The 144,179-nt window shown below is 37.4% G+C and overlaps 9 protein-coding genes across 11 annotated transcripts; 4 read left to right on the top strand and 5 right to left on the bottom strand.

The window, feature by feature from the left end:
• Window positions 1-28,192: 28,192 nt before the first annotated feature.
• Window positions 28,193-30,700, bottom strand: vkorc1 (vitamin K epoxide reductase complex, subunit 1). The gene is made up of 3 exons (XM_079388647.1): window positions 29,746-30,700; window positions 28,930-29,039; window positions 28,193-28,826 (listed from the first exon to the last, which is right to left on the bottom strand). Exons 1-3 carry the CDS (start codon window positions 29,934-29,936, stop codon window positions 28,609-28,611), a joined length of 519 nt encoding a protein of 172 aa, XP_079244773.1. The 5' UTR covers window positions 29,937-30,700; the 3' UTR covers window positions 28,193-28,608.
• Window positions 30,701-30,810: 110 nt separating this feature from the next.
• On the top strand, window positions 30,811-38,428 carry LOC306851956 (mitogen-activated protein kinase 7-like). Its single transcript, XM_079388500.1, has 7 exons — window positions 30,811-30,917; window positions 31,631-31,926; window positions 33,041-33,206; window positions 33,282-34,657; window positions 35,439-36,571; window positions 37,392-37,525; window positions 37,646-38,428. Exons 2-7 carry the CDS (start codon window positions 31,632-31,634, stop codon window positions 37,797-37,799), a joined length of 3,258 nt encoding a protein of 1,085 aa, XP_079244626.1. The 5' UTR covers window positions 30,811-30,917; window position 31,631; the 3' UTR covers window positions 37,800-38,428.
• Window positions 38,429-39,167: 739 nt separating this feature from the next.
• On the bottom strand, window positions 39,168-46,059 carry LOC306852273 (prostasin-like). 3 transcript variants are annotated; one of them, XM_079388987.1, is made up of 7 exons: window positions 45,815-46,059; window positions 45,667-45,690; window positions 45,446-45,531; window positions 43,734-43,813; window positions 43,292-43,563; window positions 40,284-40,444; window positions 39,168-40,169 (listed from the first exon to the last, which is right to left on the bottom strand). In XM_079388987.1, the coding sequence occupies exons 1-7, from the start codon at window positions 45,858-45,860 to the stop codon at window positions 39,912-39,914; spliced, it is 927 nt and encodes a 308-aa protein (XP_079245113.1). In that variant the 5' UTR covers window positions 45,861-46,059; the 3' UTR covers window positions 39,168-39,911. The 3 variants fall into 3 exon arrangements, with proteins under 3 accessions (XP_079245113.1, XP_079245115.1, XP_079245114.1); XM_079388989.1 differs by having other exon boundaries at window positions 39,363-40,169; window positions 45,880-46,018; XM_079388988.1 differs by having other exon boundaries at window positions 39,367-40,169; window positions 43,767-43,813.
• An 8,212-nt stretch (window positions 46,060-54,271) lies between these two features.
• Window positions 54,272-61,555, top strand: LOC306852239 (paired box protein Pax-6-like). Its single transcript, XM_079388947.1, has 8 exons — window positions 54,272-54,410; window positions 55,922-56,048; window positions 57,027-57,191; window positions 57,274-57,356; window positions 57,449-57,605; window positions 58,397-58,467; window positions 59,407-59,536; window positions 60,217-61,555. Exons 2-8 carry the CDS (start codon window positions 55,940-55,942, stop codon window positions 60,300-60,302), a joined length of 801 nt encoding a protein of 266 aa, XP_079245073.1. The 5' UTR covers window positions 54,272-54,410; window positions 55,922-55,939; the 3' UTR covers window positions 60,303-61,555.
• Window positions 61,556-64,697: 3,142 nt separating this feature from the next.
• On the top strand, window positions 64,698-74,665 carry LOC306852299 (carbonic anhydrase 4-like; the record flags this gene model as incomplete). The annotated part of the gene is made up of 9 exons (XM_079389011.1): window positions 64,698-64,724; window positions 64,961-65,090; window positions 66,653-66,823; window positions 66,908-67,056; window positions 67,132-67,203; window positions 67,264-67,336; window positions 67,411-67,574; window positions 67,940-68,109; window positions 74,581-74,665. The coding sequence occupies 9 exons, from the start codon at window positions 64,698-64,700 to the stop codon at window positions 74,663-74,665; spliced, it is 1,041 nt and encodes a 346-aa protein (XP_079245137.1).
• Window positions 74,666-77,656: 2,991 nt separating this feature from the next.
• Window positions 77,657-87,445, top strand: LOC306851976 (matrix metalloproteinase-25-like). Its single transcript, XM_079388524.1, has 11 exons — window positions 77,657-77,745; window positions 77,836-77,947; window positions 79,927-80,059; window positions 80,425-80,569; window positions 80,657-80,946; window positions 82,222-82,398; window positions 83,150-83,243; window positions 83,758-83,840; window positions 84,282-84,434; window positions 84,532-84,819; window positions 86,222-87,445. The coding sequence occupies exons 2-11, from the start codon at window positions 77,840-77,842 to the stop codon at window positions 86,470-86,472; spliced, it is 1,722 nt and encodes a 573-aa protein (XP_079244650.1). The 5' UTR covers window positions 77,657-77,745; window positions 77,836-77,839; the 3' UTR covers window positions 86,473-87,445.
• Window positions 87,446-92,533: 5,088 nt separating this feature from the next.
• Window positions 92,534-94,747, bottom strand: ca15b (carbonic anhydrase XVb; the record flags this gene model as incomplete). The annotated part of the gene is made up of 8 exons (XM_079389010.1): window positions 92,534-92,860; window positions 93,207-93,370; window positions 93,445-93,517; window positions 93,578-93,649; window positions 93,725-93,873; window positions 93,958-94,128; window positions 94,385-94,454; window positions 94,742-94,747. 8 exons carry the CDS (start codon window positions 94,745-94,747, stop codon window positions 92,534-92,536), a joined length of 1,032 nt encoding a protein of 343 aa, XP_079245136.1.
• A 16,729-nt stretch (window positions 94,748-111,476) lies between these two features.
• Window positions 111,477-116,752, bottom strand: LOC306852558 (carbonic anhydrase 7-like). Its single transcript, XM_079389481.1, has 9 exons — window positions 116,675-116,752; window positions 116,480-116,552; window positions 116,299-116,325; window positions 115,972-116,142; window positions 114,607-114,758; window positions 114,325-114,426; window positions 114,156-114,228; window positions 113,608-113,774; window positions 111,477-113,497 (listed from the first exon to the last, which is right to left on the bottom strand). The coding sequence occupies exons 2-9, from the start codon at window positions 116,550-116,552 to the stop codon at window positions 113,303-113,305; spliced, it is 960 nt and encodes a 319-aa protein (XP_079245607.1). The 5' UTR covers window positions 116,675-116,752; the 3' UTR covers window positions 111,477-113,302.
• Window positions 116,753-134,842: 18,090 nt separating this feature from the next.
• Window positions 134,843-139,279, bottom strand: LOC306852559 (carbonic anhydrase 7-like). The gene is made up of 9 exons (XM_079389482.1): window positions 139,259-139,279; window positions 139,091-139,107; window positions 138,701-138,727; window positions 138,370-138,540; window positions 137,479-137,630; window positions 136,379-136,480; window positions 136,210-136,282; window positions 135,662-135,828; window positions 134,843-135,551 (listed from the first exon to the last, which is right to left on the bottom strand). The coding sequence occupies exons 4-9, from the start codon at window positions 138,395-138,397 to the stop codon at window positions 135,357-135,359; spliced, it is 717 nt and encodes a 238-aa protein (XP_079245608.1). The 5' UTR covers window positions 138,398-138,540; window positions 138,701-138,727; window positions 139,091-139,107; window positions 139,259-139,279; the 3' UTR covers window positions 134,843-135,356.
• Window positions 139,280-144,179: the final 4,900 nt, after the last annotated feature.

Genomic DNA, 144,179 nt, shown 5'->3' with positions numbered 1-144,179 from the left:
GACTATACTAAAACTAAAATTAAAACAGGCCGCCAAAAACAACACTATATATGACCATTGGTATTGGGCACATCAATCAATGAAAGAGAACCGCATCAACAATAGGTAGTTAAAAACAAAAAAAAAGTTTTGTGGGATATTTGTGTGGTGACATGATTTTTGGCAGGCCTGTTGTTTCTGCTACAATGCACCGACACAAAATAAGTTTCCTCTGCATTCTTCAGACTTTTAGACAGTGTGGTGGCTCTGAACCAAACCAGTCTACTTGATTATCCCTCAGATTTATCCTAGGAGATTTCATTCATATACACTGAAAATTATCTTCTGGGAATGTTGGTAGTGAAAAATTCAGGAAGCATCTGTTTTATTTACTAAACATAGTAAACAACATCTCTGAAGCCTGCAAGGCTTTTTCTGATAACCACCAGGGACGCAGTGTGCTTCTGTGCCTCAAAGGCCATCTAAATACTCTGAACGTGCAAGCTTGCATTATTTATGGCTCTGTTAAAACTCATAGAGTCACAATGGAAATACAAGCACACACTCAGCTGCTCATTTTACAGTAGAATACAGTCCTTATACTGGCTCTGCCCAGGGGAAACCCAGATGAGATCGAACATCTCACTGGAGACTTTTGATGAAGTCTTCTGCTTTTCCCTTCCGAGTCTTACCAGACCAAAAAAATAGAACAACAGTAGTCTCACGTGTCTCCTCTAGTCTCAAAAGGGATCTCAACAATGTCTCAAACTGTACTCGGATTTCAAAGTGTGCATTCGTGAAATATTTCTCAAATAATTCTTCCAAAAGCAAATTATTTGAACTTGTCTCCACAAATGTCAGGACTTACTGTATCTAACACAAATAAACTAAACAAATGAGATGTCAATGTCTCTTGAGCTCCGAAAGAGTGTTTCTGAGCAATAAAATGTACCTTTGGGTGAATAATTTATAAAAGAATATAATTGCGCATCTTTCCTACTCTTAAGTCGGAGAGCATGTGACTATGCTGAAACGGCATTGCAGCATAGTCACTCCATATTCAAGTGAGGTCCAAATAGCCCGCACACCTTCCCTTGAGATATACTGGAGAGAGATGCACCAGACGGGCTCCACAGTTTTTGATCTCAAAATTCAATCACCCAGAATCATTACATCTGAGCTGTCAGTATACTGGCAGCCATATTTGTAGGACGTCACTCTTTTGGCTCCAGAGGCACAGTGAGCAAATTACGAAGCATGGTTATTAAGAGAGGTTCCAACAACCACCTCTGAGTTCCCATTCCTTATACCTCATGCACGCCTCACGGAAGGATGAATTCTCTTAATTGCTCATTATGTTTTCCAAGAGACAAATTTACTTCTGAAATATTAATTCCTCTACGGAATCTGAGGCTACATTTATTTGCGATACTGTTCATTAAGACTGTATACAGCATTTGGATGCCTCTAAATATATTGTGTTCACTCACATTGTGAAGGTTTTTGGCTCCACCAAGAGGACATTATGATATCCCTGATCATCACAGTGCTGGTTTTGCTTTGAGAGAAAGCACTCATGCTCTTTATGCCATTAAATATTTCCCAGGGTAGATTTATTGTGGAAAGTAAATAGAGGTATTTGCTACAAAGGGTCATACTTCCCCACAGTATCTGTATGAATCTGCAATTTGGAAACGTTTAATCAGAAAAAGATTTTAAACCTAAAATAACACAAACACATAAAAAAGCCAAAATGTCTTTAAAAAAAAAATCTAACCATTGCTTTGGTCAGCATGCAAGATACTGTAATTATTAAACTGTAAAATTAAAATAAACATTTGAAATCCATGCAACTTTTTGTCTCTTGTCCGGATGTACTGTATTACTGGATGAATGTGTTTTATTGTTTACTTGCTATCCAACAACTATAGAAATATGATGTACACATCATGAATATACTTGTGATATGCTAAATTAAATAACAGGAAACTACATTTTCATAAAGTAATTTCAATTTTTTTTTTTTTTTTGTTACTACCATATTCATAGATGTTGTGCACCAAATATCCCCCATTGTCCATTTTTTATGATTGCCCTCAGTCATAAATTTAATCTTTTAAATGATTAGGATAACAAATATTGTAATTAAACTAATGTAGAAGTCAGTATTCATAAATCAAAACATATTTTGAGCTAAGCTTGAAATAATTGGTCTGCCCATTAGATAAGATTTAATCTGAAAATGATTTCTATAACAATGCATTTGTTATCATAAGATGTCTTTATAACTTTATACGTTTTTTTATACGGTACGTTGTAGAAATTTGTAGCACCATTAGGTAGTTCTAATAGTTTCTAAATTAAGATATTTACTAAATATAACACAAATGTGGAAGCTAATTTATATTTATAACAAACAGCAATTAATACATTTTTGGGTAACACTTTATTTTAAGGTGTCCTAATACATAGTAATTACCTAATTAAGTACTTAGTAGTACTTGTTGTACTTACATGAAACAAAATGTACTTACCATGTAACTAAGTTATGGAACTGTAATTACAGTTTGTAATTATGTAGATGTAATAAGCAGCTACTGTTACACATATGTAACAGACAGAGTCTGTTACACAGCTACTAGTACACTTAAGTACAATCTTGATACACTTTATTTTAAGTAGCTTAAACCTGTGTAATATTATGTAATTGTAATGTAATTAGCAATGTATTACAGGTATTTTACCTGTGCACTGGTGGGTTAACTCAAACTAAGCTGCAGCTGGATAAGGTGTACAGTATAGATACACATGAAGTACACTTAAGTGCAATCTTGATACACTTTATTTTAAGTAGCTTATGTCTGTGTAATATTATGTAATTGTAATGTAATTAGAAATGTATTAGAGGTATTTTACCTGTGCACTGGCGGGTTAAATCAAACTAAGGTGGATCTGGATAAGGTGTACAGTATAGATATACATGATGTACACTTAAGTACAATCTTGATACACTTTATTTTAAGTAGCTTATGTCTGTGCCCTTACATTGTATAAAGTCTGCAACACATATGTAACAATCTTTTGGCTACATAGCTGTGTCTGTTACATATGTGTAACAGTAGCTGCCTATCACATTTACATAATTACAAACCGTAATTACAGGCTGTTCCATAACTTTGTTACATGGTAAGTACATTTTGTTTCATGCAAGTACAACAGCTACTACTAAGTACTTAACTACTCTGTATTATGGACACCTTAAAATAAAGTGTTACCCAATTTTGCAACCTAATTGATACAACCAAAGTATGGTTTACAGAAGCATAACCAAATTTGCATTAAGAAAATATGATTCACAAATGCAAAAACACAATTCATGGACACATAAGAGCATATGCTTTAATTATTATTTAATTTTATTTGATATAGTGTTCTGCAGCTATGATGTCAGAACCCAGAAGACTAATTTGCCTCTGGCTCCTTCAAGATTTTACAATGGGTTTTTCAATTTATGTGTAAAATAAAGTCTGTGGTAAACATAACTTAATGATAATTTGATGTTTTGGAAACATCCACTATGTTTATTTTTGTTTATGTTTCTAGTAAGTAATTACTAGATAAGACAGTTTAGGATGTCAGTGCGTGCTGATTATGTTGTAGAACAAAATGTCAAAGTATATTTAAGTTATGTTTACCACAGGCTTTATTTTACTCCTAAATTGAAAACCCCCATTATAAAACCCCATAGGAAAATCTCAAAGCAACCAGTGCCGAATTGGTCTTCTGAGTTTTGACATCATACCTGCACCACTCTATTGATTGCTGATGGACTGTAAAGAGAACTGTCTGATGTTCCGAAAAGTAGATAGGTCGACTCGCTCTGGTTTGCAATGAATACCATTTGCAATGAAGAGTACAAGCATGCACTGATACAGGTCCGGTCCTGCAAATCACAGCAGGTGAAGTTATGGTTGCAATCAGCAAGATGAAGATGGGAAAAGATAACTGGACCAGACGACCTCCCTGCCTAAGTGTGGAAGCTTATGGAGATGCATGGGGTCAGATAAGCTTGTGATGCTCTTCAGTATGATCATGGACTCCAGTTACTTAGGCCATTGACTTAGCTGACAAGCATCACGATATTGATATGGAAGAACAAGTGCGATGTCATGACTACTCCAAATGCCTGCCAAACAATGTCATAGATATTACAGACCCACCCCCTTTGTTACTGTTGCTATATGTTCGACAAACCATGGCCAAAGAACTTCTATACTCTTTGCCATATGGTGCTCTCACGCACCAGTGAAAATACATCATGGAGCAAAGAGGAAACTGACAACGAGCAGACAGAGCAAGTTACTTTTGGTATGAAACTGTGTTTCAGCATTCAAATTTTGTAATTTTTTTTAAAGAAATTAAAACAAATACCGTTTTGTGGCTCTTTAATTGCTGTAGCGCCTCACTTCAAGCGGCACATGAAGTGATCATCTCTAGTCCTCTTAAGTGATGTTACATATGACACTGAAGCTTCAAAGCGTGTGTAGAGTACGCAGCTTAATTTCATGAAGCTCTGTGCCGGAGTCCATATTGTTTTCAGAGAGTCAGGTGATCAACGAAAAATAAAGCCTCACTTGTGAATGCTTCATTAAATAATTAAAAAAATAATTATAGCACCATTTACTTGCATCAAACAACTCTGTTGGTATTATTAAATATTTAATATTATTATAACTTACATTTAATTTATTGCCACACTTTAATATATGAATTATATCATCAGAACACTGCACATTTAGCATTGCAGGGTTTTTATTTGTGCGTAACTGATAAAACAAACCCGCTGCACTCGGGTTAATGGCTGCTGTAAATTTAATCTAACGTTTTTGACACTCCTGATGCTTCTAATCTTTTCCTGAAACAATTAGAGAAAAGCTTCAAAGATTCAAGAGGCTTCATTTCCCCATCCATACTTCTTTACTAGTTACAGCATGAAATAAACATGAATGAACATCAAAAGGAGTATTGTTTCAAACACGGAAAGAGGTCAATATACACAATTTTTTTATATATAATAAATTTTATAATAAATATACACGGTACACACATATATATTATGTAAACAAAAACTTTTATTTTGGATGTGATTAATCGCGATTAATCATTTGACAGCACTTGCCATAAACCTGTATTTTTTTAATTGTACATGTCCTAAAACTGTTGTGAACAAAACAGGGAATGACATTAGACTCTAAAATGCTAGGTGGATCTCAGCTTAAGAGTGTAATTGTTCAAGGTGGCACGGTTCACGGAAAAACCCCGAACCGTACAGTTCTCCACACACGGTTCGGCACGCGCTAGGAATGCGGTTCAACTTAAATCTGACAATGCATCTGTAATATGGTTTGTTATAAATAACACGTAAAACAAACAGGGTTCGGCTAATGTATGTTTCTGTTAATGGATGCGCATTCTGGCTTCCCAATACATTACAACAACAGCGATGAGAAAAAAGAAAAAAAAAAAGTGGACAAACCATTCACTCTTGTTCAATGTATGCTGGAATATGAGCATTTATTCCGTCATCACCCCGTTGATATCTGTGTTTAAACTAAACTCATTTGTGCGCGCGCTATATAGCATTTGGACCAATCAGACACACAACTATGTGTTACATTTAACAAATAATCTCTTATGCCCCCTCACCTAACCAAAAGGCCAATTATGAGGGTCTGTGGACCCTGTCCCCTGAAATGCATCTAACACCTAAGAAGGCAGAACAGGCCTCTGGTTCTATGGCAACCCATCTAACAACACTGGTTTTATTGCTCAAAGGAAAGCGGGAACTCACTTCTTTTCCCCTTAGGAAAGAGACATGGACTCTTCCCTAATTAATTCATAGAAAAACCTTTATCTTCAGGTCATTGTGTATATTATTACTGTTCTTGTATATGTTTTTGCGTATTGTATCCTGTTTTATGCATGATTATGATAGAACACTAGTTAATATTATCTCATGTATATCATGTTTGGTCTCTATCAATTCGTCTTCGGATTATCTAATTGAGAGTGTATATTATATGTCGATATCTATGCAACATATAAGTGTTCTAAGAATCTTTAATAGTTTGTATATCAACGTCCAATCCGGTTCATATGCAAATTACCATGCATGGAGACAAAGAGTTGTAAACTTTCCCTCCAAAAGTTCAAGTCGACATAGGCCCTTTGACTCCCATAGGTGTGACCTCTATATCAGATAAAGCTCTTACGTAAGTGACGCCCGTCAGTCTGCGGTTTTGTTAGATCCTAAGAGGATGTGAGCTAGAACTTTTTCTGGACCCTCTAAGTTTTTGCGGCTTTGACTTTCCATTCAACAAAGGCCCTCAGCAGATAGAAGCGCGCAAACCCGCGCCTCAGAACGTGCGCAAATATGAAGCCCGCTCTGAAGTATTGTGTTTGAATGGACAAATTCACAAAAAAATTGTCAAAATGCCCGTCTTAGTAAGTATCCTATAGCAGACATAGCCGGCTGAGCATACAGTATCAGTGCATTCTCTTAAAGTGACAGCACTTTCTTAATATTAATCAAACAGCAACAACAAAGAAACCACTCACTGCTCTTGATTGAATCGCTTTTGTAACTTTAATAAAGATTAATCTTTAATTTATACAGTCAAATATGCAATGCTGTTTTACATTTGATTACTTTATTCAATTTCTGTACCTAAAAACTAATGCTATAGACCTAAACAAACCGAAACCGTACCGAAACAGTGACTCTAAAACAGTGATACAAACCGAAGCGTGAAAAAGTTGAACCGTTCCAACCATAGTTCAAGTACAGTAGTAGGCTTCCAAAGACATAATATGACATGACGTGTCAAAAGACATCTCGATCCCGGTGTGATAACATATTCAACTTCACATCAGTCACTCACGAATATTTAATGTAAACAAGTTGTAAGATCTGACTGCTCATATATGACAATGCAACATCGGTTTATTTCGGTTTTTCTTCTGTTATGTGTTTGTAAGTTTAATGTTTCATTGTAAATATCCAGTCAAGTTCTTCTACACTGACTGAATCAATCATTTCTTTTTGAACCGTGCCTTATACACAGAGGCATTGTCATGTTAGAATAGAAAAGGGTTCTGTCCAAACTGTTGCTATAAAATTAGAAGCACACAATTCCCTAGAATATCATTATATGCTTTAACATTAAGATTTGTACTCATAGAAATTACTAAAGTAGTCAAACATGTTCATTAGAAGGGAGTGACCCAATACTTTTGGCAATATAGTGTATATATATATATATATATATATATATATATATATATATGCCTATATCAGTCTGGCAAGTAAACTAAAAAATGTACTACCCAATGTCAATTCCGTTGCCAAGGTGTCCGTAGAGGGTTGGACTTGTACCTCTGCATTAAACGATTTTACTGCATACCTGCCAGCCAATCAGAATCCAATATTCAGACAGACCATGGAATATATATATATATATATATATATATATATATATATATATATGGGGGAAGGGGGTGCCATATTTTTCGTCCTAACTACCCTTCATTATATAGACTTGTCAAAGACTAGTTATGAATCAAAACAATGTCTAATAACAGTTTATTTTTATTTAAATATAGGACAGTCAAAGAGGTGACTTCTTGAAAGACCTGGAAAACATCATCATAGGCATATGTGTCATTAAAAAGGAAGGAGGTGTTCTTGGAGACTACGACGATATTGGAATCGTTGTTAATGGAGTAATGATTCTTGAGCAGATATGTGGCACAAGCCTGTGCATTGATGCTGGGTACAATCTATGTGCTTAATTTGGCATACCCAAAAGAACTAAAATACTATTATGAATTTGTTCAGAAATTCCTTATGCAGATGGATTCTGAAAGGCTCTCACCCAAAATTCAAGGACTGAAAAACGGTTTAGTGCTGTAATTTTGCAGCAGGCATGTATGTGCAGGCTCTGCATTAAATGTTAGTCCAGATGTCACAGCCTACATTGCACTATTTTCTGGTTCAGGCCTGTATATCAGTAGTTCAAACTTTTTAAAATTCCCTTACAAATTGCAATTTGTTACATGACGTGAACAGTGCAGTTGTGCAGTTTTAGCACTATTGTTATGATTCACAACTGTACTGTTGCCTGTTTTCACATGATATTTTTATTAATTGTGCAATGGTAATTCAGCACTCCTGCATTTCTAAGTTTGATTCAAGATTAAAGTGGGGAGCGAGCAAACACGTCTGCCTTGGGGAGGGGGGGGGGGCATACTTTGTGCAGTTTTAGCACTGTTTTAATGATTCCGAAACAATGTGGCCTCTTTCCACCTGTGAATTTTTAGTTTTTTATTTTGTGAATGTGCAATGTTAAGTAAGCACTTGTTTTAAACACTTGTACTTTGTACTTGTAATTGCCTTGCCTTACCCACAAAAAAACTTATGGAACATGCATTACATTTGATGACATTAAAGATGAGCTTAAAACATTAAACTTACTGCTGTGTGTATTTGCAAAGCCATTTAAGGAGCTCTCCTTCAGAAAATAAAATTATAAAATATATTTTAAGTGGTTGCAAACAATTTATTTAAAAATGTTTCAAGTTAGTCGAGCTGTTTATTTAAATGTAGCTAAAATAAATGTATTGCAACCACTTACCTTAAAAAAATTTAGTAAATTCAATGAATATTTTTTTTCAGTGTGGGCTTTAACTAGTACAAATACAACATTAGGCTGTGGAGGTTTAGTCTCTTGGAAATGCAGAGAACAGGCATTCTTCAGATTTCCTTAAGACTTGCGTTGTCCTGTTTGCAGTTGGCTAAAATATATATATATGTAAGGCTGGTGCCAGTATGTCTGATCGACCCCTCGATGAAACAAAAGGCCCTGCTGAAAATTAACACTTGATCTATCTCCTACATATGTAAAAGGAACTTGAGAGACTCTCAATCTCATTCTCCCAACCATAATGAAAAGCTAAAAGAAGTTATAAAATATGAGAAAAGTGATGGGTCTCTTAAAAGGTGTTTCCCTCCCCCAGATCCTCCATTCAGACTATACCTCCTGTATGTAAAACAAGAACCCATTCAAGTACAAATTTTGATCTCACAGTGTGAATCCCTCAACAGGGAACCAAAATGTAATTATAATGACAGACGCCACACTGTAAAAAAACAATCTGTCAAATTTACGGTAAAAAACTGGCAGCTGTGGTTGCCAGAATTCTACCGTAAAAAATACGGTAGCAACGTTTTAGGTTTTACGGTTTTAACTTAAATTTACAGTTAAATACCGTAATTTCTTTAACTGATATAATCTTAATATACCAACCTATTGAAGTACTGAAATCTGTTTTATTCATTTGAAATACACTGATAACCACCATATGCAGATGATGATGAGAAAGTCACATGATGAGCCAAAGCCCATCACAAGCAACTTTTAAACAATAGCATATATAGAAGGTGCACAGTGTCATTCACACAAGCACTAAACACCATCATGGTGAGACTCCTTAAACTGAAATATGCTATAAACATTAATTTAACAACATTAGATGTAACATAGAACCCTAATAAACATAACTGATAAGAAAAAACTAAGAAGAAACATAGTTATTTCAAAGAAAAAACGTCAAATTCAAACAGAATTTGAAATGGAACGCAGGGAATTCTGGGAACGTCAGTTTACGGTTTTTCCCTGTAAATTTTACAGGAACTTTCCGTTAACCATGTAACAGGTTTTTACCGTAGCATTTTCACAGTTTTTTACCGTTAAAATCACGATCATTTTTTACAGTGCACCATTTGGTAAGAATATTGAGTTATCTGGGTATATAAGTTCGGAGAGTCTGTAGGTTGACTTCCCACACAAACGCTGTGTGTAGTTTTGTTGACAGGTAATCATTTCTACAAATTCCTCTATTTCTGAATTGTTGTTATGACGTTCAACTGATGATTTTATTCTTATGAATTGGATTTTGAATTATTGCTTCATTACCTGGTCAATAAATTGTAAACGTTTGTTTGTATTCTGACCGACTCTGAGATTTGTTTTTCCCAAGTAGATTATCGGATTCGTATATTTCCACAAGTTTGCGTCAGAGATTAGTGACGACTAATACCCGATATCTAAATTCAAGTGTGCTTGGATGAGGAGACGAGTAAGTTTCTGTCTAGAATCAGCAGATGCTGTTTGATCAGCCTAGATCTGAAGGCGTCGATGACCTCTGTTCTAATTTAATATTACTTTAGATAAGTTTACGTGGAATGTGGTGGCTTCCGCCTTTTCTATGAAGAATCACTCTCGAATTCTTGGGATTTCGATGCCAGAAAATAGACTTTATTATAACAAGAAAATAAAGCCGAGAAGTCTTCTGCAAAAAAGTGCTCCTTAACGTTCTCTGAGTTTCTCTTTATATAGTCTTTCTTCTAGGCGTGTTCAGAACATTTCATACATGTGCATTTTTCCTTTTTTGGCAATATTCCTTATACATATGTTCTTTCCCTAGAGAGAAGGGGCTCCTAGACGTGTTTAAGTAAAGAAGCCTCCTTTGTATTTCCACAAAGGGTCTCATAAGGGTCAGAACATTCCATCCATGCGAGCCCTTAACACACAGGCATATGCTTATATTGGAAATATAACTTAATACATAAGTGGTTAAATTCACATTAATTATACTTGATTAATTCATATTTTGACTAATAAAAATCTTCTACAGGAACAAGCCACGAGCTTGGCCAAAACAAAGCCATTTTGAAGAAAGGTAAAGTTGATCGACTAACGTCTTTAAATGGTGGTCAAAAAGAAGACTCTACTAAAGTAAACGATTGAATTAAGTTTCTGAGGGGCATCCAAGGGGGCTATGTATTACATATCTTTGATTGGGCATGTGGGAATACGGCAAATCTCAGATATTTAGCCAAATACCTCTGTTTTGGGTCATCGGAACTGACGAGATTGTGCCGGAGACCTGGTGAGGAACTCGAAGCGATATCGTTTCCTGATCTAAGGGGTAAAATATAATCAGAGTTTAACAGACTAATCAAATATTCGTTCACTTTAATGATGCACAGATATCATTCAAATATTTTTCATTAATGGAGTCAGATGTAACAACGAGTTATTACATGTGAGAAAATATATTGCATTTAATCTTGTGTTGCGAAAAGGAAAGACAAGCAATACGTAGAGAAACCTTCCTCGTATTATTGGGAACCCCCATTGGACCAATAGACAAGCTTTGCATATATATATATATATATATATATATAATCAGTCCGCAGTTTTATGATAAGCAATGGAATCCTTATAATCTAGTGATGATAAACTTACTCTTTGTAAATGAGTAGTGAAATTAAAGACAGATGCTTTAGCTCCATCTCTAATCCTGATGGTGTGACACTGTCTTGTCAAAGTGCTCAGACAGCAGTTTATACAGGAGCCATCAACATCACCCTCTCATTTTCCATCAAGAGACTGTAAATTTTAAATGTATGTACATTATGTCAATTTTGTCAATATTTAAAAGCACGATGTTGTACAACCTTCTAAAAATGTATGACATTTATTTGTCTTTTCCTGGGATGTAGTAATGGATTAGCATGTAGTTTTCTCTGGTAAAGTTCTGTAGAACAGCTCCACAAAACTTGTTACCTTTAAGCACCAAACATCCCACCGATGATGGTAAAACTACTAATTTTCATAGGAAACGTCAGATTTGATTCAAGATCTGATTTCAGTACTCACCAATTTCCCAACCTGCTGAAGTGTTGGTGAAATATATATGTTTGATTACATATCAACCAATTAAATATTACAATCTGCCACTGGATTAATGACAATGACTATTTGAGTAAAAAGGGAGCCTTTTTACTCCCTAAGAAGCTGCTCTCATTGTGTGTGTGTAGTTAACCATATTTGATAAGATTCAGGGCAGAGCCCGGCAACCTTGAAGTACAGATAGTGTTCTCTGCGTATGTGTGTGAATGTCTATCTTTGCAGCTAAATACAGAGAGAGAGAGAGCTCTAGGAGGAAATCATCATTTGCCGTCACCCTGATGTCCAGGGTATCAGATTTACATCTCTGGAGAGACATATTGCGACCTCTGATCACTTGTCATCAAAATAATCACTAGAAGATATGCTTTGAGTGTTACGTCTATGTGTGGAGATTTATCTACCAACCAGAATCTTACTTACCTATGTATTGATATAATTAGTGCAGTGACCTCTGTTAGAGTATAACTATTGGTGGCTGGAACACGTATGCAGAGCAGTCTACGAACTCCATCGGGAGTGTTGAAGCTGACTTATGCTGATGAAACTGCAAACAATTTTCTTCAGTAAATTTTTCTTTAATGACATGCGCATGTGCTGATTTGTGACTGCGTGTTTTGAGTTTGAGCTCCATCAAGTTGATTCTTTATCGTCTATCTTCTATCTTAAAAACAATTTTATACACTACCATTTTCATTTCTATAACGTGTGAATATATCCCCTATAGCATTCTAAAACAAAACCAATCAGAGCGCCTTATCACTAGTTTTATTTAGATTTCTCGAGTCTGCTATTAGCTTATAGCCCATTAGCATCGGCAGCGTGGCTACCGTTAATCTCGCTTAGATTGCTAATACTCTATTCACACACATTACCATTGTTTTACTGTTACTTGCTTAAATGGCGGATTTGTGTCTACCTTTGAGTGCAGGTGAGGACACATTCGAGCTGCATTCGGTGCAGCTGGAGCTGGAGGCCGTGGAGAAGCAGATCCGCGACCTGGTGGAGAAGTAGGCCCAGCTGAGAGATCCCGAGCTGACGCTCACAAGTCAGGGGTAAGTATACAGCACGCTGCTAACACTCCCACCACCTCTACTCCGTGTGTTTCTCTGCACAGACCCTGTGCACCCAGGACGCGATCTTCCCAGATGTCCTTCACTCCGGCGCCGGGACGCCATGGACCCTGGGTGCACCAGCAGCGGAAGACGCAAGCCAGGCCCCAGGCGGCAACCTCTCCCCCTCCGCCGCCTCCGGTCTTCGAGATCTCCACCCGGAACTGCTTCGCTCCCCTCAGCGAGACGGAACGCGACGCTGTGATCGTCGGAGACTCCATCGTCCGGCACGTCCGTGCTACGTTAGCTGAAGGTAAAGTGCACACTCACTGTTTCCCCGGTGCTCGTATTCTCGAAGCTTCTGCGCAGATACCCGCGATCCTGAAGGGCGACAAGAGCATCGGTGCTGTCGTGCTGTTTTCCGTGGTCTTCCGGGTCTTTTGGTGTTGCTGAGCTCACCGGTGCGTTCCTTCTTTTTAAGAATGTTCCAAACAGTTGTTTTGGCCACGCCTAATGTTTTTGCTATCTCTCTGATGGGCTTGTTTTGTTTTTTCAGCCTAATGATGGCTTGCTTCACTGATAGTGACAGCTCTTTGGATCTCATCTTGACAGTTGACAGCAACAGATTCCAAATGCAAATAGCACACTTGAAATGAACTCTGCTCATTGTAATTGGGATAATGAGGGAATAACACACACCTGGCCATGGAACAGCTGAGAAGCCAATTGTCCCATTACTTTTGGTCCCTTAACAAGTGGGAGGCACATATGCAAACTGTTGTAATTCCTACACCGTTCAACTGATTTGGATGTAAATACCCTCAAATTAAAGCTGACAGTCTGTAGTTAAAGCACATCTTGTTCATTTCATTTGTAATCCATTGTGGTGGTGTATAGAGCCAAAAATGTTAGAATTGCTTACAGTATCGCAATGTATCGCAATATATCGTAGCGCAACCCCTGTATCGTGATACGTATCGTATCGCCAGATTCTTGCCAATACACAGCCCTATTCCTTTGTATATCTCTATTAAGAATTTCAGTCAGGTTTCAGGCCTCACCATAGTACAGAAACTGCACTTGTTAAAATTACAAATGACTTGCTTCTTGCTTCAGACCAAGGCTGCATCTCATTGCTAGTATTACTTGATCTTAGTGCTGCGTTCAACACTATAGACCATGACATACTCATAGATCGATTACAAAACTATACTGGTATTCAAGGGCAGACTTTAAGATGGTTTTGATCCTATCTGTCCGATCGCTACCACTTTGTTCATGTAAATGGGGAGTCATCTCAATTATCACCAGTAAAGTATGGAGAACCACAAGGATCTGTCCTAGGTCCTCTGCTATTTTCAATATGCATGTTGCCTCTTGGTAATATTATTAGAAAATACGGGATTAGTTTTCATTGTTATGCTGATGATACTCAACTATATATCTCAACAAGACCAGATTAAACTTCTAAACTATCTAAGATAATAGATTGTGTAAAAAATGTAAAAGATTGGATGACCAATAATTTCCTCCTATGAAATATTACTTATTACTTATAAAGAAATATTACTTATTGGACCAAAAAACAGTAGACAGAATCTCTTGGATTCCAATTTGCAACTAGACGGATGCACTGTTACGTCCTCTAAAGTCAAAAATCTGGGTGTTATATTAGACAGCAACTCGTCCTTTGAAAAATCATATGTCCCATGTTACAAAAACAGCATTCTTCCATCTTAGAAACATTGCCAAGCTTCGAAACATGCTACCTGTTTCTGATGCAGAAAAGCTAGTTCATGCATTCATGATCTCTAGACTGGACTATTGTAATGCACTGCTAGCTGGTTGTCCTGCATCTTCAATAAACAAGCTACAGATAGTCCAAAATGCAGCTAGAGTTCTTACCAGGTCAAGAAAATATGATCATATTACCCCAATTTTACAGTCTCTGCACTGGCTACCTATTAAGTTCCGTATCATTTACAAATTATTATTACTTGCCTATAAGGCCCTAAATGGTTTAGCTCCTGCGTGCCTAACTTGTCTTCTACCACGCTACAATCCAACCCGCTCCCTAAGGTCGCAAAACTCTGGACTTTTGGTAGTACCTAGGATAGCAAAGTCCACTAAAGGAGGTAGAGCTTTTTCACATTTGGCTCCCAAACTCCTTCCTGATAACGTTCGGGGTTCAGACATACTCTATCTGTTTAAATCTAGATTAAAGACACATCTCTTTAGCCAAGCATTCACATAATGCATCTTATAATCTTGTACTGCAGTTATATCTGATCAAATGTACATTATTATTATATTTTAGCTTGGGTTGAACAAATAATTTTCAACCCAAAAGAAGGAAAGCACCTGGTCCAGATGGTGTGTCACCAGCCTGCCTAAAAATCTGTGCTGAGCAGCTGGCCCCCATCTTCACACAGATCTTCAATAGATCACTGGAGCTGTGTGAAGTCCCCTCATGCTTCAAACGCTCCACCATCATCCCCGTCCCAAAGAAACACAAAATTACTGGACTTAATGACTACAGACCTGTGGCCCTAACGTCTGTAGCCATGAAATCATTCGAAAGACTGGTTTTGGCTCATCTGAAGGACATCACTGGACCCTTACTGGACCCCCTGCAGTTTGCCTACAGAGCAAACAGGTCTGTGGATGATGCAGTTAACATGGGACTGCACTTCATCCTGCAGCATCTAGACAGACCAGGGACTTATGTGAGGATCCTGTTTGTGGACTTCAGCTCTGCTTTCAATACCATTATGCCGGAAACCCTTCAAAATAAACTAACTCAGCTCTCCGTCCCCACCTCCGTCTGCCAGTGGATCAACAGCTTCCTGACAGACAGACAGCAGCTAGTAAAGCTTGGCAAATTCACATCCAGCACTCGAACCATCAGCACTGGAGCTCCTCAGGGCTGTGTACTCTCCCCACTGCTCTTCTCCCTCTACACCAACGACTGCACATCTAAAGACCCCTCTGTCAAGCTCCTGAAGTTCGCAGATGACACCACACTGATCGGCCTCATCCAGGACGGTGACGAGTCTGCTTACAGACAGGAGGTTAAGGAGCTGGCTGTCTGGTGCAGTCTCAACAACCTGGAGCTTAACACGCTCAAAACTGTGGAGATGATCGTGGACTTCAGGAGAAACCCCCCTGCACTCCCCCCACTCACCATCATGAACAGCACTGTGACTGCAGCGGAGTCATTCAGATTCCTGGGCACCACCATCTCTCAGGACCTGAAGTGGGACATTCACATTGACTCCATTGTCAGGAAGGCCCAGCAGAGGTTGTACTTTCTTCGCCAGCTGAGGAAGTTCAACCTGCCACAGGACTTACTGAACAGTTCTACTCTGCCATCATTGAATCCATCCTCTGCACCTCAATAACTGTCTGGTTCAGCTCAGCTACCAAATCTGACCTCCAATTCTGGTTTGCTTCATTTTTGCTTTTCAAATCTTCGTTCTCCTTACGAATGTCGAATATTTCTGAATGCACCACTTCCAGCGCTTCCTTTAACAGGTTGATGCTGTTCCAGTTTTCTTTTACCATGTCTTTTATTTCTTCGGATGACTGTCTGATTATCTGAATGATGCTTTGCTGCACCTGACTTAACGTTAAGTCATCCATTACATCACCTTTTGCATGTTTTTTCGACGGAGGTGCTTTGGATGGTGTATTTGGAGTTGAATCACAATCTCCTCCCTTTTTCCGTTAACAACTGTAGGAGTGAGTTTCACTAATAAGTCTTTTTTCTGTCGCTCTTTGGAGTTCAGTATCCATCTCTTCAGGGGCTGACATGTCCATGATAACTTACTGACAGTTCTGTTCGAGTAAAAAAACACGGAACTTGTATTCACTAACTGTAGTACTTTCTAAAAATCCAATAATACGTGTGACTTATTTCTTACATCAACTTTTGCAAGATATACCCAAGGTTATTTTAAGCACTATAACATGTGTGTCTACTCAAGCCGCCATCTTGGCACCCTACTGGAATTAGTTCACCTCTCGAGTCTCGGGTTTGAGGCTTTCGTTCTTTTGTCACGTGACGTGACAGTTTTGGACAGAGAAATGAGTTAATTTACAACCTTCCTTACAAATGTCACAGAACGGTCCGTCTCCAGCGTCTCTATCACTCTCACCTGCATCCTGTTAATTATCACGCTCACCTGCACCTCATCACCGCAGCAATCAACCCCAGTATTTAAGCACACTCTACATTCACTCCAGGGTCCGATCTCGTAAACAAAGTGGACTTCTCTTCAGACATCGTCTCGTTGAGTATATACTATTGAAACTTACCCTCTGCTACTTACCTCCTGTGTGTTGCTCTCCTGCCAGATTGGGTGTCTCCGTGATCTGTGTGCTCCAGGAATCTCCCCCGTGCTGACTGAACTCTGTACCTGTGGAAGAAAGGAACAGGCTCGTTAGACCACTCACCTCCTTCAAGTATTCAACCACTCACCTCCAGTCACCACTGCACTGCCTAGGTTACTCACCTGTTCAATAAACTCCATCTCTCTTTTACTAACATCTGTGTCCGGGGGCTTACGTTACAACAACGTTACACTGCTCCGGGTGTGTGTTCACGGTGTGTGTGTGTGTTCACTGCTGTGTGTGTGTGCACGTTGGATGGGTTAAATGCAGAGCACGAATTCCGAGTATGGGTCACCATACTTGGCCGTATGTCACTTCACTTCACTTCACAAACGGGTGCATAGTCATTATTATTATTATTATTATTTACTCTAAGAGATATGTGATGCTTTTCTAGTCTCAAATTATTGCTTTTAATTTCTGTCACATGGTTCTTTTCCATAACACCATGTGGTAATAAAGATAATAAGGAGTTGGTTATGCTTTATTTTTATTTTTTGGAGTCTAATCTTCATAAAATACAATACCTTGTTGTATTTGTCTTTTGAGTTAACCCTTTAGATTGGACTATAGTGTTACTATACTTTTGTAACATATGACACTTTAGACATTAACACTGTACACACTCCTGAATTGTTTTTTATTGTTTATTTTTGTGCCAGAAAAGTCTATAGCAAAGAGGATAACTATTCCAAAATGAATTTAAACTATTTAAATAAAAAAATACAAGAAAATTGAAATATACTAAGCCACAGAGCCTTAAAAAACTAAAACAAAATACTGCACAACAAGCTAGGCTTTTTTTTATAATAAATAAAATAAATAAGCTTTAAAATAAATAACACTTTTGTGCCAAAAAAAGCTTTCTAGCTAAGAGAATAACTAGTCCCGAATTAATTTAAATAAAAAAATAAATGAAAAAAAAAAAATAATAATAATAATAAAAAAAATATATATATATATGCTGCTGGTGTACTGGATGTGGTAGATGTGGTCAGCGTGCCAGCCAAAGCCGTCGAATGACTAGCTGAAGAAGTGCTGGTGGTAGAAACAGCTCCAGCTGCTGCAGGGTTATCATCTGCGGTCTCTGTCCTAACTTGTGCTAACAGCACAGTAGGATGTGAGGATTTAAGGTGCCTCCTCAAATTAGAAGTGCTTCCTCCTTTAGTTGAAAAACGTTTTTTGCATATGTTGCATTTTGCTTCAGTGGCTGAAGTTGTCACAAAATGAGTCCAAACATCACTCCTTTTTCTAGTGCTCATTCTCCTGAGACGTTAACATCTGTCTGAGGCTCTTCCCTGCCCCTCACCTAGTGCAAAACAAAGGGGGATTGGTGTGGAATGGTCACTGTTCCCTTGGTCTTGAGTGACAGCTGTCCTTCAGCTGAACTTTGTGTGACCCAAGCAGACTATATTTCTAAGTAAATCACTTTAACTCTCCAGTTTTATGTTAGTTTGGGTTACAACCATTGAAGCTGACATTATCATAACCTTAATATTTTTAACTAACATTAATCATTAAAATTCAAAATTTTATTTGCTTTCACTTTATGTCATTGTGTCCTTTTTGACCAATCTTCTTATATAAATATTAGCCCAATATGTCAAGTTTCCCTAGGAAAAACAATTATACCAGCTAAAGTCAAAATTGGAGCAAAAATGAACAAACTATAAGTGCTTTGTAATTTTAAGCTTGGATATTTTTTTATTATATAGCCTAATCCTAGTGTTTGACAGTCAAAGGACAAGTCAATCAATATTTTATTTATAACAGGCTTTTATTTATTTATAAAATTACACATATACTCAAGAAACAGTAACAAAAACATAGTGACAGAAATGAACAGACCATTTTTATTTCTAGGAAAAGGCTTATTACACATATTTTGATAATTTTATGATAATTCTTAAATATGATCCAACATACAAAAAATACAGTTTTACTTTATAGTAGCCTATACTGATCTGGCAAGTGGTCAAGTGGCAAAAGAACGAACGACTCAAAACCGAGGAGATGAACTAATCAATTCTCTTTCCGGCTCAGGCTGCATTGGTTAAGCGTATGGGGCTGTCACGTGATGAACGAAAGACTCAAACCCGAAGACTTGTCAGAGAGGTGGTGCATTTACTCACGATGGCAGCCGCCATACTGAGATGTTTTGGGGGGTTTTCCAAGATGGCGACCTGACCGTACATGTTTTATCGAGCGCTTGCACTGAAATATTAAAATTGATGATAAGACTGTAATTACATCCTTGGCAGAGACTGAATGTGATCTGTAAGCCATATTTCATCATCCATATGTCTACACGGGGAAAAAAAGAGGACGATGAAGGCTGCTAAACAGGCCGTTGCAACCGGTTTGACGAACCCCCTTATGTCTAACTGTCATGACTACGCTAACCCGATCGGTCAGTTGGCTCTGATGCCTGCAGAAGAGGAATTTCCCTCATATCCAGCGACACCATGCAAGCCTCCTGCTTCTAAAAAAGCTCTCCTTAAAGGTGAATGTGCAGTTTCCCCTTTCAATTCGGACATTGTTGATTCTCTCTCGACACTGATCAACGCGAGATCAGATGCCATCGAAAAGATGATAGGTGAAAACTCCATGAAAATAGAGGGCTTAAAGCTGACAATTGATTTGGCATGCAAAGAAATAAAGGATGCAAAATGATTGAAAAATGTTTGAAGAAAAAAGAGGAGGTGGTTGCTCAGCTTAAAGACAGAGTAACAGAGCTGGAAAATTACTCAAGAAGGTGGAATTTGAAATTACACGGGTTACCAGAGTCAATTGAAAATGTTAAAATGGAGACCATCAAGATCTGCCAGACCATTTTGCCTCAAGAACAAAGCAAGCTGACGGAGGTGATTGACATCGTACACCGTCTGGGAAAGAGGAAGCCAGGGGTTGTGAGAGCAAGAGGGATCATACTTCGCTTTCTGTCGAGAACACACCGGGATTCTATCTGGGCTGCAGTGAAGAACAACATTTACATTTACATTTACATTACATTTACATTTAGTCATTTGGCAGACGCTTTTATCCAAAGCGACTTACAATTGGTGAATACAAAAAGCGATTAATCTTGAAGAGGCATCAGACAGAGGAAGTGCTCGTAACACCAAGTCTCAGTCATTGTTCAAATAAGTACAAGCTAGTAAGCGGAGAGAAAGATAGAGGGAAAGAGTTTTTTTTTTTTTTTTTTTTTTGAGTTTAGAATGAAGTCAAGTACTGCTGAAAGAGATGAGTTTTCAGTTGTTGCTTGAAGATTGCCAGGGATCCGGCGTTCCGGATAGGGGTGGGAAGATTATTCCACCAGCCAGGAATGGTGAACGAGAATGTTCTGGAGAGTGATTTTGAGCCTCTCTGTGATGGTACCACAAGGCGTCGCTCACTAGCAGATCTCAAACTTCTGGAGGGGATGTAGGTTCGTAATAGTGAGTGGAAGTAGGAGGGTGCTGAGCCTGTGGTAGTTCTGTACGCAAGCATCAGTGTCTTGAACTTGATGCGAGCTGCCACTGGTAGCCAGTGCAAGGAGATGAAGAGAGGTGTAACATGCGCTCTTTTGGGCTCGTTGAAGATCAGTCGTGCCGCTGCATTCTGAATCATTTGTAGAGGTTTGATTGTGTTTGATGGCAGACCAGCCAGAAGAGCATTGCAGTAGTCCAGTCTAGAAACAACAAGGGCCTGGACAAGAAGTTGCACAGCATGCTCTGTCAGAAAGGGCCTGATCTTTCTGATGTTGTGTAGTACAAACCTGCAGGATCGAGCAGTCTTTGCAATGTGCTCTTTGAAGGTCAGCTGGTCATCAAAGACTGCACCAAGATTTCTGACCGAAGTTGATGGGGTAATCATTGATGAGCCTAACTGAATCGTGAAGTCATGCTGTAGAGTCGGAGTGGCAGGGAAGATCAGAAGTTCTGTCTTTGCCAGGTTGAGCTGTAGGTGATGTTCTTTCATCCATGCCGAGATGTCCGCCAGGCAGCCTGAGATCCGTGCAGCTACCGTTGGGTCATCTGGTTGAAAAGAGAGATAGAGCTGTGTGTCATCGGCGTAGCAGTGACAGGAGAAGCCATGTGCATGTATGATGGGACCCAGCGATGTAGTGTATGTGGAGAAGAGGAGGGGTCGAAGAACCGATCCCTGAGGAACTCCAGTGACCAGTTGATGCGGTTTGGATACCTCCCCTCCCCAGGCCACCCTGAAGATCTACCGGTGAGATAGGATTCAAACCAGCGAAGTGGAATCCCAGTGATGCCCAGTGATGAGAGGGTAGACAGGAGAATCTGATGATTGACAGTGTCAAAAGCAGCAGAAAGATCCAGCAGAATGAGGACTAACGATTTGGAATCAGCCTTTGCAGTTCGCAGGGCTTCAGTGACTGAGAGTAGCGCAGGAGAGAATTAAATGCTCTGAAGAGATTACGCATGTCTGGAGCGCTGGTGGTCTTGTTGTGGAAATGTGAGGATTTGGCAGTGTGGGCTTCAGTAGAGAAAGATGAAAGCAAAGATTGATACATACTCAGGTCCGACGGATCGTTTGATTTGTGCCATTTTCTCTCTGCTACTCTGAGTTTGGTCCGATTCTCACGAAGAACATCGGATAACCAGGTGTTAGAAGGGGCAGCCCGTGCTGGCCTGGAGGAGAGACAGATGTCGTCTAGACAAGAGGTTAAGGTAGAGCATAAAGTGTCAGTGGCTGCATTTACATCCAGAGAAGAGAAATGGGTAGGCGAGGGAAGAGAGGAGGATACTATAGAGGAAAGAAGGGACGGGGGAAAGGGAGCGTAGGTTGCGTCTGAAAGTAACCGGTAAGGGAGATGGTGGCACCTGGGTAGCAAAATGTAAAGTAAATGTAATGAAGAAATGGTCAGAGATATGTAGTGGTTGTACCAGAATGTTATCTGTAGAACAATTGCGTGTGTAAATTAAATCGAGTTGGTTACCTGATTTGTGCGTGCTAGTAGTGGTGAGGCGTTTGAGATCACATGAAGCAAGGAGTGACTGGAAGTCTGTAGCATAAGGCCTGTCTAGGTGAATGTTGGAATCGCTGAAGACTAAGAGTGGAGTGCCATCCTCCATGAAAGAGGACAGCAGCCCGTCCAGCTCATCTAGGAAGGTTGGTGGTATTTGGAGAGATAGATTACCACAATCTGGAGTCTTATAGGAGCTGTTACAGTAACGGTGCCCTAGGGGAGAGTGGGTAGAGTATTTCCAATTGTTAGAAATGAGCAAACCAGTGCCCCCACTACGGGCCAACTTGCCTAGGGGTGTGAGAGAAAGAGAAATTGTGAGAGAGAGCAGCTGGGGTTGCCGTGTCTTCTGGACGAATTCAGGTCTCAGTCAAGCCCAGGATGCTGAGTGTGGAATGTAAGGAAAATGCTGAAATGAAGTCGGCTTTGTTGACAGCTGACTGGCAATTCCAAAGACCTACAGAGAAAGAAAGAGGTGCAGTGGAAGATGTAGAGATGCGCAGGTTAGCAGGGTTACGTAGCCTTCTGCGTGTGTTTTTAGAGCGAGGTTGAGAGAGAACCGGAATGGTTTGGAAACACATGATAGACGTGGAAGGATAGAGGATAGGAAAGTGTGAGGGAAGATAAAAACAATACTTAAGTGTGTGCTCGGTGTCGTTGCTCGGTCAAAGTCGCGCAGGAAAAAGTCGTCTGTCTTTACACTCGTTGGTCTTCACACGAGGAGGCTAAACGCTTCCGCGTCAGCGCTCTGACATCAAATAAATACAGTCTAAGAAACTAGAGTGAAAACAGCTGTGGCCGGCTTCTGATCAGCCCAGCCAATAAGGTAGGAATGAATGAATGGATGAATGAATGAATGAATATCTATAATTAACATAGCATTTTTGATTATCAATATTTATGGGTACAACTCCAATGCACAGAATGCCCGGCTGCTTGATTTGATAGAACATAGAATTAAACACTGGTTGACTAAATTTCCTAGTGCACACATTTTAATTGGAGGTGATTTTAATATTACTCTCAATAGTCAAATTGATCGCTGGCCTCCTGGTAGAAATTCCTCAGTAACTACAAAGTTAAAATCATTAATGGATATGTATGGATTAGCAAAAATTTCCCGATGATCCGGGTTTTACTTGGTCTAACAAGAATCTTAGTAACTATTCACGCATCGATTACTGGTATCAAAGGATTTTAATCAAGAGGACATTTCTATTTCTACTCATCCCACCCTGTTGACCGATCATAAAGCAACTTTAATACTAATTAATATATGTGCAATTGAGAGAGAAACAGCCAGAACATCCTACTGGAAGCTTAATAGCTCACTTCTAAAAATCTAACATGTTAAAACAGAAATTAATTGTTTACTTAAATATTTTTTAAAGAAAGCAACTATAGAACAGTCTTTCTGTAAAAAACTGGGAGTTATTTAAATACGAATGTGCAAAATTTTTGAGATCTTATGTAATATGTGTGTAAGGGCTAGGAGGGTAGAGGAAGACAATATAATAGCGCACATTTCCTCCATCATAGAGAAGGGCATAGATCATTTTACAGAAGAAGATCAGCTAAAATGAGCAGATTCACAGAACAAATTAGACAAGATTTATATAAGGAAAGCTGAGGGTGCATTCGTTCGCTCTAGGAAGAAGTGGCTTGAGGAGGGCGAGCAAAATTCCTCTTATTTCTTCCGATTGGAAAAACAGCGTGCAAATCACAATACTATACTTAATATTGAAGTACGATTACCTCTGACTTTAAGTTGATTTCCCAATTTTGCTCTATGTTTACAGTAAGTTATACACTTCAAATTACTCAGAACAATTTACATCCTCTTTTTTTCCTTTTTAAAAGACTCTAAGAATATTAGAAGAAAGGATTTTTTGTGACAAACCCATAACTATTAAAGAAATACTGGACTCCATTAACCACTTAAAAAATAATAAGTCACCTGGAACAGATGGGTTAATAGCAGTTTTATAAATCCTTCACCCAGCAGATGGCGCCCTTCTTACTGCATGTATTCAATGAGAGTATTTCCAATGGTCAGCTGCCATCTAGTATGAATCAAGGTCTTATCACACTTATTCCAAAGTCAAAGAAAGATTTGCTATTTATTGATAATTGGCGACCAATATGTCGATTAAATAGTGATTATAAAATACTGGCTATGGTTTTTTCTGAGAGATTTAAAACTGTTCTAGGCTCAATAATTGATTCAACAGTCAGGATTCATGAAGGATAGACACATTGCCAATAATATTAGTTTTGGATAAGGTAAGACTAGTTTTGGATATTCTTGATTATTCCCCAACTGTTTTCTGATCAAAGCTTTATTTTATTTTGGGATTTCTACAAAGCATTTGACACTCTTGAACATAATTTTATTTTTATTTTTTTTCTTAGTCTTAAAAGCTTTGGTTTTGGTCCTTGTTTTTGTAATGTAATTAGAACTTTATATTGTAATGCTAACAGCTCAATTAAACTGAAGCATGGCACTGCATCTAGATTTGCTGTTAAAAGGGGTATACGTCAAGGTTGTCCCATTTCTCCTTATTTATTTTCATTGGCTGTGCAGCTATTAGCAGACCATGTTAAGCAAATTAATCTTACATGTATCTCTATTGCAGGGAGAGAAGTGATCATCAGTCAGTTGGCGGATGACACTACTCTCTTCGTGAAAAATAGAGTTGCATATGCGTTCTCCAAAGCATCTGGTTTACACCTGAATATTTCTAAATGTGAATTACTGTCTATTATGGATTGTACCGTTTCATCCATTTGTAATATTCCGATTAAAGAAAAAGTAGTTTATTTAGGAATTATTATAACCAAAAATGAATCTACACGCTGTAATGATAATTGTATCCCTATTATAGAAAAAAAACCTGTAAAAAACTTAACCAGTGGCTTCAAAGGAATATTTCTTTAAAAGGAAGGAATATTTCTTTAATACGTCTAGATTGACGTATGCAGCTTTGGCTTTACATTTGGAAAGTCAAATTTGTAAAGTGATAGATAATCTGTTATTTAATTTTGTTTGGAGGAATCGTAATCATTATATTAAGAAAACAGTTGTGATGAACACGTATGAAAATGGAGGACTGAATTTTCTAGATTTTAATATTCTTAATTACACTTTTAAAGTTAATTGGATGAAACACTTCTTAAAATGTCCCTCGTCGATTTGGAATTATATCCCTAATTATATTTTTTCACAGCTGGGTGGCCTACATTTTCTTTATTTTTTCAGAACTGGTATAACAATAAAATAATTTTAGTACGTGACCTTTTTAATGAAAATGGTCGTCTTCTGTCATATTATGAGTTTTTACAGAAGTTTAAGTTTCCTATTTCACCCAAAGAATCTGCAGTTGTCTTTGATGCTGTTCCCTCAGGAATCATTACTGTTTAAAGGCTTTGATAGAACTCTATATACTGTACCACCTCTTTGTGATCCATTCCAAACAACAGTGGGTGAAGCTTGTCTCGTACCACTCTCAAGTAACAAACTGATTCGTGCTCTTTTTCAGAAGGACGCTGTATCCAAACCATATGTTATTGTCTATTGGAGTAATTTTATTAATATTGCAAACTGGAAAAAAGTTTGGCTTTTGCCGCATAAATACCTCATTGTGAACAAAGTTAGAGAAGTATCAGTGAATAGTTACCTAAAAAAAATTCAAACATGATATTAACACAATGTGCAACTTTTGTAATGTTCAAGATGAAACGATTGTACATTTATTTTGGTACTGTAATTATACTAAAGTGTTTTGGAATAGTTTTTGCAAATTTGTGTAGGCTACTCTCAATTTTCTTTGTTTTGGAAAGATATTTTGTTTTGTTTTGTGGATACAGATAAACATACTGAGAAAGAGTTTTATTTTATAAATGTATTACTTCTCCTAGCCAAGTACCATATCCACCGATGCAAATTCTCCAATAATAAGCTGCATTTTAAGGTGTTTGTAAGGTGTAGAGAGTTACAACAATATTTTGAAACGCTCTCATTATCGGAAAATACTAAGGCAAGGAAAACCCTATCGTGTTGTGCCCTTTTCAGAATTCCCCTGTAAAATTATTACTTTATATTGTACTTATTTATTAATTTGATTACTTGATGTTATGTATTTTTTTTTTTTTTTTTTTGTCGATTTGTTCCCCTGGCTGTTCCCTGTGTTCTTTGGTATTCGCAATATTGTTATATTATATTGTAACTATATCTGATATTTCATTGTTCATTAATAAGAAAATAAAAAAATAAATAAAAAGATAAGAGGTGGTGCGCAAATCATAGACTAAAGACCCAGGTAAACAATTAATTAATATTATTGTTATCATTTTTATCTTGATGGTTGTATTCTTTTTTATATTCGTGATTTTTGAGCTTTAATTAAAAAAACAATGAATTAATATTTTCTGTTTCTTATAGCATTATAGTTTTGTATTGTTTGTAGTGTAATAAATGTTTGCATAAGTAGTAGATGTGTTTAAAAAGTAACACGTAACATTTGAATTATATTTTGCTAAAATGAACGAAATGACTCGAAAAAAGATTCGTTCATTTTGCTGAACGAGACTCAAAGGTCCGAGTCGGTAAAATGATCCGAACTTCCCATCACTAGTGAGCACTGAGCAGCGACAATTAAAGTTTCACGTTCCACTAAATGTCCCGCCCTCCCGGCTAAAAGAGAGGATTTGATTGGTTTATACACTGTGTTGACAGTCTGTTTGACCAATCCTCTAGGTCAGGTCCCGTGCTCGTTTGGGGAGTGTAGATTTTTTTTAAACAAATAAAACAAGCATTTCCTCAGTAATTTGGGGGATTCTTTCTTAAGAAACCCTGAAGTGTTTATTTTACATCAACATCAATATCGGTTTCAGTGGCGTAGATGGTAAGGCATATGCCTTTTGACGTGTTCGAGCCCACCTTTTGCCAAAAAAAATTTTCTCCCTTTTCAAATCTCATATCGCATCAGAAAGGCATTTATTTTCAATAAAAATGAAGGAAATAATCAAAAAGTTGAAAATAAAGTATCGGGTAGGGTTAGGGTAGGTGTAGGGAGGGTGTTATTGTCCCAATAACGTGGCATCCATTTAATAAATTTGAATTAAAAGTATAATTTACACTCAGTACGTTATTATTGCGTACTGTTTTATAATGTACTACAATACCGAGGTGCAGATAATTGCCACTATTTGCAATAAGTAGTATAAATAGCAAACAATCTTGCTATTTTAACATAGTGTAAATAGAATCTATAGCTATTTGCACTTAGTGTAAATAGCATCTGTCACTAAAAAAATATGCTATTTGCACTTAGTGCAAATAGCCGCTGCCAATTGTTTTAGCCTACCATAGGCAAAATCATACTGTAAGCGCATGACATATTCTGTCCAGAAGATGTCACCATTCCAACAGCAGTTCCCTCAAACAGTAAATACAGCACACTATTATAGACTGATTGCCAGGTATCAGATCAATGTGCATTTGCTATTTAAGAAGTATAATTTTTAAGAATATTTAGCATTATTTTACAATAATCTAGGTTACCCCTTAAGCAGTTTAAACAAAAAGTGAGGTGTATTGTGTTTTTTGCATGGCTGTTGCTTTATCATTAGAAATCAATGGGGGGGGGGGGGGGTTGTGTATAGATTATAATTGTGTATTATATTATAATGTATTATTATATTACAATTTTATTAAAATATACAATTATTATATAATAGTATATTTGTATTATATTTTTATTAGTACTTATTCTAGTAGTTATTACTTTTTATTTTATCATAAGATTATTTATTTATTTATTAATATATTTTATTTTGGTCACAAAGTGGACCTGATGTTGAAATATATATATATATATATATATATATATATATATATATCTGTAAGCAGCAGCAGCGCTAGGGCAAAATTATATATTTATATGTTCATACACTTGACATGAGCACATAATCAAACAGGATTTAATGGAAAATCTGACTTTATTCATCACATAGAGCTTTAATCAATATTTTATCAGAAATTGGTTTCACATTAGGCTACTCGCACATGTAAAAAAAAAACTGACCTGCAGGATGCAAAACACATGATGAGCATCATACAGTTTCTGATAACTGTATCATAATTTCCACGAACATGTTTTTTCATTATTCTGAAATAGATTATAAGTAAAACTGAGGCTTCCTCCCCTATTTGTGTCTATGAACATGTGAAGTCCAGATTATTGTTAGTATTTTTCTTTTTACTAAGACCAGTCTGCAAAGTGCCAGGATTTCCAGTAATAAACATTTATTTTTTGCATGCTCCTCTCTTTTCCCCCCAGAAGTTAGAGGCAGCTTAATCCCAGATGTCAAAATAAAAAAAAATTAAATTTAAAAAGTGTCATTCACTCTTCCCTCTCTTCAGACGTCCCTCCAGTCCAGTCCTTCTCTTTAGGTTTGTGTAGAGAAGAGCAAAGTTTACGATGTAGGTTGAGACGCAGACCACGCAGAAATCACCCAAGACAAATGCCAGAATAGCAGCCAGATATACAGATCCAGCCACTGATACCCAGGAGGCCATGACAAGGAAGAAAGCTGATCTGCTGGACACCAGCTGACCTGTTGATTAAAATGTATTTGCAGATGACACTCGGTTTGATATTATTGGTGAAATAGCTTTTGGGGTCCCAGTACAAATCATTAGTGGCCACACAGCACTTACCTAAACCCAGTTGCAATGCATAGAAAATTATTCCCAATACACTGTTTGGCTGGTTTAACAGGCTGTCTTTGGAAGTAAAGATCTGGACGAGCCCAAATCCACGTCCCCATCTGAGAAAGAGCAAAGTTCCACCAATCCATCAGTTGATAAAGTTTTTGCATGCAAATATTTACTGTTTGCAGGTTGCATAAGACAAAACTTATTAGCAAAGACTATGGCACAACACTACTGTTTTTTCATGCACTAGTCAATTTTGAGATTTGCTGTTTGACTAGTAGTAATGGTAATGACTAAGTGTTTATTTTATTGCACTTTATCTATTTTCAGCTGTAGATTTGAATTACAATAGCCTGACTGTTTTCAGAAAATGTTTTTTTTTTTTCTCCTGCACTGAGCCAGAAATCTCCTCTTTAGTAGCAAACTTGACCATTTTATTCCTATCTTTATTCTAAAGGTTTACGTTTTATTCCTTTATAAAGAAAAAAATGTGATTTTTTTTTCTAAATCAAAAATTCTGAACTTGGATTTATGCAATATTCAGAATTCTGTTCTTTAAAAAGTATGCACATTACTGCATATTTAATAAGGTAATGCATCATTTGCATATTTAAACAATTCGCAAAACTTGTAATACAAAAAATGCTTACAATTCCAAATGTAATCAGTTAGCTGGGGAAGTAAGTTAGTTAGGCTACATTAGTTGCATTAGTTAGCCTACATATTACATTTTTACCCTATTCACCAGGAGTGTCTAGCTCCAAAAATACTGCCTATGTGATATCAAAATCTTTCAATTCAGTGAAATAAACGCATTACCTGGATGTGAAGACTTTAGAGCAGCTCACGGAATGGCCCAGGTCGCACATCGCGCGATATTCGGGATCGTTCTCCCGGGACAGCTCGACATGTAACGCGTAAACCGACAGAACTAAACCCAGAAAACATAGGATGAAGCGGACGCGATATTCCCATTTAGGAACTCCTGTAGAGGAAAGGCTCGAGGACATTGTTAAAAGTTTTGACAAATTACGTAATTAAAAAAAAGCCTCTTTTGTAGGCTAAAAAGTTGCTACTCTTAAATGCAATTTGTAATTGTAGAGTATGCTCGAATTTGCCAGGCTCCGACCTTGAATATATTGCAACGTGGAAAAGTCTTGAGAGAAGAGCTGTGATTGGACCAAAGAACAGGAACGCGTGGCATGAGCGATGTTTCCTATGGGATGATGCATTTTTGTCCTGCAGGGGGCTCTTGGAGGCTCAGAAAGTCTCACTGATGAGCTACATTCATATCTCAGGACACATTTTAGCACTAATACGATAAAATGTAGCCTAATCGTTTTCATCTGCTAGGTGCAAGGATTGGTACCCGACACTCACATTGAAATCTGTCTGTACTGATCAGCGCTGGGAAAAGTATTAGGTGTTCGATGGAGTATGGAAGTTAAAATTAAAATTCATATTCAAATTTATCATTTGAGCATTTGATTTATCATTTGATCTTTTTAGGCATTTGAATTTTATTTTTTAGGGGGGAAAAATCCATAATGGAAACCAAATCCGAATGAATACTATTAATTTAATTATGTAGTCCTGGATGTATTTATTAATTCATGTATTCCCATATTCAAATAATAAATAAATTAAGAAAATAATATAAAAATAAATTCAGCACCAACTGTATTATTATTATTGTTGTTGTTGTTGTTTCTGCATACTGTTTATAAATGATTATATAGAGTACAGCACGTGCGCGTCTTTCTTATTTACACTCGACACCGCCCAAAGAATGACCCTATTTTACACAGCCCGCCCCTCGAGCAATGTTGTCGAATCCCATTGGTTAATCATCTTGCGATCAGACAGCCGATTGGTAGTTTAGCTGCCATTCAAATACAATACGGAAGAACACAAGGAAGTAAAACGGTGCTTCGTGATAGCAAAGAATAGACATGCTTTGAAAGAACCACACAGAATTTCCACTGCTTCAGGTAATTATGACCGCTTTCATTACACAATATTTGCTCTTTTGGGCTGTGTTCTAATATGAAAAGAGAGAAACATGTGAACATGTTGTTATAGCTCTTCTGGGCCAGTACAGGCTCTCAGGCAGGATTAATTGCTCAATAAAGACAGCTACGCCCTCCTGGATGTAGTATGTTATCCCATTACGAGCAATTACAGATATGTGATGTCTGATTCTGTCATTTTATGGTTTCGGTTATAAGATAAGTTACTCACAGCTGTGTGCACCTCGCTTAATTATATTTCTTGACACGATGAATACATAAATGCTTGTTTTATATCTGTATTATTATTTCAAACAAACTGTAAACGCGTGTGTGTGTGTGTGTGTGTGTGTGTGTGTGTGTGTTACATGAAAGTGCTGCTGTTTTTGAAATACTGTTGTCTTTTCTGTTACTGATTAATAGGAAAGATTAGTTAGACCAGGGCTGTCCAAACTCGGTCCTGCAGAGTTTAGCTTCAACCCTAATTAAACACACCTCAAGCTCTTACTAGGCATACTAGAAGCTTCCATGCAGGTGTGTTGAGGCAAGTTGGAGCTAAACTCTGCAGGACACCAGCCCTCCAGGACCGAGTTTGGACAGCCCTGAGTTACACTGTCTGGCATGTCCAAGAGAAGATTAGAGGCCATTATAATAAGCTGAAGAGAAAGTAAAATCTTCTGAATATTTTGTTTCAGAATGTCAACCAATGAGAGGGACGAGACAAATGACACCCAAGCAGTGCCGGCCCGAAAAGCCTCCGAGGGCAACACTGACAAGAACCATCACAGAGGCGTTACAGAAGCTCCCTCTCAGCCTAATGAGGACACAGCCATTGTAACAGATGCAAATACTGTCGCAGATAAGAACTTGGCTCTGCTTAAAGCCCACTCCCTGGATGTGAAGTTTGAAGTTGGGGAAGAATATGAAATTATTGAGACCATTGGTACAGGTGCTTATGGTGTGGTCTCATCGGCCCGAAGACGAGACAATGGTGAGGGTGCCAAGATGCATTTCAATGACTTAAAATAATTAGACTAAATCTTTGATGTCAGAATTCATTATTATTATTATTATTATTATTATTTATTAATATATTATTATTACAGCATTATTAATGTATATTAATAATTATGGTTACTATAAAACAATATTGATAATATTAAAATAAATCATAATTATAAAGATCAAATTAAATGTATTTTAAAAATGCTTTCTTGTTCATTATTATTAATGACCAGAACATTATTTGCTGATTGTTTACTAATATGTAATAAGTATATTTTGTATACTGATTTATATGCAATTAGTATATTTTTAAGATAATGTATTGTAATTGGGGCTGTGAATTTAGCCTGTTAATTTAAGGGGATTAAGAAAATGAACAGAGTCATGTTTCATGACTTGCATGTAAATTTGTTAGGGGTTTTCTTACCATTGCAACACAGTATAAGTATATTCAGCTTAGAAAAAATGCATATCATGTAATCATTTTGATTCAAAATGTAAATAATCAATTATTTACACCTTATTTTTCCCGTAAAAATGGGCCCGGCCATTTGTACGTTTTATGGGTCTTGCTTCCGGTCTCATTGGCTTCCAGCTATTTTTAGCTGTACAAAACTGCTCGTTTTGCTGCTTGAAATTGCACATTGGTGTGTCTTACCACATTATTTTAATGTATTATCTTAATTATGAACACACTGTTCATTTCTTTTAATTTAATTTTTTTATTAAATTTATTTCTGCCAAAAATGCATAAATGTAAATTTTATGTATCCACTTTATTTTTATGTAAAAGCAGACATTGCCATTTTTTTTTACTTGACTTCTAGTGTCACTTCCAGTTATTTTAGCTGTACATGGTATTAGTTTTCATATAATGTTAATTTATTATTGTAATCATAAACACACTAGTTTGTAGCCCAAATAGTTTTACTGTTTACACTTTTTCTTCTAGTCACTTACCTATTCTGTGTTGAAAAATAAGGTGTATATCTAGGTGTTTTAAGGTGCATGTATTATAATCTGTTAATTCAGAATTTCTGAATGTGTTTGGATAGATATTTGGTAATTTTTCGAATAATTGAATTTATTTATGCATTCAGGCCAGCAGGTGGCAATAAAGAAGATCCCTAATGCTTTTGAGGTTGTGACGAATGCCAAACGCACACTGCGAGAGCTGAAGATTCTCAAGCACTTCAAACACGACAACATCATCGCCATTAAAGACATTCTCCAGCCTGTGGTCCCTCACTCGGCTTTCAAATCAGTGTAAGCTTTAGTTCGAAGCAGCAAGCATATTGTCTCCTCGTATTTAATGTGCTAAAAGTGACTCTCTTTCTTTAGGTACGTAGTTCTTGACCTCATGGAGAGTGACCTGCATCAGATTATTCACTCCTGCCAACCTCTGACCCCAGAACACACACGCTACTTCCTGTATCAGCTGTTAAGAGGCCTGAAATACATTCACTCGGCCAACGTCATTCACCGTGATCTCAAGCCGTCCAACCTGCTGGTGAATGAAAACTGCGAGCTGAAGATAGGAGACTTCGGCATGGCGCGCGGATTAAGTGCGGCCCACTCCGAAGAGTCACGTTCTTTTATGACCGAATACGTGGCCACACGTTGGTACCGCGCTCCTGAGCTCATGTTGTCGCTTTACCACTACAGCTTGGCCATCGACCTCTGGTCTGTTGGCTGCATCTTTGGCGAGATGCTCGGCAGAAGGCAGATGTTTCCAGGGAAAAACTACGTTCATCAGCTTCAGCTGATTCTTTCAGTTTTGGGAACGCCACCCGAGAGCATCGTCAGCTCGATAGGGTCGGACCGGGTGCGTTCTTACGTGCGAAGCCTCCCTTCAAAAGCAGCAGAGCCGCTTGCAGCACTGTATCCGCAAGCTGAGCCCAGTGCATTGGACTTGTTGGGCACAATGCTCCGATTTGACCCTCGTGAGCGGATCAGTGCATGTCAAGCCCTCGAACACCCTTACCTCGCGAAGTACCACGACGCAGACGACGAGCCAGTGTGCGTTCCTGCCTTTAATTTTGAGTTTGATCGGCAACCTCTGGGCAAAGAACAAATCAAAGAAGCTATACTAGTAGAAATCCAGGACTTCCATAAGAAGAAGCAGGGCATCAGGAAGAAGATCCAGTTTAGGCCTCTCCATTCTAGTTCGGTTGGGGTGTCTGGTAGCACCCTTTGCGCGGCTCCGCCGTCTCAAAACTTGACAGAAACAGCACAAACTCGCACAAATCTCAACTTCAAACCTACAGACACTACACAAACTCAAACGAATGCAAACTCGTTTCAAGCTCCACATCACCTTACTCAGATTCTGCCACATTTGGCTCAGGTAAGCTGCCAGGATGTGGACATGCCCAGCGCGAACTCAGATGGCCAGCCTGAAACCATCGATCTGACCACTCCCACAGAACCGGTGACAAGCTGCACAAAGGAGGAGCTTGTCTCGTCCAATCAAATGCTTCCATCCCACCCCGTCTCTCAGACTCCGCCCACTTCAAGTATTCCTCAGTCGATCCCTTCACTCTCTCTCACACAGTCCCAGGCTCAGTCGCTCTCTCAAAATCTGACCCGTTCCCTGGGCAAAGGAGGGAAAGCAACAACGGGGGAAGTTACAAAAAAAGAGGGAGCAATTTCAGAAGACACAAAAGCAGCTCTCAAAGCTGCCTTACTTAAATCAGCACTAAGGCAGAAGGCTCGAGGTGAGAGAATTTGTCAGTGTGGCCATAGATTGCTTAACATTGAAATTTGCTCCCACAGAACCCGATTTGATGATCCCCATGTGAGGAACTATATAAAAACCAACTAATTCCCAATTTTACAAGCATTTCACTGCATATCGTACTGTGTATGACTGTGTATGTGACAAATAAAATTTGAATTTTAAAAATTTGAATTTTAAGACACATTTTCTACTGTTAAAAAAATGTTTGTCTTATAAATACACACTAACATTCATACGTTTAGAGTCTGTAAGATTCAATAATTTTTTTCGAAAGAAATTAACATTTTTATTCAGCAAGGGTGTATTTTATTATGCAAACGTGACCATAAAGACACTTACAATATTACCAAAAAAATGTATTTCAAATAAATGCATTAATATTATTTCACAATATTAAGTTTTTTTATTGTGTTTTTGATTAAAATAATGCAGTCCGGTGAGCAAAAGTGATCTTCAGAAATATTTAAAAATCTTACAGACCCCAGACATTTGAACATTAGTGTTTTTATTTATTTTTTTTTTTTTTTTATATTTTATGTTTTATATTTATATAATTTAAATATTATGTGTGTAAAATATTCATTATATTAAGTTGACACTTCCACTTTTTTTTTTTCTACCCACTAATACTGTAATAAACCTGAATAGAAAATTTTAAGAACTTTTTGTTGTCTTATGATTTTTTTTTTTTTTTATCCAATTTTTCTCAGTTATTTCCAAGTTCAAGTACTGTCATGTACTAATTCTCTCTTCCCCAGATGGAGGCTCTGCAGCTATTGGTATCGAATTACTCGGAGGATCTGCTGGAGGTTTATCCTCATCCCTCTTCCCCTCCAACTCTGGACCAGAGCAGAAGAAGCCAATCACGGCCCAGGAGAGACAACGAGAGAGGGAAGAGAAGCGGAGGAAGAGACAGGAGCGTGCGATGGAGAAAAAGAGAAAGCTGAAAGAGAAGGAGAAAAAGGAGGGAAAACAAGGTGAATCTTTGGGTGGCGTGTTACTCAGCGACAACGACAAGAAGCTGTTGGAGCGCTGGGGACGAATGATGGACAAACGGGTGGACAAATTGCAGACCACGGAAACCAATAGTGCCAAGACCGGTGAGGGTAAAACTGTCCAAATCCAGCCAGCAAAAGGAAGCAATGTCATAAAGACAAACTCAGACAGGGGAGAATCGATGGCGCCAAAACAACCCAGCGACGTGCAGGCTTTCAAACCGCCACAAATACTGCCACAAATGGGACAGTGTTTGGCAGATGGAATATTCCACCCAACTCCGACTCATGATGCACAGCCCGTCTGTTTAGGTCCCGCTCAGAATGGAGACGTTGGGTTGGTTGCTGTAGGAGGAGGTGGAAGTGTTGGTGTGGTAACCGCCCCATGTGCCTTTGCCAAAAACAACATATTAAAACCTCCGTTTCTGACTGTTGGAACAATGTTCACCGGTCTTGAGAACTGGACAGGAACAACTCCACACCAACCCCAGAAAACCCACCAACCTCCACCTGAACTGAATAACCCCGCTCACACGGGCTTTGCGCACATGCAAACGCAGCCGAAGCATGTCACGCATGCGCAGTCGCAGTCCAACACTCACATCCAGCTGCTGCCGCTGGAATCCTTTATGACCAAACCATCAGCTCTGAACCCCAGCATCGGCGTCTCGGACACCAGCACGTCTCTTTCCAATCCAGAGATTGCCAGTGGGCCTCAAGCCCTGGACAAACTTTGCGTTTTAGAAGAGCGTCAAAATGGCTCTCATGTGCAGGGCCCTTCAAAACAGCCTCCCGGAGCTGCAGCTCAACCCTGCCTTGGTCTCACTGACACGGGACAACCGGCAAACAGCATCCCTGACATCCACACAGTCACACAGCAGCTCTCAAAGTCACAGGTGAACGTTTTATTTATAATACATGATCATGTGCCTTCCAGTATGAGCATATGGCATTTTTTTATTATGTATTTGTATTTTCTTCCAGGTGAAAGTTTGTTTGCTTAGAAAAGTGAAACCTGTTATCATTTAATTTGATTTGGGTTAAGATATTTATTTGGGTTGTTGGATTATAGCAGTCAAGGAAAACCTGGAACAATTAGGGAATTTTAAAATTAATATTTGCAGGCTGGGGGGGGGGGGGGGGGGGTTATTTTATAGTTTATGTGTGTAGCACCAATGTTCCTGGATGAGAAACACATTTAATACTTTTTAAAATCGATTTTTTTTTTAAATAATTATGATTAGTAGTATTGTTTTAATATTATTGTTATAGATTATTTTTATATAATAATAATAATAACCCCTGAGGTCATGCAAGGCATTACTTTTTTTATTTTTACGTTTTATTATTATCTATTATTTTTAGTTATTGAATAATTTATTGTTAGATTAATTGAAAATAAAACTGTGGCCCCCTAGAGGTCATACCAGGAATTATTATATTTCTGTTTTATTTTCTGACACAAATTTGTTATGCATGGAGGCCTGTTTCTAACTCAGGGTAATGAAGAAAAAGGTCATTATGAAAATAAAGTAGTCTAAAGTCCAAATTGGGGGAAATAAAAATGCAATTATCTTTTTTTTTTTTAATTCATAATTCAAACAAGCTTTCATGTGTACTGTATGTGCTCTGTGACTTGCGTTTGGAAAACATATTAGATTACGTTTTAATTTTGATAATTTGCTTCATTCTTCTCTCAATTGTTTTTCCTGCCAGGTTGAAGACATTTTGCCGCCGGTTTTCTCAGTGACTCCTAAAGGCAGTGGAGCGGGATACGGCGTCGGCTTCGACCTCGATGAACTCCTCACTCAATCGCTCACCGAACTCCAGCACTCCGACCTCAGGGAAAGGTCAGTTCAGATCCTGGTGACTGCAAAGTGCACGCTCTATTTTTAAACTGTACGTCACTGATGATTGCAGTACTCGACTGTAACGTACGTTTCAGTGGTCTCAATTCTCTCTTTCATTAGTCACAATGACTTGGGCCCCCTGTCTGCATCCCTGCTCTCTGATTGGCTCGAGGTACACCGCATGACCCCGGCTGACATGGAGTCACTTCAGCAGGAGCTCCAGCTTGGATCTCCCATGATCCTCTCCGACAACTCAACGCTTCCTGATACCTGATCAGTCCACACATTTTGTCTCCATCCCCTTGTAGAACCAGTTGAGAGCAGTGAACAGGAACTTGATAGCTGTATTGTGCACCGGTGTACGGTAGAGAGAATATGTTTGAGGCTCCAAATTATTAAGGCCTTTACCTAGAATCTTACCCAGAAAAGTGCCTTTATCTTTAATGGGTTCGTATGCATTATTTATTTGTGCCAACATTAAATTATGATGCTCCGTTCGGTTCTTAAGGGGTTTCCATTCTCAGAATTTCAGTGCCATTACCAAGCAATTCAGATCCAGGGAGAAAGAGTTCAGTTCAGTGGTGCTAGTGCCATTCATTCACTCTGGAATATCACTCCATTCAGCTGAGTTTAGAGAATGATTCACTTGAAATAATGACTTGTTTAGAAGACCAGCGTTTAAAGCTATTTTCTAGTACACTACAGTAGGAGCCACCAGCAGGGCAGCAGTATTACGGTAGATGAAACACAGCAGAGCACAATGACATCATGACTGTAGAAAGTAGAAAAACATTTCATTCGATGTTGCATGAATGTCTTGTAGAAAATAGTGAAACATGCAGATTTGCTCAGTTTTACACAAGCAACAAAGAGTATGGTCTTGAATAAAGATATCAAAGGGATTAGTGTGTTGTTTTTTTAATAATGGTATTCTTTTGCAGCATTTTGTTTTTTACAGGCAAACCAAAAATGATTCGGACACCAGATTTTGAATTCAGAAACTGAATTTTTGAGATTTTTTTTACTAGTGGGTGCAGGACACTATAGTTCATTAATATAAGTGAGGACAGCAAAATAAAGTAAACTGTTACATATTATACCCAAAAATTCTTCAGACACTTTAACCTGACCATGTTTTGCTTAAGCATTTTTCTTTAATTGCTAATGTGACCTTTTTACACCACAAACTGAACAAATTTTTTAAACATTTTAAAGCTTAAAACTCATTTTCAGACACCAGTGGGCATCTGAAATAACTTCTGATTCCAGTGTGATGGGGATTCAGATGCATGTTCACTGTATGAGGCAGAAATATATTATTTATGGATTTATATGCATTGCTAAAGGCTAAGTATGACAACCATTGCCATAATAAATACACATTCTTATGAAAATAGCAGAGACCACTTAAACACCCTTGACAAATCGTTATATGAATGTAATCGTAAATAAATATGATTTCATAAATAGAAGGCACTTCGTAGTAATATGCAAATTGAGCTAGAATAAGCCCCGCCTGCATTAATCTTGTTTTTTTTTCTTCAACCTGAATCAGTATGTAAATTAAATGTTACTTTCCATGGGAAAGAAAAAAATACTGATGCTGAATGCACATTAATATTTTTTGGATTAAATATTTTTTGGATCTTTATATAAAAAATAAAAAAAATTATTAAACAAACAAATCTTCCATAGACTTGCATTAAAAGAGCAGAAGCTTATCTGAGAACATGCCAGACAGCAACAGTTGCTATGATAAGATTAGTAATGTTAATGTTTAAAGACGGGTCAATTCCTCAGTCTTTACCTCTACCATAAATATAAACATGCAAAATATATATCGATTACAAAAATCACTTTATTACAATGTTTATTTACAGCATTTTAAGAGAAACAGTCACCAAAAGATACAAATATACAACTGACTTTAGAAAAGCATGAATTGCATGCTAATTTCACAGGTGGTCCTGATACAAAGGTAAATAACATTTATAATTGCCGTGCAAAAGGCTGGATCAAATAAGTGTCTATTATTATTTCCGTATGCATCGTAATTGTCAAATCTCACATTTGTTAAGCTGCCCATGAGAACCATTGGAGTGTTTCAGTTTAAAAATGGCATTATTTGCACAATTTAATTACATGGTTTAATCATCTCAATGTTAATCAGCACAGTTTCAAATAGTTAAAAGAATATATTATAAATAAAGTGGTAAAAGACATACTTATATCTTTCATTTCAAATCAATCGGTGTGTATTTTTGGTACAAACAAAATAGGAAACTACATAAAGTTGTTTAAAAACTGATTAAAAAGCTACTTATGGCATTAAAATCTATTTTTATGTAGGATGGCGTTTTTGGCTTGTGCAAGGATCAGTGTGTGTTTATCTCAGCAGCTGCACCAATACCAGTAGCACCAGAGTCCTGATGAGCACCATGACCCGGTCAGCCCAGAAGTGACTCGATGCACTCTTGAGCTGGACTCCTCCAACGTGGCTCTGGATGAAGTTAGAGAAGCTGGATACTTTGGCATAGACTCCTGGTCGGTTTTGTTTAGCACAGCCGAGACCGAAGCTCACAATTCCAGCTTGCACCCAACTTCCGTCACTGATCTGACACACCAGAGGGCCGCCGGAGTCGCCCTGATAAAGGAACATGCAGAAATATATGATAACAGAAGGGTATTAGAAACAATAAGATATTGGTATTCATATTTTAAAAAATGTTATGTTTTCCTGAAGCAATGCTCTCCTCACCTGGCAGGAGTCTTTGCCTCCTTGTTGGAATCCAGCGCACATCATGTCATGGCGGATGTCAATGTTCTCTGTGGGGTTTATCAGAAACATATCCTGACAAGTATTTGAGTCAATGACTGGCACTTGGACTTCCTGCAACGCCCCAGCGCCCTGCAGAGCAACTGAACAAGACATGAGAAACAACATGAGAGCTTGTGTTTCTTTGTACACACTGAGGGAACAAGAATTTCTTCATTCACTGCTTGTAGCAATTGCCAGTATTTCACACAATATAACTACCAATCAAACGTTTTCAATAATTAAGTTTTTTTTTTTTTTTTAAATCACCAATACTGCATTATTTGATCTAAATGACAGTAAAAACAGTAATATTGTGAAATAGGTTATTATTACTATTTAAAATTACTGTTTACTATTATAATATATTTTAAAGTGCGATTTATTCCTGGGACAGAAATGTAGAATTTTCAGCATCATTTAGTGTTCAGTGTCACATGATCCTTCAGAAATCATTATGGATTACTATTGGTGCTTAATTATTAATAATGCTTCTTATAAGTTTTAATGTTGAAAATTGTTTTTGCTGCTTAATTTAGTGTGTGTGTGTGTGAGAGTGTGTACACATTGATGATAATTTTCAGCATGGATAATAATCAGAGATGTCTCCTGAGTAGCAAATCAGCATATTAGAATAATTTCTGAAGGATCATGCGACACTGAAAACTGGAGTAATGATGCTGAAAATTCAGCTTTGATCACAGCAATAAATTACATTTTAAAATATTTTCAAATATGAAACGGTTCTTTGAAAATGTAATAACATTTCACAATATTACTGCTTTTTTTGTAAATTTCAGCAAATAAATGCAGCGTTGGTGAGCATTAGGGATTAACGGTCTTTACACACCAAGTCCCAAATTATTAAAACATTAAAAAATAAATACGACCTCAAGTTGCGTCAATCACAGTTACACACTGAATATGAAAATTTCAATAACATTTTAAAATGTTAAATTTTCAAAAAAATTGTCAAAAAATTCAGATCAGGTTCAATTTTCTGTTTTTTTTTTGCATCTGTAGCAAGCATTTTGACTCCGTGTGCAAGGTTTCTGTGCGTGACAAATACGAAAAAATGCATACAAAATTTCAGACTCAAATAAATTTTTGCAAAGACTTTATGCTCACCAGGGACTTAATTTTTTTTTTTTAAATGACTCCATAATTTTGAACCTATTGAACTTTAATGACCTTAAGACGACAAACATTTCCAGTGAAAATGTGCACCATAAATTTGCATTAAGATATTAAATAGCAGGAATGAACAATATATCGGAACCTCATCAGTTATCAGTCAATTGGATATTGAGTTGTGCATACTCATATGTGACCCTGGACCACAAAACCAGTCTCGAGTCACTGGGGAATGTGTGCAGCAATAGCCAAAAATACACTGTATTTGTTAAAATTATTGATATTTGTTTTTATGCCAAAAATCCTTAGGATAGTAAGTAAAGATTACGTTCCATGAAGATATTTTGTAAATTTTCTACTGTAAATATATCAAAACTTAATTTTTGATTAGTAATATGCATTGCTAAGAACTTCATTTGGACAACTTTAAAGGGGATTTTCTTAATAATTCGATTTTTTTGCACCCTCAGATTCCAGATTTTCAAATAGTTGTATCTCGGCCAAATATTGTCTGATCCTAACAAACCATACATCAATGGAAAGCTTATCTATTCAGCTTCCAGATTATCTATAAATCCCAATTTCGTAAAACTGACACTTAAGGCCCTGATATACTTCAAACGAAATCGAAGAACGAACTGATGACGACGTCGTCATTTCGAACAAAATCAGGCCGAAACTAATTTTTTTTTCCCCGGTTCCTTTCTCATTCAACAGAGGTCAGGCAGGAGAACAACATCTCCAAGTCACTATAAGAACATAAATACACTGTGTCGAATAACTGAACTGACACAAATATATCCGCACCTGTACGATCGCTCGCGGGGAGACTTTAAAGGTTCAGAGAAAGCATTTAATTGAAAAGCATTTAAAAGAAATTGCAACGAAGCTTGGTGTCGACGACCCAGAGTTATGCAAAAAGCGATGTAGAGAAACATCAGATGCAAGTTTTCCAAAGCCATGAAAAGAATGAAAGAGTAAAGATATAAGGTAGCAAGTACCAAAAACATATGTTTCAAATAAATGTTACACCATACTGCTGCTGTTCTTTCAATAAGCGAATTTAAAAGATATACAATAAATGAAATGCCAAAAGAACATACAATAATAAACCTTTGTTTTTTATCAAATTATGACAACATAAAATATAAAAACGTGTAATCATTTATTCAGTTTAATAAAAGATCTAGATATACCATCATTGCATCGTTGTTGTGTTTAGGGCATAGGACATGTTTCCATGAATCTACACCCCGCCTCCAGCAGCCCGTGGCTGTTGAAATGTTCGAAGACAGTATACTGTCGCTCAGTCTTTTCGAAGGACTTTTTGCTCCCAAACGAACAATGAAAACGAACTTTGTTTAAAGTATATGACTGGTTTGTGGTCCAGGGTCACAAATGCTCTGTGTTAATTTGAAATCATCCAACAAGTCGATTTTCAAGCAATCAGATATAATTGAAGCACACCATTTCCCTATTGCTTCACAATAAATAAAATAGCAGTTCATAAACATCTTTAATTTTACGTGTTTAGATATATTTGCTGTCATCTAACACACTTAATCTTTATAATATCACTAATACATGTAATCTTTAGCAAATCTCATAATGAATATCCATTCACTTTATTCATGTTAAAATAATGTTGTGAGGCCTATTTCACTCGAAGCACTTAAAGTTTTTTTTTTTGTATTTATCAACTTATGCACACTACTACTACTACTGAATGTAATGTCACTCTAAGTTAAATATATTTAACATTACAACTTGCACATGGATGAAATTTCAGACGCCTGTAGCGTGGGTTTCTCACTCACCTCCATCTCTGATGGCACCCCATCCAGTGATCATGCACTTCATGTCGCTGCTGAACTCCACATTGGCATATGGCAAGCAGATAGGCTGAATGCGGTCGGACCACCTGACAGCTGTGGCCAGCTCCACTAGAGCAATATCCTGACCCAGCTGAGGGTGTGTGTAACCCAGAGGAACCACCACACGGTTGATCCTATGGCTGGTCTCGTCCGAGTTCCAGCCGTTCAGCTGCTGCCGGCCAGCGTAAACCATGTAAGAGGAGATGTCACTAGGGCTGGACAAGGAAGAGAAATGTATGTATATATATATATATATATATATATATATATATATATATATATATATATATATATATATATATATATATATATATATATATATATATATAGCCGAAAAATAAGCAAACAGGGATTATATGGGTGTTGAAAAAGGTGTGAAACTTACTTGGGAAAGCAATGTGCAGCAGATAGGACCCACTTGTCTGAGATGATAGTTCCTCCACACACATGTCCTTTATCGTCAGTCTATACGCACACATCAACCAGACATCAGGAGGATATCGAAAAGAAACCACATTTGACAGACAATTCAGAATGCATCCTAAACCTTGACAATAAAATAATTAAAGGTTTCACTGATAACGGATTCAGCTAAGATTTAAATGCTCTTTATTAATTTAAAAAAAGGGAAAGTAGAAATCTAAAAAATAGACGTATATATTGTGGGAAAACTGCAATAAGGAATTAAAAATGCGCAATTCACCTTGCAACTTTTAAAAAGGTGATAAATATATAGCTCATAAATAACTTGGACATAAAATACCTGAAACTCACTTTTAATAAAAGGTGTTATTTTCAGTTATCTATAAAGGTCTCGATAAATTTGTCTTATTTTTTTAATAGCTCACCCAAAAATATGCTGAAAATGTAGTCAACTTCAGGCCATTCAAGATGTAGATGAGTGAGTTTGTTCATCGGAACAGATTTGGAGAATTTTAGCATTACAACTCTTGCAGGGAATGGGTGCCGTCAGAATCAGAGTCCAAACAGCTGATAAATCATAACAATAGTCCACAAGTAACCCACATTTAAACCATAGCTTCTGGCCATAATTCATAATAATGCTTTCCCCTGCAGTCAAAAACCACCAATGTATTTGTTTAGAACTGTTCTAAACTTATTTTCAGCTTGTAAATGGCGCTTGATGCGAGTCTATTTCTCTCCTGATTCAGACGAGACAACTTTTTCACGCATAGAGGACTTGTCTGAAGTTTAAAAACATCTTCATGATGGATTTCTTACAAACACACAGCTTTTCGCTTCACAGGTCATTAATTGATGGACTAGAGTTGTATGGATTATTTGTAACAGTAATATAGATTTTAACAGTAATAGTCACAGTAATATAGATTTTACAGATATAGAGTTACAAAAAACAAGTTGTATAAAAACAATATATATATATATATATATATATATATATATATATATATATATATATATATATATATATATATATATATATAAAAAAAAAGAAAAATACAACAATTAAGATAATACAAGATGTTTTACATTTACATATGATAAAAATTGTAAAACCTTTCCTGGTAAAATCAAATTTAAGTACTTAAGTAAGGACTGCTTGTGGATTATTGTGATGTTTTTATCAGCGTCTTAGACTCTCATTCTCACGGCACCCATTCACTGCAGAGATCCATTGGTGAGCAAGTGATAAAATGCTATATTTCTCTAAATCTGATGAAGATACAAACTCGTCTACATCTTGGATGGCCTGAAATTTTCAGTCTTGAGTGCACTACTCCTTTAAGTAACTGTTTTTGTATTTTTTGTATAGAATAAATGTGACACTTATTATTAAAAAATGGTAGGTAAAATAAGCTAAGGCTTCAGCCTACACCTTTACAGTCAATGTGTAAAATTATGAATAATTATTATAGAATTGTACATGAGACCTGAACAAAAAATCTTGATGATGATGATTTTTCATTAAGGGCATACATTTGATCAGGTTATGCATTAAACTATGATCTCTGTGTTGTTCGACTGAGCTAAAGGAAAGTATTCTATGCAAGTAATTTCTGTGAACTCTGCCTCAGTTTTTCAAAACTTTAGTTTCACAATAGCTGCCATTCTTACCTGAATATCCACCTGCCAAGGCCAAGCGCCTTCTGACGCAGCGGAGCCTCCGACTATCCTGTTCACCAGCTGCGCCCGACCGCATTCTGAGCCAAACACATTGATTCTGGTGACTTGTTTGATTTAATCTCATAAAACACTCACATTTTAAGAATATAAACGGATATAGTAATGTTTTAAGTGTTGACACAACCCTAGTGCAAATTAGGTCAATTTCTTACCTTGAGCCTCGCCCATACAAAACCCTGAATAGCGCACAACATAAAACAAAACAATGTTACAAAGTTACAATCCTACATTAATTGTAATATGTTAACAAAAAATGTCCTTTTTTTAGAAAGAAATAAAGCATTAAAGTTATGCACCTACCAATCAGTATGACGAAGGCAGTCTGAATACATGAGGTGTATCGCATCCTATCAAAATAACTTTACCTTTGTTCCTTCGCAAAACTTCAACTTTGTTTAGAATTCAGAGATGAACGCAAATCTTTAAATAATAAATAATCCCTTCCTTGTTCGACGAAGTCAGGTGAACTGAAGAGCAAGGCTCATGAAAGTTTCGCTCGTGAAAAAAAACATTAGCTACCTGAGATCTTTTTCTTTTTTTTCCCCAAAGAATCTGTCTACCTTTCCAACAATGACCAATCAGGAGCGTTCGCCCCGCCCTCAATGAGCACAAGCCCCGCCCACTCGTTCACCTCTAGCAGTTTTGGTTTCAGAGTTTTGTTTCGAGGAATTTATCCGAGAATGTGGCAGGGCAAGCTGTTTGCAGTGGACTAATGAATGCAGGTTTCAAAATATAGGCTCTAAAATAATCAATCATTTGTGTAATCTCTACAATTTAGTAAGGCTTCAAGGTTTCTACCTTGTTCCGCGGCTTTGTTTAAAAATAATTGATTTCCCGTTAAGAACCTGCTAAATTACTTCAGTTTTAAATTGTGTGGCATATGTCATCTAATACTACTGTGTGGGTTGCAGGGACTTTTGTAAACAGGTTTTAACACTAAGTCCCTTTTTTGCATACACGTGACTGAGAAACAGGCATAACAGGTTCAGTGGGCTTATAATACCTAGGATGTTATCAACAAACAGGGATGGGCAGTATTTCAAATACGTATTTGAAATACAAAAATACTATTTTATATTTTAATACCTTTGAAAAAAATCAAATGTATTTTGTATTTAAATACATTTAATCTTAGTATTTTTGTATTTTCAAAATACATAAAACACTTTTTGCCAATCAACCTCTTTATTCGACTGCTGGTTTCCTGTAACAACTAGTTCAAACCTCAGACATGCCACTTTCATGCTTTTCCCTGGAAAATCTTATTAAAGTCAAAATCATAGATATTTAAGATATTTAATTTTGAATAAAATGAAGCATCCCATTTGTTGAAAACCATATCATCATTCACAGTGCTATCTTTACAGTTAGCTTGTTGATGATTCTGGATTTTCAGTCAAATAAATGCTGTTTTGGTGTCTATAAACCATGCAAAATGCTTGACATGGTTATTGCACTACTATGTGCATGACTTTAATATTAAAACAAAGTGATCTTGCTTTTGTGGGAAAAAAACGCATACCTGTCTCAGCAGGTAAAAAAAGAAAAACCCTGGCAAGGGGAGCATAGCATTAACACTAGTCAGTCTTATTAGGTTTTTTTGGTCAGATTTTGGTTTTATCAACTAGCTATTCAAATGTGTTCATTAAACTTTAATCATTACTGCTTGCTATGGCGATGATATAAAGTGTAAATCGATTAAACTTTTTCTATATCGTTTATATATCGTCGTGGTATGCAAATATATCTGTGGAGCTTTTAGTGGGCAGCAGCTATTGACACGTCAGAGCAATAAAGAAACATGGATAAATGAGTAATAAGCAGCTTTGTGTGTGTAGCCCAAGACAAAGATAACTATAATGCTAAAAAAATAAACATTTAATTGTTCTAAGGGCATACTTACACTAGGCACAGTTGCCTTGTACTAAAGCCCAAGCGTGATTGTCTTTTCGCTAACAGACAGATATCACAGGATTATTACAGCGGCAGCTGAGGATAGTGGTGGAATTTACAGCTTTACATGCAAACTACAATACCTCTTCATCAATAAGATGAGAACCAGACCCATTGTAAATCTAAATGTACTCAAATTAAATTAATTGAAAAGTGTGATATCCAAGTAGTTATAAAAAATGTTTTGCTGTCATAATCATAACAATAGTGCATACAAAAATACTACATTAAAGGTGGGGTAAGCGATTTCTGCCAGCCAATGTTGATATTTGAAATCACCAAAACAAACACGCCCCTACTCTTATAGGGTCTCGCCACTATTTTGATAGCTCCGCCCCACACATACGTAGCCTATGCAACCCAGGCAAAGATTAGTTCTGTGAAACAAAGCAAAAGCAATGTTACATCGTGTCTACACCGGACACGAACGGCACGATAAAATGAATATAGAAGTCATTATAATCAGTGATGCTGTCTACAGTGGATGCTGTGCGCCGCAACAAATCCCCGACAGAAAACTGCTGCCACGTTCTGTTTATGACATGCTGACACAAATTTCAAATTATTTTTAATGGTCGCTTTATCGCGTCCAGTGTAGGCAGAGTTTAGCTGTTGCGTCGCGTCCGGTGTAGTCACAGAGTTACTCACCTATCAAGAAGAACCAAAGCAACTTTGGCGTCCGATCGCAGGCCTTTCGCTCCTTGAGTTCTCTCCAGCACTGGAAAGCTGATCTGATATTACACGGGTCCTACTTCTTGCCTTATCATTCCTTATCGTCTTCTGCATTTGTTTTTTTATCCACCATATCTTTCTCACTCGGCTCGGCTGTTCACTGAACGCTCTCTCCTCCACATCATGAGTAGACACTGCTGATTGGCTACAAGTTTGTTTTGGTACTCGGCCCCGACTCAGTTTTGTAATGTGTTTTTGAAAAATTACATACCCCACCTTTAACTGTTCCATGCACTGGACACAGTATAGAGCAGACACACTTGTGAAATGAACTGGACTTTGGGAGTCAATCATGCTCAAGCACGGATCAGATCCCATAGTGTGAGCACATCCTAAATCTAAGTGAATAGAAGATAGCACACCACAACTATAACCATAAAAGCACAAACAATTATGAATGATAAAAACATTGACAGCCAATCAGAATAATTTCTGCTTTAAAGAGCTTGAGCATTTAGTGACAGATGACACAACTACATTGTATACTTAGAATCCACTAATATAGTTATCTTTATAATTATCGTTCTTGGATTATCGTTCAGTGAAGTAACAGGCCTTAATAGTGTTACTTCACTGGATGGCCAATTTCACATGAGTATTTTCAAAATACAAAATACTGTATTTGTATTTAAATACCTTTTCCCACACAGTGGGATTTTTATTTTAAATACATTTTGATGTATTTTTGCCCATCTCTGTCAACAAAGAATAAGTGCATTTATTTTGTGATCATGAATTTGTGATTTTGTGGTAGTCACATGTTGCAGTGTTAAATCAGTCATGACTTACACTACAATAACCAGTGTAATCTTATAAAGTGTAATCTAAAAAGTACTTTAAAAACAATGTAAATTGAAACTTCCTCGTTAGTTTAAAAACAACTTTTACTGAAACCAAGCTGCCAAAATAGCCTACTTACATTGGCCTATAGAGATGAATAAATCAGTACAAGACTTCCTGTTGCACCTGTAATCAACTCTAGCAATAGAACAACTGTAATCATATAAAGTATAATATGCAAAGTTATTACCCAGTCAGTGGGCTTTCACACTGACATCTTAAAGAAGAAATGCCCCTTAAAGCAGAGTATTTTAACCAGAGGGCCAAAAACAGCATGGAAAACATATCTAGTAAATATTATAACTGCTATTGATGTAATTTTTTTTTAACAACATTAGAAGTGAACACCAGGAAACTTAAAATAAATATTTAAAAATATTTGACGGCATTCTATGGTTGACAAATCAGTATTCCTGAAAGAAGCAAAATAATTAAAAAAATAAACAAATAATAAAAAGAGATGTACAGAAAAGGTTGCAGTGAAATTAGCAGTTATTTTACACAAAAAGTTGAATTCTTAAAGGCACAGTTCACTCGAGAATAAAAATTCTGTCATCCTTTACTCACCCTCATGTCTTTCCAAACCGGCATGAATTTCTTTCTGTTGAACACAAAATGAGATATTCTGAAGAATGTGGATAACCAACAGATGACGTTGTGCATAATTACCATTACATATTGAAGTCAGTGGCTACCATTGGCTACAACTGTTTGGTTACCCACATCTTTTTTATGTTCAACAGAAGAAAGAAATTCATACAGGTTTGGAACAAATTGAGGGTGAGGAAACTAGGACAGAACTTTCATTTCTGTGTCAACTATCCCTTTAAATCAGGTTACAGCGTGATCTGTCAATAACAGAGTGTTGCTTTAAAGCAGATGGGTTATCTCGGGTTATCTATCATGGATGTTTCGGTGGAAATTTGTAGGACACTGGACAAAATTATAATAGATTTTGTTTGGAATTCTAAAATAATAAAAAAGAAAGCATTAGCTGATCGAACTATGGGGGGTCGGGGGTTTTTCCTCTATTGATAATTGCTTTGAAGAGAAAGACATTTTTAAATAACCCCACGTCCTGTTAGAACTTTATTTCAACATCTAAAATATCTTTAACTTTATCTAGTTTAAACGGGCTTTAATAAGTTGGTCCCTTGTAATTATAATTTTTCTCCATGCACATAGTTTTATTTGGACCTATAAAAATATTAGATAGAAAAATAAATGTTTTTTTTTCATAATTGGTTTGATAAAAAAATATACTTTTAGTCAGTCAACTTTTAGAGGATTGTGGTGTCCTTTTCACTTACAGTCTGAACAATTTATGCAAGAATTCTCTTTTCCAGTCCCCCAAGAGAATATGCCATTGTTTTTGGTGCAATTGCTGATTGTAAACCTTTAGTCAAGTCCAGAGCCGGCGCCAGGTCACCTCCGTCGGGGGGGCATTTCAATTTCCAGGGGGAGCACAAATCACGCACAGTAACTCATTTGGGGGGGCACGGCCCGGGAGTGGGCTCGTCCAGGGCGGGCACTAGTGACTGACAGGGCGGGCCAGGTCCCCCATTGCCCGCCCATAGCGCCGGGACTGGTCAAGTCTGGCCCTAAACATTCTTTAGACTCTCCTATTTTTGACAACACTAACTTATATGTTGACCAAATTCTTTTCAATAGCCTACCATGTCAAACAAAGACATTCGTAATAGATCTCAGATTTCTTTACCTGCTTGTGTGAGTTTTTGAAATATCATATATCTAATAATGTTGTTGAAGTCTCTATTAAAATCCATATCCATAAATGATAAACTTGTTAAATTTAATAATAGGATTTCCCCCAATTGCTCCTTTTGTCATTAGCCCCGTCCCCCTGCACCGCAACCCAGTTCTGATGGGGCTTACAGCAACCCTCCTTCACATCAAACAAATGTCACGCCCTGATATTTTGTGATGTAAATGTCATAATCTATAACTATTTTATAGTAAAAGTAGGCTATTGTAGGCTAACCGTGTTTTTTGGGGCGTTTTTATTACCAGTTGTAGCCTATAACCACAGTTTTACTTCAAATACCATATGGTTAGTGTAGCAAAAGATGTTTAATTTGTTTTTACCATGGTTTACCTATAGTAGGCTAACTGTGTTTTTTGTTTGTAACCACTGTTAATTTTTGTTATGGATATTTTCATGTTATTTTATATCTTTTTTTTTTATTTTACGGCATGTATTTGTGAAAATGATTAGGCTATATGTTTAGCACACACCACATAATGCTGTGCATTTCAAGGCACTTCAGTAGATTTTAACACTGACAAAACATTAAAGACTTCAATGTTACCTATGTTTTGTGTTAAAATTCTTTTTTATATATCAGTAAAAAAGTATGACAGGCTTTTACTCTAGTCTTTATCACTTCATTAAAATTAAGCAAAACAAAACGACAAATGTTTACTTTCACAAGCCCTCATGTTGCCTGGAGACTCAATCGGGTAACAAAAAGTGTCGGGAAATGACACCTCTGGGCATTCCTTGGGTCGTTTGTCCAGTCACAGATACCGTACAGACAGTCTGACCCAACATGGCTCAGTTTTTCGACGTATCTTGCTCTGTCAAGCAGCAGAAATGATTGTATGTAGACCATTCTGGGTCAACACCATGCTTTTCCAATGAGGGGGAGAGGATCGTTTTCGACACCGACATACCAAATGATTTACCTAATTGTCTTTATTTTGTTTTTATTCTGTCTTTGTATTTGTTCTTTTGCTGCATTAAAAAAAAATCCCTTTAAATCGTTAAATTTCTGTTGTAAGATTTGGGAACTGGCACAAGGGGGTGCTAACACTTATTAATAATAGCTTGACAGATGCTGATGATAGGCCTAATCACTACATGACTCCGTGTTCACCTTCCTCTTCTGTTGAGATGCTGCTGTGGCTCTGTCTTGGTTGTGTTCCTCTCTCTCTGTCCTCAGGCCCGTGTCTGTTTTTACAGCACGATTGAAGGTGACAGGGACAGAGAGGAGGGGCGGGAGAGAGGATGCAGCGCGGTGTCGCCAGGGGCTGCACAACACGACGGAGAAACTGAACCACAGAGACCAAAAGAAAGTGTCGAAGGAAGTCACCGTTCCACTAAAGTAGCACGACCACCTGTCATAAGCAAACAAGACGGAAAGCTTATTTTTGATTACCTGAGGAAGAAAGCTATTCATTCTCCTCCGTAAAGTGTTGTAGTTCTTCTCTCCGACTGTCCCAGGATGAACTGCGTGAGTTATTTGATAAAGCTGCTCCGCTCAGCTTTGTTTTAAGGACTTGATGAATATTTTTCTTGGCATTGTTGCTATGGTGACCATCTCTTCTCCCTCCACAGCCCCCTCCCGCCCCACTTTTAACCCCCAGCGCTGAAATAGAAGAGAGGTAGAGAGGGATGGGGAGAGTGTGGGGTGGGGGGGTTAGTTAAAAAATGTCATATGCATGTCCTAAAGCTATGTATCTTTGCAAGAAATACACACACGGACCTGCACGGTCACGTGATTAACTCATAAATACACGCATGCACGAGTAGTGGCACATGCACATAGTGAAAATGCACATCTGGACACAACCCAAAATTCTGGTTAATATGTTATAATATGTATGATATAGTTCATATATATCATGACATTAACACAGTCAAAAGGTTAGACACACTTGGCTATGTTTCTTATGATTGAAAAAACATTCTGATATAAATATGATGCTTTAATAATGATGATGATGATGATATGCCCCATTATAAATAGCAAATAAATAAATACATAAATTAATATGCTTTAATAATAATAGTTATTATTAAGATGCCTCAGATATAATAAGTAAAGACATCAATCTGTTTTAATACTACTACCCCTTTATTATTATTTCATTATTTTAATTATTATTATTATTATTATAAGATGTCCACTCAGACACAAATAAATAACAAAATCTGTTTTAATACTTTACTACTATTAATAATAATAATAATAATAATAACAATTACTTGATATTGTACAATGTATTTAATGTTATTTTACATATTTAATTTCCCTGTAACTGCTTGGTAAAGCAGTATATGTGCAGTTTATGAGAGAGACAGAGGTAGGGGATGTAAAGTCTTGTCAACTGGAAATAAAGTAATGTGGCATCCCCCTGTTACACACACACACACACACACACACACACACACACACACACACACACTGGTTTATTTATACCCTCATCCAACTCCCATTGCTCTCTCATTATTCTATCCTCCTCAACTTATAATTTATTGTGTTTATCACATTAAATGTACATTAGTAATTCTGGAAAATCTTTGTGCTTAATTCAAAGAAACTATTATTTATTTCAAAACGTTCAAATTATGATCTAATGTATTCAACGAGAAAGGTCACATCAAATATAATTTAATCAGATTAATTTGAACTGAATTTACCCATATAATTCCCAGTTTTCCCAGATGAGGACATGTATTTTATTCTGTAGATAAAGGGATGTATATATATAAAAAAAAATAAAAAATATTGACAGCATGCTTTATTTTCAATCACAATGAACACGGAGAGACAAAAATTGCTCAATTGGTGTTGCTTTTGTTTCATTTAATGAAACAAGTCTTTGAAATCTACAATTTTATCATTTCAATCAACATTTTCCAATTCAAAATTTCTCTTCCCAGCGTTTTCCAAATGTTTGAAATTGTAACAATGGATATATTTGCATCTTGAGCAATATCTATCTATCTATCTATCTATCTATCTATCTATCTATCTATCTATCTATCTATCTATCTATCTATCTATCTATCTATCTATCTATCTATCTATCTATCTATCTATCTATCTCTCTCTCTGTCTGTCTGTCTGTCTGTCTGTCTGTCTGTCTATCTATCTATCTATCTATCTATCTATCTATCTATCTAAAATGAATGTGTTTTTAAGTTGTGAGAAGAAATGCAAACATTCCCACTTCAGGAATGTCCAACAATCTCTCATTTTCCTCCCAAATCCCACTTTTCTTTTAACATGCGCAGGCTAATTAATATTAAACTGCTCTTGTCTGCCATTCCCCTCTTTTTATTTTTCATTACTCCATTATCTGTAGTGTTTTTTTTCTTTTTGCTGCTCTCTCACTGGCATTAAGTTCAAACTTGACACTGATGTTGACTCACTGTGTCACTCCTCTCCTCTCTCTCTCTCTCTCTCTCTCTCTCTTTAAGGGCAGAAGTGCCTGCAGATGCGTTTCTATTTCTTTGTCACTCCACGCACACAGTTCATTGTTAACAAAGCAAGTTGTCAGGAAACCCTTAACACCATTCAAAAAGAGGGATAACATTGCTGTGCTGCTCGTAATGTAACGGCTGGTGAGTTGGATTTGTATTATTTTTCTTTGCTCTTTCTTAGAATTTTGTTAGAAACTGCTGTATTGAGTCCACAAATATTAGTAAAAGCAACACTCCAAATATTTGAGTAACAAAATGAAATTTTTAGCCACGGTCTAGTTGTTTACCAAAAGTGTCACATTTTGTAGTAAAAAAAAACTAAAGTGCAGGAGTAAAAAACTTACAATAAAAATTCTTACAATATTTAAAAAAAAAAAAATTACAATATATTGTGAAAAAAATGTAAGGGTTATATGTAAGTTTACTGTAAAATACTGTCAATCATGTTTTTTTTTTTTTTTAACTGAGTTACTGTTTATTTTTATGGTGAAAAACAGTAGAAGGGTGTTCATAGAAGTTTTATATAAATATTTTTGGTTGTCAGTAACATACATTAGGTTGTGTTATGTTATTTAGTTGGTGTTTATTGCATTATTTAAATGTCTTTTGTGTTACTCTGATGATCTTTGTGTGATTGACTGTAGTATCGGCCATGTGTTATGGACAGGCCACTTATGATGCATCATATGGCTTTCTGATGTATTTTGCTGGTTATTAGTACATTTTTAGGTAAAAAACAGGTTTTGATACTTTAAATAGTTTGGTATATTAATATGACATCATTAATGAAATGTTTATAAGTTTTAAAATATACAATACAGGCACCAATATGCTGTTCCCAAATACCTGAAATATTGTCACAGCATTTTTTTACAGTTAATTTTTTTTACAGTGATTTTACCGTAAATTTAACAGGATATTTTTTTTACAGTTTCATTTTATTTTTGAACATCTGTTTCTATATGTCTTGGCTACAAACATGCTTTTGAATATTTCCTCTGTTATTTCTTAGGGGACAACACAATACAGTTACAGTATTTGAACACATAATGAGCTTTTTTTAAGGTTAGTTTTCTAGGAAAACCTGCTATTAAAAGCCTACTATAGATTTTTTAAAGCTAAATTAAAACTAAATATAAATCATCATTTTAAAATAATTTATACACACACACACACACACACAAAAAAAAACATGAAATGGAAATGGAAATATATTAAAATATCAAACAACTGATCTGGCCAACAGAAATTATAATGTGGACAGGTAAAGCATTTTTTTTCTTTAAAGTCATTGACAAAGAACATGTCATGTAATGTTGTATGTATGTAATTTAATTCACCTAAATTTCACATTTCTTCTAATGCGCAAATCTGTACACCTAGGGCAAACATGTGACGATCTAATAAATGAACACTGTTAGTATTAATAACTACTACTAATGTAACGGACTCTTCATGTATAAAATGATGCTACTGTAATTGTACTGTACTGTAATGCTACTTTAACATTGATTGTGTGTGAATGCATGATTCTCTTTCATACAGTTTGCTCCTTTTAAATTTTCTGTATAAAAACACATGAGGGTCAAAGGTCATACTGCTTCTTAGGAAATCTAATTTAAATGAATCCTTGTGTCTCGTTCCATTCTGAGTCTGTAGTGGTCAGGTACATGATGTTTGAGAGGTTGACCATGCTGAACATCCAGAGCACCTCAAACTGGAGTGGAGCAAATGACTGGTACCATCAGCAGAACGCAGTTCCCAGCCAGCACAGCACTGGTGAGACGCTTGACGCCGTATAGAAAACACAGATATACGTCTGAACTCCTCTGGCTGTATATACAATAATAAGGCATTAAATGTGTGTGTGTGTGTGTGTGCATGTTTATGTGGTTTATGAGGACACAAATGTGTATAATGACATGGGTATGACAGAGGTATTACAATATGAAGGTGGTTTATGAGGACACTGCCTATGTCCCCGTAATTCAAAAGGCTTAAAAAACATACTAAATGGTGTTTTTTTGAAAATCTAAAAATGCACAAAGTCTCCTGTGAGGGCTAAGTTTAGGTGTAGGGTTGGTGTAGGGCAATAGCACACACAGTTTGTTCAGTATAAAAACCATTACGCCTATGGAGAGTCCCCATAAACCATGTGTGTGTGTGTGTGTGTGTGTGTGTGTGTGCACTTTTTGTTTTAGCTACAACCAGTATTTTAACATTTCTACCAGTCAACAGCTTTGACAAACTGGACTGAATTTCTGTTTCTAACATTTTGAAGAAAAAGCTTATTCTTAAAGGGACAGTTCGCTCAAAAATTAAAAATCTGTCATCAGTCTGTATGAATTTCTTCTGCGGAACACAAAAGAAGATATTTTGAAGAATGTTGGTTTCGGGCCCCACTGACTTCCAACAATATTTCTTTGAAATATTTTGGGTATATTTTTATGTTTCACAGAAAGAATGCATACAAGTTTGGAATGATATTGTTGGGTGTGCTATCCCTTTAAATGCTTGAAATTAATTTTAAAATTGAACCTGCCTATAAATTAATTCAACTAAAATTGTAAGTTTATTTGTTTGTTTATATAAGAAATGTATTTGTTCAGCAATTTTGATTACTTACTACCACTTGTTTTGTTTCGATGATTTGTTATTATTGTAAAATACTTCTATGAAGTAATCGTGAAGAATTCATATAATGATTCCCAGCTTCCACACTTTCATTCTACAGATTAGCAACTATTTTTGTTTTAGTTTCAGATGGCTGCCTGGTGGAGACGGATGGGAGGATGGCAAGTGACGGAGGGCATGTGGAAAGAGATGAAAGAGAAGAGTCTCAACTGAGGCTCCAGCTGAAGAGGAAACTCCAGCGCAACAGAACCAGCTTCACAACAGAGCAGATCGAGGCCTTGGAGAAGGGTAAGAATATCAAAAATATGAATTATATTGCAACAAATGACAACAAATAAAACCAAGCATTTAACTACTAAACTTCACTTAGAGTTTGAGAGAACACATTATCCAGATGTTTTTGCACGGGAGCGACTCGCAAACAAAATCGACCTTCCAGAGGCAAGGATACAAGTATGTAACTGTCCTTATCTTCATGCTGACTTCACAAAACCAGCAAACATGATAAATAATTTCATATATATATATTGGACTTTGATTGACAGGTGTGGTTTTCTAATCGAAGAGCCAAATGGAGGCGAGAGGAGAAGCTTCGAAACCAGAGGAGGTCTGGAGGTGGGACTTCCTGTGCTCAAGCACACGCTCCACTGAACACATCCTTTAACTCAGCTGTCTATCATCATCCGCATGGCAACAGTGCAGGTGGGAATGGAGATTTACATAAATGAGAAATTTGAATACTGTACTGGCCACTTTCTTATATATATATATATATATATATAATTTTTTTTGTATGTGAATGAGTTTATGTTTCTAGTGAACTTAAAAACATTTTAAACACTTTAAATCAGTTTGGAAATTGTATGAATAACTGTAATAATTGATTTACCTAATTAAAATGTATTTGTTTGTGACTGAATTTGTTTAGCAATTTTTGGTTACATAATTCTCACAATTCAGTTTGTGTTCATTCATGATGTTGATGCTTTAATAAATATTTATATGGATTAATAATTACTCTTAAGAATTCACATATAGTCATTAATGGCCAAGCTGTACCTCATATGTGACCCTGGACCACAAAACCAGTCTTAAGTGTAATTGTTTCAAGGTTTGTTATGATAGGATAATATTTGGCCGAGATACAACTATTTGAAAATCTGGAATCTGAGGGTGCAAAAAAATCGAAATATTGACAAAATCACCTTTAAAGTTGTCCAAATGAAATTCTTAGCAATGTATATTACTAATCAAAAATGAAGTTCTGATATATTTATGGTAAGAAATTTACTAAATATCGTCATGAAACATGATCTTTACTTAATATACTAATGATTTTTGGCATAAAAGAAAAATCGATAATTTTGACCCATACAGTGTGTTTTTGGCTATTGCTACAAATACACCCCGGCGACTTAAGACTGGTTTTGTGGTCCAGGGTCACATATGTTTTTTATTATTTATTTTTTTCTCACATCTTTGTGTGTGTTTAGCATCCATGCTCAGTCAGAGTGACACAGCTCTCCCCAGTTACAACACTCTATCAGTCTACTCTGGGGTTCAGGTGAGACACTACTGCTCACTTTAGGAGATTCACATTTCTAGCAAAACATTGCACTGCCAATTTATCAGGGCTATGTGCATCTGATGAAGTCGTGGCCTAATGGTTAGAGAGTCGGACTCTAATCCAAAGGTTGTGGGTTCGAGTCTCAGGCCGGCAGGGATTGTAGGTGGGGGGAGTGAATGTCCAGCGCTCTCTCCACCCTCAATACCACGACTGAGGTGCCCTTGAGCAAGGCACCGAACCCCCAACTGCTCCCCGGGCGCCGCAGCATAAATGGCTGCCCACCGCTCCGGGTGTGTGTTCACTGCTGTGTGTTAACTGTTGTGTGTGTGCACGTTGGATGGGTTAAATGCAGAGCACGAATTCCGAGTATGGGTCACCATTCTTGGCAGTATGTCACTTCACTTCATTTGTACTATTATGTATTAGCGTCCTCTTGTGGTGACAATGAACCTTACATCAGCAATCACCAGAAAATCTGCCTGTCTTTAGAGTGGAATAGCCTACTAGCTGACTACTTACTGAATGTGTAATAGTATCTACACAGAACAAAATGAATATGGCATTAAAACTGCATTATTTAATGATTAACGTTTCAAACAGTAGTATCACATGATAACACATGAAAAAAAATCATGTTTAATTCAATGTTATTTGTCATTTTTTTAGTAATATTATTTAATATTAACCATTTCTGAATGAAAATGGTTTCTGAGTATATTCCACATCATTTATAGAGTAGTGCAGCTGACATGCAATGCTTATTGTTGTACATTTTGGCAAATATAGTAATGTTTCTAATACTGTGTATAGTGATATAGTATAAAATGCATACTGTGCACAATAGTATGTTGGTATATGATTCTGTTCTTCACTGCATTTCAATACTATTTTAAATTATTCTTTTTTTTTTTCACTCTACTGGACCTTTCTTTGCAGTCGGCTCCTTCTCCATCTGCCTCCTCATACTCGTGCATGCTGCCTCCATCCCCGTCTGCACCTCACTCTTTTGAGACGTCGTACTCCTCTCCCCATCTACCACCTCCTCCTTCAGCTAACACCAGCACAGGTGAGTCTACCAGCTCTTCAATTACTGTCTGTATGACAGCTAGAGCCCTGTGTTATCATCACAAGATCTCGACAATTACTATCTGAAACACTTTTAATAGCCCCTGTCTATTTATTGATTTAGTTAATTGTTTGTTGGTTGTTTTAAAGGAATAGTTTGCCTAAAAAGTTCATATTTGCTGAAAATGTACTTACTTCTAGGCCATTCAAGATGTAGATGAGTTTGCTTCTTCATCCGAAGAGATTTGGAGAAATGTAGCATTATATTATTGTTCACCAATGGATCCTCTACAGTGAATGGGTGCCGTCAGAATGAGAGCGGATTAAACCATCACAATAATCCACACCACTCCGGTCCATCAGTTTGAGAAGTGAAAAGCTGCGTGTTTGAAAGAAACAAATAATAGTAATCGATGGACTGGAGTAGTGTGGATTATTCGTGAATTATTGTTTTGTTTTTATCAGCTGTTTGTACTCTGATTCTGACGGCACCCATTCACTGCAGAGGATCCATTGGTGAGCGAGTGATGGAATGCTACATTTCTGCAAATCGGTTCCAATGAAGACACAAACTCATCAACATCTTGGTAAATTTAATCGTCAGATAATTTTAATTTTAGACCGAATTATTATTTTAATAGATAAAAGTGCATTATTTTTTTCTGTCTTTTTCTGCTTTAGGCTTGATTTCTCCCGGTGTTTCTGTACCTGTACAGGTACCAGGAAATGATCAAAATATGGGGCAGTATTGGGCCAGACTGCAGTGAAAAGAAAAGGGGAGGTAGAATTTGCATTAGAATACTAAACATGTATGTTTACAAAAGGTAAAAAAAACTCTGCTCTAAACTCTGAGGAAAATAATCATCTGATGGTTAAACCTAAAGAACAAAATTCCATAATTTGACATACACATTTATTACCATATTATTAGATTTGGGGTAAGTGATTAATGACAAAATTTTCATTTTGGGGTGGAGTAACCCTTTAATCAATGACCAATATATAGCTGTATGATTTAAAAAGCAGAAAGCAGTGACAATCACATCAATGAATACATATGCAAAATCTATTGCCAAAACATCTCCAGCATATCTCATCTGGCAAGCCAAAGTATTTATATTGAACATAATGTCATACAGTATATATTTATGACTCTGAGAAAATGTTTGAATTTTAGGAAACTATCTCTGTGCTTAAACTTCAATTTATGGATTATGTATGAATGCAAAGAGTCTCTTTGTGTATGTGTGTGTGTGTGTGTGTGTGTGTGTGTGTGTGTGTGTGTGAAGGAGAGAGAGAAATAAGGATTTACAATGTGGTCTGAAAGCACTAATGAAATTGCTTCTTTTTTCATTCTTTTGAAATTAACAACAAACTTATTTGGTTCAAATTTTATCAGCAAAACATGAAAAGTTGAACTGAAAAAAATTTACATTAATTTCAGAATGTTCAGAATCTAGCTTTTTATTTAATGACAGCCACGAATAGTTCACCCATGAATGAAAAACAGCTAAAAAATTTGCTCATCCTCAGGTCATCCAAGATGTAGATGAGTTTGTTTCTTCACTGCAACAGATTTGGAGAATTTTACCAACATCACTTGCTCACCAATGGATCCTCTGCAGTGAATGGGTGCCGTCAGAATGAGAGTCCAAACAGCTGATAAAAACATCACAATAATCTGCAAGTAATCCACACCACTCCAGTCCATCAGTTAATGAATTGTGAATTGAAAAGCTGCGTGTTAACTTTAAAATGTTTATTCTGGACAGAATTCCAGTCCATAATTGATGGACATTAATTGATGGATTGGAGTCATGTGGATTACCTGTGGATTACTGTTATGTTTTTATGCTAATTTCCCACAAATCTGACTATTCCTTTAAACTGGTATTTTAAAATATTTTGGTCAATTTGTGACCCTACTGTACTATATGTGGATGTTGTGTTCACTCAAGATAGTCAACCTACTTCATGTATGCATTAAACCCTTTAATAAAATATATATCTTGCAATCATGAACTGTTGTAATTGTTTTACATACAGCATCAAATGTAAATGGTTTCAATTTTATAAGGGATATTCTGATTGCAATACACCAGTCACATACATTTTTCTATATCTTTTGTAGCATTTGGACCAATCAGACACACTTTTATTAATTATATTTAATGAATAATCCAGCAAACCTTCTCATTCAACAAACAATCTGTGAGGCTCTATGGACCCTTCCCCCGAAAAGAGCACCCTAAAGGGCTCAGTTACCAGGTCAACCATCTGATAAGACTGTTTTATTGCTCAAACGTTTGTGAGATGTGACGTGCCCTAAGAACGGACCCTTCTGAAACCCAAGCAATGCCCATACAAACAAAACTTTCCTCCTTGTCACTCATAGACAAACCTTTCTACAGATAAACATGCATCCCAGGACATTGTGTGTATGATTGCAACTATCTTGTATAGTGTCTCTTGCACTGTATTTTGTTTTATGCATGCTTTATGAGTGAAGTACTAATGTAACCCCACCTATATCGCGTCTCCTACCAAATTAATGCTCATTTGATGACGCACACTTTGGTGTACAGCCAGGTATGTGTGCAATTCACACCAGTCAGCGAGCGTTAATGGCGGAGGGGAAAACTGCAAAATTTTCAAAATAATACTGTTATGTGTCATGAAATGCCGTTGTAAGAGTATTTCAGGCAAGAATTGTTTAAAACTCAAATCTGCGGGTTATTTATAAATAGATAGCCTATTTGTGATCTTGGAGACGTGAGCTCCACGTGATCACTGGGCGCTCAGTGTTCATGTATCCGTCGAGAGCAGCCTCACAGCAGCTAGTCCTTCTGACATCTGCCGCTGGCTCTGATATCTCTCTAGTGGTTAAACATGAGGTAAAACTAGTTTTGGGTATATCTAACAGGCAATCTTTGGTCTCATGAATCTATTATTTCTTCCAGGTCATATAGTTTTGGCTGAGCACAAAGTTATGTTTCATAAATTATTGATTTATTTATTAATCGTAATACAGCATTTACTTTGTTAGCGTGACTGAATTGTTTGCTTTTGTCTTTATTTCCTATTACATAAGTCTCTTATACTTTATACTTATACTTTTATAATGGCTATTATTGTTCATTATAACTGACATTTAACAAAAAAGGCAGAGTTGTGCTTGCCATATTTCATTTTATTATAAATAAAGTGAATCAGAGAATATGTGCACATATTACCTAAGAGTGTACGCTTTGCATGAACCACATTTTTGTGGCTATTAATATTTTAAATGAAACAGAATAGAGGCAACGCTGTTTGATAAAATATTTCATTTCACTGTAATATACGTTCCCTGAACTACATTTTTGCGGCTATTAATATGTTTACATGAAAACAAAAAGAGGCAGTGGTGTTTGATATCGTATTTCGTTGTATTGTAATACAGTGTAGATAATTTAGGCAAGCTGACTGACGTTATTAACTACGTTGCTGTTCCATTTGCAGAATTACCGGACTTGCGTTCTCCCGTCTTTGGGAGATTGCACTCCCGAGTCGAACTTGCGAAGTCTGAACTACCGAGGGTGCAAGTCCGAACTTTGCGTACTTGGTATTGAGAAACGGCCCTGAGTCCTTCGGATGCAGCCTTTGATATGGGACACAGCTGTAGTTAGCGGCTTTTTGTTTATTTTCTAGCAATAAACTTTATTGTTAGGGTGAAGTTTTAGTTATTGTTAGGGTGATGTTTAGGGTAAAGGTAGGGTAGGGTTGGTAGGGTTGTTTTTGTATTCTTTGCGTACAAAAAGTGTTCTCGTTGTTTCATAAAATTCAGATTGATCTACTGATGGCAGATGGATTATTTTGACAATGTCTTTCATACTTTTCTGGGCCTTGACAGTGTTATTTACTTGGTGGTCGACGGGACACTAACAAGCCTCCCGGTTTTCATCCAAAATATCTTAAAATGTGTTCAGAAGATGAACAAAGCTTTTACAGGTTTGGAATGACATGGGTGTATGTGATTAATATATCTAAATTACCTATAGTAATTAGCAAGGGAAATTGTGGCCTAATGGTTAGAGATTCGGACTCGTAATCCAAAGTCTCGGGCCGGCAGGGATTGTAGGTGGGGGGAGTGAATGTCCAGCGCTCTCTCCACCCTCAATACCACGACTGAGGTGCCCTTGAGCAAGGCACCGAACCCCCAACTGCTCCCCGGGCGCCGCAGCATAAATGGCTGCCCACTGCTCCGGGTGTGTGTTCACGGTGTGTGTGTGCACTTTGGATGGGTTAAATGCAGAGCACGAATTCCGAGTATGGGTCACCATACTTGGCCGTATGTCACGTCACTTTCACTTAAGCCCCAGAGACTGATCCCCAGTGAAGACCCTGTCTCCAAGATGGCCATCGGGACAAGACCACAGGAAACAGATGAGTCCTTTGCACAATCTGATTCTGCTTTAGCCTAGACTAAACTGCTGATTTTGTCTGTCCAGAGGAGAATGACACTATTTTGACAAACTATTTCCCCGTCTTAATACTGTAAAGCTTATATAAAGCCACCCAGCTTTATATGAAGCTGATGTAAAGCTGCTTTGACACAATTTTCATTGTTAAAAGTGCTATACAAATAATATAACATAATATATATTCATGACGAAATTTTCATTTTGGGGTGGAGTAACCCTTTAAGGTGTGTTTAATTGGGGTTGGAGCTGAACTCTGCAGGGCAGTAGCTATACATCATTTTATTAATTCATTAATTTTAATTAATTTATTTATTTTGCATATTTTGAAAGTCTAACAGCACCCCGGCCATGAAAATCACCCCACCAGCAGACCACTAAGTGCTGAAGTAAAAAGGACTCTGCAGAGGCATAACCCACACAAGGCTGATGACATCCCCGGCTGGGTGTTTAACACAGTTGGGTGATGAACACAGCTAACAGACATTTTTAACAGATTTTACTAACACAGTCTTTGATCCATGCTTCAAAACACCACAGTGCTAAATAAATCAATATCCTACCTTAAAGGGATAGTTTAGAGTAGAGTAGTAGTTAGAGTAGTATAGTGTTTTCATTCTGTGGAAATCAATATGGAGCAGAAACTAGTTGATTTCCCTCATTCTTCAAAATATCTCGTTTTGTGTTCAGCAGAAGGAAAACATGATACAGGTTTGGAGCAACTTCAGGGTGAGCAATGCTGGACCGACACCTCATGATTTAAGCCTTGATTTTCAATCGCAGGTAGTTTTGTGGAAATCTCTGACAAATGCCCAAAATCTGAGGCAAATCTGTGCTTGTTTACCTGAATGACAGTTGTGTAGCGTGCATTATCAAAGACGTGATCAAAGAGAAGCCCCAAAGCATTGCTGATGCCTGTGGGATATTTAGCATTCTAAATATCTTGACCTATCGGTGACTCACAGTCCTGCAGTGTGAAATGTGCTTTGACTGGAAATGACCTCGGCAATGACCTACAGCCAATGAGAGAGCATGATACAGAGCAAAGTAAAGTTTATATCAAAGTAAAGACATATCAAAGTCGCTTGGTTGAAGGTAACCAAATTTGGGTTGTTTTGCAACCCACTGATGGGAAAATATGAACAAACCTAACCGTGGGTCATTTTCGATCTAGAATTTTGGGTTGTTCATTAAACCCGGTATATTAAATAAGTTAATAGTTATGCTCGTTAATTTTTAAAGGAACACTAGCTCATTATTTACCTTAAACATGGGTTAATATTTCCGGATTAACACATTTTTAAATATACTACACAATCACTGTTTCCAATGCACCCTTTATTTTAGGATGAATACAATTCTGAATACAGCATTTATCTGTCAGTCATGTGTAAAAGTTTACCTACATTTAAACTTGTTTAACAAATAATTCATGTGTAATCAACCATAGTCTGTAATCTCCCTTTCCCCTGAAATGGGGGAACTTTTCATGCTTAAATAGTTTTAATATTAATATTATTACTTTAATATCTAATATTACTTCAATTCTTTGGTATTTTTTCTAACGAGCTACTCTAACTTTTACTTGAGTCAGTATCCATAAAGGTATCTTTACTTTTACTCTGATATGATGACTGGGTAATGTAGACAACACTGACTGTCTACAACATTTCTTTCCTTAATAAAATACATAAGTTACATCTGACATGCATATGAGGAAACCAACTGAACATGGATTCTGGGTTATGAACTGGCCATCAAACTACCTGTTTGGGGATGGGGAGTTTGATTGCTGTCAACCTAAATTTTCATCAAACACCTGAACCAAATTGGCCTAATCACTTAACACCCTAGGTACCACCTGTCCCAATGAGCTCGTTTTGATACCTGGTTAATCACGTCTTTGCACATTTCAGAACTTTGAAACTCTTTTGAGTATAAAGCCTTCATACACAGTGGTTTTTAAACAGGGTTTTGCAGATTTAGTATAGGAGCCAGGTTTGGGTTGCCATTTGAAAAAAAAAAAAGAAAAAAAACGAGCTGAAGGTAAGTGTAGTAGTTAAGGACTGAAAGAGTTTAAGCATTTAGTTGGCCAAAATGGTGAGATAGCAGTTTGTTGTTGCACTAAAACCTGAGAAGTGAATCACAAAAATGTGTATTAAAAACTTTTATCTGCTTTTAATGTGATATTTAAGTGTTGTTTTTGGAAGGAGCTATGCTTTTTTTTTTTTTTTTTAATGGCTTTGCCAGATAATTGCATAACAAAACTGGGCAGAGTGTTTGCACAACTTTTGCTGTGTTTTTTTTTTTTTTTTTTTTTTTTTTTTTTAGATGAATGCTTTCATAACCTGCCTTGCTGTTTGTCTGTTGCATGAGGTGTGCAGTACACCAACACCTGTGTGTAAGTGTTTTTGTAATTTGATTACTTTGACATTTCCATGGCCTAATGTTGCATTGTGTATTGTGACGTTTCAAACATTACTCTCCCTTTTCATGTGCTGCTTCTTAGCTTGGTGCTATCATAGTCCTTCGTGTAGTAAGTAGTTTTATGTTTTAGCAAACTTTCTATTAAGTCTTACAGCGGTTTCAGAATCAGATTATACATGATTTTATGCTAATTATCTGGTGGGGGTGTTGATCTTTCCTCTGCATCTCAGGTGATCTCGTTTGGCCCATAATCGCAGAAAAAGACTGCAATGGCACTCAACAGTCTCCAATAGATATTGTAACCGCCAATGTGCAGGCTAATACTAATCTGACCGCTTTCACCTTCACTGGCTACAATGACAAAGCAATGTTAAATGAGATTACAAACACTGGTAGGACAAGTGAGTAGCATAACGTCTCATATCTTGTGTAAGAATTACTGACTGGGAACAGAATCTGTTTAATGTTGTGGTTTCACTCTTCAGTTAAAGTTACACTTGACCAGAAGATGCATGTGGAAGGAGGTGATCTGCCAGGCCTGTTTGCCAGTAAGCAGTTTCATCTTCACTGGGGTAATGGCAGCGCCACACCTGGATCTGAACATAGTGTGAATGGCAAACGATACCCCATGGAGGTTTGAAAATGATGTGACTACAATTTAAAGGTTTTGTCTTGTACTGATCTTCTAAAAGGGTTTTGTGTATCTCAGTTGCATATCGTGAATGAGGCTAAAGTCAACGGCAGTGTACCAGTGTTTGCAGCTCTCGGTATCTTCATTGAGGTATGTCCCTTTTTTGTCTCTGATATTTGGAGAAACCGTTTTAATTGTAATCTCCCACAGGCCTCTAATGACACTGGGAAACCAGAGAGCTGGAAGACCTTAACGTCTTATCTTGCAGAAATTGCGAGTGCAGGTTTGGACACTTTCCTACAGTAAGTGGTTCTGTGTGCTGGTAATGTACACAAGTTAATGTGTTAATTTTTTCAGGTGATAAAACGAAAGTTTCTGACACTCTCACCATGGATGATCTGCTTCCTGGAGTGGACAGGACCAAGTATTACCGCTATCTTGGCTCTCTGACTACACCAAATTGTGACGAAGGTGTGATTTGGACAATCTTTAAAGACCCCATTCAAGTCAGCCAAGATTTGGTAAGTCTAGACCGTACACAAATATTTAGGGCTAAACTCAAGGTTTCTGTATTTGGGTTGCACATAAATTGCATTAGTTTTAATAGGCTAAAACAATGTGACATCAGTCATGCATAAGATTTTGATAAAACAGATTTTTAAATGCACAATAACTTAAACCTGGTTATTGTCGGTGCATCAGGTTTTTAGACTATCACTTAACAGTGAATATTGCTTTAAATACAGCTAGACTCATCTGAATTGTGTTTTTTCTTTAATTTCTCCCATCCATTGGGAGGAAAGGATCAAAGTGTCTTGTTTCAGGATATATATATACATATATGTGTTTTTTTTTTTTTTTTTTTTTTTTTTTTTTTCTCAAATAGATTGACCTCTTCACTACGACGGTCTACATCAACCAGACCACCAACTCCCCTCTAATGACCAACACATTCAGGGGTGTTCAGCCCATCAATGGCAGGATTGTGATGTCACCAGGAGCAGGTCCCAAAATTACTGGCCTCATAAAGCCAACATCCGTTACCAAAACGACCAGGTTTGTAGGCAACAAAACTACTGGCCTCATAAAGCCAACATCAGTTGCCAAATCTACTAGTCTTGTAAAGCCGACGTCAACTGCAACAAACCCATCGCTGGCTCTCAGTTTTCCTCTTCTGAGTGTCGTACTCCTGTACTGTATCCTATCTTTGTAATCTGGTTCTCAAAATGCTGAGCTTAAGATGGCTTTGTGACCGTGAAATCTTCCATTTAATGTTATAGATTGTTTAAATAAATAAAAGGGTGGGGGGGGAGGAGAAAGCATCAGCAATGTCAAGAGATTTGTCAGTTTTAACTGATTTAATATCATTGTAGGAGTCTCCTCTTTCTTTCCTAGTTCTCCTTCTCTGCTTGTTTCCTGCATCTGTTTAATGCGAAACTGACTTCCAGGTTGTGCGCTAAAGACTTTATTTGGTTGTGGTGCTGGGTACTTTGTATAGAAGTTAGCTGTTTGATTTGCACCATCTTGAGTGATATTTGAGCTGCTTGTGGTCTTTACATGAATGCACTTATTGTAATTATAGTGTCAGCTTGTACAGAAGTGGAATGTTTCTTTTGAATGAATGCAGGCAACATACTGAGGGCGGAGGACATGTCACTGATTCAACTTGCGTTTTAGAAAGTTTAATCCATTTTCTGTCTTGGAAAAAAAGTGAAACCGTATCTAGTGCTTGTTGTGACTTGTTCCTCCTCTCAGATCTTGGGTTGTAGCGTCCCACAGGTGTCGCTGTAAAGGTGGGGTTGGTTTTGAGTGCGCACAAGGTTTGTGTCCTTGTCTGCTTATGTGACTGGATTACTGAAGCATTGTGACAAGTGTTCAAGCGGTTAACTTTGTTTTAAGATTAATTCAATAAAGTTTAAAACGATTGTATAAAATGTGTCCTTTTTCACACCAGGGGAGGCAAATGATTCCATTTATCTTTGTCTTTAAATGATCTGTAAAGGATGACAATATACTTGCACTTCTACACTGACAAACCGAATCTGAGCTGTGTAGATGACTAAATTGTAGTCCATTACATATAGTTGATGTAATCTAGGTTAAATTGTGAATTTTTTTTTTTTTTCATCTCTTGTCTTTTAAACAAGTTTAATTGGCAATGCAGTAAACGTTACACTTAAACCAGGGTTTCCCATGGGCTTAATGTAAAAAAAATAATTATCAAAAAGCTAAATTCAGAGTAAAAAAATTAACAGGGTTTTTTTTTTTTTTTTTTTTTTTTTTTTTTTTTAAATGTGCCGTTTCCTTTTCTGGTTCGGGACACGGTGACCATCTGATAAATTTCAAGGTTTAAAAAAATCCAGTAATAATACCAAATGGCTTCCACTTAAACTCTCTTGTGCTATCAAATTGAAGTATGTTAAATGAATGTAATAAAGACTTCTGCCTGTGTGTTTGCAGTAGCATAGACACCAGAAGATAATGGTTGCTAGATTGATACAATTTGACTGGGTTTTATCTGGTGTAGGACAACATTTAATAAAAACAAAAACCTTTTGGAATGATAAAAGTGTGGATGGTGAATAGAACTAAATTTCTATCCTTTTGACTCAAATGGGATGGCTTGACGGGAACTCTCGTTGCCAGTTGACGTTCCCTATGGCCACTCGATCATTGCGGGTCAAAACTCTGTACGAAAGCTGGCTCCAAGAAGAAAATGACTATATGGGCATATGGTTGTACCCCAAAACATCAGTGCCGTCCCCAGTGATGTCTTTTGAATGCTTTTGCATTAATACAGTATTGCAACCTGAACTGTATTACAGTAAAAACTGACTGATAAAGAACGCTGAATGTACAACTAGCAGATAGTCAGTTGGGATTATATGCAAGTTTATTTAACCAGCTTTTGTGTGTGATGTAAAGGTTGCTTGGAGATGTTTCCTTTAAAACAAAACAAAAACTGTTAAATGATCTTCAGTGCAGTTCCGCTTCTGCTTCCTTCCACACAAATAATACTAAAAGCAAATGATTTCCATGGTATGGATATTTTCAGGAGATTGTTAATTTATTAATCTGCTATATTGAATGATTCATTTTATGAATCACACGTATTTGAGAAATGGTCGTAAGATCAATTTTAGAATGGTTTCTGCACAACATTTTATAAATGAGGCCCAGGTTGTTGATTGATAGACTGGAGTGCTGTGGATTTTTGTGATGTTTTTATCAGCTGTTTGGACTCTCATTCTGACGGCACCCATTCACTGCAGACTGCTAAATGCTAAAAATACTCATGCTAAATTTTTCCAAATCTCCAATCCAGTGAAAAATCAAGCTACAACTTGAGTGGTCTAATGTCCTAAACACACTGCATGATTTTCGGCTATCTCAGACGAAAGATTGGTATCGTGAAGCAATCGTGGCCAATCACGATTGGCTTCACAATGCCAGTCTTTCGTCTGGGACAGCTGAAAATCGTGCAGTGTGTTTCGGGCTTAAGGTTGAGTAGCCTAAATTTTTATTTTTGGGTGAAGTATTCATGTGGCACGTGCCAGACAGCAGAATGTTACTCTCCAAGCTTAAAAGCCCCACTAGAACAGAACCCAGTGCAATTTTTATAAGCAGAACAATCAAAAGTTGAGCATGTCCACAAATGGTGATATTGCCATCTGTGTCTTGAAATGGTTTTTACGAGTGCAGTACAATGCTGCAGCATTACACACAGCTGGATTTCTTTGTGAAGTGTGTGTCCTTATTTGAAATTCAAGCCTATTAAATAAACCATAAACATCTTAATTTCAGAACAAAGATGGGGTTTGTGAGTATTTCCGACATGAAATTGTAGTGTTACACATTTCCTTATCTCAAAGGTAGGCCTATATGAAATATAATCAAGGGAGTGAGAAATCCAGAGAGTCTGCTGACTGTTGAATGCTTCTACAGACTACTAAAGGATCAGGTTCCATTTCAAAGAGGAGAAAAGGACAAACTGTTGTATTACCTGCTTTCAGGGGACATAAATGTGAGCGTGAACTACTGTTACACTTGGTCTTTTGTCCTACTTTATTGTTAAATGGATCGTGTTCATTGTTCAAAATGCTTAAGCAAATGGTTCTTTCATTGTATGGAGAGTGTGCAATTTCTGTAATATGATATTAGCACAAACAATTCCACTTATCTTCAAATGAAAAACGATCTTATTACAGCACTGTTGTGTAACATTAAAAATGCATGTTACAATATTTTAAAATAAAAAAGAGCATAATAATAACAGCAAAAAGACAATTATGTTATTTATAATGACCTATTTGCATTAATTAATTTAAGCCATAACTTGTTTGTTACTTGAAATTTAGACGTTAACTGAAATAAAAATAACTTGCCAAGGTAACATTTCTTATTTTAAAATTTTAACCAAATAACTAAAACTAAATTAAATTCAATGAATCAAAAATTTCTGACAACTATGTAGACATACCAAATCTAGTAAAAATGTCAAAAATGCACAAAAGCTTTAAAAAACAGAAAATACAAAAATCTAATTCAAAATACTAACAAAAATGTTCATGTCAGTGTTCCTAAATAACCATATGAAAACTATAACAAAAATACAAAATGCGTATAATTACATAAGTAATTATAATATTTATGTAACTATTTGTTTGTTAAAAGGATGTCACCACTTACCCCTATATCTTTCCAACCTGTATGACTTTCTTTCTTCATGAAATACAAAATAAGGTTTTTTTTGTTTGTTTTTTTACATATAATAAAGGCAATGTTGTTTTTACCCCACTGACTTTCATTGTATGGTCAAAAAACTGTGTTTAGGAGAACAAAAACAGTTTTGGTATGACATAAAGGATACGATTTGAATGCACTTCCCCTTCAAGAGAACACGTTTCAGTGCTGTTTGTGGGAAACTACTGCATCAAAACTCTCCTTCCACTGTCCTGTCTACATTCTGATTTCTGAAGAAACCTAGAAATTCATCTTACAGACGTGTAATCTTACTGTTTAAACTGCATATATATATTAATGCATATGCATTTATTATAATTATGTCAAATGCTCAAATACTTTCACTGACGTGATGTGACATTAATTTTCTTAGTTTAGGTGGTTCACCCACACTCATGTCTGGTTTACTATCTATGAGTGAAGTGAAGTGAAGTGACATAGGTGACCCATACTCAGAATTCGTGCTCTGCATTTAACCCATCCAACGTGCACACACACAGCAGTGAACACACACACAGCGTGAACACACACCCGGAGCAGTGGGCAGCATTTATGCTGCGGCGCCCGGGGAGCAGTTGGGGGTTCGGTGCCTTGCTCAAGGGCACCTCAGTCGTGGTATTGAGGGTGGAGAGAGCGCTGGACATTCACTCCCTCCACCTACAATCCCTGCCGGCCCGAGACTCGAACCCACAACCTTTGGATTAGAGTCCGACTCTCTAACCATTAGGCCACGACTATGTGGGGACTCTCCATAGGCGTAATGGTTTTTATCGTTCTACACCAACCCTGTATATAAACCTACCCCTCACAGAATACTTTCTGCATTTTTACGTTCTCAAAAAACTCATTATGTATGATTTATAAGCTTGTTTGCCCATGAGGACCTCAAGTTAGGTCCTCACAGTGACACGAGTCCCCATGAGTTGATGTGTATTCAGGTATAAGTCCCCACCCGGACTGAAAAATAAGATCACACACGCACACGCACGCACACACACACACACTTGTTTCGCTGTACAAACCGTATATTCGATTGCCCTACACCAACCCTAAACATAAACCTAGACTTTTTGCATTTTAGATTTTCAAAAAACTTAATTCTGTGATTTATAAGCTTCAATTTAGGTCCCCACCGTGACACAAGTCCCCATGAGTCTGTGTGTATTCAGGTTTAAGTACCCACTGGTATACAAAAACAGGTACACACACACACACACACACACACACAGAGAGAGAGAGAGAGAGAGAGAGAGAGAGAGAGAGACAGGGGTCACTCAGTCAGCTGGTATTTCTGACCTTATGATACGCAATGTCTGGAATGCTAATCATTCTTGTTTATCTCCTCATCTCAGTTCTTTCTTCTGAACTCTGCCCATGGGACACATCCTGGATTGTTTTCAAGCTGGTTTCTTTTAAAATTGTTTTGTGATCACAAACAAATGATTGCTGCAGAACTTGATTCTTACAATTAAATTTTGCCTAAAGGTGACACCGTAACTAGCCTTTCCAGAGGACAAAATGTTCCTGAAGCTATAGGTCCATTAAAGGTGTGTGTAGGTGAAGTCTGAACATTCCAGTCCTAATGACGCTGACTAATGCGGTGATAGAAGCCAAACACATGTGACACCGAAATATTAGAACAAAGTCTTAGCAGGCATATTATTGTTGACTAAAACTAAAACCAAAAACATAAAAAAAAAAAAAAAACTTAAAATAATTGTTAACTGAATACACACACAGTAGTTCAGTAAAAAAACAACACTGAGTCCTGAGGTCTTCTAAGTCTGGAATGAAAAATGTTGATAATCCTTTTATAAGGTACAAACATTTGGAACATTTGTGTCATTAGCAGTGATTAAATCTTGACAGGGCTCACATGCATGGAACATCGTGTGATGTATGCTAATAATGTTGAGATGAGCTGTGCTGTCAGATAACTCATTGGTCGTGACAAAAAAGACAAATCTTTTACAAAACAAGATTAAAATACACACTTACATTGACTCCAAAAATGCTCAAATTGTAATAATTGCATAGCCAATGAAAGACAAAGAAGAATCCCAGTAAAAGATATTCAGCTGAAAGGCAAATTTATTCTATAACTATATATATATCATTCAAATTGAATGACTCAATTAGCTTAAAGGTTTTAATTAATTTTGATGTCTGAAATTTACATTGAATAATATTTATTGAATAATAACAACACCATGCATTACAGTATAAAGTACTATATATATATATATATATACAATTTGTTGGCCAAATCCGGAAATGAGTTAGCATTTTAGCACTTCCAGCTCCATCATCTTTCATGTCTGAAATAACGTCTGTGGTGAACACAAACTCTCGATATTTTGATACTTTCATCAGACAATACATGAGAAATACCTCATTCACTTTTTAACATTTTACTTGTCTTTTACCACTACATGCTTTATGAGTGAAGTACTAGTTAATGTAACCCCACTTATATCGTGTCTCCTACCAAATTAATGCTGATTTGATGACGCACATTTTGGTGTATACCACCTTCTCATAGAATGCCAGGTGTGTGTGTAAATTAAAGTATAGACTGCCAGAGCCTTTCGAGCATGCGCTCAGACAAAGGGTCATAAAACCTCCCAATATTTACAGCCTTCCGCTTGGAAATTCAGCCTTTCTCATTGGTCAAGCCCATCCTGAAAGGTGTGACTCTTCCCTGACTTTAAAGGGCTCACGCACAGGTCCGTCTCGCTCTTCTGCTAAATCTTCCGATTTCTGCCTGTGTGGTTGGACTCACAGAGCGCCTGAGTTGGTGCGGGTGTGCCCGGCAGGCCCCAACATAGAGCCGTGTGCGGTCTCCCCAGCCTGGGGAGATGGCACCTGACCACTGGAGTTTAATACCACTGGAGTTCATCTTCACTCAACCCTGGAATTCACCATCATGGAAAGGCCCTCGCTCAGACATTTCTCTCTCCCTGCTCCCGGCAGTCTCTGCATCTTCATTTATGGATTACGGCCTGCAGTTCCACTGCGGCCCACAGGGTCAACAGGCCCCATTTTACACCCAGCCATGTGCTTACTTAGGAGAGAGGACTCTCTCAACCCAAACAGAGTCAAGAACAACCTCGGAGTTTCAAGAGATTGCAACTTCGGCCATCGAATGGAACCATCCAGACCTTCTACAGAAGCTTCACGGGACTCTCGTTCTCATTGCAAGTATCCAAATGCAAGTATCGTTCCCTGCACCACACAGAGGTTTGTTATAAGCTATCGTATACTGTGCTTTGAATTAGAGACTGATGGTTCTTTCAGATGGTCAAGTCAGCCTCATTTCCCCTGTTTCTGTCCGGTTTCATTCATTCAGTCTCACTTACCCTTCCCATGTACCATGTATGTGTGATGTGTGTGTGTGTGTGTATATATATGTATGTGTTTGTGTAGTCTAGTTATGTGTTTGTGATTTAGTTAATAAAACTTTGTGCACAATACATATGAGTATTTGTTTCTGATTCCTGCTTGCAACAAAGTCAGTTTAACGATTTCGATCTTGTTACATGCTCTGAGTAGTACTGTACCTTAAAATGGGTATTTCTCTTACCCTAGAAATTAAGATTTCTTTGAATTCATAAATAATCAATACTGAGCGTTCACTAGACGACCTGATCAGTTGATTGTACTGTAAATTCTGCTTTATCAAGATAATTCTATTAACTTATCCAAATATTATAATTAATTATAAAGAGTTATGATTAATTATTAATATTCCCCCTTGAGCTAAGATTACTACACTTTATATATAAATCCTATTTACTAGTTTCATATATTTGAATCTACAACAAAGCCACTCGATGAGTCATTATGCTAGCTTTAAATAGTTTTAGTGAAGCAGGAATTCACATCGTCTAGCCATTAATATATCACTGTGTATCTCTCTTCCTCTTATAGTCTCTCTCTCTCTCTCTCTCTCTCTCAAGGCATTAGCGATACAGTGTCATGTACCACTAATAGTGCTTTCAGATGCACTCTCTGGTATTTGGGGGGTTGGGGAAAGATGAGAGACAAGTAGCACTGATGGTTTGCAGGCACTTTCAGACAGCATGAAATGGACATTCTGGAGCTCACAGATATGATCATGCGTGTTTTATGTTGTCTGTGTGTTAATAACTTTGTATGACTTTGTCATCAAAAGTAGAAGTGAAAACAAATTATGTCTGACAACACAAAGAGAAAGAGGAAGACTGATCTGTGAAGTCCAAATGAAGATTCTACTCACATATATTTGGGCAGTTTTAGAGTGCTAAATTTCCTCTCAAGTCCCCCAAAAAGTGTCCTAATTTATGCAATTTTTTGTACTGTTGTGTGTGTACTTGTTTATGCTACATTGTGAATAGTAAATAGTTTTTTCTGAAAGTGTAACAATGCAAACAGGTCAGTATAAAAACAACAGAAGTCTATGGAAAGTCCCCACAATTCACAGAAACACAAACAAGTCATGGCCTAATGGTTAGAGAGTCGGACTTGTAATTAAAAGGTTGCGGGTTCGAGTCTCGGGCCGGCAGGGATTGTAGGTGGGGGGAGTGAATGTCCAGCGCTCTCTCCACCCTCAATACCACGACTGAGGTGCCCTTGAGCAAGGCACCGAACCCCCAACTGCTCCCCGGGCGCCGCAGCATAAATGTGTGTTCACGGTGTGTGTGTGCACTTTGGATGGGATAAATGCAGAGCACGAATTCCGAGTATGGGCCAAATGTCACTTCACTTTATTTCACAAAAAAAGTCAGTTGTCAATTATCAACAGCTCACACAGAAGTCAATTTCAAACCAATCAGCTTCTCTTGGCCCGCGCACTGAATCTGAGTGACCAGCTTTAACGTGCAAAATTTGTGTGGGGAACTTTTCCCGCTCACGAAACTCATGAACGTGGGGATTCCTCATGAAATGACTGGATTACACTCATCAGCCTTCGCCCAGCAATGGTCATGTGACCACACCTCAATATCCGCACACATTATGATAGCTGTCTTGCTATGATATTGCTGTTTGTAAGTCCTGTTTTTTCATTACTTACCACATGTTTATGTGTCTGACATACTTTGAGAAATATGCTGAAATTTGTCCTATGACAAGAAGAGTGCTACAAAACTGCATGACTTTCATCATCATCATCATCAGATGTTTGAACTTCTGTTAAATACACTGGGGCCTTAAACTTCAAAGTAAAGTCAGCCTCCTTACTTGTTTCTTAAAACACACACACACACACACACACACACCGACACACACACACACACACACACACACAGACACACACACACACACACACTCACACACACACACACACACACATCTGTACATTTCTGGTCCCCTGTGATCTTTTCTTCCTGCTACTACTTCCTGTCCTACTATCCTATTTTAGGCATCTGAGTCAGTGATGTCTCAATTATAAAAAAAAAAGCACCTTAGTGATTATGTATTTTCACTATTGATTTTTAAAAGGGGAATTATAAAATATTGCAGATGAAAGAAAAAAATACACATTTAGTTTTTGGTTTGAAAGAATCGCAGTGTTTGTTTTACTGAGGGTGACAACGCTTAAGAAATAGAGCAATATGAGTGTTGTAACAGTTTGGTGAAGTTTGAAACATCCGTTTTCTTTCAGTTATGGGTGTGCGTACTCCTTTACCTCATTTGTGGATTTTGGTGTTTTTTGACTGATTTATGTCATGCAAAGTTTAACTTGTTTTGAATCAAGGCATAATTTAATAAGTAATGTTAATATTAATTATGTATATTTAATGCAGTCAAGTAATGGTTATTGGATTCAGCAGGAAGTGAAAGAGATTTTTCAGAATCAAGAGAGAGAGAGAGAGAGAGAGAGAGAGAGAGAGCTCCTCATCGATTGGTCTCGGCCCTGCCTAGTCCTTAGAGGGATAAACTGAAGTAGCAAGAGAGACGCATATAACGGTATGAGAAAATAAACTACATTACCCTTAGAATAAAAGCAGATCCTTTTAATTATCTGCAGCTGTTTATTTATTTTTTTATTCCGTCCAGGCAGATGACTTTCTCAGGATATCTTTGGTTGGTTTACCTGACCTGCACTGTGCTTGTGTTTATCTCTCCGGTTCATTTGGCTCCGATGCCGGACCAGTACTCTCGGGGTGTGGTAAGATACTCTGCAATACTATAAGTTACATATTTTAATAAATAGGAAAACAAACACTGTACCATGTCATATATGGGTTTGGTTTGTATTGTTTTTGATGTGCATATGTGAGCATACTTTCATGTGTGTAAAATCCCTGTGTGCCAGATTTAAGTTAAATTAGTCAGTAAAATTTCTAGGAGTTTTTTGAAGAGGGACACGCAGGGACCAAAATGTGTTACATAACATGAATATGAACTAAAATTGTGGATTCACACCTCATATTTATGAGGTCTAGGTATTCTAGTGACAAGCTATAGTCAACAATTCAATTCTCTTCATTAGTCAATTAACTGAGGTGTGGAATAAACAAAAGACCCATTAAATGACCTTAAAACAGTTTACACTTGCAACAAAGAAAATAAAATTCAACAAGTCTGTTAACCCTCTTAATGCTAAAAGTGTGTTTAGATCTTTTACACACCACGTTAATCACACAATTTGTATATATAAAAAGTCCTGTTTGACCCAGTGGTGTAATAATATAATTCTTATTAGATAAATCGCCGCACCACATCTTGTAATGTATCTATATAAACTACAGTTGAACAAATAAAGAATAGAGAAGCTTTTAGGGACCCTCTGGTGGCCATGAAGGAATTGAGAATATTTCTAGAGGCACCGAGAGATAAAGAGAACATTTCTAACAGTGTCAAAGACACTTTGGTGTCTCTCTCCCCTCCCTCCAGGACATTTACAACACCCGTCTCACCCGCAAAGCCCTCCGCATTGCAGGTGATCCCACCCACCCGACTCACAGCTTCTTCAGTCTGCTGCCATCAGGGAGGAGACTGCGGAGTCTCCAGGCGAGGACCAGCAGACTGAAGGACAGCTTCATACATCAGGCTGTCAGGAAGCTGAACTGCCTCCCGTTCTTTTACCCCATGCAACACTGAACTCTGACACTATGAGACCCCCCACACCCCAAGGACCTGCCACCCCCACCAACTTAAAAACTGTGACCAGCATCTGTCACTTGTGCAGCATTGGACTGATCACTACCTCATCCAGCATTGACTGCAAACTACCTCTCTGATAGTCTCATAAAAAGACTGTTCTCCTGTCAATTTAACAGACTATGTATGTGCCGTACATGTAGAAGAATTGACAATAAAGCAGACTTGACTTGACTTCATACCACGCTGAAACTCTTATAGAGCAAAAACACTCACTCACTTTGCGATCCGTGAGCGTCTCTCACTTTGCAGAGAGACCACAAACATGAGGACAAAAAAAAATTGTGTGTGGTGTGCTGCGATGTGACAAAGACAGCACACCACACACCAACAGATTTTCAACACGCGTTTGTCCTCAGGGTTCCCCCCACACATCAGGATTTCTGATTCGCCTCTGACATTCTTCCGAGCAGATTCAGTCACTCTTAACACACCGCACACCACAGGAAAATCTGATAAAATAATCTTTAGAACCACCAAGATAATCGGGACATTACCTAGGATTGTCGGAAGGGAAGAAATCGGCCCAAAATCAGCCTGATTATCTTGTGATGTGTACCCAGCATAAAACAAAACCTAAAAAAAAGTAGCCAGTTCTTTGCTACAACTAAAAGTAAAATGTTTAACTGCAAGCATTTTTCACATTTTTAAGACCGCGTCTCCAAAATTGTCTATGCATCAGAATTTGCCATTTTCGGCATAACTGTGTAAAATGCACCTTCTACGATCAAAAACTTGGCAAAAGACATTTTGAAAGTCTCTAGTATGAAATAATATCGACTGAATGATGTGTTGGACACGCTGCGTTGCTTTTTTTTTTTCGAGTTGAATACATAACAACACAAAATGTATTCATGTAAAAAAAAAAAAATGTATTAATTAGCACATCCTTTTGTAATTTATAGAAATAAAATAATTGTATAATATATAATAAAGAACCTTTGGTAAGTTAAACTAACTTTTTTAGCATTTGATTTTTCTTAGGATTGGTTAAGCAGGTATGGATATCTGCCCCCTCCGGACCCCCGCACAGGAAAGCTGCAGACTAAAGAAGGCATTGAGAGAGCCATCAAAGAAATGCAGCGTTTCGCCGGCCTCAAAGACACAGGCAAACTTGGTAAATGCAACGCATGCAGGAAATGGTCTAACGTCATTGTTTCACAAGACGCATTGTTTCAGTGTTTTTTTTTTTTCAGTTTTCCCCCGTTTCTTTCTGCAGTGTACTTCCCTGTTGGTTTTTCCAAATCAAATGAAATCAAAACACTATGTTTTCAATTCTTAATAAATACATGTGTAATGAAGAGATTTAGAGTGTCTTTTCCCTCAGTTGGTGGCTTGTAAATGGTTTGGTCAATACATTTCTAGAGAAATAATTATTCATTGTCTCTCCTCCCCACATGGGTTTTTATTTCATGTTTAATGGGCTCAGTCTCTCTAAAGTCTATATATTGATCTGGGACCTTCTGTTCTGTGCTTCTCTAGACAGTGACACCCTGAAACTGATGAACACGCCACGGTGTTCACTGCCAGACATTATAGGGTCCGAGGACATGCTGAAAAAGCGGAGGAGGAAAAGAAGATATGCGACCACTGGGCTTCGCTGGAAAAAGTCTGACCTCACATGGAGGTCTGCATTGTTACACAAACATGGTCCCACATTCGTATACAATAACCCCAGCCTCTGACTTATCTTTGTTCCTCTTTGTCCTACTAGCATCCAAAATTACCCATCTCTCCATCCGTTCCTCAAACCCAATGATGTGGCGACTATAATGGCCTATGCCTTCAAAGCCTGGAGCGATCTGACCAACCTCAAGTTTCACGCTACATCCTCGAGTGAGCAGGACAGAGCTGATATCAAGATCTCTTTCGCTCGCTCGCTCCATGATGACGGGTATCCATTTGACGGGAAGGGAGGGACACTTGCTCATGCCTTCTTCCCAGGAGAGGCTGATGTTTCTGGGGATACACATTTTGATGACGAGGAGAGCTGGACCTATTTAGGCAAGATACTTTATTAAATATTCAGTCAGTGATTACTAGATGAATGACAGTGGTTACAGAATATTTATGAATTAATCACATTTTGCATTTAGACATTTTTCTGTCTGATTATTCCACAGAAGAAAACTGCTTTAGATGATAAAGTGTTTAGCCCTTGTACAACACAGATTGTTTCAAAGCAGCTTCACATTAATAAACAGGAATCTAGCAGTGTTTATGCTGTAAAGTTCACCAATTATTAAACCAATTCAGTTATAGGCGTAAAGTAGTATCTTTATCCATGCATACAGTGACAGTTTTTCATAACAAATAAGTATTGCTGTCATTTCCATCTATTCCATGCCATTAATTTGAGAAAATCTGAGTTTATATTTGGTTATGATGGAAAATGAGAAGTGAAACACATTTCATCCAGATAAACATAATGAATAGTGAAGATCAGAAATGTAATTTATTTTCAGATTTTTTCTCTCAGATTTTCTTGATCTGAGAGCAGCTTTCTAATATGTTGTTACCAAACCAGTTAATATGTGAGAATTTATTTTTATTGCTATACAGAAAGAAATTTAATGTAGAAACAATACTCACTTTGAAATTGCTAGTTAATTTCACAATAAATTACAAAGAAACACATTGAATTAAGTGGTAACACTTTAGAATAGGGAACACTCATTCACTTTTAACCATGATTTTTTCCTCAATAAACTCCTAATTTGCTGTTAATTAATTGTTAATAAGGTAGTTGTGAAGTTTAGGTATGGGGTCGGATTAAGGGATCTAGAATAAAGTCATGCAGAATAAGGCATTAATATATGCTTTATAAGTACTAATAAACAGCCAATAATTTAGTAAAAGCATGCTAATAAGCAAGTTAATTGTGAGAATAGGCCCTTAAAATACAGTGTTAAACATGAAACATGAAACAGTCAAATATTATTTTCTTGTAAAACATTTTTAATGATCTATATTTTATTTACAACTTCAAAAAATCAGCTGTAAAGTGTATAAGTTTAGTATCAGTGTACTGCTGGCTAACATACAGTATGTCCAAAAAACTCTCAAAATACTCATTATAGTGCGAGTTACTCATTGCATGCCATCTTTATTTTAGGACATTTGATTAATCGTTGACAGTTACATATATGAAATGTAGTTTGAAGATGCTTATCTTGCTTTTAAGTAGCCAAAAGTGGCCTCAGTTGATGAATCACACACTTACAAATGTTATTATGTATAAATGAAGACCTCCTCTTTTTATCCTTCCTATCTGTTTAGATGACAGTGGCACTGATTTGTTCGCGGTGGCCGTGCATGAATTTGGTCATGCCCTGGGTCTCTCTCATTCCTCCTCTCATCCGTCCATCATGCGGCCTTACTACCAGGGTCCTGTTGGAGATATTGCATCCTACATTCTTCCAGAAGATGATCGCTATGGCATTCAGTCAATCTACGGTAGGAGCATGTTCAGAAGCTTTAATTACCTGATCTGGTATTTGTCATCATCACGGTAACACTTTATTTTAAGGTCTCTTAACTAGTTTCTTATTAACATGCATATTATTAGAATATTAGCCATTTATTCTACATGACCTCATTCTACATCCCTAATCCTACCCAATACCTAAACTTAACAACTACCTTACTAACTATTAATACGCAGCAAATTAGGATTTTATTGCGGGAAAAGGCATAGTTAATAGTGAATATGTGTTCCCTATTCTAAAGTGTTACTGTAATTTCTTAATGCCTTATTTTACATGACCTCATTCTACATCCCTAATCCTACCCAATACCTAAACTTAACAACTACCTTTCTCTTACTAACTATTAATATGCAGCAAATTAGGTATTTATTGAAGGAAATGTTATAGTTAATTGTGAATAAGCGTTCCCTATTCTAAAGTGTTACCGTAATTTCTAGTAGATCACCCAGAAATAAACATTGTGCTCACTTTCATGACCACCTGGAAGATCAATGAAAGATTTCAAGTCATTAATAGCTTTATGTAAAAAAATAAATAAATAAAAAACTCTCCCTTTTAATAAGAACATGCAGCAAGCATGTAAAATTAAATGAAATGTAATTGTAACTCTTTTTTCATTTATTAGATTTAAGTATTAAAAGCTATTGTTTCAGTTTGTCATAATACACTGCTGACCACATCTAAATCTGTCAGTGTGGTTTTGGTTTGTGTCTTGACAGGAAGGAAGAGCAGCTTGTCAACACCTTCCCCAAGTCATCCTACATCACACTTACCCAAACCACCAAGACCACCTCGACCCAAAGTACCATCACAGTAAGTCATGTTTACTAAGACACATACACTACCATACAAATGTTTGAGAAAAGTACACATTTATTCAACAAGACTGCATTTAACCGAAACTGACAGTAAAGACCTTTACTTTTTTAAACGCCGTTTGTGCTGTGCCTTTCCATCCTTCAGAATTCTGAAAAAAAAGAATATGATTTCCACAAAAATATGAAGCAGCAGAACTATTTCAAAGCTTATAATAATAAGAAGAAATGCTTTCTGAGCATCAAATCTGCATATTAAAGTGATTTCTGAAGGTTCATGTGACTGAAGACTGGAGTAATGATGCTGAAAATTCAGCTTTGCATCACAGGAATAAATTACATTTGACTATATATTACAAATAACACAGTTATTTTACATTGTAATAATATTCCACACTATTAAATAAACGTAGCCTTGGTGAGCAGAAGAGACTTTTTGAACAGTAGTGTAGATGCACATTTCTCCAGCATTAAAAGTGTTAACAAACTCTGTGACCTCTCTGTTTGTCTAGACCTGATCCGTCAGTCCAGAATCGCTGTGAAGGAGGTTTTGATGCCGTGGCAAACATCAGAGGAGATGTTTTCTTTTTTAAAGGTATCCAATGACTGTTCTTACACAGATTTTGCAATGCAAATCCAGTTGATCATCTTAAAAGCCACTTGCTCAAGATTTAAACCTGCTGTTTTTTTTAAATAATTTTAAATAAAAGATGGAACCATACATTCTCCAGCTAATTATTCACAGGATTATTACAAGTTTTCAGAAATGTAATGATTACATATGGAAATGATGCATTATTTAATGAAATATGCACTAATTTGTGCAAATTTTCAGAACAGAAGAGTTAAGACGGAAATAGATAAGTGCAATAAAATAAACACGTTTGTATTATGGACGTTTTCTTTCCATTAGTCTGAAAGAAGAGAAATTAGGGAACCCAAAATGGGTCTACCTGTAGTATCTTGCATTATTCTCATTTGTCTCATTTGTCACAAATGTAGAAGAACATTTAGTTTTGCTTTTGGTATCGTCTAGGTCCATTTTTCTGGCGAATCCAGCGGTCTGGTTCTCTTGTGTCCTTCCATCCTGCTCTCATAAAAAACTTCTGGATTGGTCTTCCTCCCGGCACTACCAAGATAGATGCAGTTTATGAAAGAAAAACGGATAGCAGGATCATCTTCTTCATTGGTTAGTTTGTTTTTACTCAATTGTGGTACAATAGAAGAACAAATCATTTTGAAAAAGCACATTTCTGTAAGTGAATGCAAAACTTCTTTCCACACAGGCTCACAGTACTGGGTATTTAAAGACACCAAGGCGGTTGCTGGCTACCCACGTCCGCTGTCAGACTGGGGGCTGATCTCTCAGGACGGAAGCGAGGTGAAGAGGGTGGACGCGGCCTTTATTTGGGCTCATAATGGACAAACCTACATCTTCAGCGGTGGAGAGTTCTGGAGGTTCTCTGAAGGCCTGGAGTCTGGGAGGCGCCATCCAGACGCAGGTTATCCCAGAAACTCCTCCCTCTGGAAGGGTGCGCCCAGTATCCCCGATGACATCATCACCTGGGGAGACGGTAATGTAGAGAAAGTCTGATTACCTCGAGTGCACTTTCTGCTAGTCTGCTACATTATCAGTTTACTATAACTAAGAAGCTTTTGCTTCAGTTGTGATTACTCATATCAGTCTGGTCACAATAGAGCATGTCAGTAATGACGTATGTGTAAAGTTTGCATCGCCACATCATCACCACAAAAACCCAGTAGAATTTTTCCATTGGCTTTTGGATTATTGCAGAAAATAAGCTCTGTGACCAACAAAAGTTTATGATTCTTACGCATTTTATTCATTAGGATAATCTTCTCAAATGAGCACAACTTTGAATTTTAAAGCCTAAATACAAAAGAATTTTAAAAAGTAAAATGTAGGATATTAATGAATTATATCACAAATGCCACAATTTACTCTTTAAAAGACATTTTCCCTGAAAGTTTGAGTTAGAATAGTAGACTATAATCAGTAGGCTATAAAAGTGGACTAGTGAGTATAGATGAGTTTACAGTTAACTGCATTTTAAAAGACAAGTAAAATGTTAAAAAGTGAATGAGGTATTTCTCATGTATTGTCTGATGAAAGTATCAAAATATCGAGAGTTTGTGTTCACCACAGACGTTATTTCAGACATTTAACCAAAAACCCATTGACTTCAGGATGATGGAGCTGGAAGTGCTAAAATGCTAACTCATTTCCGGATTTGGCCAACAAATTGTATATATATATATATATAGTACTTTATACTGTAATGCATGGTGTTGTTATTATTCAATAATTATTATTCAATGTAAATTTCAGACATCAAAATGAATTAAAACCTTTAAGCTAATTGAGTCATTCAATTTGAATGCACATTATTGCTATTATTACACATCTTCAGTTAAAACATGAACACTATATATATATATATATATATATATATATATATATATATATATATATATATATATATATATAGTTATAGAATAAATTTGCCTTTCAGCTGAATATCTTTTAATGGGATTCTTCTTTGTCTTTCATTGGCTATGCAATTACTCAACTAAATTGTTAAAACATAATTATAAATCGAATAGTTTATTTGTTATTTTACATTAATGACACGTCTAAACATACAATGCAAAGCACTTTGCTTGATCTTCCATGGCCAGCATAACAAACTACGCAGAATTAATGCCAACCACAATTTTGAACATTATTTTCTTCACACATTATTTGATTGGCTATGCAGAAAACACCAGAAAAGTAAATGTAAACATTCAATAGCATTAATGTAGCTTTAAAATATTTAATGCAGAATGACTCGTTGCAGGTATGCGCTGTTGCACACAAATATTGGATGAAATATATTTCAATCATCATTTCTCCACCTATTTGTATGCAATCTTAGATGCTTTTTATTCACAGTTTATTTCTTAAACTTTAAGGAGATGCCTATTTCTTCAAGGACAACTCATATTGGATTCTGAAGAGCGGAGGACTGGACCAAGACAACGTCAGACACAAATCAACCGCAGTCGATTGGATGATGTGTCCAGAACCGACTCCAACCACACTTCCTGCCAATCCACGTCACAGAGGAGACTGTAACTGTGGCTTCAACGGAGCCTTACAGATGAGTGCTTCATCCTGGTTACTGTTCATTATATTACTGCTTTACCCAGGCGTCCTTATATAGGGCCTCTTGCAATAATAAAACAAGAGTCTGCCTTATTTTTTAAAGACTGTCTCAAAGCACTTAAAGTGATATCTAAAACCCATTTTTTTGATCTATGCAAGTTTAATGTATAAATATATTAGATTTTTCAGGATAAAGTTTGAGGTTGAGATGAAATTCATTTAATTATATGAATTAATTATTTATTGTTTTAGCTGTCAGGCTATTGCATTGTTCAAAATATTTAATTGTAATCCATTTGACTTTGTGCCTATATTTCATCTGTGGCTATAGGAAAGATTTATCTAAATTACAAGGCTTTATCTAAATGAATGATCTCTAGTTGCGATGACAAGTAGGATCCACATGGGGGCATTAACACACAGCAGGGCAGAGGTTTAATACTTCAGCACATTTTCCAGGCTCATCTCATAAGTTCACGAGGCCTGGAAGTAATTTTGCTGGGACATTTTGATGAAGATGTGTTTTTCTTGTCTGGGTCTAAAATTTCTTAAATTCACAAATGCAATTCAAACAAGTGATGCAATCCTCATGATATCATAATGATGAAAAAGCCTCATTAAAAGAACAAAATTCATGAGATGAAAGCATTATTATATTAATATTTCTTTGAAAAGCAAAAACAAAACATCCTTATTTTTAAACCTTTTTGCTGTAATTCAAAATCACGTGACACCAACCAACCACAGACAATCTGTTAAGGTCAATACGTTTCTTAAAATATCAGACAATTTGAGCATTTTTGGAGTCAATGTAAGTGTGTATTTTAATCTTGTTTTGTAAAAGATTTGTCTTTTTTGTCACGACCAATGAGTTATCTGACAGCACAGCTCATCTCAACATTTTTAGCATACATCACACGATGTTCCATGCATGTGAGCCCTGTCAAGATTTAATCACTGCTAATGACACAAATGTTCCAAATGTTTGTACCTTATAAAAGGATTATCAACATTTTTCATTCCAGACTTAGAAGATCTCAGGACTCAGTGTTGTTTTTTACTGAACTACTGTGTGTGTATTCAGTTAACAATTATTTTAAGTTTTTTTTTTTTTTATGTTTTTGGTTTTAGTTTTAGTCAACAATAATATGCCTGCTAAGACTTTGTTCTAATATTTCGGTGTCACATGTGTTTGGCTTCTATCACCGCATTAGTCAGCGTCATTAGGACTGGAATGTTCAGACTTCACCTACACACACCTTTAATGGACCTATAGCTTCAGGAACATTTTGTCCTCTGGAAAGGCTAGTTACGGTGTCACCTTTAGGCAAAATTTAATTGTAAGAATCAAGTTCTGCAGCAATCATTTGTTTGTGCTCACAAAACAATTTTAAAAGAAACCAGCTTGAAAACAATCCAGGATGTGTCCCATGGGCAGAGTTCAGAAGAAAGAACTGAGATGAGGAGATAAACAAGAATGATTAGCATTCCAGACATTGCGTATCATAAGGTCAGAAATACCAGCTGACTGAGTGACCCCTGTCTCGCTCTCTCTCTCTCTCTCTCTCTCTCTGTGTGTGTGTGTGTGTGTGTGTACCTGTTTTTATATACCAGTGGGTACTTAAACCTGAATACACACAGACTCATGGGGACTTGTGTCACGGTGGGGGCCTAAATTGAGGTCCCCATGGGTAAACAAGCTTATAAATCACAGAATTAAGTTTTTTGAAAATCTAAAATGCAAAAAGTCTCCTGTGAGGGCTAAGTTTATGTTTAGGGTTGGTGTAGGGCAATAGAATATACGGTTTGTACAGCGAAAGAAGTGTGTGTGTGTGTGTGTGTGTGTGCGAGTGCGTGTGTGTGTGTGTGTGTGTGCGAGTGTGTGTGTGCGTGTGTGTGTGTGTGTGTGTGTGTGTGTGTGTGTGTGTGTGTGTGTGAGATCTTATTTTTCAGTCCGGGTGGGGACTTATACCTGAATACACATCAACTCATGGGGACTCGTGTCACTGTGAGGACCTAACTTGAGGTCCTCATGGGCAAACAAGCTTATAAATCATACATAATGAGTTTTTTGAGAATGTAAAAATGCAGAAAGTATTCTGTGAGGGGTAGGTTTATATACAGGGTTGGTGTAGAACGATAAAAAGCATTACGCCTATGGAGAGTCCCCACATAGATAGTAAACCAGACATGAGTGTGTGTGAACCACCTAAACTAAGAAAATTAATGTCACATCACGGCAGTGAAAGTATTTGAGCATTTGACATAATTATAATAAATGCATATGCATTAATATATGCAGTTTAAACAGTAAGATTACACGTCTGTAAGATGAATTTCTAGGTTTCTTCAGAAATCAGAATGTAGACAGGACAGTGGAAGGAGAGTTTTGATGCAGTAGTTTCCCACAAACAGCACTGAAACGTGTTCTCTTGAAGGGGAAGTGCATTCAAATCGTATCCTTTATGTCATACCAAAACTGTTTTTGTTCTCCTAAACACACAGTTTTTTGACCATACAATGAAAGTCAGTGGGGTAAAAACAACATTGCCTTTATTATATGTAAAAAAAACAAAAAAAAAACCTTATTTTGTATTTCATGAAGAAAGAAAGTCATACAGGTTGGAAAGATATAGGGGTAAGTGATGACATCCTTTTAACAAACAAATAGTTACATAAATATTATAATTACTTATGTAAATATACGCATTTTGTATTTTTGTTATAGTTTTCATATGGTTATTTTAGGAACACTGACATGAACATTTTTGTTAGTATTTTGAATTAGATTTTTGTATTTTCTGTTTTTTAAAGCTTTTGTGCATTTTTGACATTTTTACTAGATTTGGTATGTCTACATAGTTGTCAGAAATTTTTGATTCATTGAATTGAATTTAGTTTGAGTTATTTGGTTAAAATTTTAAAATAAGAAATGTTACCTTGGCAAGTTATTTTTATTTCAGTTAACGTCTAAATTTCAAGTAACAAACAAGTTATGGCTTAAATTAATTAATGCAAATAGGTCATTATAATTAACATAATTGTCTTTTTGCTGTTATTATTATGCTCTTTTTTATTTTAAAATATTGTAACATGCATTTTTAATGTTACACAACAGTGCTGTAATAAGATCGTTTTTCATTTGAAGATAAGTGGAATTGTTTGTGCTAATATCATATTACAGAAATTGCACACTCTCCATACAATGAAAGAACCATTTGCTTAAGCATTTTGAACAATGAACACGATCCATTTAACAATAAAGTAGGACAAAAGACCAAGTGTAACAGTAGTTCACGCTCACATTTATGTCCCCTGAAAGCAGGTAATACAACAGTTTGTCCTTTTCTCCTCTTTGAAATGGAACCTGATCCTTTAGTAGTCTGTAGAAGCATTCAACAGTCAGCAGACTCTCTGGATTTCTCACTCCCTTGATTATATTTCATATAGGCCTACCTTTGAGATAAGGAAATGTGTAACACTACAATTTCATGTCGGAAATACTCACAAACCCCATCTTTGTTCTGAAATTAAGATGTTTATGGTTTATTTAATAGGCTTGAATTTCAAATAAGGACACACACTTCACAAAGAAATCCAGCTGTGTGTAATGCTGCAGCATTGTACTGCACTCGTAAAAACCATTTCAAGACACAGATGGCAATATCACCATTTGTGGACATGCTCAACTTTTGATTGTTCTGCTTATAAAAATTGCACTGGGTTCCGTTCTAGTGGGGCTTTTAAGCTTGGAGAGTAACATTCTGCTGTTTGGCACGTGCCACATGAATACTTCACCCAAAAATTAAAATTTAGGCTACTCAACCTTAAGCCCGAAACACACTGCACGATTTTCAGCTGTCCCAGACGAAAGACTGGCATTGTGAAGCCAATCGTGATTGGCCACGATTGCTTCACGACACCAATCTTTCGTCTGAGATAGCCGAAAATCATGCAGTGCGTTTAGTACATTAGACCACTCAAGTTGTAGCTTGATTTTTCACTGGATTGGAGATTTGGAAAAATTTAGCATGAGTATTTTTAGCATTTAGCAGTCTGCAGTGAATGGGTGCCGTCAGAATGAGAGTCCAAACAGCTGATAAAAACATCACAAAAATCCACAGCACTCCAGTCTATCAATCAACAACCTGGGCCTCATTTATAAAATGTTGTGCAGAAACCATTCTAAAATTGATCTTACGACCATTTCTCAAATACGTGTGATTCATAAAATGAATCATTCAATATAGCAGATTAATAAATTAACAATCTCCTGAAAATATCCATACCATGGAAATCATTTGCTTTTAGTATTATTTGTGTGGAAGGAAGCAGAAGCGGAACTGCACTGAAGATCATTTAACAGTTTTTGTTTTGTTTTAAGGAAACATCTCCAAGCAACCTTTACATCACACACAAAAGCTGGTTAAATAAACTTGCATATAATCCCAACTGACTATCTGCTAGTTGTACATTCAGCGTTCTTTATCAGTCAGTTTTTACTGTAATACAGTTCAGGTTGCAATACTGTATTAATGCAAAAGCATTCAAAAGACATCACTGGGGACGGCACTGATGTTTTGGGGTACAACCATATGCTCATATACTTAGTCATTTTCTTCTTGGAGCCAGCTTTCGTACAGAGTTTTGACCCGCAATGATCGAGTGGCCATAGGGAACGTCAACTGGCAACGAGAGTTCCCGTCAAGCCATCCCATTTGAGTCAAAAGGATAGAAATTTAGTTCTATTCACCATCCACACTTTTATCATTCCAAAGGTTTTTGTTTTTATTAAATGTTGTCCTACACCAGATAAAACCCAGTCAAATTGTATCAATCTAGCAACCATTATCTTCTGGTGTCTATGCTACTGCAAACACACAGGCAGAAGTCTTTATTACACTCATTTAACATACTTCTGCAATATACTTCAATTTGATAAACTCTCTTGTGCTAAGTGGAAGCCATTTGGTATTTTTACTGGATTTTTTTAAACCTTGAAATTTCAGATGATCACCGTGTCCCGAACCAGAAAAGGAAACTGCACATTTAAAAAAAAACAAAAAAAAAAAAAAAAAAAAAAAAACCCTGTTAATTTTTTTACTCTGAATTTAGCTTTTTGATTATTTTTTTTTTTTACATTAAGCCCATGGGAAACCCTGGTTTAAGTGTAACGTTTAATGCATTGGCAATTAAACTTGTTTAAAAAAGATAGAAAAAAAAAAAAATTCACGATTTAACCTAGATTACATCAACTATATGTAATGGACTACAATTTAGTCATCTACACAGCTCAGATTCGGTTTGTCAGTGTAGAAGTGCAAGTATATTGTCATCCTTTACAGATCATTTAAAGACAAAGATAAATGGAATCATTTGCCTCCCCTGGTGTGAAAAAGGACACATTTTATACAATCGTTTTAAACTTTATTGAATTAATCTTAAAACAAAGTTAACCGCTTGAACACTTGTCAATGCTTCAGTAATCCAACAGTCACATAAGCAGACAAGGACACAAACCTTGTGCGCACTCAAAACCAACCCCACCTTTACAGCGACACCTGTGGGACGCTACAACCCAAGATCTGAGAGGAGGAACAAGTCACAACAAGCACTAGATACGGTTTCACTTTTTCCAAGACAGAAAATGGATTAAACTTTCTAAAACGAAAGTTGAATCAGTGACATGTCCTCCGCCCTCAGTATGTTGCCTGCATTCATTCAAAAGAAACATTCCACTTCTGTACAAGCTGACACTATAATTACAATAAGTGCATTCATGTAAAGACCACAAGCAGCTCAAATATCACTCAAGATGGTGCAAATCAAACAGCTAACTTCTATACAAAGTACCCAGCACCACAACCAAATAAAGTCTTTAGCGCACAACCTGGAAGTCAGTTTCGCATTAAACAGATGCAGGAAACAAGCGGAGAAGGAGATGAGACTCCTACAATGATATTAAATCAGTTAAAACTGACAAATCTCTTGACATTGCTGATGCTTTCTCCCCCACCCCCACCATTTTACTTTTTTTTTTTTTTTTTAAACAATCTATAACATTAAATGGAAGATTTCACGGTCAAAGCCATCTTAAGCTCAGCATTTTGAGAACCAGATTACAAAGATAGGATACAGTACAGGAGTACGACACTCAGAAGAGGAAGACTGAGAGCCAGCGATGGGTTTGTTGCAGTTGACGTCGGCTTTACAAGACTAGTAGATTTGGCAACTGATGTTGGCTTTATGAGGCCAGTAGTTTTGTTGCCTACAAACCTGGTAGTTTTGGTAACGGATGTTGGCTTTATGAGGCCAGTAATTTTGGGACCTGCTCCTGGTGACATCACAATCCTGCCATTGATGGGCTGAACACCCCTGAATGTGTTGATCATTAGAGGGGAGTTGGTGGTCTGGTTGATGTAGACCGTCGTAGTGAAGAGGTCAATCTATTTGAAAAAAAAAATAACCTGAAACAAGACACTTTGATCCTTTCCTCCCAATGGATGGGAGAAATTTAAAAAAAAAAAAAAAAAAAAAAAAAAAGAAAAACAATTCAGATGAGTCTAGCTGTATTTAAAGCAATATTCACTGTTAAGTGATAATCTAAAAACCTGATGCACCGACAATAACCAGGTTTAAGTTATTGTGCATTTAAAAATCTGTTTTATCAAAATCTTATGCATGACTGATGTCACATTGTTTTAGCCTATTAAAACTAATGCAATTTATGTGCAACCCAAATACAGAAACCTTGAGTTTAGCCCTAAATATTTGTGTACGGTCTAGACTTACCAAATCTTGGCTGACTTGAATGGGGTCTTTAAAGATTGTCCAAATCACACCTTCGTCGCAATTTGGTGTAGTCAGAGAGCCAAGATAGCGGTAATACTTGGTCCTGTCCACTCCAGGAAGCAGATCATCCATGGTGAGAGTGTCAGAAACTTTCGTTTTATCACCTGAAAAAATTAAAACATTAACTTGTGTACATTACCAGCATACAGAACCACTTACTGTAGGAAAGTGTCCAAACCTGCACTCGCAATTTCTGCAAGATAAGACGTTAAGGTCTTCCAGCTCTCTGGTTTCCCAGTGTCATTAGAGGCCTGTGGGAGATTACAATTAAAACGGTTTCTCCAAATATCAGAGACAAAAAAGGGACATACCTCAATGAAGATACCGAGAGCTGCAAACACTGGTACACTGCCGTTGACTTTAGCCTCATTCACGATATGCAACTGAGACACACAAAACCCTTTTAGAAGATCGGTACAAGACAAAACCTTTAAATTGTAGTCACATCATTTTCAAACCTCCATGGGGTATCGTTTGCCATTCACACTATGTTCAGATCCAGGTGTGGCGCTGCCATTACCCCAGTGAAGATGAAACTGCTTACTGGCAAACAGGCCTGGCAGATCACCTCCTTCCACATGCATCTTCTGGTCAAGTGTAACTTTAACTGAAGAGTGAAACCACAACATTAAACAGATTCTGTTCCCAGTCAGTAATTCTTACACAAGATATGAGACGTTATGCTACTCACTTGTCCTACCAGTGTTTGTAATCTCATTTAACATTGCTTTGTCATTGTAGCCAGTGAAGGTGAAAGCGGTCAGATTAGTATTAGCCTGCACATTGGCGGTTACAATATCTATTGGAGACTGTTGAGTGCCATTGCAGTCTTTTTCTGCGATTATGGGCCAAACGAGATCACCTGAGATGCAGAGGAAAGATCAACACCCCCACCAGATAATTAGCATAAAATCATGTATAATCTGATTCTGAAACCGCTGTAAAACTTAATAGAAAGTTTGCTAAAACATAAAACTACTTACTACATGAAGGACTATGATAGCACCAAGCTAAGAAGCAGCACATGAAAAGGGAGAGTAATGTTTGAAACGTCACAATACACAATGCAACATTAGGCCACGGAAATGTCAAAGTAATCAAATTACAAAAACACTTACACACAGGTGTTGGTGTACTGCACACCTCATGCAACAGACAAACAGCAAGGCAGGTTATGAAAGCATTCATCTAAAAAAACAAAAAAACAGCAAAAGTTGTGCAAACACTCTGCCCAGTTTTATGCAATTATCTGGCAAAGCCATTAAAAAAAAAAAAAAAAAAAAAAAAAAAAAAAAAAAAAAAGCATAGCTCCTTCCAAAAACAACACTTAAATATCACATTAAAAGCAGATAAAAGTTTTTAATACACATTTTTGTGATTCACTTCTCAGGTTTTAGTGCAACAACAAACTGCTATCTCACCATTTTGGCCAACTAAACGCTTAAACTCTTTCAGCCCTTAACTACTACACTTACCTTCATCTCGTTTTTTTTTTTCTTTTTTTTTCAAATGGCAACCCAAACCTGGCTCCTATACTAAATCAGCAAAACCCTGTTTAAAAACCACTGTGTATGAAGGCTTTATACTCAAAAGAGTTTCAAAGTTCTGAAATGTGCAAAGACGTGATTAACCAGGTATCAAAACGAGCTCATTGGGACAAGTGGTACCTAGGGTGTTAAGTGATTAGGCCAATTTGGTTCAGGTGTTTGATGAAAATTTAGGTTGACAGCAATCAAACTCCCCATCCCCAAACAGGTAGTTTGATGGCCAGTTCATAACCCAGAATCCATGTTCAGTTGGTTTCCTCATATGCATGTCAGATGTAACTTATGTATTTTATTAAGGAAAGAAATGTTGTAGACAGTCAGTGTTGTCTACATTACCCAGTCATCATATCAGAGTAAAAGTAAAGATACCTTTATGGATACTGACTCAAGTAAAAGTTAGAGTAGCTCATTAGAAAAAATACCAAAGAATTGAAGTAATATTAGATATTAAAGTAATAATATTAATATTAAAACTATTTAAGCATGAAAAGTTCCCCCATTTCAGGGGAAAGGGAGATTACAGACTATGGTTGATTACACATGAATTATTTGTTAAACAAGTTTAAATGTAGGCAAAATTGTACACATGACTGACAGATAAATGCTGTATTCAGAATTGTATTCATCCTAAAATAAAGGGTGCATTGGAAACAGTGATTGTGTAGTATATTTAAAAATGTGTTAATCCGGAAATATTAACCCATGTTTAAGGTAAATAATGAGCTAGTGTTCCTTTAAAAATGAACGAGCATAACTATTAACTTATTTAATATACTGGGTTTAATGAACAACCCAAAATTCTAGATCGAAAATGACCCACGGTTAGGTTTGTTCATATTTTCCCATCAGTGGGTTGCAAAACAACCCAAATTTGGTTACCTTCAACCAAGCGACTTTGATATGTCTTTACTTTGATATAAACTTTACTTTGCTCTGTATCATGCTCTCTCATTGGCTGTAGGTCATTGCCGAGGTCATTTCCAGTCAAAGCACATTTCACACTGCAGGACTGTGAGTCACCGATAGGTCAAGATATTTAGAATGCTAAATATCCCACAGGCATCAGCAATGCTTTGGGGCTTCTCTTTGATCACGTCTTTGATAATGCACGCTACACAACTGTCATTCAGGTAAACAAGCACAGATTTGCCTCAGATTTTGGGCATTTGTCAGAGATTTCCACAAAACTACCTGCGATTGAAAATCAAGGCTTAAATCATGAGGTGTCGGTCCAGCATTGCTCACCCTGAAGTTGCTCCAAACCTGTATGATGTTTTCCTTCTGCTGAAAACAAAACGAGATATTTTGAAGAATGAGGGTAATCAACTAGTTTCTGCTCCATATTGATTTCCACAGAATGAAAACACTATACTACTCTAACTACTACTCTACTCTAAACTATCCCTTTAAGGTAGGATATTGATTTATTTAGCACTGTGGCGTTTTGAAGCATGGATCAAAGACTGTGTTAGTAATATCTGTTAAAAATGTCTGTTAGCTGTGTTCATCACCCAACTGTGTTAAACACCCAGCCGGGGATGTCATCAGCCTTGTGTGGGTTATGCCTCTGCAGAGTCCTTTTTACTTCAGCACTTAGTGGTCTGCTGGTGGGGTGATTTTCATGGCCGGGGTGCTGTTAGACTTTCAAAATATGCAAAATAAATAAATTAATTAAAATTAATGAATTAATAAAATGATGTATAGCTACTGCCCTGCAGAGTTCAGCTCCAACCCCAATTAAACACACCTTAAAGGGTTACTCCACCCCAAAATGAAAATTTCGTCATGAATATATATTATGTTATATTATTTGTATAGCACTTTTAACAATGAAAATTGTGTCAAAGCAGCTTTACATCAGCTTCATATAAAGCTGGGTGGCTTTATATAAGCTTTACAGTATTAAGACGGGGAAATAGTTTGTCAAAATAGTGTCATTCTCCTCTGGACAGACAAAATCAGCAGTTTAGTGAGAATCTGCTTCTAAAGCAGAATCAGATTGTGCAAAGGACTCATCTGGTTCCTGTGGTCTTGTCCCGATGGTCGTCTTGGAGACAGGGTCTTCACTGGGGATCAGTCTCTGGGGCTTATCTAGGTGTCCTGGCTGTAGAGGTCATCTCTAGGTGCTGATCCACCATTTGATCTGGATACGGACTGGATCTGGATGGCTACGGTGACCTCGGAATAAGAAAGTAACAGACTAATATTAGCGTAGATGCCATTCTTCTAATGATGTAACAAGTACATCGGATGTTTTGGGACATGTTCCCGGTTCCGTTTGACCTAATTAATGCAGCCTAACAATCCTTTAATGGATTTGAATTATAGAAATGCGATAGTATATTATGTGTAAGCCAGGGAGATGGGTCTTTAATCTAGATTTAAACTGAGTTTGGGCGCTAAATAGGAAAACAATCTCCCGCCCACAGTTTTTTTGATATTCTAGGTATTATCAAATGGCCAGAGTGAATAGCAGCAAACGTGAAGGACTATAATGGACCTCCATTTCACTGCTGGTTATACCCTGTATAATTGTGTATGTGACAAATAAAAATCTTGAATCTTGAATAATGCGATAAGAGCTCACTCAAATACTGAGGTGCCAAACCATTCAGGGCCTTATAGAAAGTGAAAGTGACGTGACATACGGCCAAGTGTGGTGACCCATATTCGGAATTCATGCTCTGCATTTATCCCATCCAAAGTGCACACACACAGCAGTGAACACACACACACCATGAACACACACCCGGAGCAGTGGACAGCCATTTATGCCGCGGCACCCAGGGAGCAGTTGGGGGTTCGGAGCCTTGCTCAAAGGTCCCTCAGCCATGGTATTGAGGGTGGAGAGACAATTCCTGCCCCACCTACAATCCCTGCCGGCCCGAGACTCGAACCCGCAACCTTTGGATTACAAGTCCAAATCTCTAACCATTAGGCCACAACTTCCCTTGCTAAATACTATAGGTAATTAGCAAGATCTTAAAATGTATACAATGTCTAATAGGGAGCCAGTGCAGTGTTGACAGAACCGGGCTAATGTGGTCATACTTCAAAGTTCTAGTAAGAACTCTAGTGGCTGCATCTTTGAACCAGCTGGAGTTTGTTAATTAAATGTGCAGAGCAACCACCCAATAAGGCATTACAATAATCTGGCCTCGAGGTCATGAATGCATGAATTAATGTTTCTGTATTTGACATTGAGAGCATAGGTTGTAATTTAGATATATTAATCACATACACCCATGTCATTCCAAACCTGTAAAAGCTTTGTTCATCTTCTGAACACATTTTAAGATATTTTGGATGAAAACCGGGAGGCTTGTGAGTGTCACGTCGACCACCAAGTAAATAACACTGTCAAGGCCCAGAAAAGTATGAAAGACATTGTCAAAATAGTCCATCTGCCATCAGTAGATCAATCTGAATTTTATGAAACAACGAGAACACTTTTTGTACGCAAATAATACAAAAACAACCCTACCAAACCTACACTGTAAAAAATTGCTGTTAAAAAACGGCCAAAATCTGACAGTAACATACTGTTTTCCATTAAAACAGTAATGTACTGTAGAAAACAATGCATTCTGGGCAATATTTTGCTGTTTAAGAAATTGCTGTTAATTTACAGCTCATTTTTAACAGTACTCTACTGTATTTAAGGAATACGGTTTTTTACTGTTTGCAATGCATTGTGGGCTATGTTAAATACAGTACAATGCAGTATTTTTATTTTTTTAATTGAGTGTACAAGTTTGGTCAAAGTGCATTGCTGTTTTGTCAGTTTGGTTAATTTGCTATTTTCAAGCATCCGAAATCCTTTTCATTGAGGTACTTGTGATGACAATTTTTACAAACGTCATTTGTGAAGCACTTTTATTTCCCGAAGAGGAAACAAGTTTCTAAGGACATCTGCTTCACATCTCCATTCGCCATCCGATGTCCTTCAACGGCATTGACCTGCATCTGCACCTACAAGGTAACTAAAAGCATTTCTTATATTCCTCACCAGTATTTTATTCAGGTAATATTACCAAAAGTAATGTTATGACAACGATGCTCAGCAAACTGTCGAGCTAGTGAGTGTATGGTTTTAAAACGTCTCTTCACCGCTAAAATGTGTGAATAATTCAAACATATACACACATTTTACAGTCACCAGGTTTTATTAAGTTTGTTTTAGATTATCTATAAACTAAGACTGTTAGTCGTTGTTGAAAACAAGTCCTCGCCTGATTCTACTTGGTATACATTTCATTGATAGACGTATTACATTGCTATTTTTCTGTGAATGTACAGATTTTTATGCAAGGTGAGATGAATGTTGCTATTACTTGGAAGCTTACATGTAGTGCCCGTACATGGTAACTAATTAGATACTTTACTGTACTTACTAATGTATATACATGGTAAATATGTAGTACTTACGGACAAGTGGGTACAAACAGGCAGGTCCTTACAGTATCCCTATATGGTGACTAATAAGACATTACTGTACATACTAAAGATATGTACATGGTAAATATGTAGCACCTATGGAAAAATGTGCTATTATGTGGTAACAAACAAGACACATACGGTCCTTGGTATACACGTGGTAAATATGTAGTACTTACAAACAAGTGTGTGTTAATGTTAAATTGCTCTCCACAAAAGTGCTTGCAAAGTTTGAAGAATTGGTAATTCCTGTGTAATGTTTATGTAAAATGGTGCACTTTATTTTAGTCATATTTCCATATACTTACTATGTACCATCTACCATCAATTACTCAATAAGTACCGTGGTCCATGTTTATACCCCCAACTTGAGTACCGCATAACTTATTCTGTACATTAACTAATAGGTACATACACAAGTACTTACATAGTAAGTATATGGAAATAGGACTATAAAATAAAGTGCACCATTTTACATAAACATTACACAGGAATTACCAGTTCTTCAAACTTTATAAGCACTTGCTGATTTTCAAATCACACTGCATATAAGCTTGAATATAGGCATAATACTGTCTCCTGTGCATAGTAATACACTTGTAATTTTTAACAAGTAAATTACTTCCAAGTTGAATTACTTCATTACTTCAGTGAATACACATGTCTCCACACTATTGAAGAACCTAATCGACTTTCAGTGGGACTTCATATAAAAATTAGTTGACTTGAGACATGCAGGAAGCGTTTTGTTAGTCAACACTATCAGCAATCTCCTTGTTATCTGAGTTGTACTCTACATTGACAATTCTAGAGTTATTTTGATAAAATGTTTTGTTTGCTGATGTTTTACAGAGGTACCAGTTGGAATACCTCAGGAGACAACATGCAGCCAGGTCGTCATGGTTAAGTAGGTGTAAAATGACAAAGTCATTCACCTAGGACTAGAACTCTTTTAAAAGGTACACAAGCCTCCTCACTGGAATGTTTAAAGAAGTGCTGAAAAAACCCTGAACATTTTTTTTTTTTCACTAAAATGTTTCAAATTTAAATTTGTTGCATGTTCTGAGTATATCCAAAAATGATACAAAATGTAATTATTTTTTTTTTTAAATGTTTAATGACTTCAGGTTGTAATGTTTGTAACTTATATCATGTTTGTGTTTTTTTTTTTTTTTGAATCCTTGTTAAATGTTGACTGTTCTTTTAAATAAAATTATTTTGGTTTATATTCATTGAGTGCTTGCTTGTTTAGATATTTCAATATAATGTATTTTAAAGTAGATGCGTGTAGCCCATAGAACAATGTTCGACTGTAAATCCAATTACAACATCATTGGTTACTTTAAATTCACTCTTTACAAAGGCATAAAATAACACTAGATTTAAAATAAATCTAAAAAAAAAAGGGAAATAAAATAATCTTCAATCCAATTACTTATATACATTTTATGCATTTGTACAATAATGAGTGAATTTAAAGTAACCATAATGTTGTAAATTGAAATAATCACAGAAATGTTCTGCATTTAATTTTTACAGAAACAAGCTGTTAAATAATTCACAGTATGCATACTGTAGAATTACAGTAGATTGCTGGCGACTCTGCTGCCAGTATTTTACTGTAAAAAAAAAAAAAAAACAGAATTATACTGTATTTCATTTTTACGGTAATAAACTGTAAAATAATTTCACAGTATGAATACTGTAAAATTACAGTAGATTGCTGGCGACTCTGCTGCCAGCACATTACCGTTATTTAACGGCACAATTTTTTACAGTGTACCCTACCTTTACCCTAAACATCACCCTAACAATAACTAAAACTTCACCCTAACAATAAAGTTTATTGCTAGAAAATAAACAAAAAGCCGCTAACTACAGCTGTGTCCCATATCAAAGGCTGCATCCGAAGGACTCAGGGCCGTTTCTCAATACCAAGTACGCAAAGTTCGGACTTGCACCCTCGGTAGTTCAGACTTCGCAAGTTCGACTCGGGGGTGCAATCTCCCAAAGACGGGAGAACGCAAGTCCGGTAATTCTGCAAATGGAACAGCAACGTAGTTAATAACGTCAGTCAGCTTGCCTAAATTATCTACACTGTATTACAATACAACGAAATACGATATCAAACACCACTGCCTCTTTTTGTTTTCATGTAAACATATTAATAGCCACAAAAATGTAGTTCAGGGAACGTATATTACAGTGAAATGAAATATTTTATCAAACAGCGTTGCCTCTATTCTGTTTCATTTAAAATATTAATAGCCACAAAAATGTGGTTCATGCAAAGCGTACACTCTTTACAATAAGACTGCCTTTTCATTTTCTTCAAAATATAAAACACAATCCTCTTTTCGTTTTCATTTAAAAAATATAAAACATTAATATGAGGTTTAGGTAATATGTGCACATATACTCTGATTCACTTTATTTATAATAAAATGAAATATGGCAAGCACAACTCTGCCTTTTTTGTTAAATGTCAGTTATAATGAACAATAATAGTATAAGTTATAAAAGTATAAGTATAAAGTATAAGAGACTTATGTAATAGGAAATAAAGACAAAAGCAAACAATTCAGTCACGCTAACAAAGTAAACGCTGTATTACGATTAATAAATAAATCAATAATTTATGAAACATAACTTTGTGCTCAGCCAAAACTATATGACCTGGAAGAAATAATAGATTCATGAGACCAAAGATTGCCTGTTAGATATATAAACTAGTTTTACCTCATGTTTAACCACTAGAGAGATATCAGAGCCAGCGGCAGATGTCAGAAGGACTAGCCGTTGTAAGGCTGCTCTCGACGGATACATGAACACTGAGCGCCCAGTGATCACGTGGAGCTCACGTCTCCAAGATCACAAATAGGCTCTATCTATTTATAAATAACCCGCAGATTTGAGTTTTAAACAATTCTTGCCTGAAATACTCTTACAACGGCATTTCATGACACATAACAGTATTATTTTGAAAATTTTGCAGTTTTCCCCTCCGCCATTAACGTTCGCTGATTGGTGTGAATTGCATTCTGGGATACCTGGCTGCCTCAAGTTTGCACAAGTCACCTCTGGATGTATCCTTGATAAAAGGGTCGGAGCAAGAACACATCCAGGGATTTTAACTGTACTTGGCTGGATGTGAACTTTGAATTGGAACAGTACTTGGGCGACGACTGATGACGTTTCACAAGTCCACAAGAACACAAGTACAGACAAGAACGCATATTGAGAAATGGCCTCAGTTTGGTCTAGTCTAGGGAGGACTGTTCTTGTTGCCGAGCAACTGTGACAGCTGCCATTTACAAGCAGCAGTAACGTTTGTAAGTGGACTTTTTATATTCAGCTGCAAAAAAAATAAATAAACAGGGTTGTGTAGTTCAGTAATTAAAGGTCAAAAGCTAACAATTCAAGCTCCATAGTTATTTTCATTTTCTTTAACAAATAACATCTATGGCAGCTCTCCTCATGCACTGTTGCTATGCGACAAGAGTGGCAAGTGGGAACACCTGTTGGCACAATTAAGAAATCCCGTGAAGGCTAGAATAAAAGCATCCTTCAAAGGATGCAGCCTTTGAATTGGGATGCAGCTATAATAGAAACTTCTAGACAGGTGTGCTGAGGCAATTTGGAGCTAAATTCTGCAATACGGTTGCCCTCCAGGACCGAGTTTGTTTCTGGATCCTTCAGGTTTATGTGACCTTGGCTCTTATGCCAGCAGTGAGGTTGCTCCTGGCTTCCCTCAATGCTGTTTTGTCACCTAAACTAAAAGCATCGTCTTGTGTTTTGAGGAGGGAGCCAACCTCTGTAATAAACCAAGGCTTCTTGTTTGGGGGTACTGTTCTTTTTCTGAAGGCTGCGGCATTGTTTTCACCACTGCTCCTGGAGAGTGCCCGGCCTGAGGAGTTCATCTCCAACCCCACTCAAACACAACAGAACCAGTCTGACAGAAGGTAACTATCCAGGAGTAGGGTTGGAGACCTCTGTTCTAGACCTATATGGCCCTAAGATGTGGCAGCAATTTTGAACATATTCTCAAAAAAGTCCTCCTGGGGTTGCTTCCTCTTGCATCCTTCCGATGACTTTCATTTCTGAAGTGGTGGTATAAAAGCAATAACATAACAGCAGAGTTTTCAGAACTTTGAGGTGGGCAAAGGCTCTATGAGTATTCCATTTTTATATATACAACAATATACTACACCTTTTTACCACAGTGTAAAGCAGACCAAAATAAACATAAAATATTTCTCTAGCCAGACAAGCAAAGTTGGCAACTAGAGTCCACTCTGCACTCCAAGGAAGTTGTTACTTTTACCATATTGACTCAGAAACCAGGACCTGTCTTAGCTCTGCTGACTCCACCTAGGTGGTCTGCATCACCGCCATGATTTTCTCCTCCGCTGGATCAACCAAGGTCTTCTCTCCTCTGATGGCTGATCCACCGTGGTCATCTATTCTGTCGGCCCCTCTGTGATGATTCCCTGCACCGTCAATGCAAATTCTCCCAAATTGAACAGTTTTCTGTAAAGCACCAGGCTGTGCCACTGCCAACTGGAGGGAATGGTAATTTCACATGCTATTTTGGTTCTTTGAGTTCTTTCAATAGCTACCTTTTTTTAGTCTCCATGCCTTGGTTGTTTAAGTTACTGATTTGTTAATTGATAATTTGGACTTGTTTTCATATACATCTTCGCCTCAACTTTCTCCTTGCTTTCCAACCAACCCGTGACTGCCGAGAAAATAACAGAACAGATTTTGTGTATTGATGCAAAGCCACAGAGCGGCAAAGTTTACAGTCACTACACCCCCATGAGCTTTGCCTTTGTTATGACTTTTTGTTATTGCATGCAAACAATGTTGGGGGTGATAAACACTGACAAATTGTAAGGGAAAATGTATGGAAAACTACAGCAACGCTCCATTAAAAGCAGCAATGCAACATAATTTGTTTTCATACAGATAAAACATTGTAACATGCACTGCAAAAACAAAATCTGTTACCTGCTAATTTTCTGCCAGGACATTGGGTCTCATTTACTAATAATTTAATTTTGTGAATTATTTCAGATTAGTACGCACAAAATAATTCTTGTGAAAGAAGTGTCCAAGTTTGTAGGCATATTTGAAATACAAATTTGTGCTTACACTAAGTGAATGAGGCTCAGTATGCATTATAGATATTTCCATTAACCCTAAAACATAACACATTGCAGTGCATAATTCAAAGTATGAGTAAAATACCTGTGAAAAGTCAATACAGAAAATTACTTTATCAACACAGTACATTACAGATTTGTTCTAGAGTGTATTACTTTAGAAGTAGAATTTCCCCAGATCTGTTCAGCAGAATGTTGCGTTCAGTTGCATCTTTCTGATGTCATATGCATGGAGAGTTTATTTCTATTAAATCACCCTCACATTTTGTGGGGCCATCGCCTTTTCGAGTCCAAGGAAAGAGAAAGCTGACTGAATAAAATGGGCTGCATGGGTTGCCTTGTCTCACTCTTGTCCCTCCTTGGCAACAGAAACCATAAAGGTGGAGAAAAGGAAAATAAAACAATTATCAAAACTCTATTAGTGTGTGAAATAGAGCTAGCTATATGCTAAATTCACTATCATGAAATATTGCTGCACAGACCAAAGAGCATTGGTTTATCAAGTTATGTTATTCCTTGGTTTAAAAATTATTTAAGTGGAAGAACTCAATGTGTACAAGCCGAGGGTAAGCTGAATCATTGGAGATTGCCAAAGGCGTTCCCCAAGGATGTGTGCTGGGGCCCCTTTTATTTACCATTTATATAAACATCTTGATTATGACATTCAGGATGCCAACTTTCATTTTTATGCAGATGACACTGTCATGTATTGTAGTGCTTCTTCTGGGCAGCAAGCCCTGTATAAGCTTCAGTCAGCATTCGATGTCATTCAATCACAGCTTTACAATTTAAAACTTGTTCTGAATGCTGATAAAACCAAGTATGTTATTTTCAGTTTCAAAAAAACGTTCTCTCTTCAGACATTACAAGGTACCATGATTGAATTAGTAAAAGATACAAATATCTTGGCTTCATTGTTGATGATCTTTTGGCTCTCATATTACTCAACTGAAGTAAAAACTGAAAATTAAGCTTGGGTTTTATTTTAGGAACAAGTTTTTTTTTTTTTTTTTCATTTAATGCACGAAAGAAATTAGTTTCAGCTACTTTTTTATCTGTACTTGATTAAGGTGATAATGATCTTTCTTCTTTAGATGCTGTTTATCATGGTGCTCTAAGATTTATATCAGACTGTAAACCCTCAACTCATCATTGTACCTTGTATAACAGATTAGGTTGGCCTTCTTTGTCTATTAGGAGAAAAATGCATTGGTATGTAATTATTTATAAAGCCATCTTGGGGATGTTGCCTTCATATCTTTGCTCTCTTATACAACAGAAAATTGTTGAGAAATATTTCCTTCGTTCGCAAAATTGTTCCTTTTGTTTGATGATCTGAGCTAGGTAAGAAGGCTATTATGTATGCAGCTCCGTCTGACTGGAATTTTCTTCTATCGAAACTGAAATTGCAAAATTTGCTGTCTTTGGAGCATTTTAAAACAGTTATTTGGCAAATGGAAGATGGCTCTGTGATATGTAATTGTTTTAAGTGTTTTTAGTTTGTTTGTGTTGTGTAAATCTGCGTTGAAACTGATTGTATTCCTGCCCATTTTGGCCCCTGACACTCCTGTGAAAGAGATTTTTAATCTCAAAGAGTCTTTTTTGGTTAAATAAATGTTAAATAAAAAATAAATAAAAATAAAACTTTCCCTTAAACATAAATTTTGCTAATTCAGCGAGTACAGATCTACACACCCCTGTTAAAACTGGTGCTGTTTGAGATATTTAAAAATAATCCAAGATAAAACGTTAAAACTTTTTCAGGTTTAATTTAATGCTAAAACCAACAAAATCATAAAATAGATTTTTTTAAGGAAAAACAAAGAAAACTAAAATACTTTAAATAACTGTTAACTTTGTAACATATTTTTCTTAATACAACTGACAGTATTTCTGAATAAGAGTCAACTTCTTGATTTGTCAATTTTCCCCACTCTTCTTTGCAAAGAAGTTCCAGATTGATCATATGGGGATTTCCTACAGCCCTCTTTATTCTGCTAGTTTTTTTTTTTTTTTTTCAATTGAATTTGGATCTGGGATGCAACTGGGGGGGAAAAAACAACATTATTTTTGTTCTTCTGAAGTCATTTCTTTGTTGACTTTGATTTGTGATTGAGATAATTATCATGCTAAATGATGAAATTCCTCTTCATCTTAAGATTTTTAATGGAAGCCTGCAGGTTTTGTAGTAAAAATGGTCACATTTATGGCACTGTCCATGATCTTGACTACTGTCTCAGATGAAGAGAAGTACACTGTTAGCAATTGATGTAATTTTTACAACAAATTTTACAACAACGCATTGTATTCATGTTTTTACTGTAAATGCAAATGCATGAATGGAAATTTACAGACAGTCCTGTAATATTATGTAACTACACCGTAAAAGCATTATTTTACAGCCACCGCCACCGCATAGCATTGTGGGATCGCTGCTGTTTGAAATTACGCGGCCAACGGTACCAGAAGTATTTAATCATTTTTGGAAGAAGGAACACTTCTCAGGTATGTAACATAAAATCTATTTCATAAATCTATGAATATATTAATACGGTGATCTGAGTGAGTGCTGATTGTTTCGTTTGGTATATTTCAGTGATATATTTTCAGATTTCTCTTGAACTGTTATATCTAAACATCATCTCCTCGGCTCGCCTCTACTACTCGCTTGGAACCTCGATGGAGGTGAAACGGAAAAAGGTATCGTTAACGCATGCAAAACCACCATAATGACGACAGCTCAAATAACGTTAGGATCATTACCGTAAGCCCATAGACTGTAAAAATAAGCATTAGTCCGTTCAACTTCCTTAGCTCAGGTTATTATTGCATTACACATGCTACTGGACAGGCTATTGTAACGTTATTATGACTTCTGTTTTGCTGTCTTTTAATCGGGGGTCTTGAAGTCATTGTGGTTTGCACAGTAACGTAGCTTGTAGATGTTACGGTCACTGAATGAACACAAGCAAACATCAGCTGAAATATGGGCTTTACTTAAACGTCAGTGCTTGTATCTTCTTCACTACGTTTACATGGACATCAGTAATCTAATTATTTACCTTACTCTGAATAAAACAATATTATGATTAAGGTGTTTACATGAGTTGCTTTTAGAATAATCACTTCATCTTCCCGTTTTACATGTTATAGTACATAGATCGATTTATGGCATGCGTCATTACGTCCCCACGTGACGCCATCCGACGTCCCCTCCAGAATTTCACATATAAACTATATAAACATATAGTTCGATTTGTGTTTACTTCGATAATGACTTTAGCCGGTGTCCTGACATTTTATCCTACCCGTCAGATTTTCCTACAGGGGCTTACTGCGCATGCGCACATCAATATTTCGTCCTTTTTCTCACGCTGAAAAACAATATTTAATCCATCTGCATTACTCTAAGGAGTAGATTTAGGGTTGGGGTAGGTATAGACATTAATAAAAGACAATCTAATAGTTAGAAAAAAAATATTTATTGTTGGTTTCCTGTAGCTGTATCCCTTCTAGCCACAACCACGAATATAACACATAATTACTGTATATACACTACTGTAAGGGTAGGTTTAGGGTTGTGGTAGGTGTAAACATTAATAAATCATCATTTGAAAGGTAGCATGTTTCGTTCTCAAATTGTACTACCTACTGTTTTAATGGGAGGTAGGAAAATCTGTCAGGGTAGCACAAATCGACAGAACACCGGATTAAGGTAATCAAAAATCTCTGTTTACATGGTAGAGTCTTAATCAGAGTATTGCCTTAATCGTATTAAAATGGGAGTATTGATCTGTAAGTTAGCCATAACTGTAAGAAGATGTTATAACGTTACTTTGTGCTTGGGGAACCAGGGAGGAAGAGCAGAGCATGTGTCAGGTAAGCTGTCTGTATCTAAAATAAACTGCATTTAAAGTCACACCAGAGGAGTTCAGCTGGGATCAGGACTTGGCTTTCTGCAGACCAGTCAAGTTCTTCCACACTGACTGAATCAATCATGTCTTTTTGAACCGTGCCTTATACACAGAGGCATTGTCATGTTAGAATAGAAAAGGGTCCTGTCCAAACTGTTGCTATAAAATTAGAAGCACACAATTCCCTAGAATATCATTATATGCTTTAACATTAAGATTTATACTCATAATTATAAAGTAGTCAAACATGTTCATTAGAAGGGGGTGACCCAATACTTTTGGCAATATAGTGTACATTAAAAATATTAGCCTTTTTTTTTTTCAGTGTTGAGTGGACCATTTTCTTTGTCTCAAAGCCAGACTGTATGGAATATTAAAATAATAATAGATTTGTAATTGGTATTTGTTGTGTAATTGGTAATACATTTTGTAATGTTAATACTTTTTTTTTTAATTCCCTGGTCCTCTGCCACAGCTGCTGATATCCAGAAAGAGACCCTACCCAGCACACCTTGCTTAATTGTGCAAGGTATGTTCTTCCCTTATTTGGTTGTTTATTACAGGGTTTAAGGTTTTTTGGCACTGTGCCGGAATTCTGGCACATGGCCGTTGTAGATTAAAAAAATAATTATGAGGTGAAATCAAAGTATTGAGAATGTGACGATAAAAAGCTTAAATATACCTGATTTAATTTTGGCCAGTATCCCCTTTGAAGTAGTCAGTGATACACAGCTCCCAGTGCTTCTGCTTCAGTTGAAACACTCTCTGGAACATGTGTCATTTAAGAGGATCTAGGCATATCCAGCGTGCTCCAAAGTGACAAGGCAAACGCTCACAACAAGTGTTCAAAAATTAAAACTGGGTCACCGTTTTGAGACAGTAGAGGAGATCCAAAACACGTCTCAGATGGTCCTGGATAGGCTTAAATAGCAAGGCTTCCAGGGAGCGTTCCAACCAAGCCAGGAGCACTGAGAACTGTGTATCACTGCACAAGGAGACTACTTTGAAAGGGATAGCAGCCAAATTTATATTGGGTACATTTTTTTTTATTTTATAGGCGCACTGAACTTTATTTTTTTATTGCTCCCTGAACATATTTCAGGCACAGAAAGTTTCCTTGTTTTAAGCCCTGTTAATAGTTGTTATATGGATATATGTGCCAAAGAAGAAAGGAAAGACTTAATTCAATATAAGCCTATTGCATCCATAAAAAGCCTAGTCTAAATTACCAAAAAACATACCATAACTTCTCACAGCCGATATACCATAAGTCTCACAGAAACTGTAGTTTTGTTTGGATGAAAAAGATAAAATAAGTTTGTAAGATGTGGTGTTGCATATTGTGATAATACAAAAAAAGAAAAGTTGCCATTGTTTTGGTGTTTTGTTTAATTGTGGAAAATCACAGTATTTTATTGTAACATTTACAAATAGCAGGATACACAGTATATCTCTCCTGTAAAATTACAGGAAATTCCTGGAAAACTGAGTTGCAGTAAATATACAGTAAATTATACTAAATTACAGCATTTTACTGTAATAATGCTACTATAATCACAGTAGCACTGCTGTATAAATACAATACTTTATTGTATTAAAATAACAGTACATTACCTGTATATTACTTGCTGTAAATTCACGGCAATTAGTTGCCAGGAATTTCCTGTAAAATTACAATAAATTTTTAACAGTGTACCATGCTTCATTGTGTATATTGTGGTGTTTGGGTGATGAGTAGTTTTGTTTTTGTGCCAAACAAATGGTCCAAAATTTTAGTTTGATTTAATTTGACCATAACATGATTTTGTTTTATCTTTTCTTTTTGGGGCAGGAGTAATGGCTACTGACTAGCCATAGACATTTATTCATTTAGCTGACGCTTTTATCCAAAGCGACTTACAATTGCTATATATGTCAGAGGTCGCACGCCTCTGGAGCAACTAGGGGGTTAAGTGTCTCACAGTGGATTCGAACCCGGGTCTCTCACACCAATGGCATGTGTCTTATCCACTGCGCCACCATCACCCACCCATAGCCCAGAAATATAAAGAATATATTGCTATCTCATGCAGCTTCTCTAATGTTACTGTCTCTAATGTTAATCTTAAAGTCTCTTTTAACAGGTGCTTTATTGTAATGTCATTGTTGTGCCCACACCACAATATATGTTTGTGTTTCCTTGGACTGTCTACTCTTGTTGATGACACAAAGTAATTTTAATTCAGAGTTAATCAGCGTTACTTAAATTATGGGTTCAAGAAGAGTTTGAATGTACTTTGTTCATTCCAAATACCATGCCTTATTATAGAATGATTTTTACATCTCAACGCTGCCCTTTTAACAGGGCTGTGCAGATTTTTATCACCCATAATCCTCCTTCAAGAACTAAAACTGTTCATGACAGTCAGAGAGGTTATTCTTTGACTTTCAGGAAGGGTTTGAGATGTGTAAACCCTTCCGAAAACACTTTAAATATGGGAGGAAAATATGTGCAGGACCGGGTATTTGCGGTGGTTACGGCAGCTTGGTACTGTGTCTTTTCCGCCATCTGTGTTTTGGTCATACTGCCCTTCCCTGTTTTTGTTTGTTGGAGCTCATCAGAATATGTGGTTCAACAATGACAGAAAACAGCTGTAGATTTTTCCAAAAACTAGGTTAAATGTTTTCTTCCTTAAACAAGAACCAATAGGTCCTTGAGTTTCCACCACATATTTAAAATGTCTAATCAGGGTATATAGGGTAAATACACGGTTACTCTTTGGGATATTTTCTACACTACCCTGCCTCATGATTTTACAACCTAAAATGCATTGTTCAAAGAAAGTGAATGGTTATGTCTTTGGTGTCAAATACTGTACCACACACACACAGGGGCAGGTGGAGGTAGGGGAATGGGTGTGTGTACTTGTTTGATACAAAACACCTCTAGAAACTGTTTATAAATAACCCGTTTTACTGAAAGCATGAAAAGTCATTTCAATCTTGTTTTGCTACACTGAAAGTAGACCTTGAGCAAAATAAATGCTGCAAATTCACAAATAAATTAAGAAAGTTCAAATGCACAAACCCTTAAGCATTTAAATGTTATTTCAAAGCATGAAGAAATGACGCATTTAACTTGAGATGAATAAAACACTTGCTACCTTGCCCAAGAATGTTAGGCCTTTATTTTGTGTAATATACATTTAAAATAATGGCTAAAACATCAAATGTTTATGAAAAGTGTTATGACAAAACAAACAGTTAAACGTCAGTGAAAGACCATAAGACTACCACAAAGAAAACCAAAATCCTTGTGTATATACTTTACATATTAACGCTAAACCAAAGCAATTCTCCAGAGCTGTGATTCCTGCATGGGGGGGGGGGAAACTACACACAAGACTTCAATTCAGCTCCCGTTTACACTTAGATGAGGACTCAATACCTTTAACTGCAGGGCAAATCTAAAAGCTTTGTTTCTGAAGTGGAAAACTTATAATGGTCTTAAAGATGTCAAATGTGGAGTAAAATCTAGAATTCCAAAAAACACCCCACCACCAAATGTAGTTTGAAACCATTATACTAAAGATACTGGAATTCCCACTGCCATTAGCCCAGGGAACATGAAACTTCACACTGGCAAACAAGCCTGGCAGATCACCTCCTTCCGCTTGCATTTTCTTGTGATCTAGTGAATGAATGAATGAGGCATTTATATAGCGCTTTGTGTTTTTCTGTACACCCAAAAAGCTTTACAGTCATAAGGGGGGGTCTCTCCTCAACCACCACCAGTGTGCAGCATCCACCTGGATGATGCGACGGCAGCCACAGCACAACGGCACCAGTGCGCTCACCACACACCAGCTACAGGTGGAGAGGAGAGAGAGTCATAGAGCCAATCAAGCAATCAAGTGGATGGGATTATTAGGAGGTCATGATTGACAAGGACCAGTGGAGTGAATTTGGCCAGGACACTAGGGTTACACCCCTACTCTTTACGAGTAGCCAAAGCCCAGCTCAAAATATAGTTTGACCTGTAAAACCCTATTCTAAACAATTACTCCAAAAAGCTTTACACTAAAAAGCTTTAAAAGAACAAACAAGCTTAAGGTCACCACCAAAAACAAATAGTGACAGGTGTTACTCTTTAGGGTAATCAAGGCCAGTTTGGATTAGGTGAAGCAGGTGTAGCAGGTCTCCACCCCCAGAAGACATGCAGACTTGATGCATAGCCGGAGTTCCAAAAGCAATTTATGTCAATTGCATGAGTTTTGATGATTTATATACTATATTAAGTGGCTAAAACTGTTTTCAACATTGATAGTAATATTTTTGAGCAGCAAAATCGCACATGGGAATGATTTCTGAAGGATCACGAGACACTGAACACTGGAGTAATGAGGCTGAAAATTCAGCGTTGCATCGCAGGAATGAATTACATTTTAAAATATATTCAAATAGAAAATCATAATTTTAAATTGTATTTCACAATATTACTGTGTTTGCTGTAATTGTATTTAAATGTAACCACATTTATATATGGTTAAGTATAAACAGAACTCAATTGGAGACATTTTGTTATTAAACAACAAACATTTATTGTTTCAGTTTTAATAGCTGTCGTCCCCTTAAATAGGAATCACCTACTGTTGAATAAATTTGCAGATAACAGAAGGTTCATAAAAAACATCTGTAAGTTTTCAGCTGTTTTAAACTAAGAGTTTGAGAAAAAAATATATAATATTAATTAATTTCCTAAGCACTCATGTTATGCTCACAGTTGATAAATTATGTTAATTGGTGAAAACAGGAAAAGCTTCACGTCATTAACTCCTACCTTACATCTTATATTTTTCATGTAACAAGATTCACTAATGACAAAATCAACATATTACAGAAACCACCATGATCAAATGCAATCAATAAAGTGCACATAATTCACTAGAGCAATAAATCAAATCAGCTCATAAAATGTGCGTGCAAAGCATTTTTTACAGCCAACACAAACTGGACAAGAGAAGTACTGTGATGACAGATAAAGTGGATGATGAATGTGCTGCAGATGCCACTGCGACCTGTGACGTTACAACTCTGCCATTCAGGGGCTGAACTCCTCTGAAGTTGTTAGTGATCAGAACTGAAGCGCTTGTGTCTTTGAAAAGGACAGTTGTGCTGAAGCGGTTGATCTGTTTGGAGGAATAATGTAAACAAAATTTTAAATCAGAATATGTAAGAGTTGTCATCCAGATGAATGGGATTTTTATGAATGGCTGTCCAAATAGTTGCCTTTACTTACAAAGTCGTGGCTGACTTTGACGGGCTCTTTAAACACAGTCCAAATCACAGCTTCATTACAGCTGGGTGTAGTCAGAGAGCCTTGGTAGCGGTAATATTTAGTCAGGTCCACACCTTCAATCAGACTGTTTAGTGTGATTTGATTCATAATGTCTGAGGTTTGATCACCTATATATACACAACAAAAACAAAAAAAAGTCAAGAGGGTGTATTGAAATTACTTGGTTGTCTTAAGTTTTGTGCTAATTTGTTGTTAAGTCATATTGATTAAGAGAGATTAACCAAGCATACCAGCGTTTAAAGGTTCACTCCAAAATGAAAAACTTGTTATCATTGTTCCATCTTTGTTTTTGCTCATACAGTGAAAGCCAGCATAGTCCAGCGTTGTTTTGGACCCCACTGACTTTTACTGTATGAACAAAAACAGTTGAAACATTCTTCAAAATGTCTTTGGAATGACACAAGGGTGAAGAAATGATCACAAAAAGTAGATTTTTAGGGTGAACGATCCCTCACAAAACTCAAGATTCTTACAAGCGGTTTATTTACCTGAATTGCGTATTTTTGTCAAATAGGATGATAGGATATCCCAGCTTTTTGTTTTGTTTGCTTCATTGGTTCCCTGTTGGTTAAAAAAAAAACAATATATACCCATGTGCACAAAACCAAGCCATTTATGTTTGTATTTACCTCTGGATATAATAAATGTCATGCTCACCTCAATGAAGAATCCAAGAACAGCCAATGCTGTGCTGTCTTTGGCAGCTAGAGCAGCTGACACACTCCCGTTGTATTTTGAATGGACACTTACAATGTGCAGCTATGAGACAACATAAGAACACACACAATGAATGATCACATAAACCCTAAAAAATAAAGGTTCTTCTATTGCATCACAGTGAAACCCCCCTTTTTTTAAAGAGTTTACTCATACTCAGGCTGCTTTGAGGGGAAACATTTGAAACAAAGCAGTCCATTTTCAAAATTCAGTCAATCATACCTCCATTGGGTATTGTTTGCCATCCACAGTGTGTTCAGAGCCAGACGAGGAGTTGCCGTTGCCCCAGTGGAGATGGAATTGTTTGGTGTTGTATACACCTGGAAGAGCACCTCCTTGCACTTTAATTATCTCATCATCCAGGTTGACCACCACTGTGAAGACAATGGATATATTACACCAAATTTACATTGCAAAGCAGTCAAAGAAGCACTTTCTCAGTCTCTTTACATAGACTGTTTAAGGCTGCTCAGAAGTAGCATTTACACTGCAATTACAACGGTATACTTTAATAGAGGAGGTGGGTTAGAGCAGGCTTAATTTAGTCTGGCTTTTATGCAATATTGCATCTTCAGCTTGAATTTTAAGCGGGCACAGAGCAGTCCTAACTCGGCTGTTTAAACATGCCTTGAGATACAATGTCCAGGATATACTATGCACTGATGCTGAGCATCAAAGATGATTGATCTGCGTTCTACTTTTGCCAGTCTAAGGCCATATCCACACAATGCCAGAGATTTCCCTATCCGATATTTTTTTCCCTCGTTCTTCCGTAAACACGACATCACAAATATCAAAGTACACAAGAAAACACTTGTGAAACCACACAAGTTTATATTGGGTAGGCAGCGAGTCTCATGGAACATAAAAAGGCCTCAAATAACTTTTATCCTGCTGTTGTCTAACAGTAGATCGCCTACACCTCTTTGCTAGTTCGCATTTTGTACTTCTCTGTGCAACTCATTTAATGTGATGCTTCTCGTGTTACAGTTTCCTAAGGATTTGTTTTGTTAGTATCCTCATTTGGAAGTCACTGAATAATAAGGTGATCATGCGTGCCATTTTGGGGAGCATCCCAGAATTGAATCAATGTAATCAGTGTTGTTTATGTTCAGCATGTGTGCGCTTTCTACTGATCGTAAACACTGCTGATTATGTTCTGGGTTACTCTACAATATGGCGGAAGACGGTAACTCGGGGAGAAGAATTGTTTAATTAAATTATGTTATCGTTTTCTTTGTGCACAAAAAGTATTCTAGTAGCTTCGTAAAATTACAGTAGAACCCCTGATGTCACATGGACTATTTCACCAATGTCCTTACTACGTTTCTGTGCCTTGATCGTGGTATCATCCTTATGGACTATGGACGATGAAAGAGAGCTCTCCGATTTCATCAAAAATATCTTAATCTTTGTTCCGAAGATGAATGAAGGTCTTACGGGTTTGGAACGGCATGAGGGTGAGTACTAAATGACAGAATTTTCATTTTTTGGGTGAACTAACCCTTTAATGTCATACAGAGATTGATTCTGTAAAATGCAAGTAATATCGACAAATTAAGGTTCTCAGTGTGCTGTGATCCTTACCGGAGTCTCCTGAGTTTACGATTGACATGAAGGTGGAGTTGTCATCAAAACCAGTGAAGTTAAAGGAGGTCAGGTCAGGATTTCTCTGAACACTTGCAGTCAAGATATTAATGGGAGATTGCTTGGATCCACTGCAATATTGTGGAGCAATCTTGGACCAGGTGGTAAAATCTATTACAAATCAGGAGTCCAAAAAAAAAAAAGAAAAGAAAATCACTATAGAACAAGTATACTGAAATTTAAAACTTTTTAATAACAGTTATATTACGTTTTATGTCTATGTGGAATATTTTAGGATGCAAAAAATAATGCATAAATCGCACTTACTGCATGCTGGCTTGTGATAGCACCATTCTGTTTAGGGTGAAATTACAACATTAATAAATACAACCAATGAAACTTCCTATCAAACCGTTTCAAGAGCCTTTAGTGCCTAGTTTAACAGAGTTATACAAAATAAAACTATATACTCATTGATTAAATGAAGCTGAACTTCAGTTACACTCACCCACTGAAGCGTCCGCACTGTAGACGGTGGGACACAGAAGAGCAGAAAGGCAAGATACCAGCAAGACAATCATCTGCATCAAACAATACACATTAAAAACAGAAACAATGCTCCTAACAGAACTTAATTGGATTATAGGCCTGATGAATTTAATTTAAATTGAGAAATAAAATCAATCAGATAATGTAGACTAACTCTGGTCTTACGTCTCTGACTTGATTCACCTGTCTGTATGCAGGAATATAATGAGTTGGCTTTAGTACTCTTCACAGCTCACCTGTAGTGGGTGGGTCACTTTCATCTGTTTATTTGCTGACGGAAAACTGCATTCCTATCTAAAGCTCACATCTCACATTGCTAGTCGTCGTTTATCTTCTGAGATTTCTTAAGAATTCGTAGCAGTCACATTTATTTAATCTTATCTTAAAGTTTTTACCTCTCAGCATGACATCGGTCATGTTCTCTAACCCTCTCGTGATAGAGGGTGAAAACGAAGTTCACTACCACGTGCTTTTGCTTACCAGCCTTTAAAGTGAGTCAAAATAACTGTTAGACGTTGACTTTATAATGTTTCAAAAATAATTGAAATAAATGATTGTAAATAGCACCAGTTTAGATTAATTCAGTTATTTAAAAAGGCAAACTGTCCTGGGTGCTCAATAACCTTCCATAAGGTTTCTTAAAACCAAGCATTCATTAGTAGTGGAACAACATGAAACCCAAGAACCAACCATTTAGTGATTTCTTAGATATAATTCTAAATTTAACAGTCAGCATCCTTTTAAATACCATTTCATCATTTGATGACACAGAAACCATTGGTCTGACATCTCAAAGTTTTGTTATAATGAGAGGATTTGCGAGATTGAAACTCTGGTATTGTGAGTGGTGAGTGAATTCTAACTAAGCCATGATTGGATTGCATTCAGGAAATCACCAGATATCACTGTGGTTGGCTACACTGCTCAATGCTGGAAAAATGGAAATAGATATAAATAGAAACTTTTTTTGGTTTCAAAGCAGCCATGGATTTGCTTGGCCATGAAATTTACAGGCACTGCACCACCATGATCTTTGCCTTTATTATGATGTTTTGGTATTGCATGCAAACAGTGTTCGGGGAGAAACACTTTTTTCCCACAACTTCTATGTAAAAAAAAACAAACAAATCCTGTAAGTCAAGCCATTCTGGACGTGAAACAGATAACGTAGGTGAGGGAAACTAAAGCAAATTTTCATTAAATGTAGCGAAATAAATAGTTAAGGCCATTGCACACTGAGTCCGAATTTTTCGTCCGAAATTTTCGCACGTTGAAAAATAAATACGACCTCACGTTTTGTCAATCACGTTTGCTCACTGCCTCCGAAATTTTCGTCCGTCAAAAAAAAATTCGGATCGGGTTCGATTTTTTGCGTTTTTCGCATCCGTATAAAGCATTTTGAGATGCTTTGAGAAGGTGTTTTGACAATTCAGAGCCACCGTACAAGCGAAATCCAAAATAGTGTCAGACAAATTAATACACTTCGTCTTGCAGCACAGAGCACTTTATGACAAACAAATTGCGGAATACAAAGATACAGAATATAAAGAACTGCTGTAGCATATTTTTTTTATGCCTGGCGCGCACCTTTCCGATGCAGCAGTTTGTTGTGTGTGTGTGTGTGTGTCTGTGGGCGTATCCATACCTCAGACAGTCTCTGTTCAGGATCAATTGGTTCACGGAAATTGGTGGTCTTCTTTTTAATATGTGGATTCAGTATCGCTAGCAAACTATCAAACTGAGGCACTGACATCCTGAAATAAACTTTGAATCTCTCGAGATAATCCCGCAGCTCTTTGATAAGGAGGTGGAACTCTCCTTCCTCTCTGCGCAATCTATGGATTGGATGGACCCAATATTTCCTTTTTCTTTTTTAAAAAAGAGAGAGGACAACAAAATCATCCTCACTGCTTGAAGACATTTTGTATAGTTTTGCGATTTTTTTCGCAACGGATTAATTAAAACGCATCGGACTCAGTGTGCAAGGTCTCTGTGCGTGACGAATTTTTAAGATTGCCAATGCGAAAAAACGCATGCGAAAATTTCGGACTCAGTGTGCAGAGACCTTTACCCTTTTTATAAAGGTAACATATTATAACATGCACTACAAGAAGGAAATCTGTAGAAATCCTCTAATATTCTGCCAGGTCTCATTTACTAATATATTACATTTTGTGAATGAGTTCATATTTGTACACGTGAGAACTACTCATGAAAAAAATCAGCATAATTCACAACATGTGAGTATGCACATCATTCTTAACCTCATTAAGTTGTTAATGAATTTGGAGAATTCTAAATGAGCAGCCACATGCCCAAGTTCGTACACAGATTTCACGTACAAATGTGTGAGTATCCATTCACTCGAATGAATGCGAATGAGACCCTTTATCCATTAACTCATAACATTTCCTTTAACCCTAATACATAACACAATGCCCTTCAGATATGTGTAAAATGCTTGTGAAAAACCAAAACAGAAAATTACTTCATAACATGATACCTTACAGACTCTAAAGGTCTCTGCACACTGAGTCTGAAATTTTCGCACTAAATAAATACGACCTCACGTTGTGTCAATCAAGTTTGCACACTGCCTCCGAAACTTTCGTCTGTCAAAACAAATTCGGATCAGGTTCGATTTTCTGCGTTTTCGCATCCGTAGCATGCATTTTGATAGGAAAGGATGGGGAATACGAAAAAGAAAAATGGAAAAACGCTTGTGAACATTTCGGACTCAGTGTGCAATGACCTTTAGAGTGAATTCATTTTAAATGTAACATTTCCCCAGAACTGTTCAGCAGAGCTTTGCATTCAAATGCATCTTTCTGAAGTCATAAGGAGATTTATGTCTATCAAATCAGCCTCATATTCAGTTGGCGGTAGGACATGTAGCCTGATCTAGGAACACTTGTCTGGTAGGCTCATACTGTAACTCTCATGAACAGCTCTGCTAATGGTCTAGACCAGAGGCGTCGTGCCCCCTCAGATTTTTGAGCCAAGTGGATTTTGAATGCATCTTCCAAAAGATAAAAATAAATAAATAATATTTTCTATATTTAATACAATCACAGTGGTGTGATTAGATCGTTTAGTGCGTTTATCATCAGCTGCTAAATTCAAATCTGCGTTCGCTGGCTGGCCTGAGCCAGAGACAGATGTGTTTTTACAGTGCTGCATTATAACCAATCACACATGATTCTGTTGAGCTGATGAATGCAATGACCAATCAGAGGCGTTCAGATGAGTCGTCGCTAAAATGCCGTTTTTTTCTTCACTCCCTCAATGACTGAATACATCTTTCTGGCGAATTCTCTCGTAAGAATGTACAAATGTGTGTATGAATCTGTAAGTATATTCATTTCACAGTAAACAGCTTCAGTGATTTTAATGGGAGTTTTTGAGAGTGCTTGAACTCTACCCACTGCGCAATGTGACGTCGTAGTGACATCTTTTTCATGTCATTTTGGACGTCCAATTTCCGTCCATTGATGGGGTTGTTTTGTAACGCCAGGCGACGTCTTTTTTCGACGTCTACCGCACGTCTAATGTGTATATCACAACTGCCATAGACGTCCAAATGACGTCCAAAAAAAATAAGCCAGATTAGGTCAAATGTTGAACGTCAAAATGACGTCCAAGTTGGGTCATGGTTGGACGTCCAAATAGTGGACCTAGTTTGGACGTCGAATAGATGTCCAGAATTGGTCATGGACCAACGGACCCAATATAGACATGATCTGCACGTCTATCCGACGTCCAATGTTTAGTGGGTAGACTGTCAGTGAAAATGTTCTTTGATCATTTAAATGTTCTTTGCTCTCTTTCTGAAGGCTACAATGAAAGTGTTATGATTAGTAGCCTAACATACAATGTCAAATTCACATTAAATATAAAGTCAGTTGTATTAAAAATATGTTATGGTATGACACCCATATATGTTAATTAAGCAGACAGGTTTTTATGCATAGTTAATAGATTACATTATTAGGTTACTTTGAACATTGCCCACTATAGATCTAACATAATCTATGAAGGTGTCACGTGACCACCCCCCCAAAAAAATCTTGTGCCCCCTCAAAAATAAGTGCATGACGCCCCTGGTCTAGACAGGTGAATAGCTTTTTGAAATATAAAACTTATCCAAGATAAATCATGTTTGATTATTTTAGACCTTTAATGCAATATTAATCAAGTAACAAATTCAAGTAGCATTCAAGTAACAAACAAATCAAAACTTTTACGGAAAACAAAGAAAAATAAAATACTTAAAATAAGCGGATTGGACAAGTGTGCACGCCCCTCAACTAATATTTGGTTGAAACATCTTTTGCTTTTACAGCAGTCAGTATTTTTGAATAAGAGTCTATCAACTTCTTGTTTTCACTATGTTTTAGTTCTAGATTGATCATTTTGCTGGGTTATGCTAACATCATTCATTTGTCGACTTATATTTGTGATTGTGATTTTTATCATGCTGAACAATGAAATTCCTCATCACCTTAAAATATTTTGTGGAGGCCTGCTAGTATTTGGCACTATCCTTGATTCCTTCAATCCTGACTACTTCCTCAGTCCCATCTGAAGAGAAGCAGCACTATAGGATGATGCTTGCGTTACCATGCTTCATTGTGGGTATTGTGGTGTTTGGGTGTGGGCAGTCTTTTTTAAAATGTATTTATTGTTATATTGCTTTTGTTACTATAGGACAGTGTGGAGGCGACAAGAAGTGAAGTTGAAGAGAGAGAGAGAGGGGGGGGGGGGGGGGGTAGGATCGGGAAAGGTCCTTGAGCCACGATTCAAACTCGGGACGCCCAGTACACAACAGCATCATATGTCGGCGCACTGCCCACTAGGCTATTGGCGCCAACAGTTTTGATGTTTTTTAGAGAGAAATAGCTTTCGATTAGAAATCCTACTCCATGGCCCAGATATATGAAGAATTCAGGATATTGCATCATGTTCCCATATTGTCTCATGTTCCCTTTAAAGCTAGTTTAAGTCTCTTTTGACAGGTGCCTTGTTTTACTGGAATGGCATCGTTGTGCCCACACCACAGTGCATGTTTGTGTTTCCTCGGACCATCTACTCTTGTTGATGACGGCCTTCACAGCACAGTCATGTCACATCTGTTTTGAAAAACTGACTCATATTTCGTCACAATGACACCGTAACACATCCAATTCAAAATGAATCATACTTAAATGATGACTGGAGGATTATAATTAAATGTACAGGAAGGGTGTTGTGCCTAGTGGGAAGTGCGCCAACATACCCCATTTAGTTGCGATACACACCCAAAAAACAGAAATGTGCTGCAAAACCAGAAATAGGCTGCAAATACTCACAGCATAACTAAATACAGAAACATGCTGCAAGTAGCACAGACCACAACGGAACCCTTACGAAAATTAACCATAGTTTACTACAAATAAAAAAAAAAAACACAGTTACTACAGTTAAACCATGGTAACCACAAATTAATGCTTTTGCTACACTTACCTTAGCATGATATTTTAAGTAAAACTGTGCTTATACAAATTGTAGTAAATCTGTGTTTGGTTGTGTTGTGAGTTTTTGCAGCTCATTTATGTGTTTGGTTGTGTTGCGAGTATTTGCAACGTGTTTCTGTTTTTGGTTGTGCTGTGAGTATTTGCATCACATTTCTGTATTTGGTTGTGTTGGATGGATGGATGGATGGAACATTTTGTGTGTGTGTGTTAATCATGAACTAATAACTAAACATATAATGATGATGATGTGCTGTGCATGAGGTGTGCATGTGTTATGGAGTGATGTGCACAGAGTAACATGACTGGATAAGGTTTTATCTGTTTTCAACAATGTATCTTCTTGGATGTTATAAACAACAGGTGCTAGGAGAGTGGGGTATCACTCTGCTCACAGCTCTTTTTTCTTGTTATTTGGCTGATCACCCTAACCCAAAAAGGGTTTAGCCCTAAACCCCAAAAGGCTTCAGGGAAGGGGAGACTGGCGTCTGAGGGCTCTGGACCTTCACTGCTGGTCTCTCAATGGATGATAAAACGCGTGCTGCAAACAGTGAGACTTATTTTGAAAATCCAATTGTCTTGAAACTTAAAATAATTATTTGTGATTCAGAGTGGGTTTTAATTTGGTAAATTGAGGTTTAATATTCCCAGATTTTATGATGCAAGGCCGAGCCACCCATTGAGTTCACGGGTAAGTGAAAAAGAGGTCTGCTAGTAAGCAGGACCGTCTTGCAAGACAAGGGGGTGACAAGACTTTGTGCGAGTCAGTGCACACACTGTGGTGATGATCACGTGTGAGGGAAAGAGGATGCGTTCCAGGTAAAGTCTTGGATTGCAAAAATGGGGTCTGGAGTCAAATGTCAAGTCTAAGATTGATCTAGATTATTTGGACAGTCCAATTTATATTGAAATGAAAAAGAAATATGGGAAAAGAATCATGGAAGTGATACCCGAGTGGGTTGAGAATCATGGTTTTCTAAAAAGGGGTATGTTTAGAATAACGGCTCTAAACAGAGCAAAAGAGAGCTTGGAAAAATGTGAAAACAAATTAAGAGATAAGAAAAAGCTGGAAAAACAATCAAAAAGACAAGTTTCAGAAACGTAGGAAATATTTAAATTACTGGGTTGAAGAAGCAGAACGGCGAGAAAAAAGGCAGGCTTCAAAGGAGCTGCCATTTGGAAACGAACAAAAAATTGCTAACTCTGCAGCGAGGGCTGACAAAAGAACAGATCATACTTTTCAAAATTCTTCTCTTTATCCCCTTAGAGAACTGCAGTGTGCCAAAATGGACTTTGATCTGGACTCCTGGCCTCACCCCTATCGACAGATGCTACAACAGCCTCAGATACAGCTACCACCGCTGCAACCTGTGCTCACACCGCCTGAGACAAGCACAGATCTTTGAACTGCCGAGAGGAAAGCAAACACCCGCCCCTGCAACAATTTTGACAACACCATCATCATCATCCAGACCGTCTGCCATCAGAGATGGCATCAGAGCAATGAAATACTATGTGAGTGGAGTAAGCACCAGATCTAAAGCTCATGAGAAAGTGACACTGTAACCGGACAGCCTGAACGAGGATGAACTGGAGAAAAGAGGAGAGCACGTGGGAATTTTCCCCATGATTCAAGTGGCTGGACCGCAAGGAACTGTGATGGTTTTCCGATCATGGACTGAGAGACTTGAAACAGGCTATGACACACCTGCCTCACCCCAAAGACTCTGGAGAAAAGTTTGCAAACGACTTGAACTTATTCTGTCAAGAATTTAGTCCCATCATGCAAGAACTAAAACGTTTGCTTATGCTCAAACTGGGGGCCACAGACTGGCACAAAATAAAACCACATCTCCCCATGGGCAAAGGAAGAACGCAGACTGGAATCACGCCGACAATGAAGCGTATCGTCAAGCAGTGAAAACACTGTGTCAACGGATCAAGACTGATTTTCCAGTCAGAGTGAACACCACCAAAATCAACTACTGCACACAGAAGAGAAGTGAGTCTGTTGACGACTATTACGTGCGTCTGTATGAAACGTTGAACAAATTCAGCGGAATGCCAGAACCAGATGAACGAGGAGAAGTTCCACAGATGTGGGAATCTCATCTGCGAAGCAGCCTCATGAGTGGATTGAAACCTGGCATAGCTGCGATCATCAAACAAGCTTGCATCGGATAGGAGGACGAGAAACTGGAAAAGATAAGGCAGCATGCCCTCCATGCTGAAAGACTGCTGGAAGAAAGGGAAAGAAAAAGGAGAAAGAGATTGAGCTGACAACTCTAACGATGTACAAAGACCCACCGAGACAAGGTATGAATTACAGAGGCAGAGGACAAAGACTGTCTCAGATCGATCCAGATGTTTGTTATTACTGCAGAGAGAGGAGACACTGGAAGTTGGAGTGCCCAGCTTTGATGGGTCAAGAGGTGGCTGGACCAGCAAAGGCAGACTGACAACAGAGACTATCGCAGCAGAAACCAGAGAAGGAGGGGGAGTCCTTTTTGCATATAGGTCCAACCGCTCGACCGATGATGCCATCACCACTGCCCTCCACCCAGCCCTCACACATCTGGAGAAAAAAGACTCATATGTCAGGATGCTGTTCATAGACTTCAGTTCAGCATTCAACACAATCATCCCTCAACAGCTCACTCACAAACTGGTCCAGCTGGGGCTCAGCACCTCTCTGTGCAACTGGCTGTTGGACTTCCTGACCGGGAGACCTCAAGCAGTACGGGTCGGCAGTAACACATCCAGCACCATCACACTGAACACTGGGGCCCCCCAAGGATGTGTGCTGAGCCCCCTCCTCTTCACTCTGCTGACCCACGACTGCACACCATCACACAACTCCAACATTTTCATTAAGTTTGCGGATGACACGACTGTGGTGGGTCTCATCAGCAACAGAGATGAGACAAACTACAGGAGCGAGGTGAGCCGCCTGGCCGGGTGGTGCAGTGACAACAATCTCTCTCTGAACGTGAAGAAGACGAAGGAGATTGTTGTTGACTTCAGGAGAGTACACACTCAGCATGCCCCTCTGACCATCAACGGTGCGACTGTGGAGAGAGTGAGCAGCACCAAGTTCCTGGGTGTGCACATCACTGAGGACCTCTCCTGGACTAACAACACTGTAGCACTGGCCAAGAAAGCACAGCAGCGTCTCTACTTCCTCCGCAAACTCAGAAGAGCCAGAGCCCCGGCCCCCATCATGTGCACCTTCTACAGAGGCACCATCGAGAGCATCCTGACTAGCTGCATCACTGTGTGGTATGGCGCTTGCAACGCATCCTGCCGCAAGTCACTTCAGCGCATAGTGAGAGCAGCTGAGAAGATCGTTGGTGTCTCTCTCCCCTCCCTCCAGGACATCTACAGCACCCGTCTCACCCGCAAAGCCCTCCGCATTGCAGGCGATCCCACCCACCCGACACACAGCTTCTTCAGTCTGCTGCCATCAGGGAGGAGACTGCGGAGTCTCCAGGCGAGGACCAGCAGACTGAAGGACAGCTTCATACATCAGGCTGTCAGGAAGCTGAACTCCCTCCCGTCCTTGCCCCCCCTCCCCTCTTTCACCCCCATTTAACACAGCAACACACTAGGAACTCTGACTCTGTGACACCCCCCCCCCCCCCCCCCCCCCACCGACCAACAACTGTAACCGGCACCTGTCACGTGTGCAGCATTGGCTGATCACTACCCATCCAACATTGACTGCAAATTACCTCTTCGGGTAGTCTGACAAAAACTATCCGAACAGTCTCTTCGACTTGTCACTTTAACAGACTGATAAGCTCTTCTTGCACTACACTCATAACAAAACAAAACATCTGCACAGTTTTGTTTTTGTTTTTGTACATTCAACTGGTTTGCACTCCATCTATTCTGCCATGTGCCTTATGCACTTTATCTATCTCTCTTGTTTTTATTTTCTACAATGTCCTCAGACTGATAAGCTCTTTTGCACTACAAATATATCTACACAGTGTTGTTTATTTAACTGGTTTTGCACTCTATCTGCCATGCGCCTTATGCCACTTTATCGATCTAATTCTTATTTTTTTCTACAATATCCTCATTTGTATAATTGTATAGTTGTATGTACATATGTTTAAACTGTATTTATCTGTATCTGAACGTGTTTAATGTTAACTGTATGCACCAAGGGTCTGAGAGTAATGCAATTTCGATTCTCTGTATGTATGTACTGTACATGTGGAAGAATTGACAATAAAGCTGACTTGAACTTGAACTTGAACTTGAGTCAGGAGCAAAGTCCACCAAGGCCACCAGCACAAACAGATAAGAATGAAACACACACACTTACTAACGATTCTAATTGCAATGAAGAAAATATGCTTGCTTTATGATCACATTGTAAGACTAGAAAATGTCAAGTAATCTTTTAAGAATCAGATTATGGGTGAAAGGAATTTAAATGACTTTCCTGGCTGACAGCGGGGCAAGTAATTCTGTAATTAGAATGGATGAAATGGATCCAATTCTAAAATTAAGTGGAAATTTTGTTTGGTCAACTTCTGCACCTGGGATTCCATTGAGATGCGAGGATGAGAATGGCACAAGTTTTAAGCACTGTTTTCTACTGTCACAAAGCTGCCCTCAAAATTTATTAGGAAGAGATTTAATGTGCAAACTGAGTGTTTGTCTATTAGCCAGCCCAGGTGAAATTCAAGTGGCCCTGTGCACACTTTAGCCACAATTCAACAATCGCAGTTGTATATTTACCAGTGGAAACTGAAAGATGATGAATTATGTGAAAAATTGTCAATGCTACAAAGGGCAGAGTTTCTCTGGTTTACATTGCTCAGCACATGTATCATTTGCAAGAGATGAAATGTTTGAACAGAAATACGTTCAATGTACAGACACAATAGACTTGAAATGGTTAATCTGGACAGCAAACAGATGTGCTGTTGCTGTTGATTTGAGAAATGAACAGCAAAAGTTTTTTGATGTTATTGATTCTCTTCCACATGTCTCATTGTCCAAAAAGAACAATGACCATTGGGAAGACATTGGTTTATTTGTAAAGATATGCATGTTTCATGTGAATTGGTTGGGGACAGCAGAGGAAATTGTTGAATACAATCCAACGCTGTCTGCATACCGAATGTTTTTGCATGAGCCTGTTGTGAAAGCTGTACGCACAGTCTGTGTGACTGATTGCGCAATAGCAGATCACTGTTTTCTCACAGAGAATGAAGCTGTTGCTATTCCTAAAACACTGGGCTTCATCTCAATTTGATGTGGGGTTGATTAAAAATTGTGAACCAGTTCAAATCACTCCAAAATCTGATTACAGACCATGTAAGCCTCAATACCCCCTCAAGAAGGAGGCTATTGAAGGTATAACATCAGGTTTTGAATCATTAAGAGCAGCTGGGATAATTGTGACCTGTGAGAATTCTCCTGTGCATACACCTATTTTCCCTGTCAATAAGATAAGGGACGCAGGCAACCAACAGAGTGGTGCTTTGTGCAAGATCTGCAGGCCGGGAATGAAGCAGTTCAAGCACAAGCTCCAAATGTTCCAAATCCATATACAATTTTGTCACAAGTGCCAAGCGATGCTGAGTGGTTTGTTAGTTATTGATTTATCTAATGCGTTCTTCTCTGTGCCAGTTCACAAAGCTTTTCATTTTAATGGTAAGGCCTACACTTTCACGAGGCTCTGCCAGGGCTATTCAGAATCGCCAGCAATATTTAACAAATCACTGAGAAGGAGCTTAGAGCCATTGCAGCTGACACCAGGTACAGCATTGCTTCAGTACGTGGATGATGTTTTGATCACAGCAAAAGATGAGAAAACGTGTGAAAAAGACACTGTGAAACTGTTAAAACATTTAGCTGCTAAAGGTCACAAGGCCAGTTTGTCAAAACTGCAATTTGTAAAACGGGAGGTGACATTTTTAGGTCATGTCATCTCTAAAGATGGTAAATCTCTGTCTGAGAAACGGAAAGAGGCAATTCAAAAGATTCCAAAACCTGTCATGAAAAAGCTCGATCCGGTAGCAGCAGGCTTGCCAAAATGCCTGAGAGCTGTTGCATCTGCAGAAAAAGCTATTTTAGCCTCAAGGGGAATTGTGGGGTACTCTGATGTGACTCTTCTCGTGCCGCACGAGGTCTCGATGATCCTGTTAGAACGGAGGACATCCCATTTGTCAACTGCCAGATGGCTCAGGTACAATGCAATTTTGTTGGAAATGCCAAACATCACGATAAAAAGATGCACAGTATTAAATCCTCATACACTGCTCCCCACAGAGAAAGATGGGGACGCAACATGATTGAGTTGCCACATTGGAACAGGTCTGTACACCAAGACCAGATTTAAAAGAAACCCCTTTAGAAAATTCTGACTTAATTCTATTCGTTGATGGTTCAGCATCTAGAGACCCAAAAACTGACAAAAACAGAGCAGGTTACGCTGTAACCACTGCATATGCAACGATAACATCTGGAGCACTGAATTAGTAGCATTGACGAAGGCTTGCAAAATTGCTGAAGGGCAAACAGTTACCATCTACACAGATTCTCGTTATTCTTTTGGGGTTTGTTATGATTTTGGGGCATTGTGGAAACACAGGAAATTTCTAAAGTCTGATGGTAAGCCCGTTCTAAACCATGATAGAATAGCAGCATTGTTAGAAGCAATCTTGCTTCCAAAGTCAATCACTATCTGTAAATGTGTAGCACACTCTACAAGTGATGATTTTGTGTCTCTAGGTAACAAACGAGCTGATGCAGCTGCGAAGGACGCAGCTATGAGAACAGAGCCTTCTTTGATATGTGTAACGGATAACAATGACTCATTCACACTCCCTTCTGATTCTTTCATAGCTATGCAAGCTTTTACAACACCAGAGGAGAAGAAACAATGGGCGAAGGCCGAGTGCAAACTGAAAAACCACCTGTGGCTGAGTACTGAAAACAAACCATGTCTGCCAAAACATTTTTTCCCATATTATGCAAAACTTGTACATGGCCTCGATCATGTGAGTAAGGGGGGAATGTTTGATTTGCTAAATCAATATTGGTTCACAAAGGGATTTACTTCCTTTGCGGACAAATATTGCCAATCATGTATGATTTGTGCCACAAACAATGTGGACAGAGGGCAAATGATGCCTCAAGCTGCACACCCGATTCCAAATCAGCCTTTGGATCACATAATGTTTGATTTAATTGAATTGACACCAAGTGAAGGCAAAAAGTTTTGCTTGGTTATAATTGATATGTTCTCGAAGTGGGTTGAGGCTTTTCCCACATCCAAACAGAATGCTAATGCTGTTGCGAAAGCACTTCTGTCTGAAATTGTTCCCCGATGGGGAATACCAAGAAAAATTAGTAGTGACAATGGCACACCCTTTGCAAACAAGGCCATCACCCAAGTGGGACAATTTTTGGGCATCGACATACGTAAATACACTTCATACCATCCTGAAAGCGCAGGTTTTGCAGAACAATGTAATGGTACGCTGAAGAACAAATTGATGAAGTGTTGTGAGCAGACAGGTTTGTCTTGGTTAAAAGCACTCCCCATAGTATTGATGTATAAGAGAATGAGAAAAAGAACAGTCTAACTTGAGTCCTTTTGAAATTGTGTTTGGCAGGCCAACTTCCATTGGAGTAGGACCAGAACTACGACCACTGCCCTCTACAGTCTTGTGTGAAGATGACATGCTAAACTACTGTCGAAATTTGTCCCTTGTTCTTTCACAGATATCTCAGCAGGTCAAGGACGCTCTGCCCAAGGCAGCTGAAGGAGTCTTGCATGATATCTGGCCTGGCGATTTCGTGGTACCCAAGGACTTGAGGAGGAAACATTGGAAATCTAAAAGGTGGAACGGGCCCGTTCCAGGTCCTGCTGATAACACACACTGCGGTGAAGGTGGCAGAGAGAGCTACGTGGGTGCATGCAAGCCACTGCAGGAAGGATCCAGCACCACAAGAAGGCACTACAGATCAGTAAAATGATTGACCACTGCCCCGTGCCAAGGGGGACGTCTGACTGACTGAGGTGAACAAACAAGAACAGAAAAAGACAGTCTGAACAGTCTGGTGGAATCCCAGATATCCAATCATAGAACGCCATTACAGGAGAGTTGTGGGACAAGAGTTGAGCAGACAAATTAGTCAAATAATAAAAGAAGACAGTGCTGTGCTTGCAGTAATTGGTTTAAGGGTTTGTGGAAAAAAGCAGAATACATTGGATTAATTGCTATCTCAGCACTGAATATGGTTCTATTTTTGCTGTGTATGTGGCTCTGTGTAATGAGCATGATTAGGAGAGCTGTAAATTCGACCATGGAATCTTCAGTAACTCATCAAATGATAATGTACGATGCCCTGTACGGAAGTAAGAGTAATGTGAGCTTTTCTGATGAAAATTGTGAGGCCAAAGAGATGCTAAAATCTGACATCTGCAGCAGATCTATTGAAGAAGAGTAAAAAGAGTAAATATTACGTTGCAGACTAAGCGAGGGTTTAAAGCAGGTCATTGTCCGTGTTACGAGATAATGCAACCTGAGGGAAAGATAAGAACGTTTTTCTTCTGTTTTAATATCTCACAAAGATTTTTTTTGTTTTGTTTTCCTTACCTATAATCTAAAATGAGAGTTATTGTCTTCTGTATAGCTTGCTTATATGTTAGGGAATGACTATGTTCCATACAAAAATAATGCAAATGCTTTTTCACCCTTATGAGAGTAGTGGTGTGTTTTGAATCCTAGTGAATTTACACGCTTGATGTAAGCTATAAGGGTAATGTGTCTAAAAATCGTATAGTATAAGTGATCAAAAATGATCAAAAGGGAGGAGTGTTATGCAAATCTTTAATTTTGTCTTATTTGCATTGTGTACTAATCTCATATAACATTTTTAATATATATATATATATATATATATATATATATATATATATATATATATGTGTGTGTGTGTTAATCATGAACTAATAACTAAACATGATGATGTGCATGTGCTGTGCATGAGGTGTGCATGTGTTATGGGGTGATGTGCACAGAGTAACATAACTGGCTAACATAAGGTTTTATCTGTTTTCAACAATTTATCTTCTTGGATGGTATAAACAACAGGTGCTGGGAGAGTTGGGTATCACTCTGCTCACAGCTCTTATTCCTCTGTCTTGCTTTCAATTCTGCAGAAATTATCAATCTATTCACAAAGACAAACTTTGTTTGGTCTTTTCATTTTCAGTCTTCACAATTTAATTAAATCAGATTGTCCATGACACCTGTTTTCATATGAGCATGCGGCTTCGATTGTGCTCGAGCCGTGCGCTCTCTCGTCTGCGTGCCTTGTTTCGTGTTGGAGCGTGGTGTTCGGATCCCGGCACTCATGTCTTGAGTTTCCGTTTTGGGTCGGGGTTCGAACACTCGTGCTCCATGTTCTGTCTTGTTGTGTGAGTGTGCGCTCCCCTGTCCATGTGTGTTTAGTTGTATTGTTTCACGCAGTTCGTGTTTGGCTGCGTGCATTCATGTTATGTCTTGTGCTGTGTGGCACGCAGCTTGTGTTTTTCATTGGCTGTGTGCTTTCATGCTGTCATGTCTTGTGTGAACACATGGCTTATGAGTATTCTCACAAACTGAAGGTGTTCATAACAGTCAGAGAGGTTATTCTTTGACTTTCAGGAAAGGTTAGAGATGATGAAATATTTCTAAAGGTACTTTAAATACTATATGGGAGGAAAATCTGTTGTTCTGCTCCATGAGACCACTCCATTTCCGCCCTCTGAGTTTTGTTGAGGTGTTTTGATCACAATGCCCTTCTTTCTTTCTTTGTTGAAGTTTATTAGAACCTGTATTTCACCAGTGACTGAAAACTGCTGTAGATCCTTCCTGGAAACTTGGTTAAAGGGGTCATATGATGTTGCTAAAAAGAGCATTATTTTGTGTATTTGGTGTAATGCAATGTGGTTTAAAGTAAAAAAAACACATTTTCTTAATACTGTACATTATTGTTGCTCCTCTAAGCCCCGCCTTTCTGAAACGCGTCGATTTTTACAAAGCTCATCGTTCTAAGAAGCGAGGCATGCTCTGATTGGTCAGCTATCCAGTGCATTGTGATCGGTCGAATAACTCAAGCGTGAGACGGAAATGTTACGCCCCTCACCGTATTGAGATGGCGTTTCACGGTGCTACCACACAAAAACAATAAAACCCATTACAAACTAGGCATTTGTTGCATCCAGTGGGGAAGCTTTATTATACGTTTATTTCAGTTTGATTTGGTTCAAAGTAAGTCATACTAACTGAAATAAGCCTGGCTTATTTGCTAAACTTGTTTTATGAAACAGACCCCAGGATTTCTTCCCCAATAAAGAGAGAAGGGGAAAAAAAATGCTCCAAGTACTTGAATGCAAAATCAAGACTAGAAGTTTGAATGAAAAAGCCCTAACCCATAAGTTAATCCTCAGCATAAAGACCATTAAACTTGATGACTGAACCAGACTAATACGATATAGGCCTTTATTTATTTTTTGTATCACATACATAAAAGAAACTGCTAAAACAAGCATTAATAGATTAGTTTAGGCATAAGGCACAATTGTTTTGAAAACACAAACAATTGCAAGTTTGTGCAAAGAAAGTAAATAGGTTGAAACCAAATACGTTGTGCGTATGTAACCGACGTAGGCCAGTAAGAGATGTTGCGTGTAAACCTCACTGCCCTGATCTCAAATTGAGGCTGTGGCCTTTAGCCTCCTTGTTATAGCGCCCACCTCCTGCGCCAGAGACCCGGATTCGAGACCCACTCGGGACAGGAATGAGTTATGGCGGTGCGGACCCGGAGGGTTACACATATACTGTACATATCAAGTATAGACCAAAAAAAACCTGACTGCAGACAACTGCCAATGAATGACAGTCAAAACAAACAGCAATTACATCTGTCAAATCATTTAGAACTCCCTTTAAAAACAATCTTTCCTCTTAAAACTACTCAAAATAAGAACACATAATTATCAATTGTTCAGTTCAACTGAAGCTCCTGTCTACACTCAGATGACAATACAATACAGAATAACAAAAGGAGCTACAGTACAAAATTAAAAATCTTAGTTTCATCCTGAAGTATAAAACTGATACTTGTTGTAAATGTAGAGTCCAATTCAAGTGCACAAACATGGGTTTCAAAAACACTTTACTATACAACAATATTACGTATACACACCAAACAGTGAGTTTAAGTTCTAGTAAAAGGTAATAACTTGTTAGAAATAATGTTGGACACTATTAAGATGTCTACATGAACTAGCAGGATGCCATTAACCATTTCATTCAAGATCTTTATGGGATGCTACTTGATAAATATCTCGAACAAGTACAGTTAAAGAAAATGGTTTTTACAACAAGTGTTAAATATGTGTACGTTTTATTAAAACAAATAAAAATAAATAAATAATCAGCCCTCCTACTCAAATCCTACCAGTATGTATCAGTTTCAAATGTCATGTAAGGTTCAGGGGTTTGACAATCAGAAGAGAGTCAGAAGAGTCTAGAACAGCGTGCCCAACCCTGTTCCTGGCGATCGACTGTCCTGCAAAGTTTAGCTCCAACTCTAATCAAACACACCTGCCTTTAATTTTCACATGATCCTGAAGACCTTAATTAGTTGCTTCAAGTGTGACTGGAGATGGTCCTCACTACAGAACACCTGGGTGATCCAGGGGGTGTGGTTGAATCTAAATCCAACTCCTCCCACCTAACATCTACCTAAACCTACCCGTCTCCACCCCCTGATCCCTAAAATCACCCATCCCCACCCCTAAACTTACCATCTCCACCCCCTGGATGTGGATCCAACCCCGCCCCCTGGATCTTTGTTCTGCAGTGAGGGGCTACTGAGAAACTGCGGCGGCTGAGTGAGCCGGCTGCTCTCGAAATGCTCTCGTGGTACTTTGATGCCACACGTGAGAGTGACGTACAGTAGTTCTTAATAGTCCTCCAGGATATATATTAAAAATAGTAGTTATTGATTAGCTAATAGTGGACTACCAGTTTCAACTGCTCGCTATTACTTACTAAATCAATAATCAGAATTTCATGGTAATGGTAGTTACTACAATGTTAATAGTCCATTAGTCACTTGTTCCTGTGTAGTTATTTATTAAAGTGAAGTGAAGTGACATACGGCCAAGTATGTTGACCCATACTCAGAATTTGTGCTCTGCATTTTAACCCATCCAAAATGCACACACACAGCAGTGAACACACACACCATGAACACACACCCGGAGCAGTAACGAAGGAACAGTATTCTAAAGTCTTACCGCAAAGACTATAGAATACCCAAGACATGTCACTTGTATAGTTTTGAATGGGGAAAAATGCAACGCTTAATATGGCCGCTCAATCAGGAAGCCCCGCCTTCTGAATGAAAGAGCCAGTCGCTAATCGGTAAAGTCAGCGCATCACTGCAGCTGCTGTTAGAAGTCCCGGTTGCTAAAGAAACAGTCAGCGTTCTGAGACCTGTGCTGAGGACTGCGCATGCGCACTGGCTGATCTAGTCTGAATAATATGCTTTTTAATAACGCTATTTGGGCAAAAGAAACAACATTTATGACACAGTTGTTGTCCGAGTCCGAGTGACAGGACTTGTCTTAAAGAGACTTTGATGTGTGTGTGTGTGTGTGTGTGTGTGTGTGTGTGTGTGTGTGTGTGTGTGTGTGTGTGTGAATATATATCATATATACCCACACACACACACACAAACATTTTGATTGGTCTTTGGACCCTCATATATGGTACATAAACAGAAATCAATTGGAGACATTTTATTAAACAGCAATAATAATAATTTATTATTCCAGTTTGAATAAATTTAAGCATAAATCATCATGTTTTAAAATTGAAAACATAAATCATCATAATACTACTGAATCATCAAGTGTGGAATATAACTAGATAACATAAGCTTCATATAAAACGTCAGCCGTCTGTATGATTTTAACCTTTTTAAACTAAGACTTTGCAATTGAGATAAAAAAAATAATAATGTTAATAATTGACATCCTAAGGACTTATATTATCCTCAAAGATAGAAAATTGTGCATTTAAAAATACACTTGGTAAGAATAGATATACAATTTGTAGAAAAAGGAACAGCTATGTGTCATCATCTCCTAACTTGCATCTTATTTTTCCATGTAACAAGATTCACAAGTGATAAAATCAATATATGCAGAAATTATCAATCATGATCAAATGCAATCAAAGTATGCATAATTTACAATAGCAATAAATTAAATCAGCTCAAATGTGCACAAAGCATTTTTTACAGCCAACACAAACTGGACAAGAGAAGTACTGTGATGACAGATAAAGTGGATGATGAATGTGCTGCAGATGCCGCTGCGACCTGTGACGTTACAACTCTGCAATTCAGGGGCTGAACTCCTCTGAAGTTGTTAGTGATCAGAACTGAAGCGCTTGTGTCTTTGAAAAGGACAGTTGTGCTGAAGCGGTTGATCTGTTTGGAGGAATAATGTAAACAAAATTTTAAATCAGAATATGTAGGAGTTGTCATCCAGATGAATGGGATTTTTATGAATGACTGTCCAAATAGTTGCCTTTACTTACAAAGTCGTGGCTGACTTTGACGGGCTCTTTAAACACAGTCCAAATCACAGCTTCATTACAGCTGGGTGTAGTCAGAGAGCCTTGGTAGCGGTAATATTTAGTCAGGTCCACACCTTCAATCAGACTGTTTAGTGTGATTTGATTCATAATGTCTGAGGTTTGATCACCTATATATACACAACAAAAACAAAAAAAAGTCAAGAGGGTGTATTGAAATTACTTGGTTGTCTTAAGTTTTGTGCTAATTTGTTGTTAAGTCATATTGATTAAGAGAGATTAACCAAGCATACCAGCGTTTAAAGGTTCACTCCAAAATGAAAAACTTGTTATCATTGTTCCATCTTTGTTTTTGCTCATACAGTGAAAGCCAGCATAGTCCAGCGTTGTTTTGGACCCCACTGACTTTTACTGTATGAACAAAAACAGTTGAAACATTCTTCAAAATGTCTTTGGAATGACACAAGGGTGAAGAAATGATCACACAAAGTAGATTTTTAGGGTGAACGATCCCTCACAAAACTCAAGATTCTTACAAGCGATTTATTTACCTGAATTGCGTATTTTTGTCAAATAGGATGATAGGATATCCCAGCTTTTTGTTTTGTTTGCTTCATTGATTCCCTGTTAGTTAAAAAACACACAATGTATATCCATGTGCACAAAACCAAGCCATTTATGTTTGTGTTTTCCTCCGGATATAATAAATGTCATGCTCACCTCAATGAAGAATCCAAGAACAGCCAATGCTGTGCTGTCTTTGGCAGCTAGAGCAGCTGACACATTCCCGTTGTATTTTGAATGGACACTTACAATGTGCAGCTATGAGACAACATAAGAACACACACAATGAATGATCACATAAACCCTAAAAAAATAAAGGTTCTTCTATTGCATCACAGTGAAAAGCCCCTTTAAAGACCTTTACGAAAAATAAGTTTATTCAAGTGTGCTATTAGTATACTTCTTTTAAACTAAAAACAAAAAATAGGAAAGTATACTTTGTCTACTTTTCATGTACTTCTCAGAAATATACTTAAAATGACATTTAAGTATACTTGACTTATACTTAGATTCTAGGAGCACAAGTATAGCTCAAATATATTTTTAGACTTTTTCTGTGTTTTCATTGTTATATGGTAGGGGGGACTAGCACACATCTTCTGTACAGAATTTCCAAAAGAAAAAACACATGTAATCTGACACAATCATCAGATATAAAACAGCATCAAAACTATGTCCGTTATGGAATAAAATGTCACCAATGAAGAGGTAATAACGACTGTCAAGCTTTGGGGTGTTGATTGACTCCATCTTCATTTTGATTATCATTCTGAATCCAATTCATAGTCTTTTTTCAGCTTTTGGTTCAAAACGTTGTTTATTTCTTTATTTTTCATTTATGAAACTTAACCACATTCAAGGGTTTAAAAAAGAATCCTTGGAACTAAAATAAAATGTTTTTGTTTACAAGGAGATACTCTGTTCTTTCTTTTGATGTTTTGTATGTTCAGATATTCATATAACAAAATATATACAAATTAATACCCAAATAGGGACATAGTAGTATGCTTAAAGTATGATGTAAAGTTCAAAAAGTATTGAAGTAGTACACTTACAAGTATCCTAGTACAATGATATTTGTATACGTACTACATAAAGTATACTTAAAATATACTTGAACTTTACTTAAGTATACTTAATAAAATATACTTTAAGTATACTACTTTTTGGTAAGGGGAGTTTACTCATACTCAGGCTGCTTTGAGGGGAAACATTTGAAACAATGCAGTCCGTTTTCAAAATTCAGTCAATCATACCTCCATTGGGTATTGTTTGCCATCCACAGTGTGTTCAGAGCCAGGCGAGGAGTTGCCGTTGCCCCAGTGGAGATGGAATTGTTTGGTGTTGTATACACCTGGAAGAGCACCTCCTTGCACTTTAATTATCTCATCATCCAGGTTGACCACCACTGTGAAGACAATGGATATATTACACCAAATTTACATTGCAAAGCAGTCAAAGAAGCACTTTCTCAGTCTCTTTACATAGACTGTTTAATGCTGCTCAGAAGTAGCGTTAGTACACTGCAATTACAACTGTATACTTTAATACTGGGTTTAGAGGCAGGCTTAATTTAGTCTGGCTCTTATGCAACACTGCATCACTGCAACTGTACTGCTCTTATGCATCACTGCACTGCACAGAAAAAAAACATTACTGGTGTGCATCTTGAGACAAAACAGAGGCACTGATATATTTTAAGATCAGTCAGTGCAAGTTTCTTTCAGTTAAAACAGCTTAGACTTGCACTTTAGTCTGGGACTAGGCTTGAGTCATGTCTGTGAAACTGGGGGTAAGTTACCAAAATGTAGTCAGTGAGTCTCATGGAACACAAGGAAGCATCAAATACATATTATCCTGCTGTTGTCTAACAGTAGATCACCTACATCTCTTTGCTAGCTCGCACTTTTGTTCTTTTCTGTGCAACCATTTTAATGCTTCTCATGTTACCTTCTCCTAAGGATTGGTTTTGTCAGTTGGTATTCCTTATTTGGAAGTCACTGAATAAGTGATTGCTAAATCATTTTAGCAATTATATTTTATAAAGATGAACAAATCCAGAGAAAGTCCAGTTTATTCTGTAAAATGTGCACATAAATGCAAGTAATATCAGCAAATTAAGGTTCTCAGTGTGCTGTGATCCTTACCGGAGTCTCCTGAGTTTACGATTGACATGAAGGTGGAGCTGTCATCAAAACCAGTTACGTCAAAGGAGGTCAGGTCAGGATTTCTCTGAACACTTGCAGTCACGATATTAATGGGAGATTGCTTGGATCCACTGCAATATTGTGGAGCAATCTTGGGCCAGGTGGCAAAATCTATTACAAATCAGGAGTCCAAAAGAAATAATTTCAGAACAAGAATATTAATATTTAACATTTATAATAAAATGTATATTAAGATTTATGTCGATTTGGAATGTTTTAGAATGCAAAAAAAAAAATTAATAAAAAATAAAAAAGAATAAATCACACTTACTGCATGCTGGCTTGTGATAGCACCATTCTGTTTAGGGTGAAATTACAACATTAATAAATACAACCAATGAAACTTTCTATCAAACCGTTTCAAGAGCCTTTAGTGCCTAGTTTAACAGAGGTATACAAAATAAAACTATATACATTTACATTTATTCATTTAGCTGACGCTTTTATCCAAAGCGACTTACAATTGCTATATATGTCAGAGGTCGCACGCCTCTGGAGCAACTAGGGGTTAAGTGTCTTGCTCAGGGACACATTGGTGTCTCACAGTGGATTCGAACCCGGGTCTCTCACACCAAAGGCATGTGTCTTATCACTGCGCCATCACCACCCCTGGTACTTAATACTCATTGATTAAATGAAGTTAAACTTCAGTTACACTCACCCACTGAAGCGTCCGCACTGTAGACGGTGGGACACAGAAGAGCAGCAAAAATGAGCAGCAAGACAATCATCTGCATCAAACAATACACATTAAAAACAGAAACAATTTTGCTAACAGAATTTAATTGGATTATAATTTAAACTGAGAAATAAAATCAATCAGACTTACTCTGGTTGTACCTCTCTGACTTGATTCACGAATTGGCTTCTTTCCTGCCTTTAATACTCTTCACAGCTCACCTGTAGAGGGTGGGTCACTTTCATCTGCTCATCTACTCACGAAAAACTGCATTCCTACCTAAGGCTCACGTCACATTGCTAGGCATCATTTATCTTTGGAGATGTCTTACGAATTTCTAGCAGTCACTTTAAATTAATCTTATCTTATAGTTTTTACCCTTCAGCATCACTGGTCATGTTTTCTAACCTTCTTGTGATGGAGGTTGAAAACGAAATTCACTACCACGTGCTTTGACTTACCAGCCTTTAAAGTGAGTCAAAGTACTTTTTAGCTGCCAGCTTTGAAATGTTGTTTCAAAAATAATTCTAATAAATGTTTATGTTAATTTGGTTATATAAAAAGCAAGGTAAACTGTTCTGGGTGCTGAATAACCTTTCATAAAGTTTTGTTAAAAATAACATTAAACCCAAGAACCAAAAATTGAATGATTAATTAGATACAATTCTAAATTTTACTATCAAATCAAAATCAAATCAAATCACTTTTATTGTCACATCACCACAGCACGTGTGCCTTCGTGAGTGAAATTCTTGAGAGCGTGCTCCAGACACTGCAGAAACAATTTACATATAGACAATTTACATATAAACAATTTACATATAGACATTACCATACATACGTACAGACTTATACAGATGACAATGTGTAATATACACATACATATACTCAGTACACATAGTGTACTATTAGACAGACATACAGTTACCGATACTATCAGTATCGTTATAAAAAAAGTATCATCATTTGATGATGTCATTCCAAACATAATCATTCTTTCGTAGCATGCAAAGGTGGAATAATAAAAACAGAAACCATTAGCCTGTATTGTCACTGTCAATCATCCTTGCTCTTCTTTACTGTAAAGGGCGTTTACAATATCACGCATGTTCATATGAAAGACATCTGTTGGTTTATATGCTATTCCACTTGATTTGTAACCTTTTTTGGGCCCATCAAAGAAGTGAATATTCAACCCGATTGCATTAGAAAACATCATTGTGGCAATACGTTTTATATATATAAATTCATAATAATAATAATATTTATCTGTACTGCGTTAGGCTAACTGAGACTTGTAATAGCACTTGCTCGTTGTCGCTCTTTTGTTGGTTTTGATTGCTTCTTATGTCCTCATTTGTAAGTCGCTTTGGATAAAAGTGTCTGCTAAATGACTAAATAAATAAAAAAATAAAAATATTTATACACATAGCCCAATGAAGTAGCCTATTCAGTATACTTTGTGTATACACAATATACATTCAGCTAAAGCTATATTAATCTGCGATGACCACGTATGGCTTTTGTATGAAATAGCCTACCAGATGTAAAAATGAGTACGCCATAGCTATTACATAAGATAATTATCCTTTAGCAGTATTTACAGCTGCTGCTTTTAAGGATAGGCACACGCATGTGTTCCACCTCAGCCAAATTCTATTCAGGCTAATGCTGGGATGTTCCATGAAACTAATCTTCTGGAATGAATCATGAAACCAGAAATACCATAATCTCAGGCTCACCCATGTCATTATGCGTCTGCTTGCACATGCAATACTGTCTGATTCTAAGACAGCTTATTGACTATTCAAAAGTAGCTGTGTATTCTATATATATAAAGTTTTTTTTTTTTTTTTTTTTTTTTTTTTCAATCAACCACCTAGCAGTACATTACAATAGTCCAGTCTAGAGGTCATGAATGCATGAACTAGCTTTTCTGCATCAGAAACAGGTAGCATGTTTTGAAGCTTGGCAATGTTTCTAAGATGGAAGAATGCTGTTTTTGTAACATGGGAAATATGATTTTCAAAGGACAAGTTGCTGTCTAATATAACACCCAGATTTTTGACTTTAGAGGACGTAACAGTACATCCGTCTAGTTGCAAATTGTAATCCAAGAGATTCTGTGTACTTTTTTTTGGTCCAATAAGTAATATGTCTGTCTTATCTGAATTTAATAGGAGGAAATTATTGGTCATCCAATCTTTTACATTTTTTACACAATCTATTAGCTTAGTTTAGAAGTTTCATCTGGTCTTGTTGAGATATATAGTTTAGTATCATCAGCATAACAATGAAAACTAATCCCGTATTTTCTAATAATATTACCAAGAGGCAACATGTATATTGAAAATAGCAGAGGACCTAGGACAGATCCTTGTGGTACTCCATACTTTACTGGTGATAACTGAGATGACTCCCCATTTAAATGAACAAAGTGGTAGCGATCGGACAGGTAGGATCTAAACCATCGTAAAGCCTGCCCTTGAATACCAGTATAGTTTTGTAATCGATCTATGAGTATATCATGGTCTATAGTGTCGAACGCAGCACTAAGATCAAGTAATACTAGCAATGAGATGCAGCCTTGGTCTGAAGCAAGAAGTCATTTGTAAATTTTAACCAGTGCAGTTTCTGTACTATAGTGAGGTCTTAAACCTGACTGAAATTCTTCATAGAGATGATTTTTTTGCAAGAAGGAGCACAATTGAGCAGACAACTTTTTCTAAAATTTTAGACATAAACGGAAGATTAGAAATGGGTCTGTAATTTGCCAGTTCATTAGAATCTAGTTGTGGTTTCTTAATAAGAGGCTTAATAACCGCCAGCTTGAATGGTTTTGGGACGTGACCTAAAGATAACGATGAGTTAATAATATTGAGAAGCAGTTCTTCTGCTACAGGTAACAACTCTTTCGGTAGTTTAGTGGGTACAGGATCTAATAAACATGTTGTTGGTTTAGATGCACTGATAAGTTTATTTAGCTCTTCCTGTCCTGTAAAGCACTGCAGTTTTTCTTTGGGTGCGATGAATGAAGCTGAAGTACTAGACGCAGTAGAATATACATTTGTTATTGTATTTCTGATGTTATCTATTTTAGCAGTAAAGAAATTCATAAAGTCATTACTATTAAACTGTGAAGGAATATTTAGATTGGGCGGCGTCTGTTTATTTGTTAATCTAGCCACTGTGCTAAATAAGAACCTTGGATTGTTTTGGTTATTATCTATGAGTTTGCAGATATGCTCTGCCCTGGCAGCTTTTAGAGCCTGTCTATAGCTGGACATACTGGTTTTCCACGCAATTCTAAAAACTTCCAAGTTAGTTTTTCTCCATTTGCGCTCAAGATTACGAGTTTCTTTCTTGAGAGAATGGGTATAACTGTTGTACCATGGCGCAGTACGTTTTTCTCTAACCTTTTTCAATTTGAGGGGGGCAACAGCTTCTAATGTATTAGAGAAGATAGTGCCCATGTTGCTAGTCATTTAGTCTAGTTCATGCGTATTTATGGGTACACAGAGCAGTTGAGATAAATCAGGCAGGTTATTTGTGAATCTGTCTTTGGTGGCTGGAACAATAGTTCTGCCCGGACGATAACGCGGAGCCATATACAACTAATATCAGTAATACGCAGCATGCACGATACAAGGAAATGATCAGTAACATCATCACTTTGAGGTACGATATCTATATCGGTAAGATCAATTCCATGCGATATAATTAAATCTAGCGTATGATTAAAAAGATGAGTGGGCCCGGTGACGTTTTGCCTGACTCCAAAAGAGTTTATTAGGTCAGTAAACACAAGTCCTAACGCATCATTTGTATTATCAACGTGAATATTAAAATCTCCGACAATTAGCACTTTATCAACATTAACTAATAGATCTGAGAGGAAATCTGCAAATTCTTTTAGGAAATCTGTATATGGCCCTGGCGGTCTATACACTGTAGCCAGAGCCAGAAGAGACAGAAGAGACAGAAGAGATTTATTTTGCATATCTAACAGTGTAACATTAAGCAGAAGTATTTTGAATGAGTTAAACCTCCTGTATCCTGTTTTTTGAGTAACATTGAGAATATCACTATATTGTTGCCACACCGCCGCCACAACCAGTCTGACGGGGCTCATGTTTATAACAGTAGCTTGGTGGAGTAGACTCATTTAGACCAAAATATTCATTTGGTTTAAGCCAGGTTTCAGTCAGGCAGAGTACATCAAAATTATTATCTGTGATCATTTCATTTACAATAACTGCTTTGGGTGCGAGTGATCTAACGTTTAGGAGCCCAAGCTTTAAAAATAGTTTTTGTTCATTTATTTAGCATTTTTCTGGTTTAATCACGATCAGATTTTTTCTAGATCCTGCATTAAATTTATATCTTGACCTCGCTATTCGGGGAACAGACACAGTCTGTATAGATTGGACAACGCAAGTACTTCTATCTTTTAAGTGGGTAGAACAAAAGTCATCATAGCAGTTATTTGAGAATTGGCTTACTAGTCAGATGGAGCGTAGCGTCCTGGAGATGTTGTCCGTCAGGAGTTCCGCTCCGACTCTGCTGGGGTGCAGGCCATCAGCACGGAAAATCCTAGGACGCTCCCACAAAAGATTCCAATTATTAACAAAGAGCAGTTTCTGTTCTTTACACCATGACAATTACCATTCGTTTAAAGCAAAAAGTCTACTGAACCTTTCGTTTCCTCGTCGATACGTGGGAAGTGGGCCTGACACACTGATCGTCGTCGCGGGTGAAATGCTGTGTACCGTCTCGATCAGGCTCCTGAAGTCCGTCTTCAGTGTCTCCGTCTGCCGCAGCTTGTTGTCGTTAACCCCCGCGTGCAGCACGACAGCACCGATGCTCTCGTCGCCCTTCAGGATCGCGGGTATCTGCGCAGAAACATCGAAAACACGAGCACCGGGGAAACAGTGAGTGTGCACTTTACCTTCAGCTAACGTAGCACGAACGTGCTGGAAGATGGAGTCTCCGACGATCACAGCGTCGCGTTCCGTCTCGCGGAGGGGAGCGAAGCGGTTTCGGGTGGAGATCTCGAAGGGCGAAGGGGGAG

Source organism: Barbus barbus (assembly GCF_936440315.1).
Source record: "Barbus barbus genome assembly, chromosome: 32".
NCBI lineage: Eukaryota > Metazoa > Chordata > Actinopteri > Cypriniformes > Cyprinidae > Barbus > Barbus barbus.
This window is presented reverse-complemented; position numbering and strand designations above follow the sequence as displayed.

Coding starts and splice junctions, on each gene's coding strand:
- LOC306851956 (XM_079388500.1), top strand. CDS start 31,632: ATGTCAACCAATGAGAGGGACGAGACAAATGACACCCAAGCAGTGCCG. Junction 33,207..33,281: donor CACTCGGCTTTCAAATCAGT/GTAAGCTTTAGT, acceptor CTCTTTCTTTAG/GTACGTAGTTCTTGACCTCA. Junction 37,526..37,645: donor CACTCCGACCTCAGGGAAAG/GTCAGTTCAGAT, acceptor CTCTTTCATTAG/TCACAATGACTTGGGCCCCC.
- LOC306852239 (XM_079388947.1), top strand. CDS start 55,940: ATGATGTTTGAGAGGTTGACCATGCTGAACATCCAGAGCACCTCAAAC. Junction 56,049..57,026: donor TCCCAGCCAGCACAGCACTG/GTGAGACGCTTG, acceptor TTTTTGTTTTAG/TTTCAGATGGCTGCCTGGTG. Junction 58,468..59,406: donor CAGTCTACTCTGGGGTTCAG/GTGAGACACTAC, acceptor CTTTCTTTGCAG/TCGGCTCCTTCTCCATCTGC.
- vkorc1 (XM_079388647.1), bottom strand. CDS start 29,936: ATGTCCTCGAGCCTTTCCTCTACAGGAGTTCCTAAATGGGAATATCGC. Junction 29,040..29,745: donor TCTAAAGTCTTCACATCCAG/GTAATGCGTTTA, acceptor GCTCTTTCTCAG/ATGGGGACGTGGATTTGGGC. Junction 28,827..28,929: donor TGCATTGCAACTGGGTTTAG/GTAAGTGCTGTG, acceptor TTTAATCAACAG/GTCAGCTGGTGTCCAGCAGA.
- LOC306852559 (XM_079389482.1), bottom strand. CDS start 138,397: ATGTCAATCGTAAACTCAGGAGACTCCG. Junction 137,631..138,369: donor CGTAAACTCAGGAGACTCCG/GTAAGGATCACA, acceptor TTGTCTTCACAG/TGGTGGTCAACCTGGATGAT. Junction 136,283..136,378: donor TTCTTGGATTCTTCATTGAG/GTGAGCATGACA, acceptor TTTAACTAACAG/GGAATCAATGAAGCAAACAA.
- LOC306852273 (XM_079388987.1), bottom strand. CDS start 45,860: ATGCGATACACCTCATGTATTCAGACTGCCTTCGTCATACTGATTG. Junction 45,691..45,814: donor TGCCTTCGTCATACTGATTG/GTAGGTGCATAA, acceptor TGCGCTATTCAG/GGTTTTGTATGGGCGAGGCT. Junction 43,814..45,445: donor CTTGGCAGGTGGATATTCAG/GTAAGAATGGCA, acceptor GTGTGCGTATAG/ACTGACGATAAAGGACATGT.
- LOC306852558 (XM_079389481.1), bottom strand. CDS start 116,552: ATGATTGTCTTGCTGGTATCTTGCCTTTCTGCTCTTCTGTGTCCCACC. Junction 114,759..115,971: donor CGTAAACTCAGGAGACTCCG/GTAAGGATCACA, acceptor TTGTCTTCACAG/TGGTGGTCAACCTGGATGAT. Junction 113,498..113,607: donor TCAAAGTCAGCCACGACTTT/GTAAGTAAAGGC, acceptor TCCTCCAAACAG/ATCAACCGCTTCAGCACAAC.
- LOC306851976 (XM_079388524.1), top strand. CDS start 77,840: ATGACTTTCTCAGGATATCTTTGGTTGGTTTACCTGACCTGCACTGTG. Junction 80,570..80,656: donor AAGTCTGACCTCACATGGAG/GTCTGCATTGTT, acceptor TTGTCCTACTAG/CATCCAAAATTACCCATCTC. Junction 84,820..86,221: donor CATCATCACCTGGGGAGACG/GTAATGTAGAGA, acceptor TTAAACTTTAAG/GAGATGCCTATTTCTTCAAG.